At 47.3% G+C, this 118,896-nt stretch overlaps 1 protein-coding gene across 2 annotated transcripts; it reads left to right on the top strand.

The window, feature by feature from the left end:
- Positions 1–10,430: 10,430 nt before the first annotated feature.
- On the top strand, positions 10,431–70,664 carry CLCN4 (chloride voltage-gated channel 4). 2 transcript variants are annotated; one of them, XM_007517456.3, is made up of 13 exons: positions 10,431–10,584; positions 13,106–13,369; positions 34,448–34,602; positions 37,157–37,256; positions 42,060–42,247; positions 44,741–44,863; positions 49,028–49,234; positions 49,684–49,764; positions 51,757–52,302; positions 53,856–54,042; positions 57,464–57,862; positions 65,333–65,549; positions 70,425–70,664. In XM_007517456.3, the coding sequence occupies exons 3-13, from the start codon at positions 34,459–34,461 to the stop codon at positions 70,513–70,515; spliced, it is 2,283 nt and encodes a 760-aa protein (XP_007517518.1). In that variant the 5' UTR covers positions 10,431–10,584; positions 13,106–13,369; positions 34,448–34,458; the 3' UTR covers positions 70,516–70,664. The 2 variants fall into 2 exon arrangements, with proteins under 2 accessions (XP_007517518.1, XP_060039077.1); XM_060183094.1 differs by lacking the exons at positions 10,431–10,584; positions 13,106–13,369 and adding an exon at positions 19,162–19,285.
- The last annotated feature ends 48,232 nt before the right edge of the window (positions 70,665–118,896 follow it).

The following is a 118,896-nucleotide window of genomic DNA, read 5'->3' as shown; positions in this document are numbered from 1 at the left end:
GGATAGAGAAGAAGAGAGACACCACTTGTGAAGCTTTCCCCCTGCAGGTGGTGACTGGGGATTCGAACCTGGGTCCTTACACATTGTAGCATGTGCGCTCAACCAGGTGTGCCCTACTTCTGGACATTTTATATAAATGAACTCATGCAGTAGGCAATTTTCTGTGTTTGGCTTCTCAACAACATGCTTTTGAGGTCTATCCACATCGTGGCATGTCATTGGACTTCACATTCCCTTCTGTTGCTTTGTAATTTTCCATTGTGTGAACAGACCACACACATATCCTTAAATCAGTTGATGGACCTGTATAGGATGGCCCCCGAAGTGGTTGCTCCCACTTTGGGGTGATTACAAATAAGGCTGCTTTAATCACTCACATTCCAGTTTCTGTGCGGACATGTGTATTCATTTCCCTTGGGTCTCAACCTAAAAGCGGAATCCGTTGGTCACAGGGTAACTCCGTGGCTCACCTTTAGAGGAACTGCCTGACTCCCAAAGCAGCAGCACTGGTTTAAGGTCCCAGGAATAGTGTGCGAGGGTTCCTTTTTTTCACCTCTCCAACACATCACGGTCATTTCAGCTGTAGCGGTCTTAGTAGGTTTGAAGTAGTTATATCTGTTTTCAACAAGATCGACTGCCCCCACCCCCTGCAATTTGTACAAGAAATAAGTTGTCTAGAGCTTCAGATTTAAGAGCCTGATATCCCAAGTTTGAACTCTGGCATTGCATGTGTCTGTCTCTCTCATGTTAATAAATCCTTAAATAATTGGCTAGGAGCCCTCCCTGTCCCCCCAGGTCCAGTTGTAAGTAATGAGATTCGAAGTCCCTCGATAACCTTGGCCTGTAGCAATCCCTTCTGCTTACCCCCGTTTTCTCAGAGCTGCTGTGTATCCCCACAATCAGGGCTGCTCTGGCCACGATATTCTCTCTTCCCTCTGTATCACCATCATTTTGTCATAGTTCTGTCAGTGGATGTATTGAGAAACCCATCAGCCCTCTTTCCACTCCCCTTCTGGCCTTGACACCTTGGCTTTCCTGGGAGGACTGCTGGCAGGAGTGCTCAGAGGCTCTGCATGCTGCCACCTGTGCAGCCCTTCCTCTACACCTGAGAAGCCGGCTGTCTATAGGCGCCCTGCCTCACACTCTCCTCCTCGCTGTGTCCTAAGCACCGTATTCTGGTGTGAGATCATGCTCGCAAGGTCTGGGGACAAAATTTTCCTCCAAGTGACTTGCTGCTTTCATTATGAGTTTTCCTTTCCTGGCTACCCAGAGCATTGTCACTATTTAAAGTGAAAATACTGTTTAAAGATCATCTAGCTATTTAGAGAGACCAGAGCACTGCACCATCATGTGTGGTAAGGGGGACCAAACCCTGAGCTTCAAGCATGCCAGGCATGCACTCTACCTGCTGAGCTCCTCAGCTGCAGGAAGTCCACCACATATCTGAGTGTTGGCTACTCTGAATCAGTTTCTCAGTTCTCAGTGCACCCTTTCAACCTATGGTTTCATGACTTGGAGGATGATTTTAATTACACTTGCTAGGTTTTGGCCAAGTTTATTGTTTTCATGTTACTTCCTTCTAGACCTTCTTGTTTGATACATGCTTGCTTTTTTTCTATTACCTGCTTTTAATTTTTGTCACTTACTCTCAAAATCTTTCCAGGTTTTGAGAAACCACACTTCTTTTTACTTTTAGTGTGCTGGTTTCACCTTTTAATATTTTACGGCACCTTTATACCTGTTATACGGCACCTTTATACCTGTTCACTCTTGCATTCTTCCTGTTATCTCTCATTCTGTGTTGAATTCTGCTTTATTTCTTAGCTCTTCTAATTACAATGTATGTTGTTTGCTCATCATTTTCTTACTGTTTTTCTTTACTTTGAAATCTTAAGATTACACTTTCCATCTGCTTTGTCAGCACATCTATCTGTCGCATTTTCACTGTAGTGATGTAATTATGTTTCTTAGTGTCTCTTTTTTAGGGAGGGTGAGGGTGGAATGTCATGTCAGAGATCAAATCCAGGGCTTCACTTATGCGCAACATGTGCTCTCACACTGAGCTACATCTCTGCCCTTTTCTCTCTCTCTCAGTGACTAAAAAAACACTGCTGTGTATGTGTGTGTGTGTGGGGGGGTGCCTGAAGCATTATTCTCATTAAATGACATGGACTGACTTTTGTGTCCTCCCAGACCTCCTGCAAATAACCTATGAAATTATACCAAATAGGAACATTGAACCTTTGGGTTCAATGGGGAACCTGTGTTTCTCATATACCTTATGATGTTGGCCACGTGCACATCACAAAACAAAGTACAGGGAAATGAATGAATGAACTCATTCATTCAAATGATGTGTTCAGATGAACAGGAGCTCAGGAAAAAAAATATATAGGTGGAATAGAGTCCCTGCTGCCTATTTTCTCATATTCATCTCTTACAAAATAATTTACCAGAATCTCAGGGATAGAGTTTGAAGGATTCAAGCAAGATAGGCACTTACCATGGGGCCAATAATCAAGATTATATATTGTCCATAAGAATAAAGATGGGGCTGGGGAAACAGCATAATGATTATGCAACAGACTTCCATGCTTGAGGCTCCAAGGTCCCAGGTTCAATCCTTAGCACCACTATAAGCTAGAGCTGAATAGTGCTCTAGTCCTCTGTCCTAATTTAAATAAATAAGTAAAGCAACAATCATGTTATATTTCTAATTAAATTTTTTTATTTTCGTTTTTCCTGCCACCAGTGTTATTACACTGGGCTGGATACTGGCACTATGAACCTACTTCTCCCCACAGCTATTTTTCCTTTTTTTCCTTTAGATTTTTTTCTTTGTTGGGGGGATTAGTGGTTTACAGTCAACAGAAAAATATAGTAGTTGGTACATGTGTAGCGTTTCTCAGTTTTCTTCATGACACTCTAACCCCGACCTTCCCTTCCCCCCCCCCCGCCACATCATGTTTCAGGACCTGAACACAACCCCCCACCCCACCCCAGAGTCCTTTACTTTGGTGCAATACACCAAATACATTATAAGTTCTGCTTTGTGTTTTTCCTTCTGTTCTTATTTTTCAATCCTTCCTATTTTTTTGAATTTTTTTATTATCTTTATTTTTTTGGATAGAGACAGCCAGAAATCAAGAGGGGGCAAGGGAGATAGAGAGGGAGAGAGACAGAGAGACAGCTGCAGCCCTGCTTCACCGCTCATGAAGTTTTCCCATGCAGGTGGGGACCAGGGGCTTAAACCCGGGTCCTTGTGCACTATAACACGTGCACTTAACCAGGTGCGCCACCACCCTAATCCTTTCTATTTTGTATTGGGTAGGACAGAAATAAATTGGGAGGAGAGAGAGAGATAGAGAGGGAGAGAGACAGGGAGACACCTGCAGCCCTGCTTCACCTCTCGTGAAGTGTCCCCCTGCAGGTGGGGACTGGAGGCTTGAATGCAGGTCTTTGTGACTGGTAACAGGTGTGCTCAACCAGGTGTGCCACCACCTGGCCTGCTACATGTTACATTTTAAAATAAAAGCAGGCTGCAGTTTGTTTGACAAGGGACCCTGTGTTACTGTGCACTGGGAGCAGACATTTTCAACGCAGCCACAGTTCCGTGGATTTCTGTGGGGTGACAATGACATGCCAAATAAATTGGGTCACAGGGGCTTTATACATAGTTGTGTGCATTTCATTGTATGGTGTCTGTTGACTTTTTATAATTGCCTTAAAACCCCTGACGCTATTTTGACACACGTTACAGGACGCATACTTTACAGGCTCTGCAAGACACTGCTTACCAATTCCAGGTCTCGTTTAAGTTTAATGCAGCCCCTGGTGGTGATTTGATGTTACTACTACCACTTCTGCTCTTCACTTTTGGGTTCTGGTGTCACATATGGTGCAGATAATGCTGATCACTGGACAAAATGTCAAAAACAGTAAATCCAGCCCCTGGCTCTCCCATCAGGCCTCAAGGCTGAGCATCAGCAAATAGTTTGGGTGTGGCCTGGCAAGTACTCCTTGAAGGGCCCTGGAAACTAGGCTGAAGAGCACAGGGCACCCCCAGTGCTGGGAGCAAAAGACTGCTTGCTGTCTGAGCTGCTTACGAACTGGAGGCATCCTTGTCACCCATCCACCCCGGCCCTGCCCCTTGTCAGCAGGCTGCTGCTAGAACCCAGTGAATACCGTCTGCCTACTGTTCATGCATAGTATTTAGAGGACTTGCCAACGGTTTCCCCATATACTGGGTGTCTGTATCCATGTCTATATAAACTTCCCGTCTACCTCTGCCTTCCCTTCTCTGGATCCCTACCCCCCCCCCACCCCCCCAGTTAACAAATTTGGAAACAGTATAAGAATATACAGGCAATTCTACTTCCCACCTGTAGATGGACTTGTATGAGGAGGGACTTATCAGGAATCAGAGCTTCTGGCTCCAGCCTGTTAAACTATGGTGACTTCTTAAAGATGACTGGGAAATGGAACGTCTAGTTCATTAAACTATAATTCCCCTTTCATTTTTATTTACTTATTTATTTTTGGATAGAGACAGAATTTTTAAAATTTCTTTATTGGGAAATTAATGTTTTACATTCGACAGTAAATACAATAGTTTATACATGCATACCATTTCCCAGTTTTCCATATAACAATACAACCCTCACTAGGTCCACTGTCATCCTTCTTGGATCTGTATTCTCCCCACCCAACCCACCCCAGAGTCGTTTACTTTGGTGCAATACGCCAATTCCAGTTCAGGTTCTACTTGTGTTTTCTTTTCTGATCTTGTTTTTCAACTTCTGCCTGAGAGTGAGATCATCCCATATTCATCCTTCTGTTTCTGTTTCACTTAACATGAATTTTTCAAGGTCCATCCAAGATCGGCTGAAAACGGTGAAGTCACCAGTTTTTAAAGCTGAGTAGTATTCATATATCACAACTTGCTCAGCCATTCATCTGTTGCTGGACACCTGGGTTACTTCCAGGTTTTGGCTACTACAAATTGTGCTGCTAAGAATATATGTGTACACAGATCTTTTTGGATGGGTGTGTTGGGTTCCTTAGGATCTATCCCCAGGAGAGGAATTGCAGGATCATAGGGTAGGTCCATTTCTAGCCTTCTGAGAGTTCTACAAACTGCTCTCCACAGAGGTTGGACCAATTGACATTCCCACCAGCAGTGCAGGAGGGTTCCTTTGACCCCACACCCTCTCCAGCATTTGCTGCTGTTACCTTTTCTGATGTATGACATTCTCACAGGAGTGAAGTGGTCTTTATTTGCATTTCTCTGACAATCAGAGACTTGGAGCATTTTTTCATGTGTTTCTTGGCCTTTTGGATCTCTTCTGTGGTGAATATTCTGTCCATGTCCTCCCCCCGTTTTTGGATGGGGTTATTTGTTGTCTTGAGTTTGGCAAGCTCTTTATATATGTTGGTTATTAAACTCTTGTCTGATGTATGGCATGTAAAGATCTTCTCCCCTTCTGTGAGGGGTCTCTTGGTTTGAGTAGTAATTTTTTTAGCTGTGCAGAAGCTTTTTAATTTGATGTAGTCCCATAGGTTTATGCTTGCCTTAGTCTTCTTTGTAATTGGATTCGTTTCATTGAAGATGTCTTTAAATTTTATGCGGAAAAGAGTTCTGCCAATATTTTCCTCTAAGTATCTGATAGTTTCTGGTCTAATATCCAAGTCCTTGATCCACTTGGAATTTACTTTTGTATTTGGTGAAATACAGTGGTTCAGTTTCATTCTTCTGCATGTTTCAGCCCATTTTTTTCCAACACCATTTGTTGAAGAGACTCTGCTTTCCCCATTTAATAGTCTGGGCACCTTTGTCAAAGACTAGATGTCCATAGGTCTGGGGGCTTACTCCTGGGCTCTCAATTCTATTCCACTGGTCAGTGTGTCTATTGGTTCCAGTACCGAGCAGTTTTGATGACAACGGCCCTATAATACAATTTGAGATCTGGGCGTGTGATGCCTCCAGTTCTGTTCTTTCTTCTCAAGATTGTTTTGGCAATTCTAGGTCTTTTCTGGTTCCAGATAAGCATTTGTAGCATTGATTCTATTCTCCTACAAAACGTGGTTGGGATCTTGATGGGGATAGCATTAAATTTGTAGATGGCTCTGGGTAGTATATTCATTTTGATGATGTTAATTCTTCCAACCCATGAACATGGAATATCTTTCCATTTCTTTGTGTCTTTTTCAATTTCCTTGAGTAGTGATTCATCATTTTCAGTACACAAGTTTTTCACTTCTTTGGTTAGGTTTATTCCTAGGTATTTTATTGTTTTTGTTGCTATAGTAAAAGGAATTGATTTCTGGATTTCAACTTCTTCTAGCTTAGTGTTTGCATAGAGGAATGCCACTGACTTTTGAATGTTAAAAAACATTAGCCTGACATCTTGCTGTATTGCCTGATGATATCCGAAAGATGCTTGCTGGATTCCTTAGGTTTTTCTGTGTATACTATCATGTCATCTGCAAATAGGGAGAGTTTGACTTCTTCTCTTCCAATCTGTATGCCTTTAATTCCTTGCTCCTGCCTGATTGCTATGGCAAGAACTTCCAACACTATGTTGAATAGTAATGGTGATAGTGGGCAGCCTTGTCTAGTACCTGATCTGAGGGGAAATGCTTCCAGTTTTTCCCCATTGAGTATGATGTTGGCTGTAGGTTTGCTAATATATAGACTCCACTATCTTGAGGAATTTTCCATCTATTCCCATTTTTTGTAGTGTTTTGATCATAAAGGGATGTTGGATTTTGTCAAAGGCTTTCTCTGCATCTATTGATTGTTGTATGCTTTACATTGGGTTCTAGTTCTCCCCCGCCAAGAGAATTGGATCATTCCTGTTAATTTCGCGGGCCCGCTTGGCCCCGCCCCAAGGAACCCCGCCAGAGTTCCAGGGTTCCTGAGTGCCAGAGTTTTCAGAGTTACAGAGTAAGAGAGAGTTCCAGAGTTGAAGAGTTCCTGAGTTCGAGAGTTCCAGAGTTGCAGAGTTGCAGAGTAAGAGAGAGTGCTTGCGCCGCAGCAAAGAGACAGCAGAGTTCTGTTTGGTGATTAGTTTGGTTTAGTTTATGAATCGTTGTTCTTGAATAAAGAAATACAGCTTCCCTGCCCAGCCGTTGTCTCTGCATCTCTGTTACCCACCCGTGAGGCTAGCCCGGCCGGCAAGAGCTGTAGAAATTTTTAACAACAATTGATAAGACCATGTGGTTTTTGGTCTTGCTTTTATTGATGTGGTGGATCACGTTGATTGATTTACGTATGTTAAACCAACCTTGCATCCCTGGGATAAACCCCACTTGGTCATGATGAACAATCTTTTTAATATACTGCTGTATCTGGTTGGCTAGAATTTTGTTTCTTTTGAAGTCATCCCATAGGTCTCTGTTGTTGTTTTCACTATCTCTTAATCTCTTTTTGAGATCTCTTACTTCTTTTTTAGTTGTCTCTAATTCATCCTTGATCTTGCTAATTCTGTCTTCTTGATTCTATTCTCTCTCCTCTTTACTGTTTTCTGGAGTTCATCTATTTTGTTACCCTGTTCTGATACTGTTTTAGCTTGTTCAGCTAGTTGTGTTCTTAGCTCAGCTATTTCAGCTTTCAGTTCTCTAATAACCTTGAGATAATTAGTGTTTTCTTCCAGAGTCTCATTTGTTGTTTCTGCATTTCTGGTGACAATTCTTTCAAAATCTTTACTCACCCCTGTGATTATTTCCTTAGCTAGTGTTTGGATGTTGACCTCATTATTTTGTGGTTCAACCTTTGGAGGGCTTTTAGCTGGACTCTTGTCCTGGTTCATTTCTCCAATGTTTCTTCTTGTTGGTTTAATAACCATTTTATATATTATGCTATGAGGCCCCTCTCTCAGTACTTTTCAAATTACTGATCACTATTGCCTGGATTGACTTGTGTCTAAGTAAGGTAATTAAAGGGTTCACAGTTGTGGAAATTGACAGCTGTTTCAATAGTATTTTAACCCCTGAGTTAGAGCTCAGTGGCTTAAAAGCCTCTTTTGTGCTTTTTCTTCCCTGTAGGCTATGAGCCTGAGGGCTTTTAAAGTATAAGTAGGCTTCTTAGCTTAATCACTGACTCCTGACCAAGAGATAAAGCAGGGTATGGCAGAGATAATCCAGTGGTTATGCAATGAAACTTTCACAGCCCCACCGCTATGCCACTGAGGTATAGGTCTTCTCCTGAGTTTCCTGGTTAGTTCTCTGTCCCCTGGTGTCAGCACAGGGCCTCCCTGCCGCTGCTCCAGACTCTGAGGACAGTAGCAGTGGAGACTCAGTGTTGCACTTGTTGAGTCCCAGGGAGTTCTCTCCTCCCTTCAGCCGTCCCCTTGTTGGTGAAACAGACTGGAGGTGGTGCCTCAACTGATAAACTGCAGGACTGTTACCAGCCACCCAGTCTCTCCCTAGGCTCCTCTCTGTCCACCAGCCACACGTGTTTGCACTCACCGATGATCTGGTGGGTTCCTGAAGTCGTTCTAGGCCTGTCCTGTTTTGGTCCCAGGTGGTCTCCTTTGGTATTCCTAGTTGATCTGGGAGAGGAGAGGAGATAGAGACAGAATTTGAGGAGAAAGGGGGAAATAGAGAGTAAGAGAGAGACATCTGCAGCACTGTTTCCCTGCTCATGAAGCTTTTGCCCTGCAGGTGGAGACCGGGGGACTTGAACCTGAGTCCCTGACACTGCAGTGTGTGTGCTTAACCATGTGCATCACTGGCATGGCCCATATTTTCTTTTTTTTTACTTATTATTTATTTATTTGTTTTTGCCTCCAGGGTTACCGCTGGGGCTCAGTGCCTGCACTACAAATCCACTGCTCCTGGAGGCTGTTTTTTCCATTTTGTTGATGTTGTCGTTGGATAGGACAGAGAGAAATTGAGAGAGGAGGGGAAGACAGAGAGGAGAAGAGAAAGATAGACACCTGAAGACCTACTTCACCGCTTGTGAAGCGACCCCCCTGCAGGTGGGGAGCCGGGGGCTTGAACCGGGATCCTTACACCCAGTCCTTGCGCTTCACTCCATGTGTGCTTAACCCACGGCGCCACCGTTCAGCCCAGCCCCCATATTTTCTTTTTGAAAGTTTAGTTAATTAGAGAGAACACCAGAGTATCACTGGTACATGTGGAACCTCACGCTTGAAACTCCAACAATCCATTCACTGAGCCACTTCCTGCGTCCCCAAAAATACTTTCTAAGTCATTGTAAATTGAGGTTTCACTCCAGAATAGATTGCTATTCTGGGCTAGAATACTCTCTGTTGGGGGGATGGGACTGTGTTGGGTGTGTATTGTGTGATATTGAGAATTGTCCTTGTCCTCTACTCACTAGAAGCGAGAAGCACCCCTGTTCCCAAGGGTGACAACTGAAATTGTCCCAAGACACTGCCAAATGTCCCGGAAGCAAATAAACAGGAGAGGAAGAAATGTGAAATTGCTGGTTCAACATACCTTGCATTTATTTCCCAGGGAGCTTCTAGAAGGAAGCCAGGAGGAGGTTCCTCCTGCTGAGGTTATTTAGGGGTGACTAGCCTTGGATTTAGGGAAGTGCATGTGGGGGCAGGTCCCTCTTGAAAGTGTTCTCCCCCTCTCCTGTCTGTTTTCCCACTTCATGTTGGAGTGATTGATGACTTTTGCTTGAGGTCCACATTTGTCATGTCCAAAGTATCTACTCCCTCAGTAGTTTTTAGTCTTCTACTGTGCAGATGTCTTATCGGTCCACACATCCTGTTTCTGGACATTTAACTCCCTTCAGATGCTTTGAGATCATAAATAACACAACAGCAAACTCCTCCACTACCCACCCTACCCACAGGGCAGGAAGTTGCTGGAGGCAAGAGATACCAGGGCTTCAGGCCCCAAAGCACCTGCAAACTTTGCATAACTGGTAGGAATTGCTAAATGGCCCACCAGGAAGATTGTTCAATTTCCATTCTCCTGGGTGGCATTCTTTGTTCCCAAATCTTAGATGGCCTTGGGAGATTCTGGGAGAGTTAACCTCAGTTTGCTGAAAACTGAGGGCCTGGCTTGAAGCCTTTTCTGATTCTCCTGCTTGCTGTCATGGTTTTTGTTTTGTTTTACATTTGACTGATCACCTCTGGGAAAGGGAAGGTGAACCTAACCTACAGGCAGAAAAAAGAAATCACCCCAAGACATCTGAGCTTTAAGTCTTTTCAGCCAAACCAGGAAAGCATACTCCAGACCCCCCCCCCCATTGCCTCTTAGAACTGCTGTCACAGATAAAGGTGCCGCTCAGCCTCTGATGACAGCCTGGCTCCTGTGGGAGACTCTGGGTCCTCTCTGGGCAAATGAGATCAGCCTGGCACACCTCCAGTGCCAAGAGGTGACCCAGCCGGCTGGGCAAGGCTGAGTGGCTGGGGCAAGCACGTGACACCTCCAGCCTGCGGAGGGAGGGGTGTTTGGGGGAGCGGGGAGGGCTGCTGAGCTCCTGAGCTGAAATCGACTTTTGCCTGTGACGGTAACCAGTACCCTAGCTCGGACCCTCCACCCACAGGAGCAGGGAAATTCAGTTAACGTTTGATCTCTATCTGAGGAATCTGAAAGCACAAGGTAAGTTGCTTTGTCACTCAGAACAGCAAACTCGAGGGGATTGACCTAGAAAACCATGGCCACCCCCCCCTTTGTTGATTTTTAATATCTGTTGTTGAAAATAGATCCGTGTGACAAGGAAGGGGGCTGGGTGGATCCCCAAGCTAGCTTGACCTTCTTGGAGGAGAAAATTTTGCGACTCCAGAGTGAAAGGTGGTAAGAGGGCCTGGGTTAAATGTAGGTCATGGAAGCTGCTGGAAGAAAAAGCAAATAGACATGACTCTCGCCTGCTCTCACATCTCTTTCAGGGGGTGTGGATGAAGGGAATGGTAAAATTGTGATTCAGACTCAAGTGAAAGTAAAAGGATCTATGAAAAACAGTTCTGCTCATGTCCTTTCACATTTCAAAACTGGGCAGAGCATCTGGCGAAAGAAAAGTCCACAGGGCCACAGGTTGACTTTGAAATCCAGGATTTCAAAATTGAGGGCATGATCACAGTTGGGTTTGTCTATGGCTTTCTAGGCAGAGGCTTCCGTTGTGAATGAGAAATGTTGACAGTGTGTATATTTGCTGTAGTAGTAAGATGACTCATTTCTGTGCAATGTAATCAGAATGAAAAAACGGGGATTGACAAGTTATTGTGAATTAACTTTCATGCCTGATCAACTTCCTTGCCTCAAGACCTGAGAAAACAAACACAGACACAGGTAAAACCGGACTCCTAAAACCGTGCCAAGTTGCTAATAAGATGTTCAAGCAAGCAAAGAGTACAAATACACACAGTCAGTCTTTTTCTTTCGCAAATTCAAATTAGTGTTGGAATGTAGTGAATGAGAGTAACGAACGCACTATTACACTTTAATTTATACAATATAAAATAATAATACTCCATGATGAATATGCTTTACACTCAAGTGTGATTATCAGGCACTGGTGTGACAGATCACCCCAGGTTCGAGCCCTAGGTACAGCACATAAAGTACCATGACCCTGGGGAAGCCTTTGTGCTATGGTGTCTCCCTTTAAAAGGATGCTATCACATTTCACATACTATCCAAAACCACTGAGCAAAGCTAATTCTGCCTGTCCACTGTAGATTTTAAGTTTCCTCTTGACTTGCCTAAACAGACTTATTTCCCCATTGCATCTGGCAAAGGCTGTTTTTATCATTTTTCAATTCAAACTTCATATATATATATATATATGTATATGTATATATATTATTTATAAAAAGGAAACACTGACAAAACCATAGGATAGGAGGGGTACAACTCCACACAATTCCCACCACCAGATCTCCATATCCCATCCCCTCCCCTGATAGCTTTCCTATTCTTTAACCCTCTGGGAGTATGGACCCAAGGTCATTGTGGGATGCAGAAGGGGAAAGGTCTGGCTTCTGTAATTTCTTCTCTGCTGAACATGGGCGTTGATAGGTCGATCCATACTCCCAGCCTGTCTCTCTCTTTGCTTAGTGGGGTGGGGCTATGGGGAAGCAGAGCTCCAGGACACATTGGTGGGGTTGTCTGTCCAGGGAAGTCTGGTCGGCATCCTGCTAGCATCTGGAACCTGGTGGTTGAAAAGAGAGTTAACATACAAAGCCAAACAAATTGTTGAACAATCATGGACCTAAAGGTTGGAATAGTGCAGATGAAGAGTTGGGGGGGTGGGGAGATCCTCCATTTTGTAACTAGTAGGCATATTTTAGTTATATTCCGAAGGACCTGTGGCTATACTAGTTTTTTGTTTGTTTGTTTTTCCCTGAGCCTGAAATCTGATATGCAGGTGGATCCAAGTTATTGTCTGGGAAGATGATGTCACTGCTGGAAAAGGACCAGAAAGCTGGATCAGGGAAGAGAGTAGCTCCCTAATATGGGAAAGGGGTATAAATATTGTTGAGTGTAAACCCTATCGATTTGATATGATCTGGGCCCATATTAAGCTTAGGAGCCTATGTGACCTCTGCATCCCTGTAGATCTGAGCTCCAATTCTGTGGTCACAAGTAGGAACATTCCAAGCTGCCCCAGTATTGACCCATCTTCCTCAGGTGTAGCATAGAGTATGTTGTCCATCCTCCCTTCAGAGGATGGGACATTCTCTATTGTTGTTGATCCATAATTCAAACTTCTTTATAATGTAGTGTCACCGCTAAAAGGTTCATTTTTCTTGTTAGACAACGGGACCCCCCCAAGCTCAGCTAATTATCAGAATTGCTGGATACACACACACACACACACACACACACACACACACACACACACACACATACATTCTGGATTCCACCCCTTTGATTTCACTTCTCCAACTTTAATATGCAAACGAATCACCGGGGAGTGGGTGGGGGTCTTGTTCAAAGGCGGCTTCTGCCTTGGTGAATTTAGGGTGAGGCTTGGGAGTCTGCGGATAATAGCTGTTCTTAAACTAAAATGCTCCCTGCCATTACTAATCCTTTTCTTGCAGGCTCTTTTGAAATCCTGGTCCTCGCTAGGAGCCGGTTATTAATTTGCATTTCTCCCTCCTTGTGCTGTCTGTGTCCCCAGATTCTGGCCCGTCACGCCAGCTGTGCCCTGCCTGCGCAGAATCCCGGTGGAGGAAGAGGCCAGATCCGAGGTTTCCCACCCCCCCACACACACACTGCCCGCCCCTCTCGGGACTTCCAGGGTCTTCCCCAGACCCCAGGCTAGCCTACGGGGTCACGTGGCGGCGTGCCCCACCCTCGGGTGACGTCAGCGCGCCGGCGTGAAGAAAGGATGCTCTAGAGTGCTGTGCAGGTGGTCGGCGGCCTGCGCCATGCGGCACTGCAGGTGAGGGGCGCGCGGCGCTGCACCCTGGCAGCGCCTCCAAAGCCAAGGCTAGGGGCGCTGGCCGCTGGCTGCTGCGTGCACGGGGACCAGGGCTGGTGCAGGCCAAGTGTAGCTCGGATCTTGGCATGCCCGCCCTGGAAGATGGGCAGGGGCCCCGTGGGAAGTGGGAGGGGGGTGTCCATGGCTCCAGAGGAGGAAGCAACCCGGTGATCGCCAAGGTTTGCGTTGCAAGGAGGGAGGGGCTCATTCGAGACAACTGTCACCTGCTTCCCTGCTGGCAAGGTGCTGCTGAAATAATGACATGTTTGCCAGCGCTCTTTCCTGGGGATGGAGGGGGGTCGGATTTGGCCTCTGGGTTTCATCCGATTGCTTTCCAAGCCAAAGCAAGCCGAGGAACGACATCCTTGCAAAGCAATTTAAGAGCTGGCATGCAGTTCAACCATTTTGGCCGTTGTGTTGCCAGGGTTCAGCATTCAAGGCAGGAACGAAGCATCAGGAAGCTGTTACTTCTCCTGCAGGTGTTTCAGGTAGATTTTAAAAGGGCAGCAGTATCTAGCACAGTACAAAGCAGGGTTGCCAACAAAGAGGGCGTGCAAAGGTGTGTGTGCTTGAGGTGTGTGCACCAGCTCCAGTCCTGAAGAACAAAATGGTTTTTGAAAGAGGCTGGGCAAGAAGAGAAACACCCAGCCCCAAGAATTCCCAGTGTTCTCTTTAATTCCTCTACTGCATAATTAGCTTGCTGAGAGAAGGGGTTTGATGATTCAGCAGCCATGGAGGACGGGGTGTCAGGTGACAGTTGAGTTCTAACAGGGGTCAGGGGGTGGGATTTTCAAGGGCTCTTTTTCAGGGTCTGGCTTGTGTTTACATTTTATTCTCCGGATCAGAATCCCCCACCCCCACCGGGCAGGACCTTGGTGGGTGCCTTTAGGAGGCATTCTTTTCTGGGAAATGGGAGCCCTGTGGAAGCTGAGGTGTTGGTAGATGGTACTGAGGCGCCCACTGGGAATCATCGGACTCACCAGCAACTGTTGGGGGACCCTGCCGAGCCTGTGATTTGAGTGGCTAATTGAAGACAGCTCATCTTGCAGGGTTGGGACACCCTGATGTGTTGCTGGGTTATCTGTCAATTCCTTTCTTGTGGTTTCCTGCCTTTGGTTCCGCAGGGCTGTAAGAATGAGGATCTTCGGGTGCCGCCCCTCCTTCACCCCCAACCTGGCACAGCAGCGAGTGTCCCAGAGCACTGGGTTCACCACTTGAGCCTTGGGAACTGTGGAACCTTGGACTAGCCACTTTGTATTTTCTCATCCTCAGAATAACAAAGGGATTTATTTGCATTGGGGTTTGTCAACCTCAGCATGTGGGCAGCAGACTCCTTGGGGTGGGGGAGCAGTCTGTCCTGTGGTTGTAGGAAGTTGAGTGGCATCCCTGGTCTTTACCCACCAGATTCCCAGAGCCTCCCTCCCCCCCCCTCCCAGGATGTGGCAGCCCTGAATGTCACCAGGCACTGCCACTTGTCTGGTATAGGGGCAGGGAGCGTCCACTGTCCACCATTGAGGACCCCTGATTTCACTGCTTTAGATGATCTCTAAGTGTTCTGGCTCCAGGCTTCTAGAGTCCCTTTTCCCAAGATATGTTTGATGCTGAGCCCTTGCTCAGAGCTCTCATTTCCCTTCCCTAATATACTGCACAGAACGAGGCAAGGGCTGCTTTATGCGATGGGATGCCAGAAATAGAGGCCTGTTTGTCTGGGAAGCCAGATCAGCAGGAAGGGCGGTGTTGGGGAAAGAGCTCATCCTTCTAAGCTCCAGACTAGGGGGTGCTGGAACCTGCCACGGTCTAGGTGCTTGGGCAAGCTAGGGGACTCAGCTGGGAGCCTGGGGCTGAGCTCAGCCGTCCTTTTTTAATCCATCAAAGTAGCAATGAGAGTGTTGTGGGAAAGGCGTGGGGTGGGGGCAGATGGTGGTGGTGTAGACAGCTCAGAGACCTACAGGGTGGCCTCAAGGCAGTGACACCTGGGGGCTGAATCCTCAGCTTTTTATGGGATCCCAGGGGTGGTAGGCTCTGCAGGCTGGAGCATGCAGGAGCGACAGGAAGCTGCGTGGCGCAGGCTGTGGGTCATAGTGTGGCCAGAGACAATTAGCAATTGTCTATTGGGGGTGGGCTGGGCTGGGTTTGTGCCTCTTTCCTCCATTCCCTTCCCATCCACTGGCTTTCTCCCCGCCCTCTGAAAAAGCCGACTTCCCCTGGGAGGGGTGGCTTTCAGTGGAGCAAACTGCTCTGTCCACTTCCATGCCCCAGAGCCAGGCCCTCACACTCTCATGTGCCAGAGCTTGGGCACCCCAGGGGCCTTTGGGGCCTGTTTTCCTGCCTCAGGGCCCCATGGTGGGGACAGAAAGGAGGCAGGTGGGCTTCTCCTTCCAGGAGACCGCCAAAGCCCTGCAGCTTGCTCTCAGCTCGGGTGCCATGACAGGAGCAGCAGTGGGACACGAAGACAGACTGCTCACTGCTCTGGGGGCTAGACCTCCGTAAGTCCTGGTGCCAGCTTGGTCTGGTGCTGGTGAGGACTTCGGTGCTGCAGAAGGCCACCTTCTTCTTGTGTCCCTGTGGGTAGAAGGACAGTCATCCCAGCAAGAGACTCCATCCTCACGACCTCTTCACCGCCCCCACAAGGCTTCACTTCCTAATTCTACCACCTTGGGGGCTGGGATATCAACATAGGGACTTGGGGACTCATTCAGTCCCTGGCATGATCAAATATAGCTGCTGCTCCGATGGGATTTTCTTCAACATTTCTTATTAGTTGTTTGCTACTAGGTTATAAGATTACAATGTATAGTTCCACACTACACTCACCACTAAAATTTCGTATCCCCACCCTCCATCCTCCCGAAGTCTTACAGTTTGCTTGCTTCTGTTTTGTTTGGATTTTTTTTTTCTTTTGACAAGTCTTTGACTGAGTCTTGGCTGGAACCAGTGGTAGCCATTGGAAGGCATTTTTTTTAAATCCTTTATTGGAGGATTAATGATTTACAGTCAACAGTAAAATACAATAGTCTGTACATGTGTAACATTTCCCAGCTTTCAGCATACAATCCAACCCCCACTAGGTCCTCCTCTGCCATCGTGTTCCAGGACCGGAACCCTCCCACCCCAGAGTCCTTTATTTTGGTGCCGTACACCAATGTTGGAGGTCATCTGTGTGTGATGGGCTCTCAGATAACGGGAGGAAGGTCCCATGGGTTTTTGTTGTTGTTTGTGTTTTCAGAGCCAGGGCCTCTTGCATGTCCAGGTTCGCTGCTCCCATGTCAGTTGTTTTATTCAAACAGATGGGGCAGGGGAGGGGGTGGTTACACCACAGACAGTATTGGGACTTCCCCCAGTGCTGTGGCACTCCCATGTGGTGCTGGGGTTGAAAGCCAGGCTACACACATGACAAGGCAGGTGCTCTGTCTGGTTGAGCTATCTCTCCAGCCACCTAGGTTTCATTAGACTTGATGATCAGTCACAGTAGTACAAGATGTATGATGCTGGTCATGACAGACAGTCTCTAACTCGGGTCCCAGTGACCCCCACCTCCACCCCTGGTAGCTTACCCCACGTAACCCTTCCTATTGGAAGGGAGGCTGTTATCATTGCATCCTTCTGGATGATGTTCTGTGTGTTTTAAAATGTTCATAACAAAAACTGTACTTTTAAAAAGCTTAACTCTTTTACCTTTTTTTCATGAGAGAGAGAGACAGACCAAAGTATTGCTCAGCTCCAGTATATGGGGATGCTAAGGACTGAACCTGCAACCTCTGGGTCCTTAGACATGGAAATCTTACACTCTAACAGGCTGAGCTAGATCACCAGCCTGTCGTAAAAACTATACAACAAAGACAGAAAAGCCATAGAGATTCTCAGACATGTGAGGGGTTTACACTGAAGAGATCTGTCAGGGGACCCCCAGAGCATAACAGACTGATGTCCCAGGGAATCTTAGCCTTCCCCACCCCTCTGCTCTCCCTCACCAGCCACACGGGCTTCACTGCTAGTGATGGCTTTTGTGTTCTGTAGTTAGACATGGGGGCAGATGTGTGGGGACCGTCCTCCCCACTGCCACCCCATCAGAGTCCCTCTGGCATGTTACTGTGGGGAAAGCCTTGTTGTTGAACCTTTGCTTGACCAGATCCTCAGTGGCTGGCAGCGTCACTTTCTTAGGGTTGGGTGGGTTTCCTGCCTAGCTGGCACTGTAGAGTAACTATCTTGTTAATAATTATTTTTATTTGGTCGGACAGAGATAAATTAAGAGGGAGGAAGAAAGAAAACGGGAAAGGAAGGAGGGAGAGAGAGAGGTCTGTGGTACTGTTTCACCACCTGTGAAACTTCTTCCCTGAAGGTGGGGACTGGGGGCTTGAACCTGGGTCTAGGCACATGGCAATGTGCGCCTTCAAACAGGTGCACCGCCACCTGGTCCCACAAAATCTCTTTTGGGTGACTTGTTCTCCATATTACATGCATACAGTGAGACTTCTGAGCAGCATCGAGTTCCTTCCAAAGGCAGCCATTGAAATTTCTCTTAGATTGTTTCCAAAAACATCTGTGCAAATATAGCCATCTCTGGAATGTGTCTGTCACTTATTTTTCCAGAGCACTGCTCAGCTCTGCTTTATGGTGTTGCAGGGGATTGAATCTGGGACTTTGGAGCTTCAGGCATGAGAGTCTTTTTTGCATAACCACCATACTATCTTCCCTGCTCACTGTCTAGAATGTATTGGGGTTTAACCTCTGTGGAGTCAAATGCATGGCCTGAATTCAGTTGGCTTGGACTGAGAACATTACCAGTCCCCTCCATGGACCCTCTGCCTCTTCTTTGGCCTGTCCTGGAGCTTGGTGCGTGCTCTCTCGTGTCTGACCTCTCTCACTCAGCCTCAGTTTGAGCTGCAGCCGTGAGGCTCCTTGTGGCAGCTACTCATTTGCTCTGCTGTCCGGGGACTAGCACTGTGAGAGAAAGGAGGGCTGATGGCAATGCAGCTTTCTCCCCTCAGTTTCTTTCACAAATCTTGTTCAGAAACTGTTGGCCTCCGTACAATCAGACTGTGTCTGATTATGGAGACAGACTGGGGATTTCTGTAACCGGCACCCTAGTGGGTTACCCAAGCTTTTGTAAATAATGGATAATGGTGTCGTAGGAATGTGAACATGTTCAGGAGGAGATCCTGTGGGGTTAATTAAGTGCGTAGAGTATAGATACTGGAACTCAGCTCCCAAACCACAGTAATCTTTAGTTTTTATGTGGGAGCAGTAAAATGCATCTGTTTTATGTAAGGGACAAAAGAAGTCGAGTTACTGGGCCAAGGCCACGTGACTTCCAGGTCCCCGGATGCTGGATACAGTATATTCTTCATCCCAATCTAGGTTTTGTGAGGGCATAAGAAGGAGAGGGAGAGGGAGAGGGAGAGGGAGAGGGAGAGGGAGAGGGAGAGGGAGAGGGAGAGGGAGAGGGAGAGGGAGACCAAAGCATTTATGGAGGTCTGGTGAGAGGCATGCTCTGTTGAGTGAGTTATCTCTTGACCTCTTTATTCATTCCCTCTCCTCATTGGCTTGTTTATTTGGTAAAACATCTGATAGGTCCTTGCTGGTCCCTTGGTGGTCAAAATGGCCTCCAGTTGTGAGCTTATTGTCTAGGTAACAGAAGGCATTGTGACATCACATGAACAGGACTCTGGGGTGACATTGCTATGAGTCGAAGAGAGAGAAGGTCATTTCAGAGTGTTCTGTTCAGAGTGAACTACAGCAGGAGGCAGAGGATGGATAGGTGGGGGCTGGTCTTCAAGCAGGGACCTGGATACGGTGAGCATGGAGGAGGCTGGAGGCTCCTGGAGGAGGGAAAGCGCAGAGAAGGACCGGCAGGGAGATCGGCACGACGTCCACGAGGTGGGAAGGTGCTTGAGAGGTGGTGGTGGACGAGGCAGTGAACTTGCCTCCCGCCGGCAGCCGTTGTGGCCTATACTCTTACATTGGTGGGTGTTTCAGTCCTCACTGCAGTGAGCCAGCTAGGATGCAGCCCATAATCCTGCTCTGGGTGGGGGGGGGGAGGTGCTACAAAGCCGCGTTGGGTGATGCCCTGCATTTCACCTTTATAAGTTTGCTGGTCAAGCATGCCCATTTTTTTATTTTCCTTTGGGGGCGGGATGTACTCCACATAAGGGGAGATAGTTTTGTGGGAAAATATTCAACAAAAGGTCAGTCAGAAGAGGTGCCTGGAGAGGGAAGGACACAGAATTGTCTCAGAATATGACCTTGCTTAGAGTCAAGTGACAATAAGGCCAGTAGGCCAGGCCCTGGTCCAGGGTGGCGTGTGTCCTTAGAAGCTGAGGAAGTTTCCACATGAACAGGCACAGAAGGATGACATGTGAAGAACCACAGGGAGAAGCTGGCGCCCATGGGTCCGGAGATAGGCTCGGGACAACCTTTTCCTTTCAGAACTCCCAACAGAATAGCACCGCCAGCTCACTTCCTGTGCCACGTGGGATGTGGCCTAGCCTTTGCCTTACTGAGTTGTCTCTAACATGAGCCTGGGGTGTCTGTATTTAGGTCATAGAGCCTTTGAAGTGCTTAGAGAGATCCAAGACATGGTTGTGTATTACTGTTGTTCTGAGAAGGATTCTCCAAGAAATCCCAAATCCTGGACACCAGGAACACGGAGACCTTATGTCTCTTCCCTGCCCCCTGTTGTGGGGAATGTGAGAACACTGACTCCATTGTGTCACTGAAGCCACATGCAGTTGGCCTCAGCCCCTTCCCAGCACGCAGGCTGTGTTCCAAGAGGGACAAGTGGTATGACTCTGGGACTGTAGGTACCATGCACTAAAGGGAGAGTCCCTTCCCACAACAGTGGGTCCAGGCCCGTGGAAGGAGGTGTGCTTGGGGGAATGGAGAGGACTGCGCTCAGAGTGGACCTTGGAGTGGGGGTGGCGGTGGGTGGAAAAGGAGATGGAGGAGGAGGAGGAGGAGGAAGGGGTGGGGGGAATGGAGAGAAACTGATGGAGGAGGAGGATGGAGCGAAGAGGAGGTAAATGGATGAGGGTGAAGAGAGAAGGAGGACATTCCCAGTGTCTCTATCCCTACCTTCAACCAAGTGACAGCGTTTTCTCGACTGCAGTGTTGATGGGGCTCTTTGTGGGCTAGTGTTGTTAAAATTCGGAGGCTCCAGCTGGCCGGGCTAGCTTCATGGGCGGGTAACAGAGACGACCAGAGACATACGGCTGGGCCGGGAAGCTGTATTTCTTTATTTTACATTGGGTTGTTCTAGCTCTCCCCCTGCCAAGAAAATTGGTTCAGTCCCGCTAGTTTTCGCGGCCCGCTTGTCCCCGCCCCAAGGAACCCTGAGAGAGTTCCAGAGTGAGAGAGTGAGAAAGTGCTTGGCGCCGCCGCGGGGGAGAGAGGCAACAGAGTTCTTGGCACCGCCAGTGGGAAGGAGGCAGGAGAGTTCTGTTTGGTGATTAGTTTGTCTTAGTTTATAAATCGTTGTTCCTGAATAAAGAAATACAGCTTCCCTGCCCAGCCGTGTGACCTCGAGTCTCTGTTACCCGCCCGTGAAGCTAGCCCGGCCAGCTGGAGTCTCTGAATTTTAACAACAGGCTAGAGCCAGTATATGTGCTCCATGGAGCCTCTGGGATTTTGTGGCTGTCATGACTATATAGCAGGATCGGCAAACACTTCAGAGGCCCAGATAAGGGGGGGCCAAGAGAGAGCTCTGTTGTGCTTGAGACCCTAGGTTTGAGCCCTGGAACCTGGGGGAACTCCATGGAACGGTGCTGTGGTGTCTTACTTCTCTCTGTCACTATGTCCTTTTTCTGTATTTAAATAAAAGAATGGGGAGGGTGCGAGAGGTGATGCTCCTGATTAGCACAGAAGGGCCCATGCAAGGACCCAGGTTGAAGCCGCCACTCCCCACCTGCAGTAGGGTGCTTCACCAGCAGTAGAGCAGGGCTGCAGGTGTCTATGTGTATCTCTCCCTCTCTATCTCCCCTTCCTCTCTCAATTTCTCTCTGTCCTATCCAATAAAATGGAAAAAATGGCCACCAGGAGCAGTGGCTTCATAGTGCTTACATGGAGCCCCAGCGATAACCCTGGAGGCTAAACAAACAAACAAATAGGCAAAAAATAAAAGAATAGGAAATTGGCCTGGGAGGACTTAGTGGTATCTCATATGTATGAGGCCTCGGGTTCTCTCTCTGGCACTGGGGTAAAAAGAGAAAAAGATTAATGTCCAGACAGGAGATGAGGGTTCTGCCCTCAAAGAACTCACAGCCAACCAGAGAAAAAACGGGCTTGTAAACAAGTTACAGGGATTTTTTTTTTAATTAAGGGGATGATGGTTTACAGGAAGTATAGTTGTTGACACATGGGTCAAATTTCTCATCTCACCGTGATAGGTGTCTGCCAAACACTCTTACCTCAGACTAGGTGATCCTCCACCATTGTGCACCAGGACCTGAAAGCCTCCCTCACCAGAGTCCTTTCCTTTGGTGCCGTACACCAAAGCCAGTCCAAGTTCTGCTTTGGGTTTCCCTTTATGTTCTTATTTCTCCACTTCTGCCTTCTGAGAGTTCTCCAGACTGCTCTCTACAAGCGTTGGACCAATTGACATTCCCACCAGCAGTGCAGGAGGGTTCCTTTGCACCCCTGCCCCCAACTTCTCCAGCATTTGTTGTTACTGTCGTTTCTGATGTCTGACATCCTCACAGGGGTGAAGCGGTATATCATTGTTGTCTTTATTTGCACTTCTCTGACAATCAGTGTCCGAGTTACAGTCCTGGGGGACCTGCAGCCGGGGAGCCTGCTGGGAACACAGATTCTTAAACTCCATCCTAGCGCTGCCTGGGTCTGGAAGGTAATGCGACTGCTTGCTTGAATCTTTTGAGACACTGGTGTGTGTGGTGTGTGGATGTTGGGGTTCAGCTGGAATTGTCAGAGGGTGGATCATCTTTGGCCCCTACGGTAAAGTACCAGGAGGCCTTCCACAGATGGCAGATTTGCTGCCCTGGTACAGCTGGCCTCTCTTGTTTGATTTGCATGCTTGGAGGTGGAGGCATTTTGAATGCCTCTGCCTCATGCTGGGCAATGAAGAGCTGCCCATTTGCACCCAGCCCTCAGGAGTGCTCGTGGGTGGAGGGACCGCCGGTGCCAGGAATAGAAAGCTCCGTAGAATACAGCCTCCAGTGGGGTCCTCCCTGTGTGGATCCAGAGAACAGGGGTTCAGTGCTAGGAGTTTTGCTGAGTGTGGAGGGATGTGGGGAGCTGGACATTGGAGGATGGATGTCCTGCTCCCCCCCCTGCCCCCGCTCCCTGCTCTGCTGGAGACCGGAAGATGGCGTTAGCTGTGTCATGGGCCCTTGAGATTACTTCTGGGTCTGCTGGGTGGACTTCTGGAGCTCAGCAGATAGTTGTCTTCATGGCTGTGGTTTGTTATCAGAAAAGGACACAGCACAGTTAGCAGAGGGAATACTGCAGGGGGCAAAGTCTATGTTCATGGGTGCCAGCTTCTGGATCCCCCTTTCCTGCTTGCATCATTGGACTTGTCACTGGACTTGCCCGGTACAGTGAGCCCTTACTGCTCCTAGGAATAGTGGAAACCCTCCCCAAGGTCAGGTCCGCAGACCCCAGGGCAGGGCCAGTCTTGCCAGCAGCCTTCCTACAGAGAGCTGCCTGTAGCCTCATAAAGCCCCAGTGAAGGGGCTGGGGAGTGGAGATACTGACCCACCAGGCCCTGAGTCCCTGAGGGAGCGTTGCTCCCAAGAACACACTTCAGACCTGGAAAGCTGTCATCTTCCGTGGGTCCTGAAACAGTGACCCCCGGGCTTCAAGAAGTGGCTGGAGATTCACTGAACCCACTGGCAGCTCTTGAGTGCCTGCTTCAGTCAGGATTCTAGTCATCGGATGGGCCAGCTGAGCCAGGAGCATAGGGCAGGCTGCCTGCAGTGACTTTACAACTGTGGGTGGAGACACTGAGGAGACACAGAGCTTGCCTCTGACTTCCCTAGGGTGTGGTGAGCACACTGGTGCAGGGCACTGTTGGGCCTGGAGGGGCGGGGAGGGCGCTGGTGGGGGCGGCCTTCCTCGTCTGCTTGCTGGCTGGCTGGAGGCGTGTGTATGTGCACTGTGGGAGCAAAGCATCCTGGTATGTATGTCACACTTTGTTTTTTGGGTTTTTTTTTTTTTTTTTTTTTGCAGTGTCGGGGAATGAACCAGGGCCTTGTACATGTATGATACCATCAGAGTTGTGTGTGTGTTTTTTGTTTGCTACCAAGGTTATCACTGGGGCTTGGTGCCTGCAGGATTCCAGCGTTCCCAGAGGCCATTCCTTTTGATAGAGGGATAGGGAGGGAGAGACTGCGCGCAGAGATAGCTGAAGCATTGCTTCACTACTCATGAGTCTTCCCCCTGCAGGTGGGGAATGACCGGGGACTTGACCCCAGGCCCTCACGCATGGCAGTGTGTGTATTCTGGCAGGGGAGTCACCACCTGTCCCCACCAGTTTTCTTCTCCATTATATTTTAGAGAGAGGAAGAGAGAGGGAAAGTGGAGGAGAAAGTGACAGACGGCAAGAAGAGAGAAGGAAAGGAAGATACCTGAACACTGCTCCACCATTCGTGGAAATCCCCCGTGCTGTCTGTGGCGCCCCCCCCCCCCCCCCCCCCGTGTGGTGCTGGTGGCTCCGCCCAGGGCCACAGGCCCGGCGAGGCATGCGCTTTCCTGTGTGAGCTATATCCTGGTCCCCTCTATGAACTTTCTGAAGGTTTGTGTATTTCATAGCATGAGAGAGAGGGAGAGAGAGGCACAAGGCATCATCACTCAGGCACATGCAATGCTGGGGACCAAACGCAGACCTCAGTTTTAAGCTCAACACTCTAACCACTGTGTCACTTCCCGAGCTGCCCCTCTTCAAATTCAAAGCAGCAGACACATGTAGATACACAACCTCAAATGCTCCTGGGAAGGGAACACTTTTCCTGCCTCAGTGTGCAGCACACTCACCTTACAATGCACGAGGCCCTGGGTTCAAGCCCTGGCGTTACATGGGAGCACCACGGATGACACAGAGAGAACTCAATGGGTGGTGGACTGGTGCTTTGAGAGTGTCGTTCTCTTTCTCCCCCCCCACCGCCGCCTGGAATATTTAGATTAATTCTGTCTGGGGAGGCAGCTCAGGGGTATCATGGGGGGGGAGGGGGGCTTGGATCCACTCCCTGGCACCACACAAAATAATAACAGAAAAGGCCTTGCCCTCCATCTATGGGAGCGAATGAAGAGGCGTGCTGTGTAGTTTAAAGTAGCGCTGAATCTGCTGTGGCGTGCACCCCCTAAGCGTATGGGGACCTGGGGAACACCTGGGCAGGGCCTCCTGGCTCTGAATAAGGATGGTGGCAGCCTTCCTTCTGAGCTCCTGGGCCACTTCCCGACAGCGCGTTCGGTGGTCCTGGGGAAGGCCTGGAGAGGGAGAAGGGAGGAAATGACAGGGTTACAGTCTCGGCAATGACTTTGGCCATGACAGTGGTTTAGCCTTGTGTGAAGGACATACTCTTCAAGGGGAGCAGCCTACCTGAACCCCCCCTCGGGATTCTGTCCTGGTGTCTGTGGATCCAGGAACCCTGAGTGTCACCAGGATTACCTGGCACTCCTTAGAAACACCCTGGTCTGTCCCCCAGGGTTAGAAACCGCATTTTATTTTATTTTTTAATTTTTTCCAGGCTTCTTTTAAAAAATATTTATTTATTTATTCCCTTTTGCTGGCCTTGTTTTTTTTATTGTTGTTTTTGGATAGGATAGAGAGAAATGGAGAGAGGAAGGGAAGATAGAGAGGAAGAGATACCTGCAGACCTGCTTCACCACCTGTGAAGCGACCCCCCCCCCCGCAGATGGGGGAGCGGGGGGCTCAAACCAGGACCCTTCTGCTGGTCCTTGCGCTTTGTGCCAGCTGTGCTTAACCCACTGTGCTACTGCCCGACTCCCGCATTATATTTTTAATTCTTCTCCTCCTCCTCTTCCTCCTCCTCCTCCTTCTTCTTTCCCCCTTTGGTCATCTGTGGGACATCATCACTCCTGGCCTACTTTTTCAGATAGAGAGGGGAAACACCACAGCACCAATGCTCACCCATGCTGTAGTGCTCTGTGTGGTGTGCTGTGTGTGCAGGCTGTGCCCAGTGAGCTACCCTCCTGGGCCCCAGAACCTACCTATACTTTCACAAGGCCCCAGGGGAGTCAGGCTCATCCAGGCCTGTCAGGGGGCTCACTGGGGACACACCCTGAGCATCCCTGGAAGCTATGACAAATCCTGAAGTCCAGTTCCCTGGACCCTGCTGCCACAGCTATAGGCTGGGGAGAGGGTTTTGGAACCCCTGATGATTCTGCCAAACGGCCAGGACAGACCAGCCCCAGTCCACTGACTGCCCATCTGATGTTCTCCTTCCCTTGGCTGTGAGTACCCTGTGCCTCCCCACCAAGCTTCCTCTGTCCCTCTCTTAGCCTTCTCCTTTCCCAAAGTGTGATGCACAGCATGGACTGGGCTGGGAGCGGGGGAGATATACAGAGCGCCAGGTGTGCCCCAAACATGACAATGTGAGAAGTGCTGGTCCAGGCCCCAGGACCAGGGAGAGAGCCCCCTACCTCTGCATCTGTGCTTACAGTGTCGCTGCTGACCACATGCCATTTGCACCCCTGCTGGATGTGACAGAGGTCTCTGGATGTGGCCGAATAGGCCCCAGGAGGCAGAGTGGCCTTCTGGGAGCTGCCAGTCTCTTTATGTTCAGTCTGCCCCCTGATCTCACTCAGTAGGAGTATCATTGGCCTTGGGAAAAGACTTCCTCTTCTCTGTTATCCGTATGTGCCCATCTGAGGGTCCCGTGCTCACCCCAGCTGGTGGTTGTGCTTGGTGGTTGCAGCACTGACACTGCCCACTCTGAGCCCTGGGCCCATGCCAAGGGCGAGCTTCGGTGCCAAACGAAGAGGGATGGGGTAGCCCTGAGGAGAGGCGGCCCCCTTGGCAGTCATCCCTTTCTGGAGCTAGGTGGCCCTGCTGATCTGGCTCTCAGACATGCCACTCATCACTGGGGCAGCAGGCAGGGCTGCTTCATCTTGGGTGGAGTTGTGAGTAACACGGCTGCACGATGGAGAAAGGAGGCTGTGCTCCCCGGCCTTCTGAATCTGCAGGATGCTGGAGGCAGCAGTGTCTCTCACTAGCACCCTCTGGTGGCCGCATGGTGCAAACACATGCATAGAGCACCCCTTGGGTCAGGGGACCCTGGTCCGGTGGCCTTTAGAGGAGTGGCTAGCACCTAGGAGCTGGCGACTGGCAGGTGTCAACCTCTGAGCTCACTGCCCTGGGTTAGTCCATGTAGGTTAGTTTGTGATGGCTGTTTGAGGTTTCTGGAGAAGTTGTAAAAAGTCAGGCTTTTTGTGTGTGTGTGTGGGGGGAGGGGGTTCTAACCTTTGTGTTACTGGAGCCTTTCTCCACTTGCATCTTGAAAGACCTTGTGAACACTTCTAGTTCTGATGGTCTCAATGCTTGGTTGGATCACATGTATCTTTTTTTTTTTTGTCTTTTTAAATGTTTTTTTTTTTTTTTGCTACTTTATCGGAGGATTAATGGTTTACACTCAACAGTAAAATATAGTAGTTTGTACATTTGTAACACTTCTCACTTTTCCACATAACAATTCAACCCCTTCTAGGTCCTCCTCTGCCATCGTGTTCCAGGACCTGAACCCTCCCCCCCACCCCAGGGTCTTTTACTTTGGTGCAAGACACCAAACCCAGTCCAAGTTTTGCTTTGTGTTTTTCCTTCTGTTATTATTTTTCAACTCCTGTTACATCCTAAGGAACCAAACGCATCCATCCAAAAATATCTGGGTATATACCTATGTTCATAACATGTTGCTTTAAAATATATGGGACTTTGCTGAAACGCATAATGGACTTGGTTGTGGCACAGCTGGGAGCAGGTTCAAACAATCAAAGCTTTACTATGGCGGTACAGTAGTACGGGACATAATACAGTAGGCGCCACAAAATAAGAAATTCTAGGCAGTGGTAAATAAGCCAGTCTCATAAGCCCATGAATTAGCTACCAAAAGTTCAGCCCCCTCCCCTAGATAAACAATTACCAACAGGGGTATAGGTTACTCATGGCTGTTCAGTTCCCAGGAGAGGCATCCATAGCGTGCACCTCGAGCAAACCTCAGCCGGGATTCGTCTGGGCAGGAGAAGAAGCCGGGGCCAAATGGATCGACCTTCTAGCTGGCTCTGCTTAAGTCCGTTTGATCCACTCACAGTCCCTGTGCGTTTGCGCAGATCACTGAATGCTCTGTCACCAGGCTGACATCAGCCTTGGCTGTGTCCAACTTCATATCTTCAGCCAGTATACACAACAACAGCACAATTTGTACTAGCCGGAACCTGGAAGCAACCCAGGTGTCCAACAACAGATGAGGGGCTGGGCAAGTTGTGATCTAGATACACAACGGAATACTACTCAGCTATTAAAAACGGTGACTTCACCTTCTCTACCTCATCTTGCATGTAGCTTGAAGGACTCAAGTTAAATGAGACCAATCAGAAACAGAAGGATGACTATGGGATGATGACATGTATCTTTCTTCATGAGTCAAGGGCACTGAAATCTTGATACTTTAGGACAGCTAATTGGAGAAGTTTTTAAAATTTAATTAATTCATTTATTTTTATTAGGTAGAAAGACAATGAGAAAGGAAGCAGAGAGAGGGAGAGAGACCCCTGCAGCCCCGCCTCACCACTTGTGAAGATTTCCCCTGCAGGTGGGGACCAGGGACTTGAATCTGGGCCCTTACACGCTGTAATGTGTGCACTCAACCAGGTGCGTCACTGCTTGCCCCGCCCCCCCCCACCAGGAAGAGTTTTGATTGTAAGAGAATACAGACATTCTGAAATGTTTGCAAGAGAGTGACAGACAGACGGAGGGCGGCGGGGGAGCAGGTAGACAGACAAAGATAGTCTTTTATTTTCCCAAAGCTTTCAGGCTGTGACACATTCGAGCGAGACCCTTTGGTTGCATTTCTGGAGCTTCGTTCCTTCCCTCCCAGAGCCCTATGAGGAACCCCTACCCCGCTCCCGCTCCCGTGTGCTTCTCATGGTGGAACTTGCTGTCTCCTTTGCTGACCGCTATTGGTAGATGAGGGTGGGCAGCTTGCTGGAGCCATTCTGGTACCTTGGCCAGGGCCACGGGTAGGCGCCCAGTAGATGCTGGAGTTTAAAGCAATGTCTGGACCCCACGGCCCACGTGCCTTGTCCCTCAGACAGCCCCTTCAGTTACACTTTGTGTGAGACCGCTCTGCTGGACAGTGGCTGACTGGAGCACGGCAAGTCCCCCCTACGGACGTGGCACCGTGTGTGATGGGTGAGACCGGGACCTCAAATAGCACTCGGGGTTATTCGGGACTGTGCTTGTGATGGCATGGGACACAGCAACACTGTTCCAGGACCTGTTGTGGGTGCGGCAGAGATGCTCTGGCTCGGCAGTGCCAGCACATTTTCTCATCCAGTTCTTTACAGGAGACGTGCCGACCCCACAGGTCAGAAGAGTCGCTGTGAGGGGACAGGAAGGGCAAGGGCAGTGGGGACAGCTGCTTGGGAGGAGATCCCATCAGTTGTTCCGGCTAGAGGACATGCCGGCACTCTCCCTGTGGTGACCTGCCTTCCTTGCTGGTGGCAGATTTTTAATCTGAGAAGGGACTTTACGTTCCATCCGCCCCAGTTGCCCAGGGATCAGCTAATAGGGCAAGTTGGAGAAGAAGACAAGTTGGTTCAGTTTGGGGGGGAGACACTGACATGAAAATTGTAAACTCTGTGGTACCTGGCCGTCACACGATTAGACAAAATAAGATGGATAAGAAACTTAGAAAAAGAGAGAGAAAGCAGAACGGTGCTTTGGGGGGCGGGAGGCTGAGGGCAGGGCTCTGAGGTGTTGCAGCTCAATGCGTACGGAGTTTCAGTTAAGCAAGTTGGTGTGTTTATAGAGATCTGTACAACCGTATATTTGTGCTTAACAGTAATGGACTGAACACTAAAGTTTGCTCTGGAGGAGTGGGAGATAGCTCATCTGGTAGAGTGCACACTTTGCCATGTGCAGTGACCCGGCTTCCAGCCCCTGGCACCACCTACAAACCATGCATGGCCCTGAGGGAAGCGTCACACACGGTGGAGCAGTATGAGCAGTACTGTAGTGTCTCTCCCTCTGCCTCTCTCTCCCCCTCTGTCTCTCTATGAAGTTAAAGTGAAAGCAGTCCGCCAGGGTCAGTGAAACTGCAGGAGCCATGCAACCCTGGGCCCACTCAGCCCCCAGCCCCAAAGTTTGCTAAGGGGCTGGGGAATAGGCGTGCCTTGTGTGCAAGGCCTAGCACCCCATTGGAGCACCATGGACAACACCAGAGAAACTCCGTGGATGGAGCAGTGGTGCTGTGGCATCTCTCCTTTCTTTCTGTCTCTCTCCCACCCAGTATAGAATGAAAACTGGGCTAGCGAGACAGCTCAGTGGCAGTGCACATGCGTGAGGTCCTGGATTCCTTCCCTAGCACCAGGTTAAAAGAGGTGTGCTATGAGGGTAGATAGCATAGTTTTTGTAAAAGCAAAACGAACAAAAAGAACAGTGACAGAAGGTGACTTGGTAGGTAGCACGTAGGCCTCCCCACGTGAAACATTCCTTTTTTTTTTTTTTTTGCTCCCCTTTCAGGATAAATCTTAAAAAAAAAAAAATGCCTTCAGATTGTTAAGAAAGAAGCCCTCATCTTATAGGGAGATAAACTCGGGTTCTGTGGACTAGGTGAAGGAGAGCAGGGTTCTGGAGGGTGGTGAGGAGCTTTCTGGGTAGAGGGAAGGGAAGCTGGGCAAAGCAGGGGGCTCGGCACCCAGGGGTGGGGGTCTGCCTGTTGTGTTGGGTCGGATACGCAGATAGCCAGGGTCAGACTGGGAGGGGCTGCCCTTCTAGAGCCCCGCAGGCCTGGATTACACTTGGCAGCCATACTTTTTGACCTGGACCTGGGTGGCTACTGCTTTCTGTAACTGTCACGTTACTGCCAATAGCTCACTCTCTAGAGCCTGGCTTTCCTTTACATGGTTCAGAGTTCTGTTATGTGTGTGTTGGGGGGGGGGGAGAGTGAACCCACCCAGAGTTACTTTCCACACTGAATCTTAGGTCACACCACTGCTGACACCCACTGCCTTAGAGGGCCCTGGGCAGCTGGGTTTTTACCAGCTAGGAGGTGCTACTGCTTGTTGTTGACTTGGCCCCATCCTCACGGGCTCTTCATGCTGGGAGGCTAAAGCTACAAGAACCTTCTTGCCTTGAAGGGTTGGAGGAAAGGGCTGGCTGTACGTGTGCCTTCCAGAGTCCCCGAGGAAAATAATGGTGGTGTGGGAAGATGTTATCGTGGTAGGCAGGAGACTCAGCACGAAGAAGGGCTGAAGCTACTCTGTCTCTTGTCACCTCCAACTGCTCCAGTCCTCCTCCTGTGGGTGTGGCCTGCAATCCACTCGACTGTCTTCATTGTCCCATCATGCAGTGCCCGACTGCAGTGCCCTTGTTCTCCTTGGTCCTGATGCTGCTACATGCCGGCGTCTTCAAAGCCCCTCACTGTCTTAAATCCGCCCACTACTCACAGGTCAGCTGAGTGGTTTGATTGGGCCAAGCTCAGCTGCCCTTGGTTGAGTTCACTCAACTCTGTGCTGATCTAGTCTGGCCTTTGCTGGGATGACCCAACTCAGCTCCATGTGACCTCTCATGTCCCCAGCCAAAGGCCTCAGGAAACCAAGCAGAGGCTGCATCAACCTTTGTGGTCTAGACTCTGGACATACATACAGTTGCTTCTGTGGCGTGCCATCATTAGGTCCAAAGGAAGGAGAGTCAAACTCCCTCTTCACAAGAATGAGTGGCCGTATCCCTTTGCATAGGTGGTGTATTCTTTTTTTTTTTGTCAAACTCCCTCTTCACAAGAATGAGTGGCCGTATCCCTTTGCATAGGTGGTGTATTCTTTTTTTTTTAACCCGTCTACTTCATAGATCAAGGCTCAGCAGACGTCTGTTTATCTATATATTTATGATTAATAGTGGGTCACGGATTATAAGGTTACAGATTCAGTGCCACACTGCACCCACCACCACAGTTCTGTGCCCCCACTCTCCCACCTCCCAAAGATAAGCACCCTAGTTCTCACAGTCTTAGAAACAGTTTTCTTGCTTCTGTTTGATTCAGGTAGATGTGTATTGGATCTCTAGATTCCACGTATGAGTGAAACCATCCGGTAGCTGTCTTTCATCTCTTTACTGATTTAGCTAAGTATCATCACCTCCAGTTCCATCCATTTTGTCCCAAAGGACACAGTATCATCTTTTTGCATTTCAGAGGAGTCCCATAACTTCTTTGGCCAGTCTTTTGTTGATGAGCATTTAAGGCTTTTTCTACTCTTTGGCGATTGTGAATAATGCAGCTATGAACATAGGGGTGCATGTGTCCCTTTGAATTCATGTTTGAGTGTTCTTTGGATAAATGCCTAAGAATGGTATTACTGGGTCATAAGGTGATTCCATTTGTTTAAGACCTGTCCAGACAGTTTTCCAAAGGGGCTGTATCAGTTTGCGTTCCCACCAGCAGTGGAGCAGAGTCCTTTTTTTTCTTCACAACCTCACCAATTCCTGTCATTTCTTGGTTTGCTGAGGCAAACCTCTTTAAATATCCAGATAGCGGACATCTTAAGCTTTGAGGGCCAAATGGTCTTTATCTACTCCGGAGGGTGAACATAGTCCAAGACGACATGTCGGTACAACAAGACTGCGCATGTTTTGCTGGGACTTCATTTACCACCCCAGGCAGTAGACTGGACTGGGCCCATGAGCTGCAGTTTTCACTGATCCAGTGTGAGCGAGGAGTCTCACATCCAGAGTCAGGAAGCTGCCCTAGCTTCAAACTATGGCACTGGGGCCATATTTGGGGAGATCTTCTGGCAGCAGGAATGGTCTTGTCAGAGAGAAGAAATAAAACCAGACAAGAGGATCTAGGAATCCCTCTAAGATCAAAATGATTTTTTTTTGCTTACATTAAGAGTTTTTCCTTGTATAATATTGCACTTACAGGGATTCAGTTTATTTCTCATTAAACAAATCTTTGGGGCTCACTCCTTACTGCTCCCCCATCTGGCTGGATTCTAGTTTTGTTATTGATCCACATGGACCCCCGATATAGTTCTTTTTCTTTTTCTGTTTTTCCTGGAATTGCTGGGATTTAACCACTCTGAGCTGAGCTTTTAAGATGTAAAGAGAGAGAGAAGTGTGTGTGGGGGGGCTGACTTGAGAGAGGAGACTGACGAGAGAGATAGAGAGATAGTACAGCCCTGAAGATTCCTCCTTTGTGTGTGTGTGTGTGTGTGTGTGTGTGTGTGAGGTCAAGCTCAACTGCAGGCCATGTATAAGATAAAACAGGCACACTATCGAGGTGAGCTGTCCTGCCAACCCTTTCCCTTTTTCTGACTGTGATGTGCTCTTCTTACATTTTTCTAGCTCACCCTATCCTTCTTAACCTTGGAAGTGACACCACCTTCTCCTTCCAGGTCACTGAGACACTGCAAATTTAATCATGCTTATTGCTGCTACCAATTCGGTGTCTAGTTGTCGTGGTTCACAAAGATGAAAGATTTGATTATAGAACCACAGGAGATGTTGCAGTGATAGCTACACATAGAACTTGCACACCTGAGGTCTCGGGTTCAATCCCCAGACACCACCAGTGGCCAGAGCTGAGTAGGACTTAACAAAGAATGGCATGTAATTGTTTTTCAGAGTGATTTTTTCATTCCGGCTGTCATTGCTTGGAGTGGGTGCTTGGCTAGAGGTTTGGTCACATGTTAGGATCTATGTCCTTCTCTGTAGACTGTGTGTCTGCTATTTTCTGCCTACTGGTGGTGGTGCTGGTGGGGTGTTGTATGTAGGTGAGTTCTCACAGGGCTTCCTCATTGCGGGTCCACAGCCTGTCACCGGATTTTTTTTTCCCATCAGAGATTTTCTGCATGCCAACAGTGTCCGCGTGTAGAAAAAGGAGAAACAAATCACCGCTCTCTCTTATTTCTGGCTGCCGCTGAGTTCGGCAACTCGATTCTTCCCTGTGCACTATCAGTGGGTCTAGTTCCCAGCTTGGCATGACTCAAGGCTCCAGCTCTGAACGCTTTAAGAGGCAGAGCTGCGACGGATGGTCAGTAAATCAGTCAGTGCGGCGACTTTAGTACTTGGACGATCCTTAGCCTACTTTGCCCAGAGCTGCCCTTCCTTCTGATTCCACACCCTTTCAGCAGGTGTGAAAGCACAGTACTCCATGAGTGATGAGTGAAGATGCTCGCATCTCTATTCTCACTCCCTTCACGCCTTTAACCTCCTAGCTGGCGCTTTTGTGGGCCTCAAGCTATAGTTGAGATGTCTGCGCTCTTTGCAGTCATCTTACTTCAGTGCTTCTTCCTACCTCTCCTGTTCCACTCTGCAGACTGGTGGTGAGTGCTGGTCCTGCCTGGAGCTGTCTCTCCTCCCCAGGCTCTAAGGGCGGCTTAGCGTAGAAGCTGTCTGGCTTGGAGTGCTGTCCTTTTCCAGACTGGGGGAGGTGGGAGACAAGAGGGGAGTCGGGTGGTCATCTCAGCCGGGACAGGAAGAAGTCTGCCGCTTTGCTCCTGGCCCCAGAGCAGGAGCCCCTTGGTTGCAGTTGAAGGAGACTGAAGAGCTGTGCCTGCGTCTCAGCCTCCAGAGCGATGAGAAATGGTGTTTATGAGCCTCCAGGCTGTGAGATCTCCTTACAGCTGCCCGAATGGACTGGGGCCGTGTGTGTATTCCACACCAGCAGATGCCCTTGGCACAGTGGTCTTTTCTTACACACAAAACCAGAGCAGTGTGTGTGTGTGTGTGTGTGTGTGTGTGCGCGCGCGCGCATGCACATGTGCATGCACATATGCGCGTATGCACATGTGAAGATGTGTACAGATGCCCTGCTTCCATCTATAACCCCTGGACGTTCCCTCCCCCCCACCCAGGTGTAAGTAGCATGGTCACTGCGGGAGCGATGAGTGCCTCTGGAAACCTGATGGATTTCCTCGACGAGCCCTTCCCCGACGTGGGGACGTATGAGGACTTCCACACCATCGACTGGCTCAGGGAGAAGTCTCGGGACACGGACAGACACAGAAAGGTAGGTGTCACACAGGACAGGTTTGCTATGAGGAGTGAGGAGGGCATCTGGAACAGACAAATCCTTCTCGTGATCCCTTCAGGCCCAGTGACTGTTGGAGTGCCATTTCTGGTCACTGCCTTCTCATCTGTGTGTGATGAGGGGGTGTGTGTCTGAAAGCACGTCTCTCAGGCCTGATGTCTGGGTGTCAGTTGTTACCCGCTTAAGAGGTCACAGTAAAGTTAGGGACTGAGTGCCAGGGGATCATTTCAAGGTGGAGGGGTGGTCAGGGACAGCTGTTTCAGAAGAGGGTGACAGATCAGTTAGGCTTTGAAGCATGCCTAGATGTTTGCCAGGCAGAGAAAGGGAAAAGAACGCTAAAATCAGGAGTTGCCTTTTAAAAAAGATTTATTTTGGCAGTCAGGTGGTAGTGCAGCAGGTTAAGCACACATGGCACGAAGCACAAGGACTGGCATAAGGATCTCAGTTCGAGAGCCCGGCTTCCCACCTCCAGGGGCGGGGCGGGGGGGGGGGTGTCGCTTCGCAAGTGGTGAAGCAGGTCTGCAGGTGTCTATCTTTCTCTCCCTCTCTCTGTCTTCCCCTCCTCTCTCCATTTCTCTCTGTCCTATCCAATAACAACAACAACAATAATAACTACAACAGTAAAAACAACGAGGGCAACAAAAAGGGAATAAATAAATAAATAAATAAATAAATAAATATTAAAAAAAGATTTATTTTGACTAGTTCACGTGAGACAGAGTTCCACACAAGGAGAAGCGAAAGAGAAGCCCAAGCACCTGCCCAGCCTATTCAGTGCTGGGCATTGGAACCCGAAACCTCATGTGTGCAAGTCCCCTACTCTACTAGCTGAGCTATTTCCCAGCCATGGGTGTGGCCTTCTCAGACTCACAGACGCATGAAGCGATTAAGTCTTTTGGCTGTTTGGAGAGGTGACAGGAAGGGAGGAGGAGATGGCGCTCTCAGAAGCAGACTCTTTCCACAGCTGTGGATAAGAGCAGCTGGGCTGGCCTGCCACTGGGGCCAGGTGGGCAGGCAGAGGGTAGGCAGAGGTCAAAGGCACGGTCAGGGCTGGCATGGAGAAGAGGGCTGCTTAGCTCATGAGTGGGTTGCGATGCTTCAGAGGTGACTAGGGTGGCCCAGGGACAAGGAGGAAGAACTGAGGGGGAAGTAGTGACCTTGGGCAGCACCAAGAGGGGCAGCCAGTGACAGATGCTTAGGAGAGAGGGCCAGCCAAGGGTGGGCAAAGTGGGAAGAGGCATTGAGACATGGGACTGTCCCCAGCATGGAGAGGTGAAGCTGCGGCCCAGGAGAGAGGAGGAGGGTGGGTAATGGGACTGGGAGTATGTCCCGTGGTGTCACGAGAGTCGTTAGGAACAGGAGATGGCCGGAGGCAGAGCAGGGAGTCAGGAAGGTGACTTGGCTGTGATGCAGAAGTCATGAGGATGGACAGCCTTCACTCTAAAGCCTGGGGCCACCAACTCTGGCCCTCAGGCCAAGCTCAGCCGGTCACCTGCTTGTGCCACTTGCTTGGACTGGCCTTGTCTGTTCTCGTTCACATTCCTTAGAGCTCCTTCGGTGTCACGAGTCAGAGTTTGTTAGTCGCGACAGAAAACACCAGACCCTCAGAACCCGAGATGTTTACTTGCTGTCCCTTTATGGGAAATGTCAGCTGACAGCGCCAAAGGGTCAGAAAGGGCAGGGTGGGGTGGGGGGACGACACATGGGCCTCTGTGAGTGCAGGGGGCGAAGGGTGCCCTGGCTGTGTGTTGAGGTGCGCCCACCTGCCTCGTGACCCCTGCTGGCTGATCCAAAGTTCTTGCTGTGAAAAATCTCCCCTTGGAAACAGGATGAATCTGGGGTTTGGTCAGAGAGGCTCTTTCGGCGAGCAGGTCTTACAATGGAAGCTAAAATAGCGACTTGTCCTCAAAACCGTGGTACCGGGTCTGTCTTCATTCAGAGCTGCTCTTATTACTAGTTTATGCGGCGCTGGGGAGCACATTGAATGCCTTGCTCCTGTGTGATTCCTCCAAGTAGTTTCCTGAGTTTAATTTGGAAATTCTGTGTGTGTGGGGAGAGAGAGAGAGAGAGAGAGAGAGAGAGAGAGAGAGAGAGATGGAGAGAAATCAGCACCACAGCGCTGCCCCACCATGCATGGAGTTTCCTCCGTGAGGTCCATGGTGCTCCATGTGGCACCTGGGGCTCAACCTAGGGCCTCGTGTATGATGAAGCGCTCGCCTTACTTGACGAACCACCTCCCACTCCCTCTGTGTGGCTTCTAAATAACCAGCGATCAAACTGCTCTTTGGAGGGTTTTTTTTTTTTTAATACGTGACTTGATGCAGATTCCTTGGAGTCTTTGGGCAACCCATCTCGTCATCGTCATGACTGGGGAACATGGCTTCAGGAATCCAGCTCTTCAAGCTTCAAGCTCCATTCACTTCCCCCATCCCCGTGTCAGGCCCTGTGTCTCCCGAGGAACAGGGCTGGAGTGAGCGGGGGCAGGGACTGGATGTGGGTCCGGGGGAGCACTGTCTGTCTGCTTTGTTTCTAGATCACCAGCAAAAGCAAGGAGTCTGTCTGGGAGTTCATCAAGAGCCTGCTGGACGCCTGGTCAGGATGGGTGGTCATGCTGCTCATCGGCCTGCTGGCGGGTAGGTGCCCGGGGAGTGTGCGTGGGGGTGGGGTGTTCTTTCACTCTCTCTCAGGGGCTTCTTGCTTGGCCTCTATGAGAGAGCTCCATGGCTGCACGCTGAACACAGTGCAGCGGTAAGGTGGGTCCCCAAGGCCCACGCTGGAGCACTGAACCTCAGCGTGCCTTGCATTCCGCCCTGCTGACAGACAGAGCGAAGCTTTACTGCCCCACTGGTGTTTATGAACCGTCTATGGAGGGTGCAGGAAAGCCTGGGGGAGCTCGAGCTCTGACAGTCCTGGCCTCCGATCCCACAGGCAGGTCCCCAAGTGCCCTGTGGACACCCCGCTCCTCTGCCTATCTTGTTCCCAGCCCAGCAGCCCTGCAGCCTTCATTTTTCTTCATTCCAGCACTGTGTTTGTGAACACTTGGTTTTCCAGAAAAAAAAAAAAAAGACTGATCAGTTGCCTGGAGGGGAAATATGTCCCTTTTAATATCCAACGCACCAGCTCTGCAGGGAATTTTCCCCTGATCATTCTCCCTTTTGGGAGGCTGTGAATTCTGATGTCTAAAATAATAATAGTAATAGTAATAGTAAGAGTGGAAGGTGAAATAGCTCCCCTGGTATAGCACACACTTACTGCGGACCCAGGTTGGAACCCTTCCTCACCACATGGGAATGCTGTGCAGAGGGGAAGCTTCACGAGTGGTGGAGTGTGCCGTGGAGTCTCTCCTCTCTCTCTCTCTCACCCTCTTATCTGGGAGTGGCGGGATAGTGCAGGCAGGAAGTTCCAGTGAAGCCCTGCCTGGCACGAGAAAAAAATGGGTTCGTGGGATAGCTTTTGTGGGAGGATGTTTACTTTGCCATGTGCTTGACCTGAGTTCAAGCCTCACTGAACTATGGGAAGCTCTGGTGCTATGTTTCCCCCCCCCCCCCCCTCTCTCTCTCTCCCTCTCATATTCCATATGAAAGAATTTGGTCCAGAACAATAAAGCAGTGATTGGCAACAAAACAGAACAACTAGAGCATGCTGAAGAAGTGCCCTGGACAAAAATTCCCTGTCAGGCCCAGGAGATAGCTAATCCAGCAGAGTGCATGCCTCGTTGTCCACTAGGCCCTGGGTTCCATTCCTGGTACCATGGATGGCACTGGGGGAGCTCTATGGATGCTGGAGCTGTGCTATGGTGTCTCTCCTTTCTCTTTCTCTGCCTCTTCCTCACTCCTTCAAAAAAAAAAAAAAAAAACCTGTGCCTGAGAGACTGCTCAATGGTATGGCACACATGTGAGGCCCTGGGTCCACTCCCTGGTCCTCATATAAATAAAGGCTTCTCTACTGTGACATGAGAGAGAACTGATCAGGGAGGGTAGAATATAGAACGGGTGCTAAGAAAGAGCACTCGCGGGCCGCAGATGAAACTGAGGTCATAGGGTGTTTTCAAGTCATGCGGCGGCAGCATTGAAGGGGACGTGGGTTTCAGGACATGTGAAGTTTAGCCACCAGTGTGCTTGCCTGCTTCTCTGAAGGCCTTTTCAGGTGTGCGTACGTGGTATCTGTGTGTCTTGTGTTTGTCTATGTCTGTCTGCCTCTTTCTATCTGAAAAAAAAATTGGCCTGCTGGCACTTGCTGTGACTTGCCATTTTTATTTAGAACTGACTCATAGAGCCACATGCATTCGTTATTCATCATTCATTATTCTTGGCTCCTGGAAGGAGCAGCAAACAGGGGAGCAGATGTTCTGGCATCTTGCCAGGGTAAACAGTCGAGCCCCTGAACAGTCCATGGGCCCAATTGGGCTCTCTCTAGAAACTCTGGTATCGACCGCTTGGCCTTATTGTCAACTCGCTTCCCATCAGTCCTTTCAGGAAGAATCTTCCGGGGGAATGAAATGATTGCACTGTGCCTGAGCTCCGGTTAGAGAATATCCCTGGAGTGGAGTGAAGCTTCCATCCCCTCCATCCCTCCCTCCCTCCCTCCCTCCCTGCCCCTCCTGTGACTCCCAAGCACAGTCAGGGCTGAGGGCCCTGGAGAAGAGTCACTGTGGGCACACCAGCAAGGCCATATGGCCGTGTGTCACCGAGTGATGGGGACACGTTCTAGGAAATGTGTCTTTGAGCAGTGCTCACTGTGTCAGCCTCACAGAATGGAATGCGTAGACAGGGTGATACATCTTGCTCCCCATCTCAGCTGAGGGGTCGATCATGTTGGGACCCCATCATTGACTGTAATGGGGGCAGAAGATGAGAATGGGTGACACTGGAAACACAGGTGGTCAGTGTGTGATTTTGAGGGGGGAAGCCAGTGCTTTGTATCTCATCCACTTTTCTGTTCCCTAGCTGGGACTCAGAGGTCCCCCTGCCTTGCTCTTCACCAAGCAGCACCTGGGTCATTGAAGTCTGGCAGCTGGCAGGAAGACCAACACAATCTTCTGTGGGCAATGCACAGGAATAACCACTAGGTGTCACTGTTGTATTGCAGAAAAGCTGAGCCTGGAGGAAGCCTGGCAGATGGATTGTTGAACGGATGGCCAAGGACTTTTGGGATGATCCTTAGGTTTTGCCCTTGGATATCTCCAGGACCCATTCTTTGTGTTTCACTTTTATTTTATTTAAAAATATTCTATTTATTTTAATGAGAGAGTGATACAGTGAGAAAGATAGTGATATATATATACATATATATATATAGAGAGAGAGAGAGAGAGACAGAGACAGAGATACAGAGAAAGAGACCAGAGCCCTGCTGAACTCTGGCTCATGGTGGTGCTGGGGATGGATCCTGGGACCTCAGAGCCTCAGGCAGGAAATTATTCGATAGAATCATTTTGCTGCCTTACCAGCTCCTTGTGTTTTGCTTGAAAAGACTTGTACATTTCCCCAAAGGGAGTGCACCTATCACACCAGTCCACTTAGAATGCTAGAGGCAGCTCCTGGAGGACTTCAGAACTCTTTACCAGTGGGCAAAGGCAGGTGCCCGGGCCTCCTTCAGAGGGGACACGAAGTGTCTGGAAGCCTGAGCTGTCTTGCTGTGGTACATAGTCCAGATGACAGAATCTAGGGGTGGCCTGTGGAGATAGAAGGGCAGGGGGGATTTGGTAGTGGGGGAGTGCCTGGAGAGTGCACCCCTAGACTTGTGATCAGGACAGGCTTCCCAAGGAGAGGCAATTCAGTGCTGAGAGGTTGCTGGGTTGATGGAGTGTGGGGGCGGGGCACAGAGTTGTCTGAGCCTGATGGAGAGATTTGAGCTGTCTAAACTGGGGACCCCTTTCCCGGGAGGGGAGCAGCAAGCACCTCAGGAGAAGAGTAGGAAGTGCGTCCTGGTGCCACTATGTGGGGTTCCGTGCTGTCGATGACTTAGGTGAGAAGTCGACACTGGAATAAGATAAAAGTCTGAAGGTTTCCATAGCTTAGAAATGTATCTCCTATCTTTCCGCAAGGATGGAATGGATTATTCTAGAGAGAGACCCTAGGTAGCTTCCTGTGTCCTACTGCTTTTTTGTTGTTGTTGTTCCAGAGCACTGCTCGGCTCTGTCCTTTCAAGAATATATAATATTGGGGGAGGGGTGATGGTTGACAATAAAGTTGTTGACACATAAATACAACCCTTACTCTCCCCTGATTGGTGTCTGGATGTCTTCAAGAGACTCACTCCCCCAACCTAGGGTCCCCTCCAACACAAAACATCAGGGCCCCAGCACCCCTTCATCCCAACCCTCCCCTTCCTTTTACAGAGTCCTTCGCTTTGGTGCAGTACACCACACCCAGTCCAATTTTTACTTTATGTTTCCCCTTATTGTTCTTTGTTCTTAAGTTCGGGCTATGGATGAGACGATTTGGTATTGGTCCTTATCTTTCTGGCTTATCTCACTCAATGTGATACCTTCAAGTTCTGTCCAAGATATTGTAAGGATGATGTCCTCAGCATTTTTAACGGCTGCTTAGTCTTCCACCGTGTATACGTACCCCAACTTTCTTAGCCACTCATCTATTGTTGGACATCTGGCTTGCTTCCCAGTTTGGGCTGCCACAAACTGTGCTGCTAGGAACACTGGTGTGGCTCAGCTCTGTCTCATGGTGATGCTGGGACTGAACCTGGGACCGCTGAGTCTCAAGTATGAAAGTCTGTTGCCTAACTGCTGGCCTGTCTTTCTGGCACCTGCACAGTCTATTTGGCCCTGGAAGTAGTTATTTACTCACATAGATCTAGAATCTGATGATCAGAATTTTCAAAGCCTGGAAAGTTCTGACAAGTGAGATCCTCCAAGTTTGATTCCCATTTGGTGGCAAGCTCTTCGGTGATGTGATTGTTATAATCATTAGGCCTCTGAATCATCACATTTCCCTGAGAAATAATGATGTGAGTGTTCTCAGCATCCTCTTGCCTCAGAAGCTTCTTGGGGAAGTTACATCACTGAGAAGTCCCTTCCTTCCTTCCTTCCTTCCTTCCTTCCTTCCTTCCTTCCTTCCTTTCTTCCTAGAGAAAGAGACCACAGCACTGAAGCTTCCTTCAATGTAACGGGAGCCAGGCTCAAACCTGGGTTGCGCACTTCACGAAGCAGTGTGCTATCCAAGTGAGCTATTTTGTCAGCCCACGCCCTATTTCTAAAATTTGGAAGGCATGAGTTCCAGAAGCCACTGGGTCCCAGTGGCTCATGATGAGTGAAGTCCTATGGGCCTCTCTCCCACCGAGTTGAAACCACCCAAAAACATTGGCCATAGTGTTTTGCTTGACTGGGCACTTCCCTGGGAGTGATGGGCCACCTGCTTGTGTGTTCCTGTTGCCCCAGCCCATGTGACTTCTCTAAGAGGTTTGTCTGCTTCTTGCAGGCACCCTGGCTGGGGTCATTGACCTGGCTGTCGACTGGATGACCGACCTGAAGGAGGGAGTCTGTCTGTCTGCCTTCTGGTACAGCCATGAGCAGTGCTGTTGGACTTCCAATGAGACCACCTTTGAGGACAGGGACAAGTGTCCTCTGTGGCAGAAGTGGTCAGAGCTACTAGTGAACCAGGCAGAGGTGGGTGTGGTCACAGGCCTCAGGGGGCTCTTTCTGAGTGTCTGTGCTTCCACTTTCTGCTGTTTACCTTGATCGCCATGCAGGACTGAGCAGTGGCACAGCTCAGCCTTTTGTAGCACGTGTGTGCCACTGTTCGTCAGAACCCCCCATGAACCCACATGTACAGCACACACATGTGCAGCCATGCCTCACATAATGACGTTTCTGTCAATGAGGTCCCAGCTGGTCCTGGCATACAGCTCTCCTAAGAGTGATTTGTCGACGCTGCTGAAAAAACAGAGTTGGCTTTCATACCTTGTGACTGAAGAGAAAGGATGTTCTCTTTTCTCCCCTATTACTGGCGTTAGTGAGTCCAGTTCCAGATGGTTCCCCAGTTCATGTGCACGGTGCCATGACTTTGAGAATACTCAGATTTGTCCAGTCACTCATCACTCCACTCAGCTTTCCCAGCACTTTCATCACTCCATTAACTGTTAGTTGCCATGCCTTCCCAAACCCACCAGCTCTATGCTAACACTGATCTACTTCTGTCTCTGAACCATTCTGGATGTTACATATAAATGGAATCACGTAATCCATGGGCTTTTGTGTCTGAATCATTTCACTCAGCATCCTGTTTTCCAAGTTCACTCATATCATGGTCTATGCACATTGGCACTTGCACCCCTTTTCACGGCCAGATAATACTCCACAGTGTGGTCTCCACCACAGTTTATCTACCAGCCAGTGTTGAACATGAGTTAGTCCCCCTTTTGTGCAATTAGAAGTCATTTTGCTTTGCAGATTCGTGTACAAGTTCCAGTGTGGACATACACTTTTGTCCCTCTTGAGTCCAGACCTAAGAGCGGAATTGCTGAGGTGCTGTGGTGACTCAGTGCTTCCCCTTTTGGAGAATGGCCAGACATTCCTCCCAGCAGTGTCTGAGGGCTCCAATTTGTCCACCTCCGCACCCAGCACTTGCTATTCTCTGGTTTTGATTATTAGCTGTGTTTGTTAGTCTCTGGTTTTGATTATTAGCTGTATTTGTTAGTCTCTGGTTTTGATTCCTCACTGGATTTGCTATTCTATGGTTTTGATTATGCCATCCCAGCAGGTATGAAGTGTCTCCCTCTGGTTTGAGTACCGAGGTGTATTTAGGTTTCAGTGGTGGGAAAGTTCCAGGCTCAGGGGATGGAGAAGTGACCCACGGACCTGGTGCCTTCAGAGCACTTTGAGCTTCAGACCTGTGTGAAAACCATAGTTCAGAGAAGGCTTCATTTCTAACGCACATTGGTAGTTGCCACAGTGGATGGAGTGGGCCGTCGGTGGATCAGAAACCCAGGGGAGGGGCCCTCAGTTGCCATGAGCCACATTAGGGGTAACCTGAGGACCCTTGGCACTGGAATGCTCTTGGAACATAGATGTAATCTATTTATACAGTCCTCCTTTTTTCCTGATTGACTTACCACAGCTGAAGACATTTGGAATGTGCTCTGCCAGTTTGTTAAACCTCTTTCTCAGTGGAATTGAAAATTAATTCCTTCACATCTTAGAAGTTGACGGGGATCTTGAAATCTCACACGTTCTCAGTGCTCTCCGTTACCTCCCCAAATAAGTTCCCTCCCAGGGGTGATGGGACTGGGTGGGCAGAACTGGCGAATTGGCTGGGCACCATGTTTGATTTCTTCTCTCCTTGCAAAATGTTCTGGGGTGGGGGTGGTGGGTGGTGGGGGGGGGGAGTACGGACGTCCATCTTTTAAGCCTTTTCTAAGATTTACCCTTTGATTTAAAGAATCCCTGTTAGCATGGGCGCAGAGTTATTTTCAGCCTGTGCATCTGTAAGTTGGTGAAGTGGTGTCCTCCCTTGGATTTCTTCCCACACCGAGTGTGCGTGTATGTGGTTGCAGAGGCCAGGGCTGACTTCTGGAGCGTGTGTTTGCATTTAATATGTGGCCATGTTCAGGACCCAACTCGTGGATGACCCTGAGTGTGGGGGCCAGAGGCCTGGAGAAAGAAGCCTGGCGTCCCTACCTAGCAGCCCAGGGTCACCTCCTGGGCGTCTGATCGCTGACTCTAGGCTGGGCCTGGGGTCTGCATCTCTACCTGCTGGCTGTGGAGACCCCACTGGAGGCACAGCCTGCCATGATTCAGTGCCCACATGTGCTCACTGGGCGAGGGGGGGAGGAGGGCACTGACCTCAGTGGAAGCTCGGTGAGGCAGAAGGTGGGACAAGCCTTCTGGAACCCAGGCAGCCTTGTTCCCACACTTCCCGTGAAGCCTAGTACCATGACAGCTGAGTACCCGTTCCCATGTTCACGACTGCTGACGTCTCTCAGGTCTGCAGGCCAGCCCCTGGGAAGCTCCGTGCCGTGTGTGTGATGACTGTAGCACTGGTGGCAGACAGATGAGACCCCTAGAAGCCTGATTATTGACTTGGGGCTCACAGAGAAGCTTCCAGGCTCATGGGGGCAGGCCCACAATGCTCATGTGCCCCTCGCTCTGTCTCCTGTGTAGGGCGCCAGTGCTTACATCCTCAACTACCTGATGTACATCCTCTGGGCCCTGCTGTTCGCCTTCCTGGCCGTCTCCCTGGTGCGTGTGTTTGCACCCTACGCCTGTGGCTCTGGCATTCCGGAGGTGAGTGGTGACTGCCCTTCCTCTGCTGAGAAGAGCAAATCCTCACTCAGGAAGCACTTGCGTACCAAGCATGGGCCCAAGCGGTGGCATCTGTTAACATATTCCTTCTATTTCTATGCAGCACTGGGGAATGAGCTCAAGGCTTGATCTGCTTCCCCAACCCATTTTTTCAATCTTTTTTCCTTTTTATTTTAAATGTATTATTTTGGATAGAGGGTGAGGCATAGAGAGGTGAAGGGCAGGGAGGGAGAGTGGGAGAGGGAGAGGGAGAGGCACCCGTGCCTATGCTTGTTGATGGCATCTGCCAACACTGATGCCAGTCCAGGGAGTTGATAGCAAGAGCTGGGGTAATTTTGAAGATTTCCCAAGCTCAATAGGAAATGAAGAAGTAAAAAGCTCCCCACGACTAGGAAGCTCTAGTAGATCAGGATGTTGGGTTGGCAAGCGGTGATCCCAGGTCACGGGGACTCCCAGTGGCTAAGTCTGAGGCTTCCCACAGTGCGCGTGAGCGGCTGGGTGCCATTTGTGTCTTCTGCTCAGCTCGACTTGGCTCAGCTCGGGCTGCTTTCTGCACTTGCCCTGTTTCCCTCCCGGATGAAATTGTGCAGAAGCCAGTGTGGAACTTGTGTTCTGCTCAGCTCGTCCCCCCATGCACAAATCACATGGGAAACAAAACTGCTTGTATTCTATCTGCTATTGAAGACCTCGGCATGAAAAGTGAGAGATATAATTGCCTTCCTTCCTCCTCCACCACTTTTTTTTTTTTTTTCTGAGCACTGCTCAGCTCTGGCTTATGGTGGGAATTGAACCTGGGACCTCTGAAGCCACAGAGCCATTCTGCTATCTCTCAAGCTCACCTGGCATCTCATTTCATAAGCCTGCTGCCCGAGGAAAGCGGGAATTAAATGGCGAATGGCCAAGGCCATCCTTTTTCGCCAATCTCTAGTTACACACCACTCTGCCTGGGGTCTCCCTACTCTAGCTGCTGGGGACAAGGGGTGCCTGGCAGGGCTTGGTCTTAGTCCACAGTGGGCATCTTTTGTTTATGACGGCAGAACTCAAAAAGGAGAAGGATTCCTGAGCTGGACGTGAAGTTCTCTATGGGTCATGTGCACGTGGAGGAGACTCAAAAGATAACAAGTGGAAGCGGCAAGCTGCAGAATGATGTGGCAGGAGATGCTTCTGCTTACATGCTCATAAGCTGCATATAAGACAAAATAGAATGCTCGTGTTAAGTGATAAGTAAATGTGCTGAAGTTACAAGAAGGGCAAGGAAGTGATTCAGGACAGTCCGCAGAGGAAGCAAGCAAGCAGAGCGGCTCTTCTGTAGCTGGGTGCTCACCTTGTTAGTATATTCTGGGAACCATGCATGAGTGTGCGACAGAGCCATTTCTCGACGCACAGGAGAGTTCGTGATTATCTTTCAAAGCCTCAGGACCCCAGAGGCAGCTTTAGAATTAAGTTTTCACTGCTATTGTAATAGATCTTAAAATTTCTAACCTAAGGGTGCCTTGCCCACTCCGGTTCTGGGTGCAGAATAAAAAGCACATAAGTAAATAAGATAGAAGAAAAAAAAGAAGCTGCTTTCTATCTGGGAGAGAGATTAGCCTTCAAAAAAAGTGGGGGTCAGGGGTGGTAGGAGAAGGTGGCTTATGAACAGAGTTTGTACCTTGCCTTGTGCCAGGTCCTGGGTTTGCTTGTCAGCGCCACATGGGAGCACCATGGATAGCACCAAGGGAGCTCCATAGGTGACAGAATGGTGCTGTGGTGTCTCTCCTCTCTCTCTCTCTCCCCCCCACTCTCTTTCTTCGCTTGCTTTCTCTAAAAAAAAAAAAAAAAAAAAGTGAAAATATTGACCCAGGGAGGCTTTTCAGTGGTGAGTGGTGGTATTGCACATGTGCTAGACACTGGGTTTGTTCTCCAGCATCACATGAGGAAAAGAAGAAGAAGAACAAAATAAACACACATAATTCTTGGACTAGGAACTTAAGAGAGAACCGAGGAAGAACTTTCCTCTTTTTCTGTTTGCTTCGTTCAGAGAAGCTCTCACAAATATATAAGCAAGCATGTCCTCTTTGAACTTACTCTGAGGTGATGCTTTGGCTCGATACAAAACACGAACACCTTCACAGACATTTATGTCTTCGCAGTGTATCAAACTTGACACCACTCAGTCAGGAATTTGCTGCGCTACGTCTTGTTCAGACCTTGCTTGATTCAGTTTCTGCTAATACAAACTAAAACAAGTGACCGATTGGCTTGTGGCATCTGCTGAGAATGGCTTTGCTCTCTGCAGTCTCTAATTTGACCGCGACAATTTTATAAAATCACTGCAGAACATTGCAAAATACCTGTTACATTGTTCAGTTCGCCACATGTCATGACTGGCAAAGGCTGGAGAATTTAGATGCTTGTAATTTTCTAAATGCTATTACACTCTTAAACTGTACCCTAGGGTCCCAATTCACATTAAGTAACTGACAAAACATTAGAGATAATTTTATTCGAGGCAACACAAAAGGGCAGGATTGTGGCAGGCATAATCAAACATCCCTTAAATAAAGGGACCCGAGATCCCCCGGGCTCAGACTCAAATAGGTCAACTACCACTAGTGAAAACCAGTGTAAACAGTGTTCGTTTGCTTTCCATCAGCTAAACGCTAGTCTAAGAACTACCAGCTGTGTTCTGGGGAAGGGGCTCACTGAACTCTATGAAATACATGCACCCTGCTCTCAGATTCTTTAGTCTTTCTCCCCGAGTTAAAACACAGATCCCTAGCAACAGTTCCTGAGATGAGAATGGTTCCATCCTAACCCTTCAGCAATTTGAGGATCTGCAGATGCCACATCCTCTCTAAGTGGCCAAATGCCATGGTCCTATTCAGATCTATCCCTTCTTTCAAAACTAGGGCTACCTGTTACCTGTCCCTCCACTCTTTTCAGACTAGATGCAGTGGCTCTCTGCTTGGGCTGCATGTCATTTTAGGGTTTTTTCTTCTTCTTATTTTTCATTGGAGGCTTAATATAGTACAGTTTATAGTACAGTTGCTAGCTCATGAGTACAATTCCTCATCTCCCCGTGATAGGCCTCTTCAGAATGCTCCCACCCCCAACTTGCACCGAGACCCCAAGTCTCTCTCCAGCCTCCTGTCCTCACCTTCTCCAGTTATTTCAGTTTTTAAAGAGTTATTTATTACTGAGGGGGGGGGAACCAGAGCACCATTCTAACATGTGTGGTGTCAGGGATTGAACTCAGTACTTTGTGCTTTTCCACTGCGCTGTCTCCCAGTCCTCCTGACTGTGTTTTACAATCACCTGAGGAGGCTATAGAAGTTACCCCCCCCCCAGACCCATGCTGCCCTGCAGACTGATGACAGCAGATCTAGAGAGGAGGGGAAAGCCAGTCCTTGGTGGTTTCTAATTCCCCACGTGGTTCCAGTGACTCCCAAGGTGGAGAAGGACCCAAAGGCCCACTATCAGGAGGCTGAACACACTCGTGTCCCCACCTTGTGTGAAGAACAATTTCAAACACGGGAAAGTTGAAAGGATTGAATAGTGAATACTCACATACCTGTCGCCGTCATTTTCCCTGGGAAGGACAGAGTCACTACTTTAGGCTTGGTGAAACAAGATGCAGAACCGAGTGATCATTCTGACTGCAAAGCTTGATTGTATATTCCACTAAATGTTAAAAGTACTTCGCTAACGGACAATGCAAAAATCAGGCAGCAAGCTAGACTTGACCCACAGGCTGTTTGCCAAACTGGTCCTAAGGTTCAACTGATCTTTTGCTCTGTGTTTCCTGTCTTATCGAGAGCAGCACTCCATCTGTCTCTTTATCTGGGACATCTTTTAGCCACCAGAAAGAAGCAGTGAAAGCCAGAAGTGTCTATTGCTTTCCAATTCAACAGAACTCAGAAGAGGATCAGTCCTCTTCAGTCCTCATTATGATCAGAAGATTTACCATGCTTTGAAGAATTCCAGGTTGCAATTAATACAATATGAGGTCATTTTATATAAAGTCAGCTACATCAAAATTGAGAGCCCCTCCCATGTGATGTAGTGACGCTGGGCTTGAAGGCTGCCCATCTGAAGGATTAGTCTTTTCCCTCACTGATGCACTGAAGGTGTTCATGACCCCTCACTCCCTCTTCTCTGTTTCAGATAAAGACCATCTTGAGCGGCTTCATCATCAGGGGCTACTTGGGGAAGTGGACCCTGCTGATCAAGACCGTCACTCTCGTCCTGGTGGTGTCCTCGGGCCTGAGCCTTGGGAAAGAAGGGCCGCTGGTGCACGTGGCATGCTGCTGTGGCAACTTCTTCAGCAGCCTCTTCTCCAAGTACAGCAAGAACGAGGGCAAGAGGCGTGAGGTGAGCTGTAACAAAAGGGGTACTGAGCAAGAGTCAGCTTGTGCTAGCGAAAAGGAAATGTTGACTCAAGAACAGGGATCAATAATCGGGTCCACAAGTAATGGGTGGCCCCAGGGGCCGTTGACAAGAGTGTTCAGGCAGAAAGCTGCAGTGTGTGTGTGTGTGTGTGTGTGTGTGTGTGTGTGTGTGTGTGTGTGTGTGTGTGTGGTGGGGGCTTTCTTTGGTAACACTCTGTAGGGCCATCTCTGAGAAGTCCCCAATAAGGAGATATGGGAACTGTTGAGTCAGGCTGCCTGACAACTCACTGCAGAGCTCCCCCCAAGGCAGGCAGAGACAAGAGAGAGGGAGTGCTTCTGCAGTCCTCTGGAAACTCCCTCCTGTGGCTTCACCTGCACAGGCCCGTCTACCCGAAAGGCAGGCATCTGCTTACATGTGGCCTTGCCTTGTAGGTGCTTTCAGCTGCAGCTGCTGCGGGAGTCTCCGTTGCCTTTGGAGCTCCGATTGGGGGTGTACTCTTCAGTCTGGAAGAGGTGAGCATGGATAGCCAGGAGCCATCTCGACCCTCTGAGGATTCTTCGGGGTGGGGCGGGGCATGGTCTTGCTGTTAACTAACTGGTTTTGAGTAGTGACTTCCAATCACCAGTATAGATTCTATGGGAGGAAGGCTCGGCGTCCTTCGTCTTTCTGGTAACCAATCTAATCAAGTCAAAGAGATTGAATACAAGACTGGGCAAGCATGTTCTGTGAAGACCTGGTAGTGAATATTCCTGGCTTGATGAGCCTTACAACCATTTCCTCAGACCACATGCACATGGGTGAGCATGGCTGAGTTCCAAGAGAACTTTTCTTTTTGGACACCAAAGTTTGCATATCTTACATATGGTTTGCATATGGTCTTCTGAACCTTTCACGTAGCTTAAAGTAGCCTTTTCGTTCCCCAACCATTTACAAATGTAAAGGACATTCTTTTTTAATATTGATTTTAAATTTTTTATTATATTATCTTTATTTATTGGTTAGAGACAGAAGTTGAGGCGAAGGGAGAGATAGAGAGGTAGAGGGACAGAGAGACACCTACAGCACTGTTTCACCACTTGTGAAGCTTTCCCCTTGCAGATGGGGACTGAGGGCTTGACCCTGGGTTGTTGTTCATTATAACATCTGCACTCAACCAGGTACACCACCACCCAGCCCCTTAAGGCCATTCTTTTTTATTATTGATTTTCCTTTGGTTTACAATACCGTAACATTTGGAAGGTGCAGTGTCATACCTCTGTATGTGTATAAGACTGACCACACCACCACCAACATTCCAGTGCTATGACACCAAAAGAAATGATACAAAATGAATCAGGTTGTAATATCATCAAGGAAGTGTTGCTTCAAGAATAAGGGTCGATATTCAATCAGTATCAGTATCCCCTCTGCATATCCCTCCCACCCTATCTCTTTTCTCTCCAACAACTACCACAAGTCACACCAAGTCTGAGTTTATCTTATTGTAAATAAACATTCCTCTTTCCTTCCTTCTTTCCTTCTTTCCTTCCTTCCTTCCTTCCTTCCTTCCTTCCTTCCTTCCTTCCTTCCTTCCCTCCTTTCTTTTCCCCCTCTCCTCCCCTTTTCCCCTTCCCCTCTCCTCCCATCCTCCTCCTTTGTCTTCTCCTTCTCCTTCTCCCTCTCCCTCTCCCTCTCCCTTTCCTCCTCCTCCTCCTCCTCCTCCTCCTCCTCCTCCTTCTTCTTCTCTCTCTTTCTCTCTCTCACTCTCTCATTATTGTCACTGGGGCTTAGTGCCTGCACAAGAAACCCACCACTCCTGGGTGCCATTTTTCTTTTCTTCCTTTCTTTTTTTCTTCCTTCCTTCCTTCCTTCCTTCCTTCCTTCCTTCCTTTCTTTCATTTGCTAGGACAGAGAAATTGAGAGGGAAAGAGGAAATAGCAAGGGAGAGAGAAAGAGAGACACCTGTATACTACTGCTTCACTGCTAGCAAAGCTTTGGCCCTGCAGGTGGGAACCAGGGGTGGGGGAACTTGAACCTGGGTCCTTGCACATAGTTTGTGTGCGCGCTCAACTGGATGTGCCACTGCCTGGGTCCTGTAAGTAAGCATTCTTAACTTGTGTGCCAAACACGTATACATACTCACACATTCACACACTCTTTGGGCAGGGTTTTCCAACCCTGGGCCCGTTCTGTTGTCCGTAGTCTCAACGCTGGAACTTTATTTGCTTTTAGAAGGACCTCTGTGCCTGCCATAAACAGAGTTATGATGGAATATTTTGTTTCTCCTAAAAAAATGTAGTTCAAACCCACTTCCACAAGTACCCATCCACTTTCAGACATAGTTTAGCCCTGAGATATCTTTGTGACTGGGTTCCGGTGTTATTAGGCTGAAGGATGAAAGACGTCTTCAGTCTATCTTTTTTCTTGAGTGTAACTTTTCATGCCAAGCTCTGATGGGGTGTGCCAACCAGTGGGGCTGGGCCCGCAGGCAGCGCTGTCTGCTAACTTTCGGCTTGTTGCTCCAGGTCAGTTACTACTTTCCCTTGAAGACGCTATGGCGGTCCTTCTTCGCAGCCCTGGTGGCGGCGTTCACTCTGCGCTCCATCAATCCCTTCGGGAACAGCCGCCTTGTGCTCTTCTATGTGGAATATCACACACCCTGGTACATGGCCGAACTCTTCCCCTTCATCCTGCTGGGGGTCTTTGGGGGCTTGTGGGGAACCCTCTTCATCCGCTGCAATATTGCCTGGTGCCGGAGGCGCAAGACCACCCGGTTGGGGAAGTACCCAGTGCTGGAGGTCATTGTGGTAACAGCCATCACCGCCATCATTGCCTACCCCAACCCCTACACTCGCCGCAGCACAAGCGAGCTCATCTCTGAGCTCTTCAACGATTGTGGAGCGCTCGAGTCCTCCCAGCTTTGTGACTATATCAACGACCCCAACATGACTAGGCCTGTGGATGACATCCCTGACCGGCCAGCAGGTCTTGGGGTCTACACTGCCATGTGGCAACTGGCCCTGGCACTCATCTTCAAAATTGTCGTCACCATCTTCACTTTTGGCATGAAGGTGAGGGGAAGGGTAGGAGTATCTTGGGGTGGTGGGTGTCTGTGGTGCTCCCATGTGGTGTTGGGGCTCGAGCCTAGAGCCTCTGTGCACAGGAAGACGTGTACACCCTAGCGGGTGAGCTATTGCTCAGCCCTTGACACCCTCTTGATAAGTATGGTATATACATAGATTTTCGTCCCATCATGCAAGTTAGGAAGCCGAGGCTTAGAGCAGACCATCCCTAGGGAGGTGGTGTCACTTGGTGGGCTTGGGCAGAACACTTCCACCGTGGAACCTGTGCCTGGGGAGGTGCTGACTGAAGCTCGGAGCCCCGGTGGGCTGTGACTCCTGCTCAGTGTGTGCTGTTATGATTTGTTTCTTTGACAAGTCTGATACGGCCAGGGATGCTGCTCAGGGGTAGAGCACATGCTTCACGTGCATGAGATTTCTTGTGAGTTTTGAGCTTGGTGCCAACACAAGCAAAAAAGAAACTAAGAAAATATGTACCCGAGAATGGAACACTCAAACACAGACCTGGCTTTTCATTGTCAAGACGGGACTGGGCGACCTTTACTTAGCAGTTGGCTGTGTGATTCATCAGCTCCCAGCAAAGGGCCTTATTGTTGTCTATGAAAGATGCTAGCAGTGTGCTCTCCTGCCAGGCCAAGTCTGCTCTGAGCTTGAAGGAGGTGCAATGACTGAAGGCAAAGGGCCACTCAGAAAGGAAGACTTTCCCTCAGGAATGATCCACACTAGATATAACACTTGGGTGTCCAAAGCTCACTTGAGTTTGGCGAATGATCTGCTTCCAGCCCCAGACAGACAGCAGTCTGGGGTGCACGTGGCAGTGGCTCCTGTGTCATCTCCACGGATGTGGAGTCTCGGGCATCCTGTGACGCCTGTGTGTGTGGTCACCAGATGAAATAAATGTGTTGCCCCACGGCCAAATACAGATCATGCTGGTGCCAAGATCCTTTAGTTTACGTGACCTATTTCTTCGCTTCCTCCAATCTGACTCAGAATACTTTGTGGCAAATGTCCTTTGTTAGGAAGAGAGGGGCCTGCTCCCTTCACTGACCGTTGCTTGGTTGCTGTAGATTAAAGGGGGCTGAATAAGCCTGAGAGCCCTGGGAAGAGCCAAGCCAGCCGCTCCGGTGCTTCCAGGTTCTTTATTTTAGCTGTGAAGCCTTGAGGGCCCTTCTTTCCCACTGTCACAGTGTGGCCTGACAGTGAATTTAAATGCCAGTCTGAATGACAAGGCTGGGGAGAGAGGCCACCCAGAGCTAGCTAGTGTCTCCAGTGACACAGCCTCCTTGGAATGCTATTTGTAGCAGGGCTTAGTGAGCTTTAATCCCCCACTGGCCAAGGCAGCCAGCTTCTTCAGAAAGAAAATGGAAGGGTACAGTCAGATTCCCTCCAGATCATGGTGGACATGACTGGGTAGGCGCATGAAGTCACGTGACCCTTTTTAGCCCGGTTCACCTGGTGGAGGGGGCCATGTTGTCTGGAGAGTGGTGGAACGGGAGTGGGGAGTCCTTCTCTCATACTTCTCTCCCCTTCTGTGCTCCCCAAAGATCCCCTCAGGACTCTTCATCCCCAGCATGGCCGTGGGGGCCATGGCAGGCCGGATGGTGGGGATCGGCGTGGAGCAGCTGGCTTACCATCACCACGACTGGATCATCTTCAGGAACTGGTGTCGGCCAGGAGCGGACTGCGTCACCCCAGGACTGTATGCTATGGTGGGAGCTGCGGCCTGCCTAGGTAGGACCCAAGGCAGGGGGAGGCAAGGGGACATGGAGAGCCCCAGACACCCAGGTCACAAGAGCCAACAGGTCACCCTCAGGATAGGTGAAGTGACAATGTTGTAACACATGAACCCCAACATTTTGGTGGTTAACCTCCTGGTCATGATCTCTGGTCATTCTGCATGATCTGTGGAGTCCATGTTTGCAAATTTGCCTGCTTGCTAACCCCTCCCCCCATACACACACACTGACACTTGGAATGCTTCCTGGATCTCTCTCAGGCGTGCACGGAGTGCTGGAAAGTTCCAGTTCTGTGGCACGCAGGTTCCTGACTGGGGTGGCATAGTAGGCGTGGATTTCATGGGCCGCACATCCTGTCCACAGGTGTCCATAGGTGCTGTGCATAGTGCCACATTCCTTTTCCTTTCTTCTCTTGTCTTGTCTTCTTTTCTCTTCCCTTCTCTTCTCCTCTCCTCTCCTCTCCTCTCCTCTCCTCTCCTCTCCTCTCCTCTCCTCCCTCCTTTCCCTCCTTCCTTCCTTCCTTCCTTCCTTCCTTCCTTCCTTCCTTCCTTCCTTCCTTCTTTCTATCCTTTTTCTTTTTTTACCAGAGCACTGATCAGCCTGGCATTTGGTGGTGTGGGAATTGAACCTGGGACTTAGGAGCCTCAGACATGAAAGTCTCTCTGCATAATCATTATGTTATCTAGCCTCTGCCCCCACATTTCCTTTTTTGATCAGTTTTTTTTTTAATTGTCGCCAGGGTTATGATTGGCACTCTGTGTCTGCATGATGAATCCATCACTCTCGACAGCCATTCTCCCCACCCTTTTCTTTTCTATTTTACTTGATAGGACAGAAAGAAATTGAGAGAGGAAGGGGAGATAGAGCGGGAGAGAGAAACACACCTGCAGACCTGTTTCACCATTTGTGAAATGTCCTCCCTATGGGTGGGGATCTGGGGCTTGAACCTGGGTCCTTGCACTTGGTACTGTGTACTTAACCAGGTGCACCACTGCCCAGGCCCCTAAATCAGTTTTAAACACAAACCATCATATCAGTAACTATTTCTCATAAGATACTACTTTATGTAAGGTCATAGTTATTCAATGAATTATACTTCATAATAAAAAAAAACCCATCAGTTTTAACTGGTTTAATAGTGGTTTGCTACACTATTAAGTCATAAGGGTATTTGCACACCTATATGTCTGTATGTGTGTAGCACTAAGCACAGTCACCACCGAGTTTCCAGTGCCATCACACCGAGCGGATTCCTCTTCCTAACTCCCTGTCCCCTCCCCAATGGGCTCCATGGTTTTCACACAATCTAAGGGTCAGTTTGGTTAGTACTGTTTGCTGAAAGCTGGTCTGTTTTGGTTATGTATAGTCCACACAGGAGTGAAACCACTTGGTAGTTGCAGTCTACTTCCTGACTTATTTCCCTGAGCACCCTCCACTTTCCTATCTTTTTTTCCACTAGTGTGATGTTGGGGGTTGACAGCTGCATGACTCCACTGTTTCTGGTGGCACTTTTTTCTGTTCTTTTTCTCTTTTTTAAAACTTTATTTATTTATTTCATAGAATAGAGAGAAACTGAGAGTGAGGGAGAGAGAGAGAGACAGACAGACAGACAGACACCTGCAGCCCTGCTTCACCACCACTTGTGAAACTTTTTCCCCTGAAGGTGAGGACTGGGGGTTTGAACCTTGTTCCTTATGCATGGTATTGTGTGCACTTAACCAGGTATCTCTCTCTCTCTACCATAACACTGCTCAGCTCTGGTTTCTGGTGTTGTGGGGGATTACCCCTGCCCTCTACTATCTTTTTAATGACTGAGTAGTAGTCCCTTTGTTATCTACCCCACGGCGTCTTTATCTAGTCACCAGTCAACGGGCATTTAGCTTGCGAATAGTTAGTGCAATGGTTCTTAGTGATACTGCTGTTTGGAATTGTCCAAGTGCAGGGTTCTGTGGTGTCTCCAAGCATGGAACACTGTACTCTACAGAGAAGATACATGTGCTAGACCAGCTATGTTCCTGACTGACTCAGTGGGCTGGTGGCTAAGAGTTCAGTGTTACCAAATTGGCAGTAGGTAAACTGCCTTTGAGCAGAAACGGACATCAAAGGAGGTTTTGTATTGGTTGATGGAGAAAAGTGTGGTCATGAGAGGCAGGCAGAAGCTCACATTGATATTTCCCTGGGGGCAGTGGTTCAGTATTGGCTGCTTCAGTGTGGTGGCTTTATAGATCATAATGACCTTGGGTCATGAGAACCGACTGTGTTTGTGTATAATGTGAGGTAACAGAGGGCTTCTCCACTCGTTATTCAGGGGTCCAGGTTGATGGGGTCTCTGCCATCTTGCAGTCATACTATCTAGAGTCATGGCTCCCAGCTGAGGACAATTCTTCCTCTTGGAAACATTTGAAAATACAAGATGCCCTTGGTTATGACACTTGGGAGGGTTCTGTTGACATTTATGGCTGGATATCAGGGCTGGTGCTGAGCTTCGGAGAGTGTGCAGACAGCCCCCTGATGAAGAACGGCCCAGCAACTGAGGAGGTGGCTCAGTGGTGAGAACACAGAATTGTATGAGTGAGGCCCTGTGCGTGTGCCCAAGCACTGCTTGCCTGTGCGGGAGCAGAGTGGAGCTGTTGCTTCTCTCTCACATAAAACAATCTTGAAACAGTCGGGCGGTAGCGCATGTGGCGCAAAACACAAGGACAGACATAAGGATCCTGGTTCGAGCCCCCGGCTCCCCATCTGCAGGGGAGTCGCTTCACAAGTGGTGAAGCAGGTCTGCAGGTATCTTTTTTTCTCTCCCCCCTCTGTCTTCCCTTCTCTCTATTTCTCTCTGTCCTATCTAACAACGCCATCATCAACAACAACAATAATAACTACAACAACAATAAAAAACAACAAGGGCAACAAAAGGGAAAATAAATGAATATTTAAAAAGTTAAAAAAAAAACACAAAACCTTGAAGAAGAAAAATGAAGAAAGAGTGATCCAGCCCCAAACATGCAGCAACCCTGGCAGCAGGTCTGACATTGGCATCTCCCTCTGACACCAAGGGTGGTGCCTCTCCTGCCTGTAGTCTCCAGGACTCTCTAGTTTTCTGGGTTCTGAGACAAGCCACACTTGCTGAGTGAGAAACCTGCATAGCTCACAGTGGATTCCTGCTGAAAATTGCACGTGTGGGTCTGGGTAAATAGATGCCCCAGGGACCCCTAGTGACATGTGACCTCTGGTTCCCATCTACAGCACTGCACACAATAGCCCCGGCCTGGGGTCCGAGGTCTGAGTTGAGTGACCCTTGGGAGAATCCTCTAGAATAGCTGTTGGAGGATTTGACTATTGGTCAGCCTGTCTCCTGCCCACCCACACCTTGCTGCATTCAGCACCTCCCCTCTCTCTTTCTCTTCCTCTCTGTGCTGCAGGTGGCGTCACTCGGATGACTGTGTCCCTGGTGGTCATCATGTTTGAATTAACAGGGGGACTGGAGTACATCGTGCCCCTGATGGCAGCAGCTGTCACCAGCAAGTGGGTGGCTGATGCCTTTGGGAAGGAGGGCATCTATGAGGCCCACATCCACCTGAATGGGTACCCATTCCTGGACGTGAAGGACGAGTTCACCCACCGCACACTGGCTACTGACGTCATGCGGCCGCGGCGTGGTGAGCCACCGCTGTCTGTGCTCACGCAGGACAGCATGACGGTGGAGGACGTGGAGACACTCATCAAGGAAACCGACTACAATGGCTTCCCTGTCGTGGTCTCCAGGGACTCCGAGCGGCTCATTGGGTTTGCCCAGCGGAGGGAACTGATCCTTGCCATAAGTGAGTAAAGACACACTGCTCAGGGGTGCAGGCAGAGCTAAGGGACCCATGGCTCCCAGCCTCCCCAAATGATTGGAAGTTAGACAGAATTTCAGAGGGCAGAGGGCTGCAAGTCAGGGCGTCTCACACTATCATGTGTCCTCAGAGCATCTGGGAGCTGGTGACAAAATGCAGGCTTCAATTTCATGGATGTGAGATAGGTGCTGTGATGTCTTTCCTCTCTCTCTTTCTCCATCTCTCTCTCTAAGGACAGAGAATGATAAGTGGGTGGTTACTTGGTAGTCTTATGCCTGACCGAACCCCTTAGTCCATGCCCCTCCACCGCATAAGAAATGAAAATTTCCGTTCCATAGACCTGAAGTGAGGCCCAAGACTGCATTTCTCTCAAGCTCCCTGTTAATGCTGGTGCTGCTGCCCCGCAAAGTGCTCCATGAGGGATGGTATCCAAGGGGAGGTATTCTTGCTGGGAAATGACCGCCGTGTTCAGTCCCCTGCCATCAAGCAAGCCGACCCTGCTATCTTGTGGGGCAGGCGTGTGAAGAGGCTGAGAAAGAGCAGAGGGGGCCTAGATCCACCTGCTTGGCTGAGCTGGTCTCACACCCAGATTCCAGGCTTCCCTGGGCCCACACCAGCTTTTGCTTCACTCTAGGATGCCATGCCCCGACCCATGCCTCAGAAACCCACCTGGCTGGCAATCAGCTGTGTGTGTGATGCTTTTCCTTCTCTTCTCTGAGTTCAGCCAGTTGCTGATGCCCATGTGCTGTGTGCCCAAAAACAGCCAGCTGGGAGAAGCCAATCTGGGGTTCCATTGGCCTTCATGTGTATGTGTGTGTATGTGTGTGTGTGTGGCGGGGGGTGGGGGCTTCATTGGCAGTGGAGTAAGAGATGGAAAGATTCTGAAGACATGTCAAGTGCCAAGGGCCAGAGACCTCAGTGGGAGAGGGTAGGGGTGAGGGGGTGAGGAGGAGGAGGAGTCCAGTGAACCTCCTGATGCAGCTGGGTAGGGACAGTTGATGCCACCCCAGCCCCTCAGGTTGCCTGGAGCCTGTGCCATGCTCCTGTGCATCCTAGACGAGTGTTAACGAAGCTTTTGCCGATGGAGCTTGCCCGGGGTGGCCGCAGAGCATTTGACGAAACACGCCTTTGCCAGATGAGGCTCCCCTTTCCTCTGCCCTTTGTTGTCTGGTTTCTAAGGCTCTTCTTTGAATCTCCACAGCCTCTCCCCTGTGTTAAATAGGTTTTCAAATCTCTTGGAAGTATCGTCATTAAAGGCTTTATGAAAATATGTCAAGTTGTACCCTCTAATTTGAGCTTGTTGTTCAAACCTATTCACCTCACCAAATCAACAGTTGGCCTTTCTTTTTAGCTTGAGAGCGAATTTGCGTGTCAAGTGTTCAGTGCTGCTCCTCTTTATTGTAGGTCCTTTCTCTAGACAGGTAGGTGCCTCTAGGCATAAATATTGCCTTATAAATAATGATTTTTTTGCTGAGGTGAATAAGTGGGGTTGGGTTTGTTTTAAAATATCAATGGCCTTAATGCAGCCCCTAAAATCTTTTAAGCAAAGGTTGAAATTTTAAAATGAGAGTAGTAAATGTCACGGAATCCATTACCTATTGTGTAGCCGCAGCACACCTGCTAAGAGACGGCTTACTAATTTCGCTGAAACCCATTACCGTAATCAAGTGGGATGCAGTAATTGTCATCAGTCGGTTAGAGAAGAAATTTCAGCTTGCCGACTGAGTACCGTCCTAGAAGCTATGTTTGGAATGTCTGAAGAGGCAGCATGCAGCGTAAATGATACCTGTATGCTTTCAATCAGACTGGTAATCGTAGAGAAGCTGCTATTTACACGGTTTGTGGAAAGGCGAGGAGGCCTGCTTCACTCTGAGCAATCAGAGATGTTTTCCTGCCTTGTAGAGATGGGAGAGCCCCTGTGCTCTGGTGGAGAAGTTCGTGATCTGCATAGGCTCTTTGGTGAATATAGAAAGCTGCTATTAGCCTTTAGTGAGTTTCCATGCCAATTTCACACTCAGAAATCAGAATTCAAGATCCAAGAGAGTTTGAATGAGGAGAGGAGGTAAGTGAGGTAAAGAAAGATTATTCGTTTGCATCATGTTTAAAGATACAGCAATTGCTCGTGTAACCTGGACATGGTTTTACTGCCTCTGGGATGCCAACTCGTAGTCGTTATTTTGGTTCAGGAACAACTGGCCAGGAACTGTGACCACCTTTGCTATGACATCTTAACACACAGGCACAGGTGTGACCCTTGTTCAAGTTCCTGGCAGATGGGGCTTTCTGTCTTGGTGCCATTTGCAAAGCTGAGACTCTGCTCAGCGGGGTCTGGCTCTCTTGTCTTGACTTCCGCAATTAAATCAGGATAGGTTCTGAGAAGACTCAGTGGGAAGCCACAAAGATGATTAAAGGGATGGAAAGTTAGAGTTATGGGCAAGAGTTAAGGGAGCTTGCCTTTTCTTTCTTTCTTTCTTTCTTTTTTTTTTTTTTTCCATCTGGAGGGATGATTTCATAGCAGTTTTCCGGCACATGGAAGATCTTTACGTGCAGAAAGAGTTCTATGTCCAGGACTGAACAAGAGGCTGAACATTAGGTATAAAAAATGCTCTTCCTGTGAGGGAGGCCCATCACTGGCCTCGAAGAACAGTGGTGTCATCTGCTTCTTTCTGCTAGTGGCCAGGTGTTTAACTCACAGGTGGGGGAGCTCCTCCAACTCTTAGTAACTTCGAACTTTCCTGAGAGCATCTGTTTTTTTTCCCTTCAAAGTAGCCATTGCTTTGTAATCACATCTTCTTTGTCCCAACCTCCACGATAGCTGCTGCCAATTTTCCACTTTAACCTTTCTCACTAACTGCATCTAGTTTACAGAAATGTTCATGACCAGGATAACGCATATTACCTCTCTGAAAGCATTACTTGGACTTTGGGGGTGAAGGCATAGGCCCCAAATTGTCAATAGAAGAAGAACCACCAAGAAATCCGAGTTTATTTTATTTTATTTCATTTTTTTTTTATTGCCACCAGGGTTGTCACCGGTGCCTGCTCCTGGTGGCCATTTTTCCTTTTTCTCCCCCCTCCTTTCTTTTTCTGAGATAGGACAGATAGAAATTGAGAGGGGAGGAGGAAATAGAGACAAAGATAGACCTGCAGACTTGCTTCACTGCTTATGAAGCTTCCTCCCTGCAGGTGGGGAGCAGGGACTCGAACCAGGGGCCTTGTGCATGGTAATGTATTTGCTCAACTGGGTGCGCCACCTGGCCCCCTGGGATCATTTCTGCTGGGGGGATGTGCCATGCTCTATAAGATGTTAAGCAGCATTCCTGGCCTCCATCCAGTAGATGCCACTAGCACCTGTCTCCTCTCCCCCAAGTTATTTCATCTGTAAACGTCTCCAGACATTAGCAGTTGTTCCCTGGGGGTGGGGAGAATTGCTTCTAGCTGAGAACCATAGCTGTAAAGCCGTTGCAGTGGCTCACTGGACATGTGCTTGTCTCCTGGTCTAAAATTTCCTGACCATGAAATTCACCTTGCTGACACTTCTTAATTATCCTTTCCACGTCTGGCATGATGATCATATTGCCGCTAGACAGCGAAATGTCAGCTTGCGTAAACTAAGAAGGTTCTCATAAAATGCACATCATTTTCCCAGGAGCTGCGACCACTGATACTAGTCCTGGTAGGTCACACAGCAAATCTCCTATTTAGAAAAACTCATTTTAATCAGCCCTTAATTACTTGATCTTTAAAACATTTGAAAATGAAGATCATCATGTTCTCAAGGGGAAACAGTGCATACTCATGGAATGCTGGGGCAACCGGAAAGTAAAAGGGAAATTTTAAGAGGCCCCATCCATTTTCCACCCAGGCAAATATGAATATTTAATATGCTCCCTTCTTGTCTGTTACACATATGATGCTGTTGCTTCTGTTCTGACACAGGGTCTCTGGGGTCTAAGACTGTGTACCCTCAGAACACTGAATCTTCTTTGTAAGGAGTTGGGTCATCCTCTGCATAAGAACTATTTTTTTTTAATTGCCACTAGGGTTTATCACTGGGACTTGTGCCTGCAGGATGAATCCACTACTTTTGGTGGCCATTTTCCTTTCCTTTCCTTTCCTTTCCTTTCCTTTCCTTTCCTTTCCTTTCCTTTCCTTTCCTTTTTTTTTTTTTTTATAGTACAGCTAGTAATAGAGGAGAGAGAGAGAGAGAGGGAGAGAGAGAACGGGGGGAACCTGCAGTTTTACTTCACCACTCATGAAGCTTCTCCCCTGCAGGTGGGGAGTGGGGGTTTGAAGCTGGGTCTTTGCACATGGCAATGTGTGCATTTCACCTGGTACACCACTGCCTGGGCCCTAGTAACTACCTCTTGTGCGTCTGCTATGTGTGGCTGCCATCCTAGAAGCTAGTACGGGGATGACAGGAGACTGTCTCAGCTCTCCACAGACAAATCTGTTGTAGTTTTCTTTCAGGAGTTTTGGTGACTGGTGACGAGTTCTTTTATTTTATTTTTTTTAGTATTTTTAACCTTTTTGATTAATAGTGGGTTACAAGATAGTAAGATGACAGTGTGTAGTTTCACACCACACCCACCACCACAGTTCTGTGTCCCCACACTCCCACTTCCCAAAGACACCACCAGAGTTCTCACAAGTCCCAGAAACAGTGTGCTTGCTTCTGTTTTGTTTTGTTTTTCTTTGCAAGTTTGTGTGAATTAGATCTCTGGATTCCACATATGAGTGAAACCATCGGGTAGCTGTCTTTCATCTCTTTACTTATTTCCCAAAAGACACAATATCAGCGGTGACTTCTTATTCAAGCCAGAAGCAGATGCTTCACCCCAGCAGAGAGGTTCTTCTGGTTCTTCTACTCACCAGCTTTCAGCCTAGACATAGTGCCTCTACCCACTCCTCCAGCCCCCAGAGTCCAAAGCTTAAGGTAAGTTTGTGTAATAGAGGCCTCACAGACCCCTCTGGAAAGAACAGCAGCTGTTCCTCTTGGGGCAGCAGAGAGCCCAGATGAGGTTTCCCCTCTGGCCCAGCTGATGGCTTCTGTTCCATGGGCTCTTCTGCCTGATACCCCCTAGATGGACTCGCCTATGCTCTACATGTCTGGCAGACTCAAGTACACCAACACTTAGCAGGCCTACTTGGTTTTTCATTGCCTGCTGACTTGGTGGTACATGCACACACCTGGTAAATATCTACTCTGTTTCTGCTGGGCACTAGCCATTGTCCAAACACCAAGAATGCATTACTGAGCACAAGTTCACCGAACAGGACTTCCAACACCATCAGTAGATTCAAAGGGGGTGTAAGTGTACTATTTGTTCTTGACAATGAGTCCCACAGTTTCCGAAGTTGTGCTTGGCTCTATTGGTATAAGAGGCTTAAGGGGCATAAGAAATCCATGTGACTAGTTCTTCTTTTTAATATTTATTTATTCATTCTCTTTTGTTGCCCTTGTTTTATTATTGTAGTTATTATTGTTGTTGTTATTGATGTCATTGTTGTTGGATAGGACAGAGAAATGGAGAGAGGAGAGGAAGACGGAGAGGGAGAGAGAAAGACAGACACCTGCAGACCTGCTTCACCGCCTGTGAAGCGACTCCCCTGCAGGTGGGATGACCAGGGGCTCGAACCAGGATCCTTGTGCCGGTCGTTGAGCTATGCGCCACCTGCGCTTAACCTGCGCTATCGCCCAGCTCCCACTAGTTCTTCTTTTAATGTAGTGCTGGGGGATGAACTGCTGAGTGATCGCCATAGTTAAATTTTTTTAATCTACATATTTAGAGAGCAGCAAGGGGATGATGGGGGAAGAAGAGATAATCAAGCACTGTTCCACCATCCATGGAGCGCTCTCTTGGGTGCTTCCATGTGGTGCTGGGGCTTGAATCCAGGACGTTGTGCACAGCATACATTCGACCTACTGAGCAGCCTCCTGGGCCTATGAGATTAGTTCTTGATTGGGGTGTGTCCTCCCCAGTCCTGACGTCAGTTCAACCTGATGAGATAGATAGGATTCCTGTTACATGTTGGTTGTTACCACCTAGTGTGAGTGCTTCAACTCTAATGGGACCATCGAGATTTAGGGGACTAGTGTAGTGTCCGTCATGGGGCGCTGACATTTGACATGTGCTGCGTGAGAATTGTCTGGTGGTGGGTTGCTTTCCATCCCACTTGACGTAACTAGATGAAACCTGGCCTACATAACGCGTAGTCATTTGCCCAGTGGCCCTCTGCTCCCCTTTAAACAGAATCCCCTTCCCAAGCCCAGCCTGAGCCCACTGCTGCCAGCTTTCCATTAGAGGACCCCATAGTAGCCAGTGATCCAAGAGCAGGCAGCTCGTATTTGATTTTCAGAGAACCATGTAGGTGAATAGCAGTCTTTGAGATGGCAAGAAATGTATTCTGGAGACCAGGATCCACTTTAAGGCAAACCTTGCTGTACATTTTCTCTAACAACCTTTTCTCATGAACTAAAAAAGAAGAAGAAGAAGAAGAAGATTAAAATTCCAGCAGAAGGAAAATCGCCTTGGAGAAATATCTTGAGACCAATGGATTTATTTCACATGTGACTTAAAATAGCCTGGGTTTCTCGTGCTGCATAAAGCTGTGTTCCTAATGAGTTCCTGTTACCCTACTTTTCTGCAGTTTCTTTCACATGGCCTTGCCTTTCAACAGAAATAGGCTAATTGTTACCATAAAGGTTTTTACTATCTTTCTTGGAGGAATCCACAAAATGGCCCATAAGAACGGAGGTCCAAGGGTTGGATGGATGCGGCTTATCCAGGGTTATGTGTTTGGCCCCAAGGTGCCTCTTTGGGACTGAGCTGCATATGTGGGCCATGAACCTGAGACGATGGTCTCATTCCTGTCAGGGCTTTCTTCCTTCCTTTTCTTTTCTTTTCTTTTCTTTTCTTTTCTTTTCTTTTTTCTCTCTTTTCCTTTCCTCTTCCTTCCTTCCTTCCTTTCTTCCTTTCTTCCTTTCTTTTTTACTTTTTTGTTCCTTTCAGGACCATAATGTCATTGGGCCAGTTATAAGTTAGAGTCTGAAACAGTACCCTTCCAAAGTCATTGACTAAATGGACTTTTTGTCCTGTCAAACTTTAGCCCATGATGAGGTGAAAGAATGTTGGGGAAATGAGGGTGTGGGCTCTGGGCCACTTAGGTGCCCCAGAATCTGAGATGAACTCATGAATCCCCCAAAGGAACCCTCCTGGCCAGGCCAGACTTCATGACTTTGGCAGTGAAAGTTGGGGTTCCAGCAGGGAGCCCTTGCCTCCAGGCTAGCTGTAGAGGGATGCCAATTCCACAGATGTTTGGATGAAGCTTCTCATTAAGGATTCAGAGTTTGCCCTCTGAACCCCTTGTTCCTGGGATCCTGGGGGCAGGGGCAGGGGAGTTGCTTGGCGAGGGGTGTTTGTACGGCTCACTGTTCCTATTTCTCTGTTCTAGGAAACGCCAGGCAGAGGCAGGAGGGCATCGTGAGTAACTCCATCATGTATTTCACCGAGGAACCACCTGAACTACCTGCCAACAGCCCACATCCCCTGAAGCTGCGGCGTGTGCTAAACCTTAGCCCTTTCACGGTCACTGACCACACCCCCATGGAGACAGTGGTAGACATCTTCCGGAAGCTGGGGCTGCGCCAATGTCTGGTGACACGCAGTGGGTGAGTGGCTCACTGGCAGCTGATGATGGGAGGTGGCTTGAGCACATCAACCTAGGGGTCTGTGACACTCCAGAACTTGGGATGTTGAACACACAGAGGAGGGAGTGACAGGGAGCCTTGGGGACTGAGTGCAGGGTTTGACGCCCTTCCATTCCACCAGTGCTCAGCCCCAGGAGAAGGGACAGCTCGTCCTGCTAGGACAATGACACAGGTGCCCCATAGAATCACTGTGTTTTGGAGACAGGTGGTGGTGCACCCAGTAGAGTACACACATTACCATGCCCAAGACCCAGGTTCAAGTCCCCGGCCCCCACCTGTAGTGTAGAAGCTTCATGAACAGTGGAGCAGGGCTGCAGGTGGTGTCAGAGCTGCCACTTGAGAGTGTTTGTGTCACATTGGTCCATGCTTACCTGCAGTTTCCTCCTCCTGGATGAAACTGTGCATTGACGGCCAGGATTGCCCCCTGCTCTGTTGGTCTGTGTGACTTCATGTTTGCAAAATATGTGTTATAGAGGAGTCCAGAAGCTTAGTGGCCCCATACTTTGCTCTGTGTTGTCTCAGTCCAGGAAGCCAGTATGCAGAGACCTGGGGTTTCTGATTGCCTAAAAAAAGGGGGTAGTTAGTCCTTTGAGGACCACACTCTGGGTTCAGAGATGTGCCCCCAAGTTCCACCACTTCTGAAACCCAGGTGGAGAAAGAGGGGTCTAGTTTTGGGTAGCCCAATACCTAGTGTGTCTGGCCAGCTGGTTCCTTTTGAGGCTGTGGAGCCATTGGAAGTCTGATACATGGTGCAGGCCTTTAGAGAAATCACAGGCTTGGCTCTTGAAGGCAGTTACATTTCCAGAGCCAGCTCTCTCTGGTTTCAGTGAGCCGATCCCACCCAGGATGAATTAGCCACCCCACCCCACCCCACCCTGAGATTTGGGGTGTCAAGACTGGAGGGAAGGGTGCTAGAGGCATCAAGCAGATTCTGCTCTGCACCTTCCAGTACACAGGACGGCCGCCACTGAGACAAATCATCATTGTTCTGTCCCAAACGTGGCAAAATCGACTGGAAGCCAGGGTGTCATCAGGACCGCTGCGACCATTTTGTGTTTTCTGCCCCTGGGCCCACCAGTCGGGCAGTGAGTATCCATTCACCCATTCACCCTCTCCCTGTCTTCTGGGTGTACTCAGGGCTTTTTGTGAAGAGACTGACATTTGTATACTGTCGCTCTGGATGAGAGCTCTCTCAAACAGGACTAGTGTCTTCCTTAATTCAGACAGTAGCCCAGGGGTGTCTTGAACATGGAAAGGGCCACCAGTAAGGCACAGACACAATTTGTTGAGGTTCCAGAGCTTTCCTGCAGTGCTTCTCAAGCTGGAGTGATTGTGTGAACTCCTGGGAGAAGTAACGCCCCAGGTTAAGCTCAGAGTGCAGCTCCCCTGTAGCTATTGGTCCCTCTGGTCCAGGGAAATCCCCCTTCCAGAATGGTTGTTTCCCATCAGCTCCCAGGGAGAAAACCCTGCCCCCCACTTTGTGGGCCGGTGATGGGCTTGAATTTCTCAGCTTGCATAGTTCCATCATCACCCATGCCGCCCCAAGTGGGTAGCCATTTCTCCCCTTTAAAGCAATAACCCCGTGTCATTTCTCACTGGCGTTTCTAACTCTGGCAGGAGATTTGGCCCCTGACGCCTGCTCACACCTCACGGACCCCAGGAGGTTTTCCTGTGAATTCTGGGTGCCGAAATTGGCTCTGAATGTTCGTGAGAAAACAGTTGCATACACACATACTCTGTCTCTCTCTCCTGCTCACTCACTCACTCTCCATATTTTAAACAAACACAGATGCAGCTATGTTAGTGCTGGCAAGGGATGCTCGTTGGCGGGGTCTTTCATCTCCTGGGCTTCCAGCCAGGAAGGCACGATGAGAGCCAGCTAGTGTTTTTGAAGTCTCCCCATGCCATGTGCCATCCCTGCGCCATTCCTGCTTGTCCTATTGACCCAGGGCATCTGCAAGGTTTCTCAGGGCTGGGCGCGGGGTGAGCTGAGGCCAGGACCAGAGAAGTCTTTTCCCCCACAATGCAGAGCCTCAGATCCAGAAGGGACAAGCGAGCTGGTGAGACAGTATTACTTTCCCCCAGCTTGGAGGGCTACAAGGCCTGGGACCAGGTGGTATTCTTGGAAGAGCCCAGCTGCTGTAATCAGAATAAAGTTCATGGTCATAGGTCGGCCACTCATTATGTACCAGAGTCAGCTGAACAACCACTGAACCTTTGATTGAAATCAAACGGGACATTTCACACCACTAACGAAGCCTGTTGGCTTTGACAGTGGCTCCTTCCGGGTGGGTGTCCAGCACGCTTCTTCTGTGCTAATTATTGTCGCTGGGCCAGGGCACAATTAATGCTCAAACCCAAGGCAGCCCTGCCCCTGAATTCTGATTTCCCCAGTGCCCTGGTAGCAGACTTGACTTATAGACATGAGAGTGACAGAACTTTAACAGGAGGTTGTCAGGACTGCTTTAGGCAAAGTGCCTGATCTTTTGACTCTGTCTCTGGGGTGAAGATAAACAAAACCTAGGCTTTACTGTGTGTGTGTGTGTGTGTGTGTGTGTGTGTGTGTGTGTACTTTGCAAACACTACCAAGTCATTTTGTTCCAAAGCAATCTTGGTTTCATTGGCACTTTGCTGATAGTCTATTTGACAAATGGAGAAGGTTCACAAAGTGTTAACAATTGGAAAAAACAGATGAGCTAGTCATCTCGTGAGGAGCATGCACATAACTAGTTCAAGTGCTGTTACCCAGGCATTCTAGAGTGGGTCAGTCCTGAGCCAGGATTTCAAGTAGGAAATCAACGTCAGAGACAAGGGTGGGTTCAGTTGAGGGCCTTCGTGCTAGCTGAAGGTTGGCAGCGGCTGAGCGCCTTCACGATGCACCTTGAAGCCTACCTTTGTGATCGGATGGTACACACTTGCTCTGATAACACACTTTCTCCCTCTGTCTCTCTCTGTAACAGGTTATCGGTTTAAGCTGCTTGTCCCCATAGCTAGCAATCACTTAATTATTTTTATTTTATTTTAAAAGTTTTACTTATTTACTTGTTCGTAAGAGAGTGCTTTGGCTCTTTTTTTAAAAATTTTTAAAAAATATTTATTTTATTTATGTATTCCCTTTTGTTGCCCTTGTTGTTTTATTGTTGTAGTTATTATTGTTGTTGTCGTTGTTGGATAGGACAGAGAGAAATGGAGAGAGGAAGGGAAGACAGAGAGGGGGAGAGAAAGATAGACACCTGCAGACCTGCTTCACCGCCTGTGAAGTGACTCCCCTGCAGGTGGGGAGCTGGGGTTCGAACCGGGATCCTTATGCCGGTCCTTGTGCTTTGCGCCACCTGCGCTTAACCCGCTGCACTACAGCCCAACTCCCGCTTTGGCTCTTAAGAGAAGCTCAGGCTCCATCAGAAGTCAGACCCGACATAGCCGGTTTAGAGTAACAGCCACTTGTTTTATGGGGACATCTTGAATTTCAGTGCATTTTGATAAAGCTTAGAAATGGATTTGATGTGATCCTGAAACATGGTTCAAGCCAAGTAGCTCCCAACAGCTGGAATGAAAAGCAACCCTTTCTGGCTTGGTCTTCTTTAGTCACCCTCTGCCCAAGGACCTTTTTTAAAAAAAATTTATTTATTTATTTATTTATTTATTCTTGAAAAAGATAGGAGGAGAGCAAGAAAGAACCAGACATCACTCTGGTATATGTGCTGCCAAGGATTGAACTCAGCACCTCACACTTGAAAGTCCAAAGCTTTATTCACTGGACCACCTCAAGGACTTTGTTTCCTTAAATTAACAGATTATTTATGTAAAGCAGTTGTAGAGCTCTAGAAAAATGGAGCAGAAAGTGCAGAGCCCCATGGACCCTCTCTGTTCCCTCATTGCTAACATCTAACTTGAGTGTGTCGTATGTGTTTCTGTCTAAAAACTGATAACGATATTGTTATTAACTAAGGTACAGCTGATGTGAGGCTTCCCTCTTGGTGGGATAAGTTCTGTAGGTTTTGGCAAATGACGAATGGCGTGTATCCATCATTGTATTGCCCTGCAGAGCGAGCGGTTTGACTGAGATAAAGATCCTCTGTGTTCTGCTCCCCCTAGCCATCCCTCCTCCCCCAACCTCTTTCATGGGCGTCATAGTTTTACCTTTTCCAGAATGTCCTAGAGTTGGAAGCACATGGCATTTAGTCTCTTCAGGTTGGCTTCTTGCATCTAGCAGTATGTATGTAACTTGCCTCTATCTCTTCATGACTGATGGCTCATATCGTCCTAGCAGTGAGTAACATTTCATCATCTGGATGCTCCACAGCTTGTTTGCTCACATACCTACCTCCTGAGGAATGTCCTAGCTGATTATAAGTTGGCAATTGTGAAGCCGAAGCGTACATCTTCTAAGAGTAAAGATGTTCTTCTGCATAACTGCTAATTACTGTAATTACTCTTAATTAACAATATCTCAGTGGGTACCATTCACCAGCTACTTCAGTGCAGAATTGCAGACAGGTTTCCATATTCCACTAGCTTGTTTCGTCTCATTAGCCTTTTGTCTAGAACAGTTCCCTGTCTTTTTGTTTGCTATTTATGACACCCATTTTTTCCCTGAAAATGCAGACCAGAAGTCTCCCGCCCTGGATTTGTTGGAATGCTTCATGATTCTGTAGTTTAAGTAGTTTTAGGCAACATTCCAACATAGATGATGCTCCAGTGTCAGTTTCTCTGGCTTTGTTGATGATAAGCTCTACCACGTGGATGAGGTGGTAGCGGCAGTGTGATTTCGGGACAGGTCCAAGTCACTATCACAGGACTGACTGACCCTTTCCCTCTGTTCTGTTTCTTCTCCAGGAGACTTCTAGGCATCATTACGAAAAAGGATGTTCTGAGACATATGGCCCAGATGGCAAACCAAGACCCCGAATCCATCATGTTTAATTAGAAACAATGTGGCCATTCTTTTGAGGAAAAACACAACCTCCGTGTCATTTTAAAAGAAATAAATAACATGTTCTCACCCTAATGAACAGTCGTGCACTAGAAGCAGCAGAAACAAAAGCTTTGTTTGAAATGAAGGGAAGAACGATGAAACCTTTTTTAAAAATTCAAAACAAAACTTGCACACCAATGAGTAGGCATTTTGTAGCTTTAACCCCAGATGAGTTTCAAGCTGTGCTTCTCACTGAGTTTCATAGCTTCCCCAGGGCCTCATTGGTGGATGTAGGTGAAGTAGTGTGCGCCAGGGCATAGGACACAAGCGCTGAGTCAGGAAACATTTGCCCCTTCTGCTCGAGGCTGATGTTCGTGGAGCACGGAGTTCAAAGGGGAAAGAGGTATTCTTTATTTATTGGCTCCTGAAGTTTTGCTGCTATGTGACTGAACCAGACTGTGGACATTCGCTCTCCCTTTGTTAGAAAAGAAAAAGAAGTCCAATGCACACCCTTGTGAAAGCTGCAGGCAAGCCACGGCATCACTCTGGACCGTGTCATTTCCTGCTTCCCTTCTCAGTCTGTTACCTTGCTTGTCAGTTTTGGAACCAGCCTCAGGATCACCTGTGAAGACATTTCTCTCTGGACTACCACCCTCATGGGACCACATGCTAAACTCTTGGAGTGCTTTGTGCTTGCTGTCCAGTATTTCTTACCACACAAAGGGATTTGTTCACCCCTATTCTGAGGGTCTACACCCCCGTCACTGGTTTGCATCCCCACTGCACTCGCTTCACGTATTGGTTGCTGTCACCTGTGTGTTCTCAAGATTTATCAGTCTTGCACTGTCCGTGGGCCACAGCCTGTCTGCTGCCAGCTTGCCCTGAGTGTTGCTTTAATTTCCAGATAGCATTTACAAGAGTCAAAACAGGCTACCTGGTGCTCCTACTTCATTCTCCTCGCCCATCTTATTAAATCTGGCGGCAGAGAGGGTGAGCCGTACGACTTCTCAGTGGGAGCTCCTCCAAATGGGTTGCACAAGAAATCCTCAACTGCTTCTAAATCTGTTCCGTTCTCTTCTCTGTAGTATGTTAAATGAATGCCCCACTTTAATGTCTAAACATGTACTTATAAGCTAGCAATCAAGAAGCACAGAAGGACAGAGGTAAATTTTAGATGGTCAGTCTGAGCACCGGGCAACTCTGTGTTTGCACTTACAATCCACTTCTTCTAGGCAGGACCTGCATCTTTTCTGGGGAAGGAATGGAACTGTGTGAATAGGTTCTGAGTAAGAGGGACTTTCTAGCTCTTTCATACTTCCCTCTCTCTCTTTTGTTTTAACTATTTTATTTATTTATGTTAGTGAGAGAAATGTAGAGAGAATGGGAGAGAGAGAAAGAGAGAGAGAGGAGAGACCATACAGAGCCCTGCTCAGCTCTGGCTTATGGTGGTGTTGGGGACTGAACCTGAGACCTTGGAGCCTTGGGTTCCCGTGCTCCTTGTCTCTCTTCTCATGGAATATACATCTTTGTGCATTTGACTACAAATAAGAGAAACCCCAGTGGACAGTGAAGACTCTAAGAGACCTGGTGTTGCTCACCTAGGACTCTCTTCAGCTGGTGATCTGCTGAGCTCTTGAAGGATCGACCCCCTATGTTGCCACCCCTCCACACACACCATATGTGTTTACCCTTTGCCTTTGGGCTTATTGTGTCCTGGTGACAGGTGGTTTCTGAACAGGAAGAAGGAGGAAGAGGTGAGTACCAAACTGGGATGTCTGTGTGAGGAAATCCGGGTTGTTCCAGAGGCACCCAGCAAGGTGCTGGCAAAGCTCCTGTTTGCACGTGAGTCTACATAGGGAAACATCTAGCTGGGCACATAACTCTGGATGAAATTCGGATGCTCTCAAGAGGAAGGGAGATGGACCCTCCGAGAAGAATGTTCTCTGTTGTGCTGAATGTCCTCATTGTTGTCCTTATCATTGAAGATAAGGACAGCCCTGCCGCTGTCCTTATCTTCCCTACTCTGTCCTTGCTGAACCCTTCCGTTCTCCTTCCAACCAAGTAGCCCCCACCTTCTCTCAGATTTGATATAGATCTCACATCAGAATCCCTCATTTTGCAGCCCTAGTACAAACGTGTTTCTATGTAAGAGAATGTATTGAGATGCTCTCTGGTTTAAGTTGGGTCGTGCTGACTTATGACAATGGAAAATGGCTTTGTAGCTAATCAGCCCCCTCCTAAGTGATATCTATTAGCCAAGTCAGCGTGGAAATATCTGCGATAGGAAGTTGAATCTCAGGCCCTAGGGTGGGATGTCTCTTCCACAGCACTTAAATGCAGAGTCACAGATACAAATAGGGCGGCTTCTATGGGACGTGTGCACATGAGACTGGGTGTTTCTGGACACTAAATCCTGCAGTCTTAAAAATGGCTTTGTGCGGTGTCCTCTAATTCCTCCGTGGCCTACCAAAAGAGCAGTAGTCATGGCTGGGATTTACAGAAGCCAGTGTGCCCTTTGAGCTGGAACAGGGAGCTGCAGAAGAGAGCACGAGCAGTGAATGGGGAGCTGAAGGCCAGGGACCACCCCAGCAATTGCTCCCCAAGTCCATGCCCAGAGTGGCTGAGGGCATGGCTCTGACGGGGCCAAGGTCACTGAGGCCAGCTGTGCCCTCCTTAATGTCTGAGTTTACTGGCAACACTTGGGAGTATTAACTAACCTCATATTGTTTTCTTTTATAAATTGAACTTCTTATTTGTGTTAGGGACCAGGCAGGCCTCCACAGGTCAGGGTGGGACAGGCAGGCCTAAGTCAAGGACAAGGAAGTTTGCAGTGAGGGCTACCAGAGCCTATTGCTTCTCCTATCTCTCATTTCTAATTCACCCATGTGGGTCATGGGTCTGAGTCTCAGACGGTGACAGAGCACATACGTGGCTCTTTGCCACTCTTACCAAAGGACATCGTTTGGGATTGTGAAGGCATTTGCTGTATCCAAAGGTAGAACTCCATCGACTTGAGCTGGTGATCTGATGTGCAAAATGAGTAGAACTAGGACACAGGCATGAAAGAAACTTTTCTTACAATAATAGATTTCTCAGGAGTTGGGTGGTAGTGCAGCGGGTTAAGCGCACGTGGTGCAAAGCGCAAGGACCGGCAGAAGGATCCCGGTTCGAGCCCCAGGCTCCCCACCTGCAGGGAAGTCACTTCATAAGCGGTGAAGCTGGTCTGCAGGTGTCTGTCTTTCTCTCCCCCCTCTGTCTTCCCCTCCTCTCTCCATTTCTCTCTGTCCTATCCGACAACGACGACATCAATAACAACAGTAATAAGTACAACAATAAAACAAGGACAACAAAAGGAAATAAAAATAATTTAAAAAAAATTTTAAAGTGAGTTGTTCAGACAGAAAAGCAACTTAAAAAAATAATAATAGATTTCTCTCTCTCTTCAGAACCAAAGGGTTTAGACGTTTGTAGAACTTTTTGAATGGTTTTCTGAATCAGTTTTCTGTAAATAAACATGAGTACATAAAAAAAGGAGTTCCTTAATGACACACTATTTCCTGCTTTTCCTCTCTTACAGAGGAAATGTGTTGTAGAAAGATGGAACCAAATAAAGAGTAACCCACAGGTGACACGTGAATTTCTTGTCTGTGCTTTTCCATGCACTCCAGCCCATGAAGGTTTCAGGGGAAACCTATTAGGGTAAGGGAAGCATGCTGGAAGAAAATCAATATTGAGCACTGACTGTTCCTCGGAGTAGACAATTGCAGATGTCTCTCTGCACTACTTTGCCCAGACCTGCCAAAGTTGAAGGTATATAAATAGATATGTTTATCATCCTAGCAAGTCACAGAAACCTATGAACATTAGCAGGGGGGGGGCAGTTTATCTCACTTAGGTGAGACACCTAGTTATTTAAAAGGATCAACACGTTTGCACATTCTGCTTGGTCTTCATGCTCAGATGCTGAGCTGGAAAATTCAAGAAACCCAAGGAGTTCCATTGAATTATCACAGTTGTGAGATTATGCCTTCATTTTAATTTCATGTGGTCTGGGTTTCATCAGATTCAACTTCTAGCCTCAGCAGTGCTTTATGGGGGGGAGCCTGTATATATGACCTGGGGAGCCCATAAACGGGCCCCATTTTCACTAGTGTGGCAGTAACTTATTTTTGGTCGAGGTGAGCTGGGAATGGGGCTGCATGCGACTTTTATGAGCTCAATTCACATTTGGTGTTGGAATGACCACATAATAGTGTGTTGGTTTTTTTTTTTATTGTAACGCTGTGTAAACGTTGACACCCTATTAAAAATTAAATGTTTAAACTCTGTTTTTTAACAATTAAACAAGTGCACAGCACTCGAGAGAAGCATGCTGCAAGTGGAAAGTGCGTCACCACCTGTGTGTACACTGCGGGACCTTCGGGAACCTGATGTTCGTATAACTGCTGAGGTGTCTGACCAAGCTAAAGACCCATTCACAAGATGCTCATGCAAAATGGTGGTGTCAGTTCCATCAACTTTAAAGTCTCTGTCCTTAGCTGGTGGGCAACAGCCAAATACAGATCCAGACCAGGCCTCCTGAGTTATGCTTTTCCTTGGAGAAGGCAGACACAGAGGGTCAGCCAATCAGGCCAACTTCAAGAAGTTTTGCAATATTGCAAGACTAGAAGGCAGGTCTCTGGTATGGAGGCTATTGCAAATAAGAGAGTGATGATTGAAGCTTGCTGCAGAGAAATTCTGGAATTCTGGATATATTTTCAAAGCCAAGTGGACAGAGTTAGTTACAGTTCATTTAGGATGGTTTAGACTAGGGAGGCATTCCATTTTGGAAGTGTTACATTGGAAACACTTTTTGGACATTCAAGTCCGGAGTTCAGGAGGATCATTAGAGTTGGTGACGTAAATCAAGCCATTGGCCTATCAAGTGTATCAGAAACCATGCCTGGGGGACAGGGTGGTGGTGCACCTGATTGAGTGTGCATGTTACAATGCACAAGAGCCCCAGTTTGAGCCCCTGGCCCCACCTGCAGGGGTAAGCTTGGTGAGTGGTGAAGCAGGGCTGCAGGTGTCTCTTTCTCCCTCTCTGTCACCCCCTTCCCTCTGGAGATTTCTAGCTGTCTATCCAATAAATTAGTAAAGATAATAAAAAATTTTAATAAAATCAAATAAAAACATGCCCGGAAACTTCCAGAGTCTCAAGATGTCCCAATAGCCAACAGCCAACATTCAAGCAGAATTTCAAAAATGAGTTTTCAGGGATTCAAACCAACCTCGACCCCAGTAGGACTTCAGTGAAATTGAGCTCCACTGCCTCTGAACTGTGTGCATTATCAAAGGGATTTCGTTTCTCTGAGTTCAGGTTTCCCCATTTCTGGAGAGTGAGCCTGGCTGTGAGGATTACATGAGGAAGTCAGTGTACAGCACTGGGCATGGCATACATCATGCAAATGGTAGATATTTGCTCATGTTAGGAAGTCCCTCAATAGTTTAAATTGGCAACTATTGTAACCAGTGTGTTATTAAAAGACATTATATTTGTGCTTAATTATAAGATTCCCTAAAGACAAAATCAGATTGGACTGGTCAGTTCCCTTTGTTTCCAATCCTTTTAAAATTATTTTTTAGGAGGAGAGGCAGAGAGAGAGAGAGAGAGAGAGAGAGAGAGAGATACCACAACACTGAAGTTGCCTTCAGCGTGGGCTTGAATGTGGGTCCCACGTGTACAGGGAAAGCAGTGCAGGATCCAAGTGAGCTATGTGGCCAGACCATTTCCAATTCTTACTGAAGTAAATTTTAAAAAGGTTGAGGAAGGGGATAAGTAGAGTTCTATTTAGTTTAATGGCACCGAAACCTTGGTGGTAGAGCTCTGAGTTGTACACACATATACAAGTGAGAGTAAAATCCTATAACTGTAAAATAGTATAAACCCATGTTCGGGCAATACATTTTGGAGGGGAGGAGAGAAAACAAAGTGAATCCCTATCCAAAAATTCAGATCTCTTAAGGAACGTAAACCAACAAAACTATTTCTCCCTGGCTCCAAGTTAATGGGAAATGAGAAAAACGGCTTGGTAGAAAAGCTCATTTCTATTGGCTGGGTAAGTAGAAAGGCACAAACAGGCATGGGTGCTGGACTGTTTACTGGCTAGTTTGAAATTTGGAGCAAGTGTTGACAGAATGTGAGGCTGTGTGACATCCTCCTTTTCAGATGATTTCAAACCCAGTGTACTTTCAGACAGGGAAAAAAATCTCTGGCTTGGTATATCTCTTAGAGGCAAGTCTCATTAGTACAATTCATGAGATGTTGTTAAAATTCGGAGGCTCCAGCCGGCTGGGCTAGCTTCACGGGCAGGTAACAGAGATGCGGAGACAGCAGCTGGGCAGGGAAGCTGTATTTCTTTATTCAGGAACAACGATTCATAAACTAAACCAAACTAATCACCAAACAGAACTCTGCTGTCTCTTTGCAGCGGCGCAAGCACTCTCTCTTACTCTGCAACTCTCAAAACTCCCGAACTTGGGAACCCTCTGAAACTCTGGTGGGGTTCCTTGGGGCGGGGCCAAGCAGGCCTGCGAAATTAACTGGACTGATCCAATTTTCTTGCCGGGGGAGGGCTAGAACAAACCAATGTAAAGCATACAACAATTCCCCCTTTTCTTTTTAACTAAATGACTATAGTATCAAGGGTGTGGGGTGAACAGAAACATATATCATACAGGCATTTTTAAAAAAGAAACTGGCACAAACATGGAGAAACATGCAAGCAAGTAACAAGAACCAGTGTGCTGCCAAGGGAAGGCCTGAGGGGGCCATTTTTGCCTCTGTAGGCTAAACTTTATTAGCTTAAAAAAACATTTCTTGCCTCTGGGGGGTGTACTTTCTTGCCTCTGGGGGGCGTACTTGCGTCGACGGGCATTTGCATGGGGGCGGGGAACAGCCTAGAGTCCCAAAGGCAGCTGGCTGCAATTTACTTACTATGAAACAAAACTTGTTATTAGCATATTTCTAATAGAGAAGGAATTTGAGACCTTTACATATCAACAACGTCTTTTTAACCTTTTGTTACACCCATTCAAGATGGAGTCAGGAAAGGAAACCTCAGGCATGAGAATAATTAGCATAGCCATTGTGCGATCTACCATTTCTAATAGAGAAGGTAATGGAGAGTTTTACATATCAACAAGTCTATTTAACCTTTTGTTTAGACCAACTTAGTTAAAATATATTGATTGTTAACTAATTTTTACCTCAGACTCTAAATGTAAGTTAATTTTATCTTTATGAGAATTACGTTGAAAACCTTTTTCATTTAACTTTGTCTAGTAAGAATTTGGCCTTAAAGTTACTGTTTACCAAACTTTAAATATACACATAAACATGGTCATTAATACACAAGGAGAGAAACCTTTGTTACGAAGACATGTCATTTTAAACACGAATTTAAATCTGTATTGTCTTAGTTGTTGGGGGGGGCGTTCACCATCTGGAGGTGGCTTCCCGCGCAGCTTCACTTCTAGGAATTGCAGGTTGCTATCTCTGCACAAATCTCTGCGTACTCCAGCTTGTCTGCCTTCAGACTGGACCGGCAGCTGGAGAGCTCGTGTGCCCAGTTTCGGCAGGGAGCCCAGGGGTCCGGGAGGTCCGGGATCGTTCCAGAATTCATAGCAAGAGGGTGGGCAGGCCAGCATTGTAGAAGGCGTGGGCCTAGGTGCCCAGGGGTGGCGGCCATGATGGGCCGCCGCGGCCCTGCCCCATGGCCCTGCCATGTCTGCTGCCCTGCTCGCAGTGGCCGAGCAGCGTGGAGGGATCACACGTCCAGTGCCCTGCGCCACGCGGTGGAGAGCCGGCTCCTGTGGGCTGGCCTGCGTTCTGGCATTGGGCTCCTGCATGGTGGCATCGGGCTCTTGCGTGTTGGCATCGGGCTCCTGCATGGTGGCATCGGACTCCAGCGTGTTGGCATCGGGCTCCTGCATGCTGGCATCGGGCTCCTGTGTGCTGGCGTCAGCCTCCTGCGGGCTGTGGGGCTGCGGGCGCGGTGCGCAGGGTTGTCTGGGCGCAGCTGGCTGGCTGGCTGTTCTACCAGGTGGAAAAGGCAGCTCTGCACCTCGCCTCTTGCCCGCTGGCTCTTCCCAACTCCTCTGGCTGTTTTGAGTTCGCCCAAGCGAGTGGAAACCACAGAGTGGTCAAGAGATAAATGTTCCAGAGACAGCAAAACAGTCTCGTGAAGAAAGAGCCTCAGAGGCCTTTGGAGATCTCTTCACAAGCAGAAGAGAAGGCCATCGTGCATAGGTAGCCAAATTGTCTTTACTTATCTGAGAGATGCGCAGGTCAGGTCCACGTGGGTGCCATTTGTTGTTAAAATTCGGAGGCTCCAGCCGGCTGGGCTAGCTTCACGGGCGGGTAACAGAGACGCGGAGACAACAGCTGGGCAGGGAAGCTGTATTTCTTTATTCAGGAACAACGATTCATAAACTAAACCAAACTAATCACCAAACAGAACTCTGCTGTCTCTTTGCAGCAGCGCAAGCACTCTCTCTTACTCTGCAACTCTCAAAACTCCTGAACTTGGGAACCCTCTGAAACTCTGGCGGGGTTCCTTGGGGCGGGGCCAAGCGGGCCTGCGAAATTAACTGGACTGATCCAATTTTCTTGCCGGGGGAGGGCTAGAACAAACCAATGTAAAGCATACAACAATGAGAGATCAGTCTCACACAGGCCTTGGATGTTTATTATTATCATCATTATTGTTGTTGTTTAAATTTTACTAGACCACTGTTCAGTTCTGATTTATGTGGTATTGGGGATTGAACCTGGGATCTTTGGTGGTTTGGCATGTAAGGTTTTTTGTATAACCATTATGCTACCTCCTTAACTCTTGGGCCTTGGATGTTTTCCTTCAATATTGTGTGCATATACTGAAGTGATTGCTCTGTCTTCTCTTTTATCTCTCTCTCTCTTTCTCTCAATCTCTCTCTCCCTCTTTCTCTCCCCCCACCCCATGAAGCCAGAGGAGGTGAACAAACAAGCAGGGCTGATCTGAAAGGCTGATTTTTATTCCGGGAGTTCTTAGGCAGAGATAATCAGAGTGGCCTTGCAAATCACAATTTGGGCCAGGCAGGCATCTTCCTGGACTTACATGGGTTGAGACAGGACCCAAAGCATCCATGTTCCCTGAGGGGAGTCTGTTGTCACACTGTCCCTGGTCCACTGGCAGTTAATTGGCCAGAAAGAAGCTCCCATCTGTGAAGGCAGAAGGCAGATAGGAAGCAACTATTTTTGGCAGTTCCTCAGCATTGCATTTTATTACAGAAATGGTTTGTTCTTTCTGAATGAGCAATAAGCCGAGAGCACCTTATGGGGCTTTCCAACCTCTTTAGTCAGAGTCTGGCTCACAGAGCCAAGAAGGCCTTCTCTATATGATTCCAGCATTGCTTATGGAACACATATTTCAAAGATGAAACAGCCATCCTTCATCCAAACAGATTCTGCCAGAGAAATTGGAAACCCATCCATAAATTCTCCTGTGGGCTGCCTGACAGGTCGAGTCCAGAGGTCACTCGCTGGTGGTGGAACATTCCTCCCTTCCATGGGGCTCCATGCTCATTTCACACACTCACACTCTCAGGGTGATCCCCCTGTTTCCAGCCCACATTAACTCCAGTTGAAATTTGAACTAGTTCCCTTTGGACAGACAAAAGGCTTCCTTACTGATATTTCTGGGACTTCAAATCAGAGGTCACACTTCACCCTACAAAACTACAACTTTGGGGGCGATGGCACACCTGGTTAAGCACACATAGTAGTAAATGCAAAAACTAGCACAAGGATCCATGTTCGAGACTCTGGCTCCCCATCTGTAGAGGGGATGCTTCCCATGCGGTGAAGTAGGTCTGTAAGTATCTGTCTGTCTCTTTCCCTCCCTATCTTCCCCTCCCCTCTCAATTTATCTCTATCCTGTCCAATAAAAATGGAAAAAGTGGCCGCCAGGAGCAGTGGATTCGTAGTGCAGGCACTGAGCCCCAGCGATAACCCTGGAGGCAAAAACCAAAACAAACGACAACTTAGCTCAAAAGAGACTCAGGTCAGACTGCTTGGGCTAAACCAGTGGTTCTCAAAGTGTGGTCCCTGAACTGCTGCTCCAGGATACTGGGCAATTCGTGAGAGATGCAAATTCTCGAACTCATGACTGGGTGAGACAGAAATTGAGGAGGGAAGCCAGCCACCTGTGCTATAATAAGTTTGCCAGCAGATTCAGGGGCAAGGGGGTCTAAGGAACACTGATTAAAGTGATGAGGAAGTCTCGAGCAGTAAGAAGCCTAGCTAAGGACAGACATGGATACAGACCCACGCACAGGGCAGCGAGGGACAGAAAGGCCTTGCCAGCTTCCGGGGTGAGTGTCTACTGCTGAATCCTCCCCAGGGCAGCCCTGTCCTTAGCAAAAGTGTGTGCATCCCTCAGCTGGTGCTGGCCAGTCAGGATGCCATGCTTTCCTTTCAGTTTTTGTTTTTTGAATGTTCTGGGGCTGTCAGAATCAGGCCCGCTGAAGAAATGGACATTCTTGCATGATTAAGTGGACCTCCCTTCTGCTTGGAACCCAAATCTCATTCTTTGCTGCGATTTCAGGCCAGGTCCTCGTTTTTAATTACATTTCGTATTGAGTTGTGCAGCCACCCCCTTCCCAACACCGGTGGGCCCCCTAATCACTACAGTGCTTTTGCCTCTGCAGCTGGGACTTCGAAGGCCCCAGAAGTCAAATTGTAACACGAGCTTCACATTGTCCCTGAGAAGAAACACAGGGAGGTATCCTCAACAGGGGCCCATCAAGGGGAAAGGACATTGGGGCATATGGAGAAGGGGTGAAATGATCCAACGTGGTCACCCTCAGTCCCTCTCAGAGCCTCTGCTGCCCCTGCCCCACCCCCACCACCCCATGCGCACTGAAGTTTTGCCTTCCCGATTTGCAAACCGCACCAAGACATCCATAATTCAAGGCCTGTGTGCTGGTTGCCCAGAACGAGGGGACAGGCATATGTATGCGCATGTCCCAGGAAGGAATGTTTGTTTCAACCAATCGTTCGCAGAACCTGCTGCCAAAGCGAGAAGAGAAGCAGAGAGAGGCACGCCCACAGCCTGACATGGGAAAGTATAAACAATGATTGTGGACTGCGAGAAAGGGCTGCTGGTGGATCAAATCACATTATCTGATTGGGGATTGGTCTTTGCAATTACTGGACCCAGCGATGTAAGTGCAAAGGCACATGCTATTTTTGAGGTGGGTGGGGCCAGAATGACGGTTTCAAGTGTGCCATTGACATTCAACTTGAACACTGAGAGCCAGCAAGAGCAGGCCTTGACTTACATAGTAGCTCCATCAGAAGTTTCAAAGCATAGTCCCTAGAAGCGGACAAGTCACTTGGGGTCTGTTTAATTTCTTCAGCCCAGAGCTAGTAGAACATTGATTCCTAATGTGGGAATTCAAGATTGGCTCTCGTGGTCAAGTCTCTGAGTCACTCAAGGTCAAGGAGCAATGCCTCCATTATCTTCCTTCATTGTCAGTGCTAGTAGCTTGCATATTGATGATAATAATAATCATCACTGAGAGTCGGGCGGTTGCTCAGCAGGTTAAGCGCACAAGGCGCAAAGCGCAAGGACTGGCAGAAGGATCCCGGTTTGAGCCTCCGGCTCCCCACCTGCAGGGGAGTCGCTTCCCAGGCGGTGAAGCAGGTCTGCAGGTGTCTGTCTTTCTCTCCCCCTCTCTGTCTTCCCCTCCTCTCTCCATTTCGCTCTGTCCTATCCAACAATGATGACATCAATAACAACAACAATAATAACTACAACAACAATAAAAAACAACAAGGGCAACAAAAGGGAAAATAAATAAAAAAAAAAATAATTATCACTGCAGAGTTCTAAAGAATGGATAAAGTATTGAAAAGCCTTTCTTCAGCTGTTATTCGTCAGAGTAAATCAGGAAAATAAGAATTCTGGTAGAGTCTTTTGGAGACACGGAGAATTTCCTTCAAAGGAGACCCATGGCCATCGTGTGAAATGTCATGTAAAATGCTCAGTGACAATAGAAAATGCTGATTGGCTTGGGGTTTCATGGTCTGAGAAGGGCTGCTCAATTGAAAGAGCTTCCAAGGACTGAGTTTGAAAGTGGAGACTGGAGACTCTACGTGCCTTGGTGTATCTTTGATCAAGCTGAACCTGCAAAGAAGTGTGGCAGGTTCTAAATGCCACAGAGATGAATGGCTCAGGAATGCCATGCCCATGACTTTAGTGAACATGTCACATCAAAGGGGAAAACGCCCCACTGACTGGAAAGTTCTTTTGGTGTTCAATGTTGAAAGAGAATAGAAATGAGATTAAATTTCAGTGTTTCTGGATTTGGTTAATAGATTCTCTCTCTCTCTCTCATTTAAATGTAAGAACTTTAAGTAATTCTGTTTACTTAGTGGAAACATATACAAAAGGTGCCTCTAATAACCATGTTGGATGGGGAATGAAAATATAACTGGAGATAAAAAGAGCATCGGAATCTTCAGAGAAGTGGTTCAAAAAGTTCTTTGTAGCGGTGACATCCAAGATGATTGAAGTTCACCAACACAGACACTCCAAACAGGGAGAATTGAGATTTGGAGGCAAACCCCAGGATACTGTTGGCAACTTTACCCCTTTCTTGAGGATTTGAGGAGGCTGAGGGAAAATATTGAGAAATGATTTTGGAAGAGTAAGAAGACTAACTTCTGTTTAATTTTGCTTGCTTTAATTTTAATTATTTCCTTTTTTTTTTCACTATAACCACCAACCTCTGGCTTCTGCTGGGACTAGGGCTTGAACCTGAACCTTTGATGCCTCAGGCATGAAGGCCTTTCTGCATAACCACTACACTATGTAACCAGACCTATTATTATTTTTTTATTTGATATAACAGAGGGAAATTTAGAGTTGAGGGGGAGATAAGAGAGGCAGAGAGACACCTGCAGCGCAGTTTCACTGCTCATGAAAACTCCCACCTGCAGGTGGGGACCAGAGGCTTGAACCTGGGTCCTTGAGCATGGTAATGCTCAATTGAACGCATCACCGCCTGGCCCTTCTATTTTATAATGAGAAGAAGTATGCTACACATACGGGTACTTTGTATTAACTAACAGTCACTAGGCCCCTGCTTCGCAGCTGCTGAAGCAAATCTCAGTTGGCAGATGCTTGCACTGGGTTTCACCCTAGAATGCTCACAGGTCTCCTAGAGGCCCATCTTGTACTGGGAAGAATCCATGCCAATGGTAGCCTCAGCAGTAAGACAAGAGGTAATCTGAACAGGACCAGACTGAGAACCACATCTTGCCGGAGGAGAACTGCTACAGCCAGTATCTGACATTGGGCCATGTTGTTTCTGGCCACTACTTATCCAGAGTGGAAGTCAGGTGAAAAAGATCTACTGAAGAGTTTTAACCTAGACATTGAATCCACGTGATCTTGAGTGCTGGCTCTGCTACTTCCTACCTAACTTGTAACCTTGAGTAAATCACTTAACCGAAGTTTCATTTTACATCTCTGAAAGATGCTAATCCATCTATCCATGTAAACATACTGAGCACAGTACCTGATGCAACAGGAATGTTTCAGATTGTGATCACAGCAGAGACAACTGCCACTTACCAAACCCACAGTTTCCTTTTCTTCCAGGGCACACAGTTAAACTACATTCCCCAGCACCCCTTGCAGCTAGGTTTGGCCATGTGTCGCTTCTAGCCAATGGAATGTGAGCCATAGTGAGACCTTAGAAAATTCCCATGAGACATCGTTTTTACAGCCTTTCACTCTGCTAGCCTAGAAGGGAAATGACCCAGGCTGAAATTGGAAGTCTGAGAGCCTGTGGAGGGGGACTTAGCTGCTCAGTTTACCTGCCCAGCACTGTAAGAAACAAAGGTTTATGGGACCGAGTCATTTCTCTCTTTAGGGTCAATCTGATAAGGCAGCTAGACTACCTAGATTTTACCCTAATCTTATTGTCATTACAAATTGCTAGAAGCATGGGCAGTGGGGCCATGAGCCAGCTTGTACGAGCTCATAGGATCAGTGGTTTTAAGTTTGCTGGGATTTCATGGGTCCTAGCTTACAGTCAGCCATGCGGGGAGGGGCCTATTTACATTGCAGAGATCAGCAGCTATGACAAACCAGGGTGTGTTTGTTTGTTTATTTTCCCTCTCAGAGAACATACAGCAGCACACCACTGACCGGGAATAAATCTTTTTTTTTTTCTCTTTTCTTTTTCCCAAAGCGTAGTGAACCACTGCATTGTATACTTGTTAGACTTGGAAAGAGTTTGTGCTGGAGTCCAGGTCGGGCTTGAGTAAAGTGAGAAAGGAGACATTATGAAAAGGTGAGAGCTCACATCTAGGCTTTGATGGAATATACTGTGAAAGGGGAAGGGCTGATTCACCAGTCCACATCACAGGTATTCTCTAACGTTTCTGGAAGAGGGAAGCTCAGGGGGTTTGGGTAGAGCTGACCCTTCTAGAGACCTAGGAGGAACCCTGCCCTCTTCTAGCACATGCTGGCAGCCAGTACTCCTGGCATCTCTTGGCTTGTGGTAGCACCACTCCAGTCTCTTCTCCATTTTGTCATACGGCCTTCCCCTTTGTGTCCCTCAGACCTCCTGCTGGGAAATTGTGCAGATGCAGTCACATCTGCCATGTTGTCCCCTCAGGCTACTGCTAGTTCCCACGAGAGTTGGGACATTCTCGGAGTGCCTGTTCAGCCATGTTGTGCCCTCAGGGCATTGTCTATTTCCCCCCGCGATATTTGGAGTGCTTTGGTTACTCCTCTCCCCTCCCATTCTCACGAGAGTTATTATCCTATCCTGGAGTGCTATGGTTACTCCTCCCCCTTCCCATTCTTGCGAAAGCTGCTCCTATAAAAGCCCTTCTTCTTCCGCACCTCGCTCTCTTGCCAGCGCTTCACTCCGGTGTTCAGACGCAGGAAAGGTTACTGCGTGAGGTGGCCATTTTCGCTACCTCCACGTGGCCCAACCTGCCTCTCTAGCACCCAACTCTGAGGTGCCAGCGCAAATAAAGATTTGTGTTTCCTCTTCGCTCCGGACCCCCTCTCTCTCTTCTCTGCGGCCCGCGCACAACAACAACCTCCCTCTGCCTTTTTGGAAGGGTACCTGTTATTGGGTTTCAGAGCAACCCTAAATCCAGGATACTCTCATCTCATGTCCTTTAACTTAATTCTATCTACAGAGACACAGCTACCATATAAGATCACATTCACAAGCACTGAGATTGGTGGTAGGAGAGAACCAGAGAGCATCACTCTTGCATATCCCGTGCTGGAGATTGAACAGGGACCCACACTCCTTCAAGTGCTATGACATACTGCTGAACAACCACCTCCCTGGCCACAGTGGCTGCGTTTTCTGAGGGAGCACAATTTGACCCACTACGTGAATTGAGGCTCAGGGAGTCAAGAAGTGCCCTACCATGCTTTTAAGGACAATCCACACTTCTTTTTCTTCTTCTTATCCTCCTCCTCTACTTTCTTCTTCTTCTTCTTCTTCTTCTTCTTCTTCTTCTTCTTCTTCTTCTTCTTCTTCTTCTTCTTCTTCTACTTCTTCTTCTCCTCCTCCTCCTCCTCCTCCTCCTCCTCCTCCTCCTCCTTCTTCTCCTTCTTCTTTTTGCCTCCAGGGTTATTGCTGGTGCTCGGTGCCTGCACTACAAATCCACTGCTCCTGGAGGCCATTTCCCTCATTTTTGTTGCCCTTGCTGTTGTCATTATTATTGTTGTCATTGCTGTGGTTGCTAGATAAGACAGAGAAATTGGGGGGGGACAGAGGGGGAGATAAAGAGATAAAGATAGCTACTCGCAGACCTGCTTCACCCCTTATGAAGGGACCCCCCATGCAGGTGGGAAGGCAGGGGCTTTAACCAGATTGCTTACGCTGGTCCTTGCACTTTGCACCATGTGCGCTTAACCCACCGTGCTAACACCTGGCCTCCGACAGTCCCCACTTCTAAGAGGCTGAGAAACCCATCCCCACCCCACTCTGCATGATTGGCAGGCTTGACTGTAACAGAGAAGAGTGTTGTTCAGATTCTCCAGCCAGCTGTCCTATGGAGCACCACCAGGGACAGCCCTGCAGTTAGATACCAGCTGCTGCTGGCCCAGCTCGAGAATGGGAATGATCATTTCCAATGTGTGCAGGTTATTCATGCCCAGTAGGTGGCATTCAAATTCCCAAAGACCCAACATAATCAAGGCTGATATGCAAGTGGCACACGAGGTAAGCCATGAAGACAACTTTCAGAAGTGTGTATATTCGGGCAAAAATGGATAATCTCTTTTCACTTATTGTTATCCTTTTAAATTGTTGTTTATTTGAAGTATTTATTAATGAGTGAGAGAAGGGAGAAAGAATGAAAGAGAGAGAGGGAGAAAGAGAGAGAGAGAAGCAGAGCAGCACTCTTGCACATGTGATTCTGGGAACCAGACTCAGGACCTCATGCCTGTGGGTTTAGTGTGCTACCTATTGTGCCACCTCCTAAGCCTCTAGTTTAAATATTTACTTAAATATTTAGTGTGGTCTGGGAGGTGGTACAGTAGATCAAATGTTGGATTCTCAAGCATGAGGTCCCAAGTTCAATCCCTGGCAGCACATGTGCCAGAATGATGTCTGGTTCTCTCTCTCTCTCTTCCTACCCCTCTCATTACTAAATAAATAAAATATTTAAAAAAACATTTACTTATTTATATTTAGTTATTTTGTATAGCTATCATGGTTATCACTGGGGTTCAGTGTCTGCAGGATGAACTCACTGCTCTTGGTGGCCATTTTTTCTTTTAAGATTTTATTTATTTATTAATGAGAAAGGTAGGAGGAGAGAGAGAGAACCAGACATCACTCTGACACATGTGCTGTTAGGGATTGAACTCAGGACCTCATGCTTGAAAGCCCAATGCTGAATCCACTGTGCCACCTCCTGGACCATAGTGGCTATTTTCCCCCTTCCATCTCTCTTTCTTTCTTTCTTTCTTTCTTTCTTTCTTTCTTTCTTTCTTTCTTTCTTTCTTCCTTCCTTCCTTCCTTCCTCTCTCCCTCCCTCCCTCCCTCCCTCCCTTCCTTCCTTCCTTCCTTCCTTCCTTTCTTTCTTTCTTTCTTCCTCTCTCTCTCTCTTTCTTCCTTTCTTTCCTGACAGAGAGAAAGTGAGAAGGAAAAGTGAGATAGGAGGAAAGAGAAAAAGAGAGAAATAGAGACGCTGCAGCATGACTTCACCACTTATGAAGCTTCCCCTCTGTAGGTGGGGACCAGAGACTTGAACCCAGGTCCTTGTGCAAGGTAACATGTGCAGTCTACTGTGTGCACTACTGCTTGCCCCTTATTAAGCTTAAAAAATTCTATTGGGGCGATTAATAGTTTACAGTCAACAGTAAATACTGTTGTTGGTACATGTGTAAAATTTCTCAGTTTTCTTTTCTTTTCTCTTACCAGAGCACTGTTCAGCTTTGCCATATGGTGGTACAGGAGACTGAACCTGGGACTTTGGAGCCTTAGGCATGAGAGTCTCTTTGCATAACCATTATGCTGTCTACCACTGCCCAAATTTCTCAGTTTTCTGCAAAACGTTCTAACCCCCCAACTAGGTCCTTCTCTACCATCAGGTTCTGAAGGGCCCTCCAGCTCCTCCCTCCTCACTGGACTGATGACTGTCTCTGAGAAAGTATTCTGTGAAAATATATACTACTGGCCACAGACTTTGTCTGTAAAAGCTACATAGTAAATTGCTGGACTTGGCGATCTAAGAGGCAGACTGGGGTATGTGCAGGCTCTGATATAACGGGGGGGGGGGGGATGTCCTGCCACTCCATTTTCTGTTGGTGGCTGGCTGGCTGGGGAGGCAGGTAACTTTATGCCAACTGCTGACACCTAATGCGAGGGAAGAGTGGCCCCAGGGTTGAGGCATGGGGGAGTGGAGAGTCACGCTGCCTCGCTTCATTCTCTGCTGTAGTGAGTCCAGGCCTCAGTGCTCTGGCCTCTGTTCTGGAATCATCAAGCATTCTTAACATGGGCAGCTGGAGGGTAGCAGGCTGTGCTGTGTTTGCCAATAGCAGAAGCCCCAGCATACAAGTAGACACTCCAAGTATGGGCCCTGAACAGTGGCCGCTGACCCAAGGGGCAGGTTATGGGCACAGAGTGTGGGGTAGGTTCACAGTGCCAGCTCGACTCCCTGATGTCCACAGGCCTCTTCTCAAGTGGCTTGCTGATTTCACCCTGTCCATGGCTTGGCCACATGGTCAACACACCATCAGTCCTGTTCAGGCTGCCATGTGGCCTGCTCCCTGTGCAAAGTCATGCTGCTGAAAGCAGGGAGAGCTGCCTGGCACCCCTGTGTCAGTGTGTCCATGGGTTTCGTAGCCCATACACCAAGGCTCAGAAAAATGGGTGCTGTTAAGCTGCTTTGTGTAAATGAGTGTGCAGGCCACAGAGGACCCTGGAACCAGAGAGGCAGGGGAAATGTTTCTGTCTTTTTGCTTTCAAAGTTATGCTTCTCCACTCCCCTGGAGCCTTGGTCATTTTATTGGAATACATCATCTTGCAAACATGCAGGCACCAGTGTTGTTAAAATTTCCGGGGCTCTTGCCGGGCCGGCTAGCTTCACGGTGGTGAACAGAGACGCGGAGACAACGGCTGGGCAGGGAAGCTGTATTTCTTTATTCAGGAACAACGATTCACAAACTAAGACAAACTAATCACCAAACAGAACTCTGCTGTCTCTTTGCGGCGGCGCAAGCACTCTTTCTTTTACTCTGGAACTCAGGAACCCTCTCCCTTACTCTCGAACTCAGAAACTCTCGCACCCTCGCACTCTCGAACTCCGGAACTCAGGAACTCTGTCACTGGGGAACTCAGGAACTCTCGGACTCCGGAACCCTCTCCCAGGGTCCCTTGGGGCGGGGCCAAGCAGGCCCGCGAAATTAACAGGACTCATCCAATTCTCTTGGAGGGGGAGGGCTAGAACAAGCCAATGTAAAGCATACGACAATTCCCCCTTTTCTTTTTAACTAAATGACTATAGTATCAAGGGTGTGGGGTGAACAGAAACATATATAACCAAAACCAGCATGTTGCCAAGGGAAGGCCTGAGGGGGCCATATCTGAAAAAAAAAACATTTCTTGCCTCTGGGGGGCTACTTGCCTCGACGGGCATTTGCATGGGGGCGGGGAACGGCCTAGGGTCCCAAAGGCAGCTGGCTGCAACTTACTTACTATGAAACAAAACTTGTTATTAGCATATCTACTGCACGATCTAACATTTCTAATAGAGAAGGAATTTGAGACTTTTACATATCAACAACGTCTTTTAACCTTTTGTTACACCCATTCAAGATGGAGACACACCCTAGGTGTGGGCCGGAGAGGAAACCTCAGGCATGAGAATAATTAGCATAGCCATTGTGCGATCTACCATTTCTAATAGAGAAGGTAGTGTTTTACATATCAACAAGTCTATTTAACCTTTTATTTAGACCAACTTAGTTGAAATATATTGATTGTTAACTAATTTTTACCTCAGACTTTAAATGTAAGTTAATTTTTATCTTTATGAGAATTACGTTGAAAACCTTTTTCATTTATCTTTGACTAATAAGAATTTAGCCTTAAAGCTACTGTTTACCAAACTTTAAACATACACATAAACATAGTCATTAATACACGAGGAGAGAAACCTTTGTTACGAAGACATGTCATTTTAAACACGAATTTAAATCTATATTGTCTTAGTTGTTGGGGGGGGGGGGTTCACCATCCGGAGGTGGCTTCCCGTGCAGCTCCATTTCCGAGCAGCTCCACTTCTAGGAATTGCAGGTTGCGATCTCTGCACAAATCTCTGCATACTCCAGCTTGTCTGCCTTCAGACCGGACCGGCGGCTGGAGATCTCGTGTGCCCAGTTTTGGCAGGGAGCCCGGGGGTCCGGGAGGCCCAGGATGGTTCCAGAATTCATAGAAAGAGGGCAGGCAGGCCATCTTTGTAGAAGGCGTGGGCCTAGGTGCCCAGGGGTGGCGGCCATGATAGGCCGCCGCGGCCCTGCCCCATGGCCCTGCCATGTCTGCTGCCCTGTTTGCAGTGGCCGAGCAGCGTGGAGGGATCAAGCGTCCAGTGCCCTGCACCACGCGGTGGAGAGCCGGCTCCTGTGGGCTGGCCTCAGGCTCCAGCATGTTGGCATCGGGCTCCAGCATGTTGGCCTCAGGCTCCAGCATGTTGGCATCGGGCTCCAGCATGTTGGCATCGGGCTCTAGCGTGCTGGCATCGGACTCTTGCATGGTGGCGTAGGCCTCCTGCGGGCTGCGGGGCTGCGGGGTTGCTGGCGCGGTGCGCGGGGTTGTCTGGGCGCAGCCGGCTGGCTGGCTGTTTGACCAGGTGGAAACAGCAGCTCTGCGCCTTGCCTCCCGCCCGCTGGCTCTTCCCGCTGGCTGTTGTGAGTTCGCCAGAGCGAGTGGAAACCACAGAGTGGTCCAGAGATAAATGTTCCAGAAACAGCAAAACAGTCTCGTGAAGAAAGAGCAGAGGCCTTTGGAGATCTCTTCACAAGCAGAAGAGAAGGCCATAGTACATAGGTAGCCAAATTGTCTTTACTTATCTGAGAGATGCGCAGGTCAGGCCCCACGTTGGGCGCCATTTGTTGTTAAAATTTCGGAGGCTCTTGCCGGGCCGGCTAGCTTCACGGGCGGGTAACAGAGACGCGGAGACAATGGCTGAGCAGGGAAGCTGTATTTCTTTATTTAGGAACAACGATTCATAAACTAAGACAAACTAATCACCAAACAGAACTCTGCTGCCCCAGTGACAGAGTTCCTGAGTTCCGGAGTTCGAGAGTGCGAGAGTGCGAGAGTTTCAGAGTTCGAGAGTAAGAGAGAGGGTTCCTGAGTTCGAGAGTGCCAGAGTTCCTGAGTTCATGAGTTCGAGAGTGTCTGAGTTCGAGAGTAAGAGAGAGTGCCAGAGAGACAGAGTTCCTGGGTTCCTGAGTTCCAGAGTAAGAGAGAGAGTGCTTGTGCCGCCGCAAAGAGACAGCAGAGTTCTGTTTGGTGATTAGTTTGTCTTAGTTTATGAATCGTTGTTCCTAAATAAAGAAATACAGCTTCCCTGCTCAGCCATTGTCTCCGCGTCTCTGTTACCCGCCCGTGAAGCTAGCCGGCCCGGCAAGAGCCTCCGAAATTTTAACAACACACCAGGGCTCAGATCCCATGTATTCTCACGAGGCCAGACGGTGACACGTCTGGTTGAGCGCATACATTATGATGTGCAAGGACTCAGGTTAAAGACCTTAGTCCTGCAGGGGGGAAAGCTTCATGAGTGGTGAAGCAGGGCTGCAGGTCTCTGTCTCTCTCTCTCTCTCTTTCTAGTTCCCTTCTTCTCAAGTTCTTTCTTTCCTATCAAATGAAAATAAAGGAACAAGAGGAGGGGTAGGGAATGGCCACTAGGAGACTAGTAGATTCATCTCGGGGGCACCAAGCCCCAGCCATCACCCAGGTGGCAAAAAACCAAAACAACCAATTTATTCTGGTGACATGATGCTTGGTTTATTTTGGGCAGAGGGACGGTAAGCAATGAATTGATGGTATGGCCTCTATGGCCCTCAGCAGCCAGCTCTAGAAGCAGTAGTGTGGAGACAATGAAAGAGCCCATTGTGTCAGCGCCCAGACTCAAATACCATTACAGGGGCATGCTCCAAGCATCTGCCAACAGCATAGATGTGTGTGAAGAGACAAAACGTCCTCCCCAAAACTTGGCTGCTGTCACAGTGACGACTGCTGTTTGTCACGTCTTCTGTCCTAAAATGCCTCATCAAAAAACAGCTGTTGGTGAACCTCAGGTTGTGCCCTTCTTCCCTTGTGGACTCACCAACTATCCCTCCACCCCATTCCATTAGGGTAGTGGATGTCAGCACTTTTCCTGTCCCCATTTCAGTTCCTCATGATGCAGTTTGGACATGACTGCAAAACCTGAGCACCCTCAAATGAAGTCAGGCCTGCTGCCATGCCCTGGAAGTGCTCAGCAAACAGCCAACAGGTTTTTAAGGGAACAGTGGGGAACTGAAGCTAATAAATGAGAGATCTGAACCTGGGAGCCAGGGGTGGGGGTGCTACAGCTTTCCTCTGCAGCAAACCCAAGCTCCATGGAAGAACAGAGCAGTGTGCTATCAACTTGGCCTTGCAGCTTGTCATTTTTCTGTGACTACTTTGGCTAATGCATCGCCAAACACCTGGTTTGTGCCCCATTGGCCCTGGGCTTGCACACTGGGAGTGAATTTGATGGGAAGATGGCACAGAAAATTATGGGTTTATAAGAGGCCATCGGAAGCTAGCCAAGTGAAAGGCATAAATTCCAAGTCATCAGATAGGAAGAAACCGAGCTGAAATTGCTTTTCTTTGTGACAGCAGACAAATAGAAATGAACAAAGTACTTGTTTTTCCTGAGTGTACAAGAGTCAGAGTGCATTCACACGGTGCCCTGAATTAATGTGTTGTTCATCCAGCCAGCCTTTAACCACGCAGTTGTGATGGGACTCCGACTATTAATGGGCTTTGGTGGTATCTTCATCCTTGCAATCTGTGATGAACCTTTGCACACATGCTCCTGACTTTCTAAATGCACCCACGGTCTGTGGTGCTGCCTGTTCAACTTGCTGAAAGCAATCCTTTCGCCCTTAAATGCCACCAAGTGTTCAAGGCAGCCCCTTATAGTTCCCAACTTCCTGTGAAGTGCACTGGGGCCATCTGACACCAGAGATGGAACTGTACGTGGCAATGGCATGTACCACTTATACCCAGTGACTTGCAGAGTGGCTGTGCCTTTCTCTCCCTTTCTCTTCTATCCAAGGCAGCCAGAGAATCCCCATATGATGATGGTGGCATTGCCAGATGGACAAGCTTGGATCCCAGAGTCAACAGATGGGGCCAAGCTCTGGCCAAGTTGCACTGAACTTCATGGGAGCCAGAAGCAAACTGAGGCTGTGCTAAGCTCATGATATTGCTGTTACCATGGCACAGCCAGGTCTGTGTGGAGGGGACTTCATTTCCACAGCCTTGTAGAAATGCATAGACTTCCTGATGAACTGACTGAAGTTATTTATATTTTTAAATTTGTTTGACCAGAGCACTGCTTAGCTCTGGTTTATGGTGGTGCAGGGGATTGAACCTGAGACTTTGGAGCCTAGGGCATGAGAGTCTTTTTGCATAACTATTGTGCTGTCTACCCCACACCCTGACTGAAGGTTGTTAAAGAAATTATACTTCATCAATGAGGTCAACCTGAAACCAACATCATCCTTGGCTGTTGTGTGAGCCAAAAGTCAGAGCTCAGCAAGCCAGGTTCTGTGAAAAGGTCACACTTCAAACCTCCTGACTCTGTGAAGGGACAGGGACACAGGGAATGAGACATGGCCTTCATCAATCATCAAGGGTGCATAGAAGATAACAAGTAAGTCCATGATGCCTGACCCCAAGGCCCCAGAAGATTGGGCTAAAGGGGTAGACAGAAAAATCAAATCAAATGACCTCACTTGGGTGGCCCAGCACAGTGGTCACACTGAGTCCTCAATAATGATGCCTAACTGCCTCTGTGTTGTAGAATTCCTTAGCTATTGGTTGGAACCTCCCTTCATATATTCATATACACACAATGGATTCAGTCTTGGCACCGGGACCTAACCTTGTGACCAGTTCTCTTAGAACAATGTGAGGGTTGTTCCCAGGGTTCCAGTCACTCCTGGGTTCAAGTCCTCCATTTGATTCTTTAAAAAATCTAGGGAGTCAGGTGGTATCGCAGCGAGTTAAGCACACGTGGCGCAAAACGCAATGACTGGTGGAAGGATCCCGGTTCGAGCCCCCAGCTCCCCACCTGCAGGGGAGTCGCTTCACAGGCGGTAAAGCAGGTCTGCAGGTGTCTGTCTTTCTCTCCCCCTCTGCCTTCACCTCCTCTCTCCATTTCTCTCTATCCTATCCAACAACAATGACATCAATAACAACAACAATAGTAACTACAGCAATAAAAAACAAGGAAAACAAAAGGGAATAAATAAATAAACATTAAAAATATTTTAAAAATCTAAATATAGAGGCTGGGTAGTGATGCACCTGGTTGAGCACATGTATTACAATATGCAAGGACCTAGATTCGAGTGAGCCCCCAGTCCCCACCTATAGGAGGGAAGCTTCACAAGTGGTGAAGCAGCACTGCAGATCTCTCTCTCTCTCTCTCTATCTATCTATCTATCTATCTATCTATCTATCTATCTCTGTCCCCCTCCCCTTTCAATTTCTCTATCCAATAAATAAAATTTATAAAAAGAAAATATCTAAATATGTTCTAGTTTTTTTTTTCTTCCAGTTAATAAGATATATGACTATGTGGGGGAAAAATAAGATATATGAAAAGGATGGCTAATTTAGCCTCAAGTATCTGCATCATCAGAATAGGTTAGAAAGAGAAACCTGGTTAGACTCCTTTAGGATTCAAAACAAACAAATTCAAGACCAGAAACACACAAGTATAAACCCAAGTTTTCAACTCAGATACTCTCTCCTCTGTGCAACTGTCTGGGAGTCTGTAGTTTGTCAAGACAGACACTAACTTTTCAGGGCTATCAGGTTATTTATAGCATGGACCAGAGTTGGCCTGAAATCATGTTGAGGGGTTTCCTCATGGAGGATCATGGGAAATGGCGCATTCACCAAAGGCTTCTGTATTCCTGCCCCCTATCTCCTGGTGTTTTATCTTTAGGTGTTTGGCTAGATTTGATTTGATTGTCTGAAACACACACACACACACACACACACACACACGGACCTGAGTTCAAGCTCCCAGTCCCCATCTACAGAGAGGGAAGCTTCTCTTTCTCACACTCTCTCTTCCCCCTTCCATCTTAATTTTTATGTTGCTATCAAATAAATAAGTATTAAAAAATATATATCTGAACAGTGTCCTACACAAAACTTTGGAGGCCCTAAGACTGAAAGAGATGACAGAAACTCCATCCTCTAAAAAATTTCCAACTGTGCTATAAGTAAATAAATATATAGCCAACAAATGCCTGATTTTTTATTTTTATATTTATTTATTTATTATTGTTTAGAGACAAAGAAATTGAAAGGAGAGGAGAAGACAGAGAGGGAAAGAGACAGAGAGACACCTGCTGCCATGCTTTACCACTTGTGAAGCTTCCCCCTACATGCAGGAACCCGTGGCTTGAACCTGGGTCCTTACACACTATAATGTGTGTGCTTAACCAGGTGCACCACCACCTGGCCCCATGTCCGATTTTTTCTATAACTGTCAGTCTGGTATCTACTGCCACCAAAACCTAGAATGGGTGTGTGTGTGTGTGTGTGTGTGTGTGTGTGTGTGTGTGTGCATGTTAGGGAAGGAAAGTAGGGCCTCATACATGAAAGCCTGCAGTCTACCACTGCACTACATGCCTGATCCCCAAATAATTTTTAAATCAATTAATAAAGGGTGCTATATTTTGTTTTTATAGTTATCATCATCATTTTTTAAAAACAGCTCAGCTCTGACCTCTGGTGGTGTCAGTGATTGAACCTGAGACCATGGAGCCTCAGGCATGCCAGTCTTTTACATAAACATTATAGAGAGACAGGGGTGGGCTAGTAAACACTTGTGTCAGAGCCTGTGTTGCATGGCACCTCCAGGCCTGGCCCACCAACAGTCTCTGCAGCATTCTCCGCAACTTTCTCTTTCTCTAAGCGATGTAAGTGCAAAATACTCCACCCACCCACCCTCACCCCAGATTAGAGCCATTGGATGGATTGGTGGGTAGATGGAAGGAAGCTGAACCCGGGATCGACAGAGTGGAGCAGCACCTGCCTCATGGCCTGCGCTAAACTGTGATAGATGTGGTGAGTGAACCTTTAAAAGTATGAGACCACATGTACTGAAACAAGCCTCTTAGATAACCATAGTTCAGTCTCCTCTTTCAGGACCCTGAACCCTCGGCTGAAGCTCGACTGTTTGAAGATGATCAGACAGGGCTTATACATCTGTGAAGAGTTTCCAGATACAGTCTTCCAAAAGTAGTGTTGATTTCCTACTTTCTGACAACATGACAACCATTGTTTTTTTTTTAAACCTCTCTTGTGTAACCTGTGACCTAGTATTAAAATTTGTTATTAATATTATAACTTGACACCATATCCATCCACCTACCCACTTGTCTATTTATCTATCCACTCATCCATCCATCCAATTTTTGTTTGTTTGGTTTTGGTCAGCTCTGGGGTTTCACTGCTCTAGGTTGACTTTTCCAGATAGATAGATAGAAAGAAAAAGGTAGATAGATAGGGAAAGGGATATGAATAGGAAGAAACAAAATGAAGTCACAGCACTGAAATTACCTCCAGTGCAGTGGGACCCAGGTTTGAATCTGGGTCGCACAGATGGCAAAGCAATGCATTATCTAAGTGAACAGCAATGCATTATCTAAGTGAATGCATCTATTCATGCATTTGTGTATTTATTCATCCATCCATCCGTCCGTCCGTCAGTCCATCCATCCATCAACTACCCATACAGGCACTCACTTGCTGTTTGCCTGGTACTGTGCATTGAGGATACAAACAGGTGATATTAGCAAAGTGTAATGCGACTTTGGAAGTGGAAAGCCCCCAGCATCACTCTGCTGTTCACTTGACCTAGCCCCAAGCTGCTTTTCACCCATATCCATGCTGTACTGGGCCTGGGTGCCTTCTTGCTGGAAGAACTAGTCTATTATTTGTAGAACCTAATTTTTGGTCCATGCAACTGGTCGAAGTTTTCTTGAAGCATGAAAACTTTATGGCTGTGTTGCTAAGGTTGTTGGCTCTTTCCAATACGTTCAAATGCTGGCAACCTGGTTTCCTCTTTAATCTGGTGTAAAACGACGTTTAACGAGACATTTATCGTTTCCTGTTTCAGCTGAGGTCTCAACACTGAGGATCACGCATGAAGAATAAGGGGGGAGATTGCACTTGGCAGCAGCCTTTATTCCGTCACTCACCTCTAAGCAGGTAGAGGAGGCTGAGAGCTGACTAGGGAAGTGGGGGAGCCTGTGAGGCAGGCAGAACTTATGTCTACCTCCCACCCCTCTCTGCACGCTTGTCAAAAGACAGAACATCTCCGCTGGCTACAGGCCCCCATGTCAGAGAGGGCTGGCAGTGGAAGGTCATGAAGAATCTGAGTGAAGGACACCCCAAGTCTGGAGGGCACGACTGCTGCTGGATACTGGTCATTTCTGGCAAGGAAGAGGGGGAGAGGGCCTGCATGGGGCCAGCGTGCATGGGGCCAGTCACATGAAATAAGTGAGTCCTCTATTACTGAAATATATTTGAATGGTGTTGTGGTAAACCTGTGGATTTGATGGGATAGAGGTTTCTCCGCATGGAAAATGGAAATGCTATTTTCCCATGGATCCCACTGCTCCACATTTCTCAGGAAGACATGAGAACCCTGACTGGAAAGGACATCTGCAACCTTATGCTCATCACAGCACTATTCACAGTAGGCAGGCCAGGGACTGATGCGAGGCTGGATAAAGAAATTGAGGGTATTATAATAAAGAATCACCTTCCTTATAGAAGCCCTGTAAGTACTTCGCGAGTCTCCGGACTCAGTCTCATGGTGAAGTTTCTTCTCTTCCTCTTTGCAGGTTCTTCCATCCCAGGTCCATTGCCACCACCTTCTTGAAACCCTCCGCCATCCTCTGGGTTTTGTTTTATAGCACTAGAGACTCATTTACATTATACACACAAGTACATCCCCACCGCTATTTTGTGAGTTTCTTTATGTAGGTAACTATGTCTCTTTTCTAGTTGAATCCCATGTCTAGCACAGAAATTACAGTATTCAACAATATTTGAATACTGCCCTGGGTGGCTCTTCCCATTAAGGGGGGGGGGGCTTTCTTTATTTTACTCACAATTTTATCTCCCTGATCCTGACATTTCAGGTCTGGCTTCTCTTGATCTGAGGGGCCTTTGAAGTGCGCTTTATCCTGGTTTTGCTGGAGGAAATATATTTCAGTAAGAGAGGACTCAGTTATTTCATATGACCTGCCCAGGGCTGTGAAGGCCTCTGGAAATAGTCCTGGATCTTCCAGAACATTCATGGGGAATTTGAATGCAAAATTAATTCGGAAGGTATTTTTCTAAAAACCATCCCTTTCTCTTTTGCTTGCCCCAGACATCCCAGTGCATACCCCACAGAATGGAATTTTACAAGCTTAAAAAAATGTGACTGTGATATGCTCTTGTGCTAAAGCCTCACTTTTCCTATATAGGATAAAAAAAAAAAAATTAGGGAATCCCCTTAATTCAGATTTCCATTCTGTCTCACAAAAGAATTTGGAGGTGCCTGTGAGAAATGGGTGCTCCCTCTGCAGCGTTAGTATGTGAAAGAACAAGGGTACAGCAGTCAAGTAGACAGTTTGCTGCAGGTTTCATTCAGGTTGTTTGTCCTCGCCTGGGGGCTTAACACATCCCCCTCCCCCCAGTCAGGCTCTGAATGCACTCATCATTCTTACTGGATTCTACCTCGCTCTAAAGAGAGACACACCTGTAGATAATAAAAAGGGAAACAGCCCCTCTTCAATTTACCTTGTGATCAAAAGCATGTTCAGCGGAAACCACAAGAAAGGAACAACCTGCTTACATTGTGGGTGGGAAGATAATGAGTCATCAGATCTTTGCGCTAAATAGAATTTTCAGTTCATCAATTCCCAGTAATAGGTTTTCGCTTGTCAGGGTCGAAAGGCCCATTCTTTGACTTATGGGAAATAGCACCTTTTAGTTCCTGGTATATACAGCTGCCAGAGTACACGTGTCGGCGGCATCTGTTGGCCTCAGAGCGCATTTAATGAATGTGTTAACTTCTTTGGAGGCAGGCTCTCCAATGAAAGAAATGATAATACCTTCTGATGACAGCTGTGGAGGCTGATGTTTTCCTCAAGGCAGTGTTAACTGGGAAAGAGAAGAAAAGATAAGAAAACTAGATTTCCAGATGAGTTTACTAAAGAATCAAACTGAGGACTCAGGCCCAGGAAGGACTCGAGCCCCAGGAACAGCCCTCACATTGCTGAAGAAATTGATCCAAAATTGGGTTTTTGGACAGAGATTTTATTTTTTTTATGTTATTTAAAAATCTTTCTTTATTGGGGAATTAATGGCTTACAGCCAACAGTAAAATACAGTAGATTTTTAAGCTTAATCACTCACTAGTGTCCAAGAGATAAAACAGGGTGGAGCACAATGGTTATGCAAAGAGATTCCCATGCCTGAGGTTCAAAGCCTTGGGCCCATTCCACCACCAGCCAGAGCTGAGCAGAGCAGCGTTCTTTGGCCCTATGAGTTTCTGAATGAATCCCGTTTGTATTTCGTGGGTTATGAGGCAATTATTCACCATGATTCTTACTTTATCAGGGTAACAGTGTGTAAAAGCTCCTACTGTATAACCACACCTCTGGAGCACTGGGAGTGCAGATCTCCTGAGTCACCCGGTTGTTCTCCCCGCGCCCCCTTTTCAGTGTAGGGTTTCCTGCTGCTGCTCCAGCCTCTGAGGGGCAGCAGCAATGGAGACTCAGTTGTAAATTGGTGAAGTTGAAGTGATTTTCTCCTCCCTTTAGCAGTCTTTTTGTTGATAAAACTCAGACCAGAGTTGGTGCATCAACTAGCAAACTGCTGGACTGGTACCAGATGCTCCTGAGTATGGGCTTTTAGCCCCAGGAATCTCTCCTTAAGCCCCTCTCTGTCCATAAGCCACATGTGTTTGCACTCCCCCGTGGCTCGGTGGGTTTCTGAAGTGATCCTAGTCTTCTCTTGTTGCTTTCTCAGGTGATCCTCTTTGCTATTCCTGGTCCAAGTCTCCATGTTTTTTAACTGAGCTCAGTATCTTAGGCACTGACATTCTAGTTCAGAAGCTACACATGGACACAAAGTAGAGTGAATGCTATTTTTACATTTCTTTATATACTTAGTATTGTTGAAAAAGCTTCACCACCCTGGGCCAGCATTCAGAAAGAAACACAGAGAGAGGAGAGAGAGAGAGAGAGTAGAGACTTCTCAGTACTCAGAACAGAAATTTTATACTTTATGTATTGACACATGAGGGGAGGTGACAAATGTCTAAGGATTTCTTTTTTTTTTAAATTTTTTATTTATTTACTTACTCCCTTTTGTTGGCCTTGTTGTTTTATTGTTGTAGTTATTATTATTGTTGTTGTTGATGTCATGTGATTATGCCCTTGCTCCTTCACAGTCAGGAGCTCTGAGGTGCGGCTCCTTCTGAGAACCAGACCTGCTGAGTTCTGACTTTGAACTCACACACAGGTCTGAGAAAGATGAGGCCAGGCTAGGCTGATTTCTTTAACAGCAGGCATGAGTTTGGAATATTTTCTCTACTTGGCATAAGTTTTTCTTGGTTAACCTTCAAAATAGAAAAGGTCATCACAGCCTGGTCCTCCCCATCAGAACTGGGAACTGGGCATAACCAATCATCATGGGAAAGCTCCTTCTCTCTCTTCTCTCTCTCTTCTCTCTCTCTTCTCTCCTTCTCGTTCTTGTCCTCTCTCTCTCTCTCTCTCTTGGATGTGCACCATGTCCCAGGCCAGTATGTTTCAGACCTCCATGTCAGGCATGAAAATATTTAATGACATTGAGTTCACTGGCCTTTTGTCAAAGGAGTTCATTTTGTTCTTATGGTATATGGAAACCTATTCTACAAACTAACTTTTCTTCCTCTCTTCCTCCCTTCCTTCTTTCTTTTCTTCCTTCCTTCCTTCCATCCTTCCTTCCTTCCTTCCTTCCTTCCTTCCTTTCACCATGAAAAATCACCAAACATAGACACATGTAACATAAAAGTCGTACACCTTAAGAAAATAAAGAAGTCAATGTACATAGATTCTTAGCTAGTATTTGTTGGAGAAAAACATTTTCTTTCTGCTATACTAATAGAACCCATGAGCTCACTGTTATAAAAGAAATAACTGCTTTGGGCATGATGGTTCTTTGTGGCTCAGGAATCATGTATATTTCTTTCCCACTCCTGCTTCCTGTATATATACTCAGATCCCTTCAATTTTAAGACCCCCTTTCTTAACTAGAGTAACTAGAGTCATTAGGCCTTTATTGGCTCACACTCACACTAACTGCCTTCTACACAGTCCTGATTGTGGCTGACATTAAGAAGTCTGATTTCAACCCAGTTCTGGTTGCAGCTGACATCAATAAAACTGATGACACAACAAGGTGAAGCAGATTTGCCCTCCTTCCTGAAGCCTCTCCTCATTTCTTGGCCTAGAAACACCTTGCTTGTGTTCTCACCAGAAGAATGCGTTTGAGAGGCCTTGCTCTTCCATTATTTTTTAAAATTTATTTTTATTTATTTATTTATTTATTTATTTATTTATTTATTTATTTATTTTTGCCACCACCAGGGTTATTGCTGGGGCTGGGTGCCTGCACCGTGAATCCACTGCTCTTGGAGGCCATTTTCCCCATTTTGTTGCCCTTGTTGTTACCTTTGTTGTTGTTATTGTCGTCGTTGCTGTTGTTGCTATTGGCTAGGACAGAGAGAAATTGAGAGGGGAGGGGGAGACAGAGAGGGGGAGAGGAAGATAGACACCTGCAGACCTGCTTCACTGCTTGTAAAGTGACCCCCCCTTCAGGTGGGGAGCCGGGGGCTGGAACTGGTATCCTTAGGCCGGTCCTTGTGCTTCGTGCCATTTGCACTTAACCCGCTGCGCTACCACCTGACCCCCTCTTCTATTCTTTCTTTGGCCAGTTTGAAATCAGTTTTTTACCCTCTCTCCACCAGAACTGCTTGTTTTGACTTCAACTGAGCATTGAGTGCATGAGTCTGAGTTGGGGCCTCCCGTCATATCTCATCCCCAGGCAGATATTGAACATGCTGACCTTGGGTCTTATCTGAAAATGGAACTTTAAGCTGAAAGTTCCATTATGAAGTGGATTTGGGAGATAGTGTGTTAACTATGTCTCTGACCTGGGAAGTATCTGGAAGATTGGACAGGAGTTTAATGAATGAAGTAACAAGCAGGGGGAAAAAAAGCTAAGGTGGAAATAGCATTTGAAACAGCTCGTTATCTTGTCATATGTGAAATCTATTGATAGTTCATAGAGACTGAGAATTCTGGGAGAGATGTGGAGGTCAATGAGTTTTTCTTCCAGGAAATGGGTGACTTAGAACTGGAGGGAAGTAAGAATAATCTAGACCTTACTCCTGCTGACCCAGTGAATGATTTGACAGTCTAACAGACTCTCCCTGTCTGCAGAGAGGCTTGACCATGCCATGGCTATACTGAGAGCTTGGCACTTTTTCTTTTTTTTCCTCCACAAGAAAAATAATTTTTAGCATAGTCTCCTGAGAACTTTCATTATTGAACTTAAAGTTCTAAAAGATCAAGATTTAGCAACATGAAACGTTTGAAGCATATGATTCCATATCAGCAAAACATTTATTTGTGTAAGGCACTAAACTGCCTAGACATACATTAGATATACCGTATGTCTTCACTTAAGATTGTCCATGGGCTCTTGGGAAACTGACTTGAAGGACTGCGGGTATAGCTCACAGGTAGAGTGCAGGACTTGCATGCATGAGACCTTGAAGGTTCCAGGTTCAGTTCTCACCACCACACACACCAGAGCTGAGCAGTGGTCGAGTTTTTCTCTCTCATAAAATGAATAAATAAATAAATGATCACGAAGAAGGAGAGTGTAACTTTCATGAAACTGACATATAAGGAAATCAGGTCCTCCAGTATTGTTGCTTGTAGATTGGGTTCAATGTTACAACTAAGTGACATTGAATAAAAAAAACGCTATTCGTCATGTATGTTTGTAGTCATACACAGTATATACTAATCAATATGCATATCACACACACACACACACACACACACACACACACGAAGCACATTCAATGAGAAGGAACCTTGGTGACAATTAGTGACTGGGACCAAGATAGTTAAGGACTTTGAGCTTGGCTTATATGTTTGGACTTAGTTGAAAGAATGACACCAAATTATAACACTGAAAGCAATTTGCTATAAAAACATTTTTGGTGCATTTATTGAATATTTTAGTTATTTATTTTTTTGCAGTTCTTGGATTTATCTTCTGAAAAGGTGAATCTGGTTATTGTCCAGAGGTGTGAGAAACCCTAGATGAAGTGAGGAAATGGCTCATGACTTTGACTCCACACCTGCCATGCAGATGACAAGCCATGTGGAGTATCCTGGAACCCTTGTTTAAAAGCAGCCTGTGGGGCTTGGTAAAATGTAAATTCCAGGATGCATACTGAGACTTAGTGGGCTTGGGTTGGGTTCCCTGTGGTTCTATAGCTCAGTTAGACTTGACATGTACCAGGCCACACAGGGACACGAGATCCCATGGGACGAAGCCCTGTATCTTTAGCTGAATAGATGTGACTAGTAAAGGAGCAAGATCAAGGGGCAGTGAATTTGGAGAAAAGCTAACAATTCTAGAGAAAACAAATATCAAGTCTGAATACTAATTATGGGCCAATCACTACACTAAAAACATTACAGAGATAATTTTAGGCTTATTTTTTAAATTTTTATTTATAAAATGGAAATATTGACAAGACCATAAGATAAGAGGAGTACAATTCCACACAATTCCCATCACTTACTTATTCACTTATTTAGTTTTAGCAAATGAGTCTTTAGTGTTGGCATGAAGGTTTATCCCTGTCTATGTGACTCCACAGTTCAAAGTCCAAGAGGAGAGATGGATAGATAGATAGATAGATAGATAGATAGATGGATGGATGGATGGATGGATAGATAGATAGATAGACAGACAGACAGAACGCATCCTTTCTCACAGAAATATACAAATTCACCTTGGAAGGAATTAGGTGAATTTATATACACTCTACAAAAAATAACAAAAGGACAATAGCTGATTTTTATTTGCTGTTAACAGTCTCATTATGGTTGGGAGGATGACTTGCTCTCTGTGGTCTGAATAAAGAAACGGACTCAGGGAAGAAACATAATCAGATATTAAACATTTGTGTGATTAATTTTAATTGGTTGACACTAAAGGCCAGTGTATTTTCTGAGCACTGCCTTAACTGTAATAAATCGATGTTTTGGGGAGTCGGGCTGTAGCGCAGTGGGTTAAGCGCAGGTGGCGCAAAGCACAAGGACCGGCGTAAGGATCCCGGTTCAAGCCCCGGCTCCCCACCTGCAGGAGAGTTGCTTCACAGGTGGTGAAGCAGGTCTGCAGGTGTCTATCTTTCTCTCCTCCTCTCTGTCTTCCCCCTCCTCTCTCCATTTCTCTCTGTCCAATCCAACAACAACAATAATAACTATAACAATAAAACAACAAGGGCAACAAAAGGGAATAAATAAATAAATAATAAAAAATAAATAAATAAATCGATGTTTTAAATATATATATATATATTAACTGTGTAATTTTATTCTACTTTCTTAGCGTATGCCAGCCCAATGAAATCTGACAAGAGAATAAAAGACCCTCCTTGGGGTGATATTTTAATTGTTATAAAATGTCATATAGATTAAGGGGCCAGCTGAGCCCTTATAGTTATTCAGGGACTGGAGAAATCATTTTAAAAAGTGCAGATGCTATTTCTAAGATAAAATACTGGCTATGATTCTAGCCATAATGTCCTTTTTATATGAATTTCACCAAATACAAAGCCATGAATTATACCAATCCCCAGAAACTATCTTCCCAAAAAGATTACAAGAAATATTATAAATTTATTTCCTTCTTTCTCTTCTCCTCCTCCCTCTGTCTCATTGTTTAATATGAGGAATGTGGAATTAATAGTGCGCACAATTGTATAGTAAATTCCTAGACCAAAACAAGGAATTGCCACAGCAATTCCTCCCCTCCCACTGCCGCTGAATTGAATCAGTTTGTTTTTCTGGTTCTTTCTTTCCAGCAGGCTTTTCCCACAGTAAGACTGAGTAGGTTTCTCCCACTCAGCTAGCGTCGTCTTCTTCCCTGGGATGCCTCTGAGAACTTCCCGTGCTAGGAGGCTTGCATTCTAAAGCTGACCCGAATCTTCATCTTCTCTCTCTGTCATGTTCCCAGCCTGGATTCTCTGCCTGCTTCCCATGCCTTGTGGTGAACTCTCAGCCCTAAACCCACTGAGCGGACCATTTTACCTAGAGGAATGCCTGGGGAGTGCATACTTCTGAGAGTTTTTGAAGCTAAAACTGGAAACCTTAGGGACTGTGCACTGGTGCACCTGGCTGAGCCCACTTAGGACAATTCTTGAAATACTGTTAAACAGGTTCCCACTGATGATCTGTTTGACTACTTTTATGCAGAGATTTCAGCTCAACAGTCTCCCTGCCAATTCTGCTTTCCTTCCAATGACCTGCTCTTGGCTTCTATCATCTGGTCCCGGTGACTGGTTCTCCCATCACATGGCTCAGCAGCCTTGCCACCTGGCCATGGCTCTGTGCCCCATTGCCTGGCTTTATGGAAAACAGTTGCTTCTGCCCTGGAACTCTCTCAGATGCTTGTGTGCACCTCCATGGCAGACCATAACCTCCCGGGGGGGAAGCCATGCGTGTGGCAGGCACATCTTCTTTTCATCAGGCTCAAGCTCAGTGCAGTGGTTGCATAAGGTTCTCGCCATGATACCCAGATCAGAGACTTGAGATCAGCACGTCCACTTTCCAACTTCAATTTGGACCCCATGCAGTCAGACTGAGATTCACTTTAGCACTTGGGGCCTAGGGGAGTAAGGGTAAAAAGAGTGTTCAGATCACTGTCTAATACCCTTGTGTTAAGCAGCAGAATGGATGCCTTTATTCAGTTCTTGGCCTATTGGTTGACTCGGTGGCTGTGTTGTATTTGTCTGTGGTAATCACAGTCATCTTAATAACTATTAATGTGTTTGCTGAACACATAGGATAGGCTCATGACAAGGACTGTCTTTTTAAAAATTATGTATTTGACAGGACAGAGAGGAATTGAGGGGAAAAGGGAGATAGAGAGGGAGAGAGAAAGACAACCTGCAACACTACTTCACCACTTGTAAAGCTTCCCCCCTCCAAGTGGATCTAGAGGCTTGAACCTGGGTCCCTGAACATTGCAATGAGTGTGCTCAACCAGTTGTACCACCACCCGCTTCCTCCCTCCTTTATTTTCTCACCATAGCACTGCTTGGTGGTGCCAAAGATGGAACCTGGGACCTCTTACATACAAATCCTGTGAGCCAACTGTCTTCCAGCCTAATGTGGATTATCTTCTTATTTCATCCTTGGATGCCACTGATAGGACCCCAACTGCCACTTGAGGGAGAAGAAAAGAGAAAGATAATGTAACTCTCTTCTCCCTTTGACTTTTGGCATTTGATTGAAAATGTCTTTTTAAAGCATCATTACTCTTTATTTTGAAGTCATTTAAGACTTACAGGAATTTGGAAAACTCATAGTGTGTGTGTGCCCCTCACTCAGCTTCCCCCCAATGATAGCATCTTGTTCAAACTAGGAAATGAGCATTGGTCTAATGCTATTACAACTTTCATGTGTGTTTCTGTGAAATCTGATCACAGGTGTGCCTTTGAGTAGCCATCACAGTCAGGAAGCAGCACGTTTTCTGCACCACAAACCAACCAACCAAACAAACAAAAAACCCAAACAAACTAAAGAACTCCCCGCAGTTGTACCCTTCCCCCAACCCTCTTGGCAACTGGTGGTTGTATCAATGGAACCCTAGGAGATGGGCTTTTTCCATTTAGCAAGGGCCTTGAGCTCTACCCAAGCTGGATCAATAGCCGGCACTTTTTGCACCCTTCATGAGCAAGAATGTGCACCCTGCCTGGTGGTGCAGATTTCCGCTAACTGCTGCTCAGCTCTCCAGCATGTAGTGGGCAGGGCCCTATTCAGGCAAGGGTGGTCTGTTATTCTCTAGTACTTTGTCTCTTTCTTGAGTCCCCCACGCCCCCACCCTTGGTCTCAATTGCTGCGATGACAGTTTGTAATAAGGACTCAGCTACAGAATTTTGATCTGGAAGGTGATTAGAGGAAGCAGAAATAAGGGTAGGAGAGAGAGGAAAGGGGTGGAAAAATTAATAATGAGTGGACTAGAACTGTGACCATCAAGGGCTCCACCTTATCAGTGTAGAACTGGCCCCGAAATGGCTACTCTGGCAGGTGGAGGAGTTGCTACACAGACTCCATCTCTCCTGAGTTGAGGTTGTTTCAAACACACTGACCCCCTGTACTTCTGGACAGTCCCCTCATGACTGGCCGAGTGAGCTCTGGGCTCTGAGAGGAAACCCTGACAAACCCCATGGTGACACGCAGTAAGGTGAGGGACCCCACCTGGCATGCTTGGAAGCTAGGGATTTGTCTGACTGGGTGATGCCATGGAGGAGGGGCACCCACCGTCTGCCGTCTGCCCATCACCCCATTCTCTGCATTGAAGGACCCACTTGCCATGTTCTTCCAGGACCAGCTCAGGATTCCTCGTGCTGTTCTCTTCTCAGTCACAGTTATCTGATTGCTTTCTTGAGCTGCTCTTGCTACTACAGAGTTATAACTACCTGAAAGGATTTTATCTATGCGACTAAATCAGCCTGAACCAAAAGCTGATTTCCAGCTGCAAATAAGTATATAATTATTTGATTTTTAAAATCAATTAGAGAGTTCTGAAACTCCCATTCTCACTAGAGAAATCCAACTCCTTAAACTAGCTCCTCTTGTGGCCTCCAGGAGGACTTCCTATTCTGCTACTGATGTTTCCTCAAAAAAGTGGTATTTTCCTTTTCTTTTTCTTCCCCTCCAGAGTTATTGCTGGGTCTTGGTGCCTGCGCTACAAGTCCGCTACTCCTGGCAGTCATTATTTCCATTGTTGTTGTTGTTGGATAAGACAGAGAGAAATTGAGAAAGGAAGAGAAGACAGAGAGGAGGAGAGAAAGATAGAGACCTGCAGACCTGCTTCATCACTTGTGAAGCGACAACCCCCCCTCCTGCCCCTGTAGGTGGGGAGCTGAGGTCTAGAATAGAGATCTTTGCACCGGTCCTTGCACTTCACACTATGTATGCTTAACCTGGTGTGCTACAGCCCGGCCCCCTAAAGTGGCATTTTCTAAACAGTTCTTTCCTTGTATTCGTGCATAAACTCTTTGTGCTTATCTGCTTCCTCATTTCACCTCCTTGGAATTATTATTTTTTATGCTACCCCAGGAAATGAACCAAGGGCCTTGAAACACCGCTGATTGAGCTCTCTGGTTCAATTTTTTTTCATTCTATGCCTCTGCATACACACAAAGTGAGGGAGTTGGCAAAAAATAGTTTACTTGGCTAGTGTACTGCTTTGCCATGCGTGCCACACAGGTCCAAACCTGACTCTCACTGCAGTGGAGGCAGTTTCACTGCTGTGGTCTGTTTTACTTCTCTCTCTCTCTCTCTCTCTCTCTCTCTCTCTCTCTGCCTCTGCCTCTGCCTCTGCCTCTGCCTCTATCTCCATCTATCTGAAAAAGTCGTCCTAGAAGCAGAAGCTCCAGTGATGATAGAGAGACAGAGAGACCTAAAGACAGAGAGACATGCTAACAAAGAAGGAGAGAGATCCCATGGCGCTCCCACATGGCGCCAGGGCTTAAACCCAGGCCCTTGAGCATAGTGCTATATGTGCTCTCCCCACTTACCCCCCTCCTGGCCTCCACCTGGAGTTCTAATCTCGTCTTCTTGGCTACCAGCACAAGATAACCCAGTTGTCCCGATCAAAAGAAATGTGGTTCTGGGTGCTGGGGTATGTCACTTCTGTGCTTGCATGTCCTCATGGGCCAATGGGAATAGTAATGATGCTGCCTCTGTCCCATGGCTGTCTGGAGTATCAAAGCATTCTACGACGCATGCGGCAAGCACTGTCTAAGAGTCCTGGGCTGAGAGAAGAGAAACTCCGCTTCGGAAAGCAAGTGAGATGTTTCATTGGAAGGGACAGTATTTTCTCCGTGGTTAAGGTAAATCAGTCTTAGCAGGCAGCTCTTGCGTGTCACTCAACTAAAAAATACAGAACCTAAGAAAGCTGGAGTCGAGTTGTCTGCGAGTGTAGACAGAGCTGTGGCTATAGTAAATCATGTAAGCTGAGACAGCTTGATCCTTATCAAAGTCTGAGAGCGTCTTTGAGCCTGCTTTGCTCTTTTCTCCATCCTTTTCTTTCTTGCTCCCTTCTCCTACTCAGGATAACCCAATTTATAGAATTGCCTCAATATGTGCTGGCTGCCACGACATTCCAAGTGGAGCAGAATGCCAGAGAGACTCAGTTGTAACCTGGTGATTTATGGTCAGCCCTCCACACTGTCACTTTTTGATTTAACATCAAAAGAACAGATTAAGATTGCAATCACGCAGGGCAAACAAATATACTGTTGCAAGTGACTTTGCCAAAAAAAAAAAAAAAGTCCTTTTCAAAAAATATTCTGGCCATGTATAAAATGAGTTAAAAGTGGCCCTCGGTACAATCATTCAAATACTTTTGGACCCTCACACCATATGTTCCCTACGTTTTCTTTTATCACATGTGATTGTATATTAGAACACACAGCAGTTCCAAAGGGGAACCAGATGGCTGCCCTTTCCCAGTTTAGGATTCCTGGGCAGAAAGGAAGAAGGAATCTGGGGCTCTAGTTGGTTCTGATGAAACTGACAGGCCATCGAAGCTGATAATCAGTTGTATTTGGGAGGGTTAACGTTTACAATCCAGCATGCAAGTGCTCAGTCACATCCGGATGTGGCTTGAATGGACACATCCTCTAGCGACCAATTTAATGTATTCCCTGAACATGTTGAGACAAGCGATATTTTAATGGAGCGTTGCTTTTTGAAATGTATGTGTTTCAGGAAGAGCAAATGCTTCCTTGGAAAGACAGTGCAAGCTGTGACTAAACAGTTGCTAACTCTAGCTTCCTTACTGCTCAGGCTGCCACAGGCTCACTCAACAGGAAACAGTGGGCCGAGCCAGTGAGAAGGAAGGGAAGTGACTGGGTGGCATTCTCAATGCAGTCTCGGGGTCCTTGGACGCCCTCCCAGCTGCACAGAAGATGTCTTTTCCTTAAAAGTGTGTTAAGGGATGAGGCCAGAGAGATCGCGTAGGGGTTTGTGCAACAGTCCTTCATGCCTGAGGTTCAGAGATCCCAGGCTCAATCTCCAGCACCACCATCAGTCAGAGCTAAGCCATGCTCTGGTTAAAAGTAAAACGAACAAACAAACAGAACAGCAACAACAATAAAACGGTGTTAAGGAACAAATGCAATTTTGTGGAACTTCTAAGAAAAGAAAAGAGCATGAAGCTATAAGACTCCTAGTAGGAGAAATAAGGGGGAAAACATTTTTTTTTTTTGGTCACTGGGACTTCACTGCTCTGAAGTGTTGTTTTTAGACAGAAAGAGAAAGGCAGAGACAGAGAAAGGGAGAGAGGAAAATAGACCACAGCACTGAAGTTTCCCCCACTGTGGTGGAAGTTGGACTTGAACCTGTGTTGTGTGCATGACAATGCAGGCAGTGACCTTAGCAGCGACCTCACTCCCACCCCCCCCACACACACCAAAAAGAATAATAATAACCACAGGAAACAAAAGCAAAAAATAAAAATTAGATTGACAACAACTACAAAGACTTCTGCACAGCAAAGGAAAAGATGAACCGAAAAGGCAAGTGATAGAGAAAGATATTTGCAAAACATCTACATATAAGTGGCAACATTAAAATGGTATAAAGAGCTCCTGCAACTCAGCTGAAAGAAATAATAGCCACCAATAGAAGATATGTAACTCAGCTTAAAAATATGCAAAGGACTTGAACAGAGATTTCTCCAAGGAATCACAAACATCCAACAGGTACATAAAAGCTGCTTGACATCACTCATCATCAAGGGTGTACCAATACAAACCAAAATGTGAAAGATCACCTTACACCTTTCAAAAAAGTAACAAGAGTTACTGAGAATAAGGGTATACTAGAACCCTTGTACAGTTCTTGTAGCAGTCCTTGTGGGTGGGAATGTAAATGACATAGTCATCAAGAAAATCAGTACAGAATTTCCTGAAGAATTTAAAAGTCAGCTAGGGAAATAGCTCAGGTATTAAAAGTGTAGAACTTGCATGCCCGAGGTCCCAGGTTCAATCTCTAACACTATGTAAGCTAGAATGATTCTCTGGCTCCTCACTCTCTATCTCTCTTATATTCAATAGAATTCTCTCTACCTTGTATTAAGTAAATAAAGCAAATCTACAAAAAGTAAATTTAGGGGCTGGGTGGCAGCACACCTGGTTGAGCGCACGTATTACAATGTGCAAGGGACCCAGGTTTGAGCCCCCAGTCCCTAATTGCAGGGGGAAAGCTTTGCAAGTGGTGAAGCAGGGCTGTAAGTGTCTCTCTGTCTGTCTCTTTTTTCTGTCACCCCCTTCCCTCTTAATTTCTGGCTGTCTCTATCCAATAAATAAAGATTAAAAAATAAAAAACAAATTTAAACTATCACATAGTCCATCAATTCCACTTCTGGGTATATAGCTAAAGAAACCAAAATCTATCTCAGAGTAATCTTTGCATTCCCATGTTTATTGCAGCATTATTCACAGATGCTGCAAAATCAAAAAAGTATTTAACATATATTTAGACTATAGAAGTATTAAGACTACCTGAGCTATGGGGCAATTTAATGTTCCTGAATGAATGAATGAATGGATGGATGAGGTACCTACATACAATGAAATATTAGCCATTAAAAAGATGGCATTCCAGGGGCCAGGAGGTGGCACACCTGGTTGAGCACACATGTTAGAATGTGCAAGGCCCCAGGTTCAAGGCCCCGGTCCCCACCTGCAGGGGGAAAGCTTTGCAAGTGGTGAAGCAGGGCTGCGGGTGTCTCTCTGTCTCTCTCCCTCTCTACCACCCTCTTCCCTCTCGATTTCTGACTCTCTATCCAATAAATAAATAAATAAAGATAATTTAAAAAGATGGCATTCCTGGGCAGTGTAGATAGCAAAATGGTTATGCAAACAGAATCTCATGCCTGAGGCTCTGAAGTCCCAGGTTCTATCCCCCGCACCACCATAAGCCAGAGCTGAGCAGTGTTCTGATAAAATTAATAATAATAATAATAAAAAGATGGCACTCCTACCATATGTAGCAACATAGATAAGTCCAGAGGGCATCAAGTTAAAAAAAAGGACACATATAGCACAATTCCACTTCTATAAGATACCTAAAACTGGCTCACAAAAGCAGAGACTGGCATGGTGGTTACCAGGGGCTAGGACTAGGAGGAAAGGGAGAGTTGTTCAAAGGTAGAAAGTTTTGGTTCTATAAGAGGAAAAACAACAGCAGACACTAGTTTGTGTAGCCAACTAGGCAAATGACACAATGTACTATCTTGCTGCCTTGTTCTCTCTACAAGCAGTGTCAAAAGGATGGAATTTTCAAAGTGAAAATAGAAATCCAACAAAATCTATGGCGACTCTGGTTATCTTTGCTGATGACCAAGTTGTAGCCAGGCTCTTTCTGCATGCTTATTCTAGACCAATCATGCTTGCTGGTATCGAAATGCTGGTAGTTAGTCCTTTCAAAAACTTGTCTTGCAATATGCTTTTTCATTAAGCATAATGTATGTATGTATGTATGTATGTATGTATGTATGTATGTATGTATGCATGCACACATTTTTCCAGAACACTGCTTAGCTCTGGTTTCTGGTGGTACTGAGGGTTGAACCTGGGAACCAGAGCCTCAGGCATCAAAGTCATTTGTAGAACCGTTATGCTGTCTCTCCAGCCCAAGAACAATGTTTTTAGGGTTCCTCCATGTCCTTGGTGAATCAAGACTTTGGTCCCTTATAAGATGTCCTGTTGTTTGAATGTTCTTTTGTTTTTGATGTTCTTTTGTTTGAATGGCATGGGGGAGATTCCATCTTTTTGTCTGTTGTGAATAGAGCTGTTGCTATGAACCCCATTTAAAAATATATTGTAATTATTTTCTTTTAGTGAGTGAAAGAGACACAGAGGGAAAGACATACTGAGAGAGACACATAGGCATAGGCATAGACATAGACCAGAGCACCGCTCAGCTCTGGCTGATGGTAGTGATGAGGATTAAATCTTGAACCTCAGAGTCTCAGGCAAGAAAGTCCTGTGTAGATCAATTATACTGTCTCCTGGACTTGAATCCCATTTTATAGGCAAAGAATCAGAGACCCAGAGAACTGAATTAGCACAATTATTAAAAAAATTTATTATCTTTATTTGTTGGCTAGAGACAGCCAGAAATATAGAGGGAAAGGGAAGATAGGGAAGGAAAAAGACAGAGAGATACCTGCAACATTGCTTCACTATTCACAAAGGGGAAACCCTGCAGGTGGGGACTGAAGGCTTGAGCCCTGGTCCTTGTGCACTGTAACATGTGTGTTCAACCAGGTGTGCCATGACCTGCCTCCAGAACAACCTTTTTTTTTTTTTTTTTTGCCTCCAGGGTTATTGTTGGGGTTTGGTGCCTGCACTAAGAATCCACTACTCCTGGAGGCCATTTTTTTCACTATTGTTGCCCTTGTTGTTTATCGTTGTTGTTATTATTATTGTTGTTATTGTTGTCATTGTTGGATAGGACAGAGAAATGGAGAGAGGAGGGAAAGAGAGAAAGGGGGAGAGAGACAGACACCCGTAGCACTGTTTCACTGCTTATGAAGCAACCCTCTTGCAGGTGAGCAGCCAGGGGCTGGAACCAGGATCCTAATGCTGGTCCTTGCACTTCGTGCCATGTGCGCTTAACCCACTGTGCTACCACCCGGCCACCCATAACAATAATTTTTAAGTTCTACTTTTTGGGCCAGACAGACCTAGACTCCAAACTTTGCTTCCGTCGCTTTCTAGACATTTGACTTTGAAGAAATCACTGAACTTCTTCAGTTCCCGGGGCAATACAAACACAACAATATCTCCCCTTAGCGGTATGACGACTCTTGACAGTTCATACAAAGGAGCACTTGGTATGTGCCAGGACTTTGCGCAAGAATGACAGTGGGACCCTCCACAGCTGGCCCTTTCTCGGTGCCCAATAACTGATTTTGAATGGAGACCTCAATTCAAGAGCAGGATTTGAATTCTGTTTTGGCTACTTGTCAACTGTGTCCCATAAACAAATTATTAATCTATAAAATTGGGGGTGGGGGCTGTCATATTTATAATAAATGAGGTCAAGCTCAAGATCTAACAGAGACTGTAGCACATGGCAGCGACTCAGTAAATGTCACTTCTCTCTACCCTAAGGCCAGCTTACTATTTCCTTTTTCATGACAAAGCGGCTCACAAATTAACCCCAGAACTAAGCTTTTAAGTCTACATTCACAGATAGCCATCACTTTTCACTTGTGTCTTATGCAATATTCATCATCTCTATTATTAGAGAAAGGGGGAGTACAACCTCAAAAACTTAATTTGGGAGCTGCTTCTTTGGGTAAACACACAGTGTGCTCGTGAAACACAGTTACTTTGTTTATTATCTGAACTTTCCCTGTTAAAATTTCACTTGGAGCAAACGTGTATAAAATCAACAGCATGAAAATTAAATGCACCAACGTGCTGAGCTTTTGCAGAAAGGCCCAAGTGTAAACTGAATATCTGATATTCTCAAGGTTTCTCCTTAGAGAGAGGCCAGGTCTTATTGGGAAAGTTACTGTGTTGACTCCATTCACTTTGCAAGGAATGGAATGCAGGGCAGGGGTCAGGTCAAGGGTCAGGGAAATGTCTTTGAAAGAACTCATCGGATGTCACTCAGGGATTATTAATTTACTGAAAAGTCTACCTTTGGCCTGGGGATTTGCTAAAGTCAGGTTTTGCTGAATGTTTCTTTTGCTCCATGCCAGGCAGGCAGAGGAATGCTCCCTTGGTCTGCAAACCTGGCCCTCATCACTCCCTTTTTGGGATTGCTGCTGCTTGTTGCCCCAGATACTGATGGCCTGAGTCTGTTGAGATCCTTCAGTAACATCCAGGTTTTGAACGTGAGCAGAACAAACACAGAAGTCAGCTAGTATGTGTCTTCACATTCTTCAGATCAAAACGTGGAAGTGGGATAGTTGGATCAGTCAAAATCTGGAAAGAGCCTGAGTGCCCCGAGATGGATGCATGGATAACAAGTGGCCTGTTATATTTTATATACTATAAATACTACTTTCCTGTGAGAAAAGATTTGTGACAATATGGTTGGAACTTGATGTGATCATGCTTAGTGAAGTAAATCAGAAGGAAAATGTTAAATACTGTTGGGGCTGGGTGGTGGCGGACCTGGGTCACACATGTTATAGTGTGAAAGGACCCAGCTTTGAGCCTCTGGTCCCCCACTTGCAAGGGGAAAGCTTTGCAAGTGGTGAAGCAGGGATGCAAATGTCTCTCTGTCTCTCTCTCCCTCTCTGTCTGCCCCTTACCCTCTGGATTTCTGGCTGTCTCTATGCAATGAAAAAAGAAAATTAAAAAAAAAAACTAAAAAAATGGCAAATACTGTATAATTCCACTTACGCATGGAAAATGAAGAAATAAAACAAAAGAGCCAGCAAAACAAACCAAACTGTTAAGACTAGAAGAAAACAATAGGTGGTGATCAGAGGGGAACTAGAGTAGGCTAAGTGATGGGGTGAAGAGCAAAACGCATCGTATGGAAAGACTGAACTATAATGCAGCACAGCCGAGCCTTACGTAGAGCTGTAAGTCAATGGCACTGCAATAGAAACGTTAAAAAGTTAGGGGAGAAACGATGTCACAGTATTTTAGTATCCTGCTGCTGCAGCTTGATCATTAGAGTTCTTCCCTCTAAGATGAACACCACAAAGACCATCTAGGGTTCTATGAGAAACAAGACATGTGGTGAGGGAGGTGAGATAGATGCTGGGATAGCAGCGTTGCTCACAGGACATTTGCACCAGCATGTACAACTGACGGTAGTGATGAGGACTGAACCTGGGACCTCAGACAGCTTTGAGAGAGCCTGTCCCCATCTGTTCTTTTTCAGTCCTCTGCAGATGGTTTATGGGAACATGTCTTTATGCCAATTTCAAGTCTCCACTGGTATCCATTTATCCACTTGGGCACTTCAAGACATTTTGGTGAATTCATACAGATAAGGAATGGAATGGTAGTTTCCAGAAGCTCGGGGAGCAGGGGGTGGAGTTGCTTAATGGGCCCAGAGTTTCGGTTTTGCAAGATGAAGAGAGTTTTGGAGATGGATGATGGTGATGGTGGCAGAACAACGTGATTGAAATGAATGCCATTGAATGGTACACTTAGAATCGAGGTGATGGTAAATGTCATGCTGAACATATTTTGTCATTCTTTAAAATAATTAAAATTTATACTACCAATCCTAAAGCTGTTAATGATATTAAAGTTGGGAGTTGGGCAGTAGCGCAGGTGGCGCAAAGCGAAAGGACTGGCTTAAGGATCCCAGGTCGAGCCCCTGGCTCCCCACATGCAGGGGAGTCACTTCACAAGCAGTGAAGCAGATCTGCAGGTGTCTGTCTTTCTCTCCCCCTCTCTGTCTTCCCCTCCTCTCTCCATTTCTTTCTGTCTTACCCAACAACAATGATATCAATAACAACAATAATAACTACAACAATAAAAAAACAAGGGCAACAAAAGGGAATAAGTAAATAAATAAATATAAAAATAAAAAAATAAAAGATATTAAAGTCAGAAGCAGCAATTTTTTAAAATGAAAAACATCAATTGGCATATTGCACCGAAGTAAAAGACTCTGGGGTGGATGGGGGGGGAAGAATACAGGTTCAGAAAGAACGACAGAGATGTGGTCCGGGAGGTGGCGCAGTGCAGCAGGAGAGGAGGTCTCAAACCTGGATCCTTGTGCATATCCATCACAGTCTCTTAGAGAGTGTATTTATTGCCCTAAAATTGCCTGTGTTCCACCTACTTATTCCTACCCCTAACCCCAGAACTACTGATTTTTTTTTTCTCCATAGTTTTGCCTTTTTCAGAATATCACATAGGTGGAGCTATATAGTGTGTAGTCTTTTCAGATGGACTTCTTTCTCTTAGCAATGGGCGTTTAAGATTTGTTTCCTCCACATTCTTTAATGATTCCATGACTCATCTCTCTGTGGTGCTAGATAAGTGTTTTATTGTCAGTGTGGACCATGGTCTATTTTGACGTGTGTATGTTTCTGCATACCTGCTATATGGGCAATTTCACCAGTCCAGGTGGACTTTTTCAGAAATAGACAGACAGTCATTACAGCACCAAAGCTTCTCCCAGGACCATAGTGCTCCTGTGCAGTTTGCAAGGGACTTGAACCTGGACCGAGTACATGGCAAGGCAAGCACCCTCTCCAGTGATTTCTCTCTCTGACCCCACACGACAGTCTGTCTAGCCACCTACTGAAGGCCATCTCGGTTGCTTCCAAGTTATTGCAATGACGAGTCAAGCTCCAGTAAGCATGCACATGCAGGTTTGGGTGGGGACATTAGTCTCTGATTCCTTAAGATAAATACCAAGAGCAGCTGTGTTTCTCTCCTCTCCCGGGTCAACTAGGAATACCTAAGGAGACCACCTGGGACCACAACAAGGCAGGACTAGAATGACTTCAGGAACCCACCAAACCACCAGTGAGTGCAAACACGTGTGCCTCGTGGATAGGGAGGAGCCTAAGGAGAGATTGAGTGGCTGGTAATAATTCGGCAGTTTACCAGTTGAGACACCACCTCCAGTCTGTTTCACCAACAAAAATGCTGCTGAAGGGAGATATGCCGACATCTAGGAATAGAGAACTGACCAAGAAACTCAGGAGAAGAGCTACACCTCGGTGGGCTAGCAGTGGGACTGTATACTGGGAGCCTTTCCACATTGTTCTCCTGATGAGAACATGGTGAATAATTGCCTCAGAACCTACAGACTATAAACAGGACTTGTTTAGAAACTCACAGGGCCCGGCAGTGCTGCCTGACTTGGCAGAGAAGCTGAATTGAGCCTGGAGCTTTGGATTCTTGGGGTGTGTGAGTCCCTTTGCATAACCACTGTGCTATCTCTCCCCCACCCTGCTTTATCCCTTGGTCAGGAGTGAGTGATTAAGATAAGAAGCCTACTTATAGTTTAAAAAGCACTCAGGCTCCCATAGCCTACAGGGAAGAAAAAAGAACAAAAGAGGCTTTTAACAACCTCTGTGCTCCAACTCAGGGATTGAAATACTATTGAAACAACTGTTAATTTCTGCAGCTATGAACTCTTTAAGTACCTTACTTAGACACAAGTCAATCCAGGCAAGAGTGATCAGTAATTTGAAAAGTCCTGAGAGAGGGACCTTATAACATAATATATAGAA

This window comes from Erinaceus europaeus, chromosome X (genome assembly GCF_950295315.1).
Source record: "Erinaceus europaeus chromosome X, mEriEur2.1, whole genome shotgun sequence".
NCBI lineage: Eukaryota > Metazoa > Chordata > Mammalia > Eulipotyphla > Erinaceidae > Erinaceus > Erinaceus europaeus.
This window is presented reverse-complemented; position numbering and strand designations above follow the sequence as displayed.

Bases quoted from the DNA above. Each gene is read 5' to 3' on its own strand.
- CLCN4 (XM_007517456.3), top strand. From the start codon at position 34,459: ATGGTCACTGCGGGAGCGATGAGTGCCTCTGGAAACCTGATGGATTTC. The intron at 49,765-51,756 runs GTGAGCATGGAT...TTGTTGCTCCAG, and splicing joins TACTCTTCAGTCTGGAAGAG to GTCAGTTACTACTTTCCCTT. The intron at 57,863-65,332 runs GTGAGTAAAGAC...TCTCTGTTCTAG, and splicing joins GGAACTGATCCTTGCCATAA to GAAACGCCAGGCAGAGGCAG.